A 144,179-nucleotide genomic window follows, 5' to 3' on the forward strand; every position below is an offset into this window, starting at 1 on the left:
CAGTTGTACAGTCAAGTATCAATGAATCAAGCACTTTTTCAATTTAATAAATCTAAATTCTTCAACCATGTTGTGGAAAATAAGCAGAAAAATTTAAATATACTTGAGTGAATACAGCAGATATATATTGGAGTGTGTCCAGCATGAGTGCAAACTGGCTGTGATTTCCTTTAAAATAATCATGTAAAGAAAAACATTTGTCAAATAAATCACAGAATACCAATTTCTCTTGACTTAGATCTTGTTTACATATCCATTCTGCCTTCCTTGGCCTGGTAACTGGTGCACTTGGACCATTTACACTTAAAATATTATTGATATATAGTTTCTGTTTGTTACCTCTGGTTTTCAGTCCTATTACCCTTTTGCTCCATTCCCTGTGGAAAAAGTTTTTAAAAAGATTAATTTTGATTCATATGTATTGTTTACGATTGTATCTCTTTGTATAGTTTTCTCCTTCTTTTAAAAAATTGTTGCCATAGCTAATACTATATACATGTAATAATATATTACTGTCTACTGGTACTGACATTTAAATCTACAACTGGAATGTGGAAACCTTACTTTCATGTAGATCCATTTATACTCTCCATTTTTTAAGTATAAATGCCACTAGTATTTTTTCTACATACATTGAGCACAATATTAAACTCATTTTGCTTCACATAAAACATGATTGAACAAACTTATGAGGAAAAAGATAGCCTGTTATATTGACTCCTCTTTTTATCCATTATATTATTCTATTCTTTCAGTCTCTTAAAGTCTCAAGCTCTTTCTTTTATCTTTTTATTTTAATTTGAGGAATTCCTTGAGTTAATCTTTAAGCATAGATTTATTAGAGACAAACTCTCCTCGTTTCCCTTTCTCTGAGAATGTCTATATTTTTACCTTTACTTGTAAAGGATAATGTCACTGGATATAAAATTTGTAGTTGACTGTTATTTAAACACTTGAAAACTGTGCCACATGGTTATAGGGGAAAAAACTCACCGTCACTGGAATTGTTGATCCCCTAGAGGAAAGGCATAGTCTTTGTCTAGTTATTTACAAGATATTTTGTTCTTTTTTAAAGTAGTTTTATTTTAATGTATATTGGCATAAATTCCAATGTGTTTACCCTCTTTGGAGTTCACTCAGCTTCTTAAATATGTAAGTTTATACCTTATGTCCAAACTGGGAAATTTTCAGCCATTATTTTATTTATTCATTTTTCCAGCCCAATACCTTTTCTCTTCTTTTCTGGATCTGCATTATTTGTTGTTGTTGCATTTTTCTAAATGTCTCAGTTCAGTTTTTTGTTTTCAGTCTTTTTCAGAATGGGTAATTTATATTGCTCTATGTTCAGGTTCATGGATTTCATTGTCTGTCAGCTCACAATGTGTTATTACACCTTTCCAATGTTTTTAAAAAATTTTGTCAAACTTTTTCATTTTATAATTCCCATTGGATTTTTAAAAATCATCACCAATTTCAAAACCTGTGACTTCTTAGTGTTACTCCAAAGAATGCTGAATATAAAAAAGTAACTTTCTTTGTCATGGTTTTCTATGTTTAGCATGTATTCATTTGGAAAGACATTGCTTAATCCTGGACTACTATAAGCAGCAATATTTGTTAATGTTTTATGTGTTCCTTCAGCAAGGCGAAAATAACTTAAATATATTACCTTCATTTTGTAGAAGTAAAATTTCTCCCAGGACTCTTTTCTTTTGCCAAAATGACAAAACTGTTGATATTATGTAAAGTGCTGTGTTGGTATTTGCCTTATTTGAACTTGTATTTTGATTTGCTCTCACAATAAAACAAGTGATGAAATGATGTTTTTTAGATTCTACAAGAAAGTGTGGGCCCCCTCCACCTATTGACAATGGAAACACGACTTCATTCCCGTTGTCACTATATGCTCCAAATTCATCAGTTGAGTATCAATGCCAGAACTTGTATCAACTTGAGGGTAACAAGCGAGTAACATGTAGAAATGGACAATGGTCAGAACCACCAAAATGCTTACGTAAGTACTTTAATATTTGCATGGACCCTGGAAAAAATCAGTGTGATGAGTCTGATATTTTGCTGTTTGTAACAAAATAATCACAGATTATTGTATAACCATTCTGCTGATGCTTGCCTACCAAATATTTATGTTAGAAAGCAAACTTTAGAAATTTTTCTTTACGGCAGGGACGGTAGCTCAGGCCTGTAATCCCAGCAGTTTGGGAGGCTGAGGCAGATCACGAGGTCAGGAGATCCAGACCATCCTGGCTAACATGGTGAAACCCTGTCTCTAGTACAAATACAAAAAAGAGAGCCGGGTGTGGTGGTGGGTGCCTGTAGTCCCAGCTAGTTGGGAGTCTGAGACAGGAGAATGGCGTGAACCCGGGTGGCTCAGCTTGCAGTGAGCCAAGATCTTGCCACTGCACTCCAGCCTGGGAGGCAGAGTGAGACTCCATCTCAAAAAGAAAAAAAAAAAAAAAAAAGAAAGGAAAATTTTCTCTTTATATTTATATTTCATTTCAAAACATTTAGTTGACAAATAAAAATATTTTCATGTTTGATAGTATGCTGTATTGATATATTTATAATACAATGATTACCACAATCAAATTAATTAGCACATTCTTCATCACCTATGGTTATCATTGTGTGTAGGTGGGTGTGGGAGTATGTGTGTGTGTGAAGGTGGTGAGGACACTTAAAATCTTTCTTACCAATTTTGAAATAAATAATACAGTATTATTAGCTATAAACATCGCTTGATCTCTATGTTTGATTCCAAATTCTTATTCATATTATAGCTGAAAGTTTGTACTCTTTGACCAATATTTTAATCAAACAAAAGCAGCAATGGTAAGTTCTAAAATGCAGGGATCCTAAAATGGCAGTTTATGTAATGAATCATTGATAATACACCTGTCATTTTCATACATTAAACATAATACCTCATTTTTACATCCTTTGCCATTTTAACATTATTTAAATAAATCTGATGTTTTTACATAGTCTGTTTGGATAGTGTTTTGAGAAATAATTCCTGAACCATCATTTAACATTCTACTTGAAAACCTGAAAGTCTATGACAATTTGCATAATAGTTATTGTTTTATGTTCATTTTTTTAAATTATACTTTAAGTTCTAGGGTACATGTGCACAACGTGCAGGTTTGTTACATATGTATACATGTGCCATGTTGGTGTGCTGCACCCATTAACTCGTCATTTACATTAGGTATGTCTCCTAATGCTATCCCTCTCCCCTCCCCCCACCCCACAATAGGGCCCAGTGTGTGATGTTCCCCTTCCTGTGTCCAAGTGATCTCATTGTTCAGTTCCCACCTATGAGTGAGAACATGCGGTACCTGGTTTTCTGTTCTTGTGATAGTTTGCTGAGAATGATAGTTTCCAGCTGCATCCATGTCCCTACAAAGGACACGAATTCATCCTTTTTTATGGCTGCATAGTATTCCATGGTGTATATGTGCCACATTTTCTTAATCCAGTCTGTCACTGATGGACATTTGGGTTGATTCCAAGTCTTTGCTATTGTGAATAGTGCAACAATAAACACACGTGTGCATGTGTCTTTATAGCAGCATGATTTATATCCTTTGGGTATATCCCCAGTAATGGGATGGCTGGGTCAAATGGTATTTCTAATTCTAGATCCTTGAGGAATTGCCACATTGTTTTCCACAGTGGTTGAACTAGTTTACAGTCCCACCAACAGTGTAAAAGTGTTCCTATTTCTCCACATCCTCTCCAGTACCTGTTGTTTCCTGATTTTTTCATGATTGCCATTCTAACTAGTGTGAGATGGTATCTCATTGTGGTTTTGATTTGCATTTCTCTGATGGCGAGTGATGATGAGCATTTTTTCATGTGTCTGGTGGCTGTATGAATGTCTTCTTTTGAGAAGTGGCTGTTCATATTCTTTGCCCACTTTTTGATGGGGTTGTTTGTTTTTTTCTTGTAAATTTGATTGACTTCTTTATAGGTTCTGGATATTAGGCCTTTGTCAGATGAGCAGATTTCAAAAATTTTCTCCCATTCTGTAGGTTGCCTGTTCACTCTGATGGTAGTTTCTTTTCCTGTGCAGAAGCTCTTTAGTTTAATAAGATTCCATTTGTCAATTTTGGCTTTTGTTGCCGTTGCTTTTGGTGTTTTAGACATGAATTCCTTGCCCATGCCTATGTCCTGAATGGTATCACCTAGGTTTTGTTCTAGGGCTTTTATGGTTTTAGGTCTAACATTTAAGTCTCTAATCCATCTTGAATTAATTTTCATATAAGGAGTAAGGAAAGGATGCAGTTTTAGCTTTCTACTTATGGCTAGCCAATTTTCCCAGAACTGTTTACTAAATGGGGAATCCTTTCCCCATTTCTTGTTTTTGTCAGGTTTGTCAAAGATCAGATGGCTGTAGATGTGTGGTATTATTTCTGAGGGCTCTGTTCTGTTCCATTGGTCTATATCTCTGTTTTGGTACCAGTACCATGCTGTTTTGGTTACTGTAGCCTTGTAGTATAGTTTGAAGTCAGGTAGCATGATGCCTCCAGCTTTGTTCTTTTGGCTTAGGATTGTCTTGGCAATGCAGGGTCTTTTTTGGTTCCATATGAACTTTAAATCAGTTTTTTTCCAATTCTGTGAAGAAACTCATTGGTAGCTTAATGGGGATGCATTGAATCTGTAAATTACGTTGGGCAGTATGGCCATTTTTACAATATTGATTCTTCCTATCCAAGAGCATGGTATGTTCTTCCATTTGTTTGTGTCCTCTTTTATTTCACTGAGCAGTGGTTTGTAGTTCTCCTTGAAGAGGTCCTTTACATCCCTTGTAAGTTGGATTCCTAGGTATTTTATTCTCTTTGAAGCTACTGTGAATGAGAGTTCATTCATGATTTGGCTCTCTGTTTGTCTGTTACTGGTGTATAAGAATGCTTGTGATTTTTGCACATTGATTTTGTATCTTGAAACTTTGCTGAAGCTGCTTATCAGCTTAAGGAGATTTTGGGCTGAGACAATGGGGTTTTCTAAATATACAGTCATGTCATCTGCAAACAGGAACAGTTTGACTTCTTCTTTTCCTAACTGAATACCCTTGATTTCTTTCTCTTGCCTGATTGCTGTAGTCAGAACTTCCAACACTATGTTGAGTAGGAGTGGTGAGAGAGGGCATCCCTGTCTTGTGCCAGTTTTCAAAGGGAATGCTTCCAGTTTTTGCTCATTCAGTGTGATATTGGTTGTGGGTTTGTCTTAAATAGCTCTTATTATTTTGAGACATGTTCCATCAATACCGAATTTACTGAGAGTTTTTAGCATGAAGGGCTGTTGAATTTTGTCAAAGGCCTTTTCTGCATCTATTGAGATAATCATGTGGTTTTTGTCTCTGGTTCTGTTTATATGCTGGATTACATTTATTGATTTGTGTATGTTGAACCAGCCTTGCCTCCCAGGGATGACACCCGCTTGATAATAGTGGATAAGCTTTTTGATGCTGCTGGATTTGGTTTGCCAGTATTTTATTGAGGATTTTTGCAACAATATTCATCAGGGATATTGGTCTAAAATTCTCTTTTTTTGCTGTATCTCTGTCAGGCTGTGGTATCCGGGTGATGTTGACCTCATTAAATGAGTTAGGGAGGATTCCCTCTTTTTCTATTGATTGGAAGAGTTTCAGAAGGAATCGTACCAACTCCTCCTTGTACCTCCGGTAGAATTCGGCTGTGAATCCGTCTGGTCCTGGACTTTTTGTGATTGGTAGGCTATTAATTATTGCCTCAATTTCAGAGCCGGCTATTGGTCTATTCAGGGATTCAACTTCTTCCTGGTTTAGTCTTGGGAGAGTGTAAGTGTCCAGGAAATTATCTATTTCTTCTAAGTTTACTAGTTCATTTGAGTAGAGGTGTTTATAGTATTCTCTGATGGTAGTTTGCATTTCTGTGGGGTCGGTGGTGATATCCCCTTTATCATTTTTTATGGCGTCTATTTGTTTCTTCTCTCTTTTCTTCTTTATTAGTCTTGCTAACAGTCTATCAATTTTGTTGATCTTTTCAAAAAACCAGCTCCTGGATTCATTGATTTTTTGGAGTGTTTTTGTGTCTCTATCTCCTTCAGTTCTGCTCTGATCTTAGTTATTTCTTGCCTTCTACTAGCTTTTGAATGTGTTTGTTCTTGCTTCTCTAGTTCTTTTAATTGTGATGTTAGGGTGTCACTTTTAGATCTTTCCTGCTTTCTCTTGTGGGCATTTAGTGCTGTAAATTTCCCTCTACACACTGCTTTAAATGTGTCCCAGAGATTCTGGTATGTTGTATCTTTGTTCTCATTGGTTTCAAAGAACATCTTTATTTCTGCCTTCAGTTATTTATGTACTCAGTAGTCATTCAAGATCAGGTTGTTCAGTTTCCATGTAGTTGAGTGGTTTTGATTGAGTTTCTTAGTCGTGAGTTCTAGTTTGACTACACTGTGGTCTGAGAGACAGTTTGTTATAATATCTGTTCTTTTACATTTGCTGAAGAGTGCTTTACTTCCAACTATATGGTCTTTTTTGGAATACGTGTGATGCGGTGCCGAGAAGAATGTATACTGTGTTGATTTGGGGCGGAGAGTTCTGTAGATGTCTATTAGGTCCGCTTGATGCAGAGTTAAGTTCAATTCCTGGATACCCTTGTTAACTTTCTGTCTCATTGATCTCTCTAACGTTGACAGTGGGGTGTTAAAGTCTCCCATTATTATTTTATGGGAGTCTAAGTCTCTTCGTCTAAGGACTTGCTTCTAAATCCCTTTTAAACTGATCATTTTCAGTACCCAGTGCATTACAATCAATTGCCATTGTACTTCTTTGGGACGCTCAAATTTGTTTCAAATCTCACTAAGAAGCTGGCTTCTGTGTATATTTCACGTGTCCCCATTAAGCTTTGGCATAACAAAAGGTTGCAGGCTTTCCTTGACTTTTCCTACTACGGACCAAGTTCCAATAGTTTCTCTATGAAATTCCAGTGACTTTTAGTGGGAAAAACGATTTTTGGAAACAAACTAAACCATGAAAAATTCACTACAGGTTCGAAATTATCGTTGACTAAGAGAAGTAATTTTTGACCGAGCCAGGGGCTCACACCTTAATTCCAGCACTTTGGGGGGCCAAGGCGTGTGGACCACTTCAGGTCAGGAGTTGACCAGCCTGGCCAACATGATGGAACGCTGAAAATTCAAAAACTTACCCGGGTGTGGTGGCACACACCTGTAATCCCAGCTCCTCAAGAGGCTGAGGCTGGAAAATCACTTGTACTTGGGAGGCAGAGGTTGCAGTGAGCCAAGATCGTGCCATAGTACTCTAGGCTTGGTGACAGAGCAAGACTGTTAAAAAAAAAAAAAAAAAAAAAAAAAAAAGGAAAAAAAAGAAAAAGAAAAAAAATGATTTCCTTTAATATATTCCCCTTTCTTCCTCAGACTAAATATCCTGTAATCATAAGAAAATGTAAGAGTATCTCAGGAGGTTATACAGAGCAGGGAAGGTTAGATTTTCCATATGGAAGAGACACTCAACAGAAAACTGTGCATCCATGCTTGAAGGGCTGGGTCAGAGAAGCTGTCATGAGTCACCCAACAAGCCTCTGGAGTCAGTTCTGTAACTAGCAAACGCTTCCCACTAAGTAAAGATGTCACTTCTCTGAACTTAGTCTTCTCATCTGCATGCTAAAGCTGTTGTGCCGCTAGCCTCCTTCCAGTTCTGATTTATGATGATTCAAACTTAAAGATTTTTCTTTAGTTACATTCTCAGTTTTCACAATAAATAGATTGTAAATATTATTTTCTATCACTTGCTCCAGAATTATAAAAGAAACATAAATTATATGCTATTTAAATTATGGTGTAAGAATATATGCATAATACTTGAACATTCGTGTATGCACCTATATTTTTTATGTCAATAATATATCTCATCCGATACATGAATTCGAGCTACAGTAAGAATGCATGCCATCGAATACAAACAAAATGCCACAAAACTCAAAAAAAAGTTTTATTTCTGGAGATAATTTGCTACATTTCTGATTTTTTTAATGTTAGAGTTGTATTTCTTGTTTCTCTTTCCAAAAAACAATTAATGCCGATGTGTACACCCTCAGCTGACAGCTTTAGCATAACTTAGTATAGTGTTAGATAAGCTCAGTTTAAATTAATGCTGATAAAACCTCCAGAATTGCTGAAAAGACCATACTACGTTAGTAGAAGTAGAGAAAGTGAAATGAAGTTCTTCTTGTCCTGTTAGCTGATTTCGGATCCATTAAGGATTTTAAGTGGTGAAATAAAATGACCACATGATGGGTTGTTAATTTTACACGGGAAAATAGATTTTAAATATGAGCGGTCAGGATCAGGAAACTAGTTATGGTTGCTGTAATTCCAGAAGAAAATGTTTGAGAGAAGGTGATATCAAAATTTATCTCCAATATGATTTATTACAGTAAAAAATATGTATACTTTTTTGTTTTTTATTGCAAGTGAGACCTTGTCATTTTCCCGACATTAAACATGGAGGTCTGTATTATGAGAGCATGCGTAGACCATACTTTCCAGTACCTGTAGGAAAATCTTACTCCTATTACTGTGATGAACATTTTGAGACTCCTTCAAGAAGTTACTGGGATTACATTCATTGCACACAAAATGGATGGTCACCAGCAGTTCCATGCCTCAGTAAGTAAACCTCTGAACTGCTATACATGCATAAAACTTTTAAAGATCGAAGAGAAGAGGGCACTTAAGTGATTACACTTGTCTTATGTAACAGAAATAGGGCCAAGAAAAGAGTTGTTCAAGCAAAATCACGAGAATAGATCTTTTCTATTATGAAGAGTTCTTGAAAATCATATGAGAAATAAATATAGAGACTTTATGAGAATATCTATATAGTTTATACATATTTTAATTATTTAAACTACAGATAAGTAATCTTCAATGTTGATATTTCTTTTTGTGCAAACCTTTATTAGTAATTTTAGTTCATCCTTATTTATATATTATTTTTTGATGTTATGCACTCTTTAATATGGTAACAATAATTTTAATATAATATTTTGAGCAAATTTATGCTTCTCATTTACTTTATTTATTTATTATTCTTATGGTCCTTAGGAAAATGTTATTTTCCTTATTTGGAAAATGGATATAATGAAAATAATGGAAGAAAGTTTGTACAGGGTAACTCTATAGAAGTTGCCTGCCATCCTGGCTATGGTCTTCCAAATGAGCAGACCGCAGTTACTTGTACGGAGAATGGCTGGTCTCCTCCTCCCAGATGCATCCGTGTCAGTAAGTACACTGTTCTGAGATCCCAGCATGTTCATGTCTTTCTAAGTAACATGGATGACATTCTCAAACTCATCCATATTAACTGTGGCAAAATGTTTTTGTCAACTTGTTTTGCCAACGGACCTATTTAGTTTTACTTTTTTAATTGTGTGAATATACAAATTTCTTTATAAGCATATAGCAAAATAAATGCTCCTATTAATGGACATTAGTCAAGAATACAGTAAAAGAGTTAGAACACAATACTTGTTGGTTAAATAAAGTCATATCAAAGCGGCATCAGTTTCTCGGGTCAATATTCGAGGCTGGTCATCTTGCATCAAGAACATTAATTACAAATGGGTATTCTGGGATATTGTGCATATTCAACTCTAGAAGGTTTCCTACAGTATTTATTCCAATATACATTTATATCAACAGTTCCTCCTTTTTTGACATGTTGCTAATGATTGGTGATGTCACATTTTAATATTTACAAGTTGAGTGGCTATAAAATGTTACAGCACTGTAGTGTAAATTTGCATTTCTTTTACTACCAACTGGATTTACAATATATGTTCACAATTTAATTGATATTTAATGATTCTCATCTATGGAAATACAGTTTGATGTTTTTTGATTTACCTTTTTGGGAGTTTTGGTATTTATTAGTTGGAATCATCTTAATAATTCTGAATATAAAATCTCTTTTAATTATATGTAATGCAAATGCATTCTCTTTGTGGCTAGTATTGTTCTTTCCTTTTTTTTTCTGCGTTATGAACATAAGTTGCTCATTTTACTAAATAAGTGTCAATCTTTTTTCATGATGAATGTTTTTTGGTTCTTTTTAAAGGAATACTTTTTCAAAAGCACAGAACCATTATAGTATTCTTTATTCTAAAATGTTATATGTTATCTTTTCATACTTAAAAGATATTTTTTATTTTCTTGATAACAGCTGTATTTCATTTTTAAATAAAATATGGTGAACTCAACATTTCCCTAACAGTTTTTATGGTACCTTTCTCATACATTATGTTGAGATGTTATGTTGTATATTTTGTACATTGTGTGTGTATACACACACAGGCATACACACAGAATGACTATTATTCTGAATATTCTGTTCTGCAGTATTAGTAAGCAATTTTTTAATCAGCATTCCCGTAACCCTCTATTGAATTTTATTTATTTATTTTATTTTAAGACAGAATCTCACTCTGTCACCCAGGCTGGAGTGCATTGGTGGGATCTTGGCTCACTGCAACCTCCATCTCCTGAATTTTAATTAATATAGGTTTACAATAAGTATGGATATCGCTTATCACTCTAATGATGACCTTTCACCCCAGTCTTTTTTCTTTATCAGTCTCTTTTATGTATCTCATCATTCTGTGTCAGATGATCCCATTATTTTTAGACTATTTTTCAAGATTGAGGCTGATAATAAGCTTTGATTAGATGTGCAATTTCTGTTGATATCAACCGACTCAGTCAAGGTTTATGCCCCTTGCTTTAGTTTTGGAGCTGATTGTAGAGTCAACTACTTATTTCCTTTTTATTTTTCTTACTTTTTTCCTTCCTTCCTTTCTTTTTTCTTTCCTTCCTTCCTTCCTTCCTTCCTTCCTTCCTTCCTTCCTTCCTTCCTTCCTTCCTTCCTTCCTCCCTTTCTTGCTTCCTTGCTTCCTTTCTTTCTTCTTTCAGCTGTTGAGTCAACTACATTTTTCTCCTTTCCTTTCCCCTTTCCTTTCTCTTTTCCTTTCCTCTCCTCTCCTTTCCTTTCTTTCCTTTCCTTTCCTTCCCCTTTCCCTGTTCTTCTCCCTTTTACTTCCCTTTCCTTTCCTTTTTCCTTTATTCTACTTTTCTCTTCTTTCTCTCTCTTTTTTCTTGTTTTCTCCCTTTCTCTTTCTCTTTTTTCTCTTTCCTTCTCTTCCTTTTTTCTTTTTCTTTTTTCTTTCTTTGTTTTTCTCTCTTTCTTCCTTTCTTTCTCTCTTTCCTTCTCTTCCTTCTCTTTCTTCCTTTTTCTCTGTCACTCTTTTTCCTTTCTTCCTTTCTTTCTTTACCTTTCTCTTTGTTTTTCTTTTTTCACTTTCCTTCTCTTCCTTCCTTTCTTCTTTCTTTCTACCTTTCTTTCTTTCTTTCCTTCTTTCTTTCTTTCCTTCTTTCTTTCTTTCTTTCTTTCTTTCTTTCTTTTCTTTCTTCTTTCTCTTTCTCTCTTTATTTCTTCCTTCCTTCTTTCTCCCTTTTCCTCACTCCTTCCCTCCTTGCTTCCTTCCTTTCTTCTGTCTCAAGTTTGTCTGGCTCAAATTATTCCTAATAATGCTACTATTTTGCTCTTCATGCTAGACTCTGTACTTTAGTCAGGTTATTTATCTACTTTGTGGTGGTCATATAATTAACAAGACTTAGCTTCATCTTCAGATGGAGATATCAACATTACATTATCAATGTACAGTCAATTATCAGTGAATCACAGTACTTCTCAATTTAATAAAATGTAAATTCCTCAAACCATGTTGTGAAAATAAGCAGAAAAATTTAAATATACTTAAATGAATACAGCAGATATATATTGGAGTGTGTCCTGCGTTTGTACAAACTGGCTGTGATTTCCTTTAAAATAATCCCTTAAAGAAAACATTTGCCAAATAAATCACAGGATACCAATTTCCCTTGACTTTGGTCTTATTTACATATTCATTCTGCCTTTCTTGGCCTGTTAACTGGTGCACTTGGACTATTCACACTTAAAATAATTATTGATATATAGGACTTAAACCTCTATCATTTATTAGTTTCTGTTTGCTTCCTCTGGTTTTCAGCCCTATTACCCTATTCCTCCATTCCCTGTGGGGAAATCTTTAAAAAAGATTAATTTTGATTCATATGTATTGTTTTTTATTGTATCCCTTGTATAGCTTTTTACCTTTTTTTAAAAAGTTGTTGCTTTAGCTACTACTATATGCATGTAATAATATATTACTGTTTACTGGTACTGACATTTAAATCTTCAACTGAAATATGGAAACCTTACTTTCATGTAGATCCATTTACACTCTCCACGTTTTAAGTATAAATGCCACTAGTATTTTCCATACATATATTGAGCACCATATTAAACTCATTTGCTTCAAACATCAAACATAATTGAAAAAACGTATGAGGAAAAAGCCTGTTATATTGACTCCTCTTTTTATCTATTATATTGTTCTGTTCTTTGAGTCTCCTAAAGTCTCAAGCTCTTTCTTTTATCGTTTTATTTTAATTTGAAAAATTCCTTTAGTTAATCTTTAAGCATAGGTCTGCTGGAGACGAATTATCTCGGTTTCCCTTTTTCTGAGAATGTCTATATTTACCCCTTTACTTGTAAAGGATAATGTCACTGGATATAAAATTTGGTATGACAGTTCTTTAAACACTTGAAAACTGTGCCATATGGTTATAGATGAAAAACTCACCATCATTGGAATTGTTGATACCCTAGAGGAAAGGCATAGATTTTGTCTAGTTGTCTTCAAAATATTTTGTTCTTTTTAAAAGTAGTTTTATTTTAACGTATATTTGGTCCAAATTCCAATGTGTTTATCCTCTTTGGAGTTCACTCAGCTTCTTAAATATGTAAGTTTATACCTTATGTACAAAATGGGAAGTTTTCAGCCATTATTTTATTTATTCGTTTTTCCAACCTAATACCCTTTCTCTTCTTTGTATTTTTCTAAATGTCTCAGTTCAGTTTTTTGTTTTCAATCTTTTTCAGAGTTGGTAATTTATATTGCTCTATGTTCAGGTTTATGGATTAAATTGTCTGTTAGCTCACAATGTATTATTAAGCCTATCAAATGATTTTAAAATTTTTTTTCAAATTTTTCAATTTTATAACTCTTATTGGGTTTTTAAAAACCATCATCAATTTCAAAACCTGTGTCCTCTTAGTGTCACTCCAAAGAAGGTTGAATATAAAATATGAAACTTCCTTTGTCATAGTTTGCTATGTTTAGCATGTATTCATTTGGAAAGACATTTCTTAATCCTGGTCTACTATAAGTGGCAATATTTCTTAATGTTTTATGTGTTTTTTCAGTAAGGCAAAAATAACTTAAATATATTACTTTCAGTTTGTAGAAGTAAAATTTCTTCCAAGAATCATTTCTTTCACCAGAAATCACAAAATTGTTGATATTATATGAAGTGCTGTATTTGTATTTGCCTTATTTGAACTTATATTTTGATTTGCTCTCACAATAAATCAAGTGAAGAAATGATGTTTTTTAGATTCTACAAGAAAGTGTGGCCCCCCTCCACCTATTGACAATGGAGACACGACTTCATTCCCACTGTCAGTATATGCTCCAGGTTCATCAGTTGAGTACCAGTGCCAGAAGTTCTATCAACTTGAGGGTAACAAGCAAATAACATGTAGAAATGGCCAATGGTCAGAACCACCAAAATGCTTACGTAAGTACTTTAGTATTCACATGGACCCTGGAAAAATCAGTGTGATGAGTCTGATGTTTCACTGTTTGTAACAAAATAATCACAGATTATTGTATAACCATTCTGCTGAATGCTTGCCTACCAAATATTTGTGTTAGAAAGTAAAGTAAGAAATTTTTCTTTTTAGAGCCGGGCGCGGTAGCTCAGGCCTGTAATCCTGCAGTGTGGAAGGCCGAGGAGGGCGGATCACGAGGTCAAGAGATCCAGACCATACTGGCTAACACACTGAAACCCCATCTCTACTAAAAATACAAAAAAAATAGCCCTGCATGGTGACGGGTGCCTGTAGTCCCAGCTAGTTGGGAGGCTGACCCAGGAGAATGGCTTGAACCCTGAAGGCGGAGCTAGCAGTGAGCCGAGATTGGGCCCACAGAACTATACCCTGGGCAACAGAGCAAGACTCCATCTCAAAAAGAAAAAAAAAAAGAAAGGAAATCTTTCTCTTTATATTTACATTTTATGTTAAAACATTTAGTTGACAAACAAAAACATTTTCAAGTTTGACAATATACTGCTTTGATATATTTGGAATACAATGATTACCACAATCAAATTAATTAGCACATTCTTCATCACCTATGCTTACCATTGTTTGTAGGTGGGTGTGTGAGTATGTATGTGTGTGTTTGTGGTTAGGACACTTAAAATCTGTTTTCTTACCAATTTTCAAATAAATAGTACAATACTATTAGCTGTAAATATCACTAGATCTCTACGTTTGATTCCAAGTTCTTATTCATACTATAGCTGAAAGTTTGTACTCTTTGACCAATGTCTTAATCAACAAAAAACAGCAATGATAGGTTCTAAAATGCAGGGATCCTAAAATGACAATTGATGTAATGAATCATTGATAATACACCTCTAATTCTCATACATTAAACATAGTACCTCATTTTTACATCATTTACCGTTTAAACTTTATTTAAATCAATATGATGTTTTTACATAGCCAGTCTGGATAATGTTTTGAGAAATAATTCCTGAACCATCATATAACATTCTACTTGAAAACCTGAAAGTCTATGAAGATTTGCATAATAGTTAATGCTCTTATGTTTACTGTTTTCTATTTTCAGATGCGTGTGTAATATCCCCAGAAATTATGGAAAAATATAACATAACGTTAAAATGGACAGCCGAACAGAAACTTTATTTGAGAACAGGTGAATCAGTTGAATTTGTGTGTAGATCTGGATATCGTCTTTCACCAGACTCTCACGCATTGCGAACAACATGTCAGGATGGGAAACTGGAGTATCCAACTTGTGTAAAAAAATATTGATCATAAAATGCACACCTTTATTCAGAATTTTAGTATTAAATCAGTTCTCAATTTCATTTTTTAAGTATTGTTTTACTTCTTTTTATTCATAAGTACAATTTTGGAGTTGATTTGTGAAAATGTAATTATAATCTGAGACTGGTGGCTCTCTTCTTAAAAGCACCATATTAAAACATGGGAAACAAAATGTTGTGTCCAGTTCATAAAATTTTTATGGCATGAAATTAGATGCAAATTTTTCAGACTGTATTTCTGTCCATCACTGTTAAATCTCTCAAAGCTTTCTCTGTAGCTTCTGAGGCTCATTGTTTTACAGTAAATGGAAAACATATTGTTGTCTCTCACTTCAAAATTATATCACTTCACAAAGATGTAAAAACCAAGTCAAGTCTTAACTCATGTTAGTAATAAAAGTAATTATTATTTATGAATACATGAATGCACCAAAGTGATATCAACACATAAATGCACTAAAACTGATGAAGTGCAGATACTTCTACAAGATATCAATCAAGAACACATAATAATGCAAACTAATCATAAAGAGGAATGAAAAAGTAATTGGGTATATAAATACTATAACACAGACATACAAAAATTACAAATACAGTATCAGTTATAACACACTCACATGCACGCACTCACCTGCAAACACAGAAACATGATAGTTTTGCCCTGAATTAATGTTTATAGAAAAAAATATTGCCAAGAAATTCAAAACTATGGATTCAATTCTATTTTTGTGTTTAGAGATAGTAGGGGTAAAATTTGTGATTTAATTCCTTTGTATATATCAGTATTCTCTGATTTTTCTACCTTTAACATATATTACTTTGGACCAAAAGAAAAATTTATTTTAAATAATGATTTATAACAACAAGGTGGTACATGTTGAGAATGATAAACATGTCATCAGTAATGATCTTAACATCAAATAACTTCTTTTTTTTTATTATTATTATACTTTAAGTTCTAGGGTACATGTGCTTAACGTGCAGGTTTGTTACATATGTATACTTGTGCCATGTTGGTGTGCTGCACCCATCAACTCGTCAACACCCATCAATTCGTCATTTATATCATGTATAACTCCCAGTGCAATCCCTCCCCCCTCCCCCCTCCCCATGATAGGCCCCAGTGTGTGATGTTCCCCTTCCCGAGTCCAAGTGATCTCATTGTTCAGTTCCCGCCTATGAGTGAGAACATGCGGTGTTTGGTTTTCTCTTCTTGTGATAGTTTGCTAAGAATGATGGTTTCCAGCTGCATCCATGTCCCTACAAAGGACGCAAACTCATCCTTTTTTATGGCTGCATAGTATTCCATGGTGTATATGTGCCACATTTCCTTAATCCAGTCTGTCACAGATGGACATTTGGGTTGATTCCAAGTCTTTGCTATTGTGAATAGTGCCGCAATAAACATACGTGTGCATGTGTCTTTGTAGTAGAATAATTTATAATCCTTTGGGTATATACCCAGTAGTGGGATGGCTGGGTCATAAGGTACATCTAGTTCTAGATCCTTGAGGAATTGCCATACTGTTTTCCATAATGGTTGAACTAGTTTACAATCCCACCAACAGTGTAAAAGTGTTCCTATTTCTCCACATCCTCTCCAACACCTATTGTTTCCTGACTTTTTAATGATTGACATTCTAACTAGTGTGAGATGGTATCTCATTGTGGATTTGATTTGCATTTCTCTGATGGCCAGTGATGATGAGCATTTTTTCATGTGTCTGTTGGCTGTATGAATGTCTTCTTTTGAGAAATGTCTGTTCATATCCTTTGCCCACTTTTTGATGGGGTTGTTTGTTTTTTTCTTGTAAATTTGTTTGAGTTCTTTGTAGATTCTGGATATTAGCCCTTTGTCAGATGAGTAGATTGCAAAATTTTTCTCCCATTCTGTAGATTGCCTGTTCACTCTGGTGGTAGTTTCTTTTGCTGTGCAGAAGCTCTTTAGTTTAATTAGATCCCATTTGTCAATTTTGGCTTTTGCTGCCATTGCTTTTGGTGTTTTAGACATGAAGTCCTTGCCCATGCCTATGTCCTGAATGGTACTACCTAGATTTTCTTCTAGGGTTTTTATGGTATTAGGTCTAACATTTAAGTCTCTAATCCACCTTGAATTAATCTTCGTATAAGGAGTAAGGAAAGGATCCATTTTCAGCTTTCTACTTATGGCTAGCCAATTTTCCCAGCACCATTTATTAAATAGGGAATCCTTTCCCCATTTCTTGTTTCTCTCAGGTTTGTCAAAGATCAGATGGCTGTAGATGTGTGGTATTATTTCTGAGGACTCTGTTCTGTTCCATTGGTCTATATCTCTGTTTTGGTACCAGTACCATGCTGTTTTGGTTACTGTAGCCTTGTAGTATAGTTTGAAGTCAGGTAGTGTGACGCCTCCAGCTTTGTCCTTTTGACTTAGGATTGTCTTGGCAATGCGGGCTCTTTTTTGGTTCCATATGAACTTTAAAGCAGTTTTTTCCAATTCTGTGAAGAAAGTCATTGGTAGCTTGATGGGGATGGCATTGAATCTATAAATTACCTTGGGCAGTATGGCCATTTTCATGATATTGATTCTTCCTATCCATGAGCATGGTATGTTCTTCCATCTGTTTGTGTCCTCTTTTATTTCACTGAGCAGTGGTTTGTAGTTCTCCTTGAAGAGGTCCTTTACATCCCTTGTAAGTTGGATTCCTAGGTATTTTATTCTCTTTGAAGCAATTGTGAATGGAAGTTCATTCATGATTTGGCTCTCTGTTTGTCTGTTACTGGTGTATAAGAATGCTTGTGATTTTTGCACATTAATTTTGTATCCTGAGACTTTGCTGAAGTTGCTTATCAGCTTAAGGAGATTTTGGGCTGAGATAATGGGGTTTTCTAAATATACAATCATGTCATCTGCAAACAGGGACAATTTGACTTCCTCTTTTCCTAACTGGATACCCTTTATTTCTTTCTCTTGCCTGATTGCCCTAGCCAGAACTTCAGAACTTCCAACACTATGTTGAATAGGAGTGGTGAGAGAGGGCATCCCTGTCTTGTGCCAGTTTTCAAAGGGAATTTTTCCAGTTTTTGCGCATTCAGTATGATATTAGCTGTGGGTTTGTCATAAATAGCTCTTATTATTTTGAGGTACGTTCCATCAATACCGAATTTATTGAGCGTTTTTAGCATGAAGGGCTGTTGAATTTTGTCAAAAGCCTTTTCTGCATCTATTGAGATAATCATGTGGTTCTTGTCTTTGGTTCTGTTTATATGCTGGATTACATTTATTGATTTGCGAATGTTGAACCAGCCTTGCATCCCAGGGATGAAGCCCACTTGATCATGATGGATAAGCTTTTTGATGTGCTGCTGAATCCGGTTTGCCAGTATTTTATTGAGGATTTTTGCATCGATGTTCCTCAGGGATATTGGTCTAAAATTCACTTTTTTTGTTGTGTCTCTGACAGGCTTTGGTATCAGGATGATGTTGGCCTCATGAAATCACTTAGGGAGGATTCACTGTTTTTCTATTGATTGGAATAGTTTCAGAAGGAATGGTACCAGATCCTCCTTGTACCTCTGGTAGAATTCAGCTGTGAATCCATCTGGTCCTGGACTTTTTTTGGTTCGTAGGCTATTAATTATTCCCTCAATTTCAGAGCCCGCTATTGGTCTATTCAGGGATTCAACTTCTTCCTGGTTTAGTCTTGGGAGAGTGTAAGTGTCCAGGAAATTATCCATTTCATCTTGATTTTCTAGTTTATTTGCGTAGAAGTGTTTATAGTATTCTCTGATGGTAGTTTGTATTTCTGTGGGGTCCATGGTGATATCCCCTTTATCATTTTTTATTGCATCTATTTGATTCCTCTCTCTTTTCTTCTTTATTAGTCTTGCTAGCGGTCTGTCAATTTTGTTGATCTTTTCAAAAAAACAACTCCTGGATTCATTGATTTTTTGAAGGGTTTTTGTGTCTCTGTCTCCTTCAGTTCTGCTCTGATCTTAGTTATTTCTTGCCTTCTGCTAGCTTTTGAATGTGTTTGCTCTTGCCTCTCTAGTTCTTTTAATTTTGATGTTAGAGTGTCAATTTTAGATCTTTCCAGCTTTCTCTTGTGGGCATTTAGTGCTATAAATTTCCCTCTACACACTGCTTTCAATGTGTCCCAGAGATTCTGGTATGTTGTATCTTTGTTCTCATTGGTTTCAAAGAACATCTTTATTTCTGCCTTCATTTCATTATGTACCCAGTAGTCATTCAGGAGCAGGTTGTTCAGTTTCCATGTAGTTGAGCAGTTTTGATTGAGTTTCTTAGTCCTGAGTTCTAGTTTGATTGCACTGTGGTCTGAGAGACAGTTTGTTATAATTTCTGTTCTTTTACATTTGCTGAGGAGTGCTTTACTTCCAATTATGTGGTCAATTTTGGAATCAGTGCGATGTGGTGCTGAGAAGAATGTATATTCTGTTGATTTGGGGTGGAGAGTTCTATAGATGTCTATTAGGTCCGCTTGGTGCAGAGATGAGTTCAATTCCTGGATATCCTTGTTAACTTTCTGTCTCGTTGATCTGTCTAATGTTGACAGTGGAGTGTTGAAGTCTCCCATTATTATTGTATGGGAGTCTAAGTCTCTTTGTAAGTCTCTAAGGACTTCCTTTATGAATTTGGGTGCTCCTGTATTGGGTGCATATATATTTAGGATAGTTAGCTCTTCCTGTTGAATTGATCCCTTTACCATTATGTAATGGCCTTCTTTGTCTCTTTTGATCTTCGATGGTTTAAAGTCTGTTTTATCAGAGACTAGGATTGCAACCCCTGCTTTTTTTTGTTCTCCATTTGCTTGGTAGATCTTCCTCCATCCCTTTATTTTGAGCCTATGTATGTCTCTGCATGTGAGATGGGTCTCCTGAATACAGCAGACTGATGGGTCTTGACTCTTTATCCAGTTTGCCAGTCTGTGTCTTTTAATTGGAGCATTTAGTCTATTAACATTTAAGGTTAATATTGTTATGTGTGAACTTGTTCCTGCCATTATGATATTAACTGGTTATTTTGCTTGTTAGTTGATGCAGTTTCTTCCTAGCCTCAATGGTCTTTACATTTTGGCATGTTTTTGCAATGGCTGGTACTGGTTGTTCCATTCCATGTTTAGGGCTTCCTTCAGGATCTCTTGTAAGGCAGGCCTGGTGGTGACAAAATCTCTAAGCATTTCCTTATCTGTAAAGGATTCTATTTCTCCTTCACTTATGAAACTTAGTTTGGCTGGATATGAAATTCTGGGTTGAAAATTCTTTTCTTTGGGAACGTTGAATATTGGCCCCCACTCTCTTCTGGCTTGTAGAGTTTCTGCTGAGAGGTCTGCTGTTAGTCTGATGGGCTTCCCTTTGTGGGTAACCCGACCTTTCTCTCTGGCTGCCCTTAAGATTTTTTCCTTCATTTCAACTTTGGTGAATCTGGCAATTATGTGTCTTGGAGTTGCTCTTCTCGAGGAGTATCTTTATGGCGTTCTCTGTATTTCCTGAATTTGAATGTTGGCCTGCCCTACTAGGTTGGGGAAGTTCTCCTGGATGATATCCTGAAGAGTGTTTTCCAACTTGGTTCTGTTTTCCCCCTCACTTTCAGTCACCCCAATCAGACGTAGATTTGGTCTTTTTACATAATCCCATACTTCTTGCAGGCTTTGTTCATTTCTTTTTCTTCTTTTTTCTTTTGGTTTCTCTTCTCACTTCATTTCATTCATTTGATTCTCAATCGCTGATACTCTTTCTTCCAGTTGATCGAGTCGGTTACTGAAGCTTGTGCATTTGTCACGTATTTCTCGTGTCATGGTTTTCATCTCTGTCATTTCATTTATGACCTTCTCTGCATTAATTATTCTAGCTATCAATTCTTCCACTCTTTTTTCAAGATTTTTAGTTTCTTTGCGCTGGGTACGTAATTCCTCCTTTAGCTCTGAGCAGTTTGATGGACTGAAGCCTTCTTCTCTCATCTCGTCAAAGTCATTCTCTGACCAGCTTTGATCCATTGCTGGCGATGAGCTGCGCTCCTTTGCAGGGGGAGATGCGCTCTTATTTCTTGAATTTCCAGCTTTTCTACCCTGCTTCTTCCCCATCTTTGTGGTTTTATCTGCCTCTGGTCTTTGATGATGGTGACGTACTGATGGGGTTTTGGTATAGGTGTTCTTCCTGTTTGATAGTTTTCCTTCTGACAGTCAGGACCCTCAGCTGTAGGTCTGTTGGAGATTGCTTGAGGTCCACTCCAGACTCTGTTTGCCTGGGTATCAGCAGCAGAGGTTGCGGAAGATAGAATATTGCTGAACAGCGAGTGTACCTGTCTGATTCTTACTTTGGAAGCTTCCTCTCAGGGGTGTACACCACCCCGTGAGGTGTGCGGTGTCAGACTGCCCCTTGTGGGGGATATCTCCCAGTTAGGCTACTCAGGGGTCAGGGACCCACTTGAGCAGGCAGTCTGTCTGTTCTCAGATCTCAACCTCCATGTTGGGAGATCCACTGCTCTCTTCAAAGCTGTCATACAGAGTCGTTCCTGTCTGCAGAGGTTCTGCTGCTTTTTTTTTTGTTGTTGTTGTTGTTTTTTTTTAGCTGTGCCCTGTCCCCAGAGGTGGAGTCTACAGAGACAGGCAGGTTTCCTTGAGCTGCTGTGAGCTCCACCCAGTTCGAGCTTCCCAGCGGCTTTGTTTACCTACTTAAGCCTCAGCAATGGCAGGCGCCCCTCCCCCAGCCTTGCTGCCACCCTGTGGCTAGATCACAGACTGCCGTGCTAGCAATGAGGGAGGCTCTGTGGGCATGGGACCCTCCTGGCCAGGTGTGGGATATAGTCTCCTGGTGTGCCCGTTTGCCCAAAGCACAATATTGGGGTGGGAGTCACTTGACTTTCCAGGTGCTGTGTGTCTCAGTTCCCCTGGCTCGGAAAAGGGATTCCCTTCCCCCTTGCGCTTCCCAGGTGAGGCGATGCCTCGCCCTGCTTCAGCTCTCGCTGGTCGGGCTGCAGCAGCTGACCAGCACCGATTGTCCGGCACTCCCCAGTGAGATGACCCTAGTACGTCAGTTGAAAATGCAGAAATCACCGGTGTTCTGTGTCGCTCGCGCTGGGAGTTGGAGACTGGAGCTGTTCCTATTCGGCCATCTTGCTCCACCCCCCCAAATAACTTCTTAACTATTTTTGGAGTAGAAGAGTTTTTGAAATTTCAATAATAAGGTTCTGAAGTGTAATTTTAAAATTCATTCATTTTAACCAGCACTAGTTAGTTAAAATCATTTTTGACTAGGAACATTTTAAACTCCTAAAGGAGGTGAAGCCATTATGTGCAAATAAAGATATAAATAATACACCAAAAATATTATGTAATGATATCTTATGACTTCAAATTGCATAAAATCAGGTGACTTGTATACTCAGGCTTTCCCCTTGTTAGTGATCCTGATTTAGATAAATTGTTTGAGTTGAGGAAAGCCAGATTTCACAAATTTAAAGGACATTTGTTGTAATTAGCAAGTAGTGTTTGTGGTAATGTCAACACGTAGGAATATACATTTATTCCTAAATTGTTTTAGTACATTTGGTCCACTATAAGAAATTACCATAAACTGGCTACTTTATAAAAAATAGAAATTTATTTCATAGAATTTTAGAGGCTGATATTTTCAAGATTAAGATGTCAACTAATTTGATGTCTTGTAAGGGCTTGTTCCCTGCTTTGGTGCCTTCCTACTATGGTGCCTTCCCACCATGGTGACTTCCCACTTCATCCTTACCATGTGGAAGGGTCAAGGGAGTTCCATCTTCATGACCTAATCACCTAAAAAGGCCTCACCTTCTGATATGATCACTTTAGTGATGAGGACGTAGCATACAAATTTTGAAGGGACACTACTATGCAGACCATAGCACAGCATATGGATAAACAAATATATTCCATGTAAATGGAAACCAAAAGAAAGAAGGGTGGATATACTGACATTAACTAAAATAGAATTTTGAGTCAAATCTGTAGAAAGAATTGATGAAGGTCATTATATAATAATACAGGAGTCAATTCACAAGAAATCATAACTATTGAATATATATATATGTGCACTCAACATGGGAGCAATGAAATGTATAAAGCAAACAATACATCTAAAGGAAGAAATAGACAACAAAACAATCATAGTATGGGACTTCAATGCCCCACATTCAACAATGGATAGACAATCTATACAGAAATCAATAAAAACATTGTACATGAACTATAAGGTAGACCAAATGGACCTAACAGACCTATATAGAATATTCCATTTAACAACAGTAGAATAAACATTCTTCTCAAGCACACAGTGTACATTCTCCAATATAGATCATATGTTGGGCCGCAAAACAAGTCTTAAAATTTTTAAAAAGATTGAAATTACATAAAGTATTTTTTTCAGGCATCGTGATATGAAACTAGAAATCCATTGGGGAAATGTTAGGAAATTCACAAATACATGGAAATTAAACAACATCATCCTGAACAACCAATGACGCAATGAAGAAATTCAAAGGGAAATTTAAAAATATCTTGAGACAAACAAAAATGGAAAAGCAAGATAGTAAAAAACATATGGTATGCAGCAAAAGCAGTTTTAAAGGGATGTTTAGAGACATGAATGACTCCATGGAGATTCTAAGAAAGCAAGTAACTTTGTATGTCTGGAAACTAGAAAATGAAGAAAAAAATTAACCCAAAGCTAGTGGAAAGAAAAAAAAGCAAGGTACAGAAATAAATAAAACAGACTGGAAAAGTAATAGTGAAGATCCACAAAACTAGAAGTTAGGTTTTCAGAACATAAACAAGGTTGACAAACCTTTAGCCGAAATAAAAAAGAGAGAAGGAACAAATAAATAAAACTAGAAATGAAAGAGGAAACATTGTAACTGATAGCACAGAAATAAAAAAAACTGGAAGAGACCACTAGGAACAATTGTATGCCAACATGTATCTGTTGAATAACCTGGTGGAAACAGATACATTCATAGACACATACAACCTACCAAGACTGAAACATAAAGAAATACGAAATTAATACAGAACAGTAATGAGTAAGAAAAATGAACAAGTAATAAGAAGTCTCTCATCAAAAAAAAAAAAAAAAAAAAAGCTAGTGGCTTCATGACGGATGGAATCCTAGCAAACATTTAAAGAATCAACACTAATGCTTCTCAAATTCTGTCAAAAAATTAACAGTGAACTCTCAGTTTTATTATACGAAGTCAAAATCACTCTGACACCAAAGTCACACATGAACACTACAAAATAATTATAGGTCAATATTCTTCACGAACATAGAGGCAAAAATGCTCAACAAAATACTTGCAAAGTGAGCACAACACATTAAAAGAATCGTTCACCATAATGAAAAGGGGATGTATATCTGGAATGTAAAGATAGTATACACACACCAATCAATTACTGCTCCACGCCAAATTAAAAGAATGAAAAACAAAAATTGTATACTCATCTCAATAGATACAGAAAAGCATTTAACAAAAATCAACATCCTTTCATGATAAAAAGTCACAACAAATTAGGCAGAAAAGGAATTACCCCAAGACAATAAAGGCTATATATCACAAGCTCACATTTAACATTATACTCAAGAGTGAAAAGTTGAAACATTTTTCTTTATGATCAGAAAAAAACAAGGAGATTCACTGTCATCTCTTCTGTTCAACATAGTGCTGGAAATCCTGGATAGAGCTATTAGGCATGGAAATTGGATAAGAAGACAGTTGTCTCTGTTTGCAGATGACATGATCTCATTATATACACATAGAAAACCCAAGGACTTCACCAAACCTTGCTAAAACTAATAACCAATTCAGTAACACTGCAGGGTACAAAATCTTCAGACAGAACCAATTATATTTCTATACACTAAAAGCAAACTATTGAAATAAGAAATTGAAAAAAAATTCCAATTTACAATAGAATCAAAAATAATAAAATACTCCAGACTAAATCAAAGCAAGGAGATGAGAGTTCTGTACTCTGGAAACTATAAAATACTGATGAAATAAATTGAAGAAAACGCAGATAAATGAAAATATGTCCTGTCTGCAAGAGTTAAAAGAATCAATATTATAAAATTGTCTTCAATACCTAAAATTCTAGATTCCATGCAATATATATACATATATATATATATATATATATATATTTTTTTTTTTTTTTTTTTGAGATGTAGTCTCACTCTGTCACCCAGGCTGGAGTGCAGTGACTGGATCTCAGCTCACTGCAAGCTCCGCCTCCTGGGTTTATACCATTCTTCTGCCTCAGCCTCCCAAGTAGCTGGCACTACAGGTGCCCGCCACCTCGCCCAGCTAGTTTTTCGTATTTTTTAGTAGAGACTAGGTTTCACCATGTTAGCCAGGATGGTCTCGATCTCCTGACTTCGTGATCTGCCCATCTCGGCCTCCCAAAGTGCTGGGATTACAGGCTTGAGCCACTGCACCCAGCCTATTCTAAATACATCTTTCACAGAAATGGAAAAAATATATAAAATTAATATAGAACAAGAGACACCGAGTAGCTAAAGCAGTCTTAGAAGAGAAAAAAGCTAGAGACAGCACACTATCATGCTCTCTGGTTTCAAATTACACTACAAATCTATAATAACCAGAGAACAGTTTAGTCTTGATGCAAAAAACATACACAGACAGAATTAAAGTTTCCTAAACTCATGCATATATAAAGACACTTCAAAATATTCATGAAAAATTGAACTAAAATGAGAAAAATTTAAAAATACACTTTATGGCTTAACATAAGCTCCATCAAGTTCAACACATTCTTGTCAACAGCTATACAAACCATTTAGTCCATCGCTAAAGAATTGATGGTTCTGGGAATATAGCCATATTAAGCAGTCCTTTTTTACACAATTAACTGAAACAATGTGTACTCTTTAAAGATTTGTTTTTAATTACACAAAAGAGGGGCAGTTCAAACATGGACGAATATGAACAGTTCCAGGCTACAGCTCCCAGCATGAGTAACACAGAAGATTGGGGATTTCTGCATTTCCAGCTGAGCTTTGAAGAGAGTAGTGGTTCTCCCAGTATGGAGTTTGAGATCCAAGAACGGACAGACTGCCTCCTCAAGTGGGTCCCTGACCCCCGAGTAGCCTAACTGGGAGACACCTCCCATTAGGGGCCAGCTGACACCTCATACAACCAGGTGCCTCTCTGAGACAAAGCTTCCGGAAGAACGATCAGGCAGCAACATTTGCTGTTCAGCAGTATTCACTCTTCTGCAGCCTCCACCATTGATAACCAGGCAAACAGGGTATGTAGTGGACCTCCAGCAAACTCCAACAGACTTGCAGTTGAGGGTCCTGACTTAAAATGAAAACTAACAAACAGAAAGGACATGCACACCAAAACTCCATCTGTATGTCAGCATCATCAAAGACCAAAGGTAGATAAAACCACAAAGATGTGGAAAAAGCAGAGCAGAAAAGTTGAAAATTCTGAAAACCAGAGCACCTCTCCCCTTCCAAAGGAGCACATCTCCTCACCAGCAATGGAACAAAGCTGAATGGAGAATGACTTTGATGAGTAGAGAGAAGATGTTTTCAGATGATCAAAATTCTCTGAGCTAAAGGAGGATGTTCAGACCCATTGCAAAGAAGCTAAAAAACATTGAAAAAAATGAGATGAATGACTAACTAGAATAACCAATGTAGAGAACTCCTTAAATGACCTGATAGAGCTGAAAACCACGGCACGAGAACTATGTGATGAATGCACAGTCTTCAGTAACCAATTTGATCAACTGGAAGAAAGGGTATCAGTGATTGAAGAGCAAATGAATGAAGTGAAGTGAGAACAGAAGTTTAGAGAAAAAAGAGTAAAAAGAAATGAACAAAACCTCCAAGAAATATGGGACTATGTGAAAGGACCAAATCTGTGTCTGATTGGTGTATCTGAAAGTGATGGGGAGAATGGAACCAAGTTGGAAAACACTCTGCAGGATATTATGCAGGAGAACTTCCCCAACCTAGCAAGGCAGGCCAACATTCAAATTCAGGAAATACAGAAAATGCCACAGAAATACTCCTTGAGAAGAGAACCTCCAACACACATAATTGTCAGATTCATCAAAGGTGAAATGAAGGAAAAAATGTTAAGGGCAGCCAGAGAGAAAGGTCGGGTTACCCACAAAGGGAAGCCCATCAGACTAACAGAGCATCTCTCAGCAGAAACTCTACAAGCCAGAAGAGACGGTGGGCCAATATTCAACATTCTTAAAAAAAGAATTTTCAACCCAGAATTTCATAGCCAACCAAATTAAGTTTCATAAGAGAAGGAGAAATAAAATCATTGACAAACAAGCAAATGCTTAGAGATTTTGTCACCACCAGGCCTGCCCTACAAGAGCTCCTGAAGGAAGCACTAAACATGGAATGGAACAACTGGTACCAACCATGGCAAAAACATGTCAAAATGTAAAGACCACTGAAGCTAGGAAGAATCCTCCATAACTCATTTTATGAGGCCATCATCATCCTGATACCAAAGCCTGGCAGAGACACAACAACAACAACAACAAAGAGAATTTTAGACCAATATCCCTGATGAACATCGATGCAAAAATCCTCAATAAAATACTGGCAAACCAAATCCAGCAGCATATCAAAAAGCTTATTAACCATGATCAAGTGGGCTTCATCCCTGGGATGGAAGGCTGGTTCAACATACGCAAATCAATAAATCCAGCATATAAACAGAACCAGAGACAAAAACCACATGATTATCTCAATAGATGCAGAAAATATCTTTGACAAATTTCAACAGCCCTTCATGCTAAAAACTCTCAATAAACTAGATATTGATGGAACGTATCTCAAAATAATAAGAGCTATTTATGACAAACCCACAGCCAATATCATACTGAATGGGAAAAACTGAAAGCACTCCCTCTGAAAACTGGCACAAGACAGGCATACCCTACTCTCCACTCCTATTCAACGTAGTGTTGGAAGTTCTGGCCTGGGCAATCAGGTAGGAGAAAGACATAAAGGGTATTCAATTAGGAAAAGAGGGATTCAAATTGTCTGTTTGCAGATGACATGATGGTATATTTAGAAAACCCCATCGTCTCAGCCCAAAATTTCCTTAAGCTGATAAGCAACTTCAGCAAAGTCTCAGGATGCAAGTCAGTGTGCAAAAACACAAGCATTTTTACATACCAATAACAGACAAACAGATAGTCAAATCATGAGTGAACTCCTATTCACAATTGCTTCAAATGGAATAAAATACCTAGGAATCCAACTTACAAGGGATGTGAAGGACCTCTTCAAGGAGAACTACAAACCACTGCTCAATGAAATAAAAGAGGATATAAACAAATGGAAGAACATTCCATGTTCATGGATAGGAGGAATTAATATCATACTGCCCAAGGTAATTTACAGATTCAATGCCGTCCCCATTAACCTACCAATGACTTTCTTCACAGAATTGGAAAAAACTACTTTAAAGTTCAAATAGAACCAAAAAAGAGCCCATATTGCCAAGACAATCCTAAGCCAAAAGAACAAAGCTGGAGGCATCATGCGACCTGACTTCAAACTATACTACAAGGCTACAGTAACCAAAACAGCATGGTACTGGTACCAAATCAGAGATATAGACCAATGGAACAGAATAGAGCCCTCAGAAATAATACCACACATCTACAACCATCTGATCTTTGACAAACCTGACAAAAACAAGAAATGGGAAAAGGATTCCCTATTTAATAAATTATGCTGAGAAAACTTGCTAGCCATACGTAGAAAGCTGAAACTGGATCCCTTCCTTACACCTTATACAAAAATTAATTCAAGATGATTTAAAGACTTAAATATTAGGCCTAAAACCATAAAAACCCTAGAAAAAAACCTAGACAATACTATCCAGGACATAGACATGGGCAAGTCTTTCATATCTAAAACACCAAAAGCAAAGGCAACAAAAGCCAAAATTGACAAATGGGATCTAATTAAGCTAAAGAGCTTCTGCACAGCAAAAGAAATTACCATCAGAGTGAACAGGCAACCTACCGAATGGGAGAAAATTTTTGCAATCTACTCATCTGACAAAGGGCTAATATCCAGAATCTACAAAGAACTCAAAAATATTTACAAGAAAAAATTAACCCCATCAAGAAGTGGGCAAAGGATATGAACAGACACTTTTCAAAAGAATACATTTATGCAGCCAACAGACACATGAAAAAATGCTCATCATCACTAGCCATCAGAGAAATGCAAATCAACACCACAATGAGAAACCATCTCACATCGGTTAGAATGGTGAACATTAAAAAGTCAGGAAACAACAGGTGCTGGAGAGGATGTGGAGAAATAGGAACACTTTTACACTGTTGGTGGGACTGTAAAGTAGTTCAACCATTGTTGAAGAGAGTGTGGTGATTCCTCAAGGATCTAGAACTAGAAATACCATTTGACTCAGCCATTCCATTACTGGCTATATACCCAAAGGATTATAAATCATGTAGCTATAAAGACACAGGCACACATATGTTTATTGTGGCACTATTGACAATAGCAAAGACTTGGAACCAACCCAAGTGTCCATCAATGACAGACTGGATTAAGAAAATGTAGCACATATACAACATGGAATAATACGCAGCCATAAAAAAAGGATGAGTTCATGTCCTTTGTAGGGACATGTATGCAGCTGGAAACCATCATTCTCAGCAAATTATCGCAAGAACAGAAAACCAAACACCACATGCTCTCACTAATAGGTGGGAATTGAACAATGAGATCACTTAGACACAGGAAGGGGAACATCACACACCGGGGCCTGTCGTGCGGTCGGGGGAGGGGAGAGGGCTAGAATTAGGAGATATACGTAATGTAAATGACGAGTTAATGGGTGCAGCACACCAATATAGCACACGCATACGTATGTAACAAACCTGCATGTTGTTCGCATGTACCCTAGAACTTAAGTATAATTAAAAAAAAAAAAAAAAAATAGGCAAAAGAGAAATCAGGAGGAAGCAAATCAAGACTGTAATGTAGGAATGCTCAATGATTTCCCATAACAATTCTCACAACATTGGTTTTGTTTGATGAAAGTAATGAGCACAAGCATTGCTGTGGTGGGGGAGGACTCTCTAATGAAGTTTTCCTGGGCATTTTTCTGCTAAAGCTTCGAAAACTTTCTCAAAACATTATCTTAATAATCAAATGTTATTCTTTGGCCTTCCGGAAACTCAACTACTGAAATGTCTTGGCCATCTCACAGACTGTTGCCATGATGTTTTCTCCTGACTGGTTTGCTTTTGTTTTCATTGGACCACTTGTGCCGTATTCAGGATCATACTGATGAACCCATGATTCAACTCTTGTTACAAATCTTTGAAGAAATGTTTCAGGTTCTTGTTCTCACTTGTTTAATACACTTTCCATTAAAAACTATCCTCTTGTCAGCCGGACGCCATGACTCACAACTGTAATCCCAGCACTTTGCGAGGCCGAAGTGCGTGGATAACGAGGTCAGGAGATCGAGACCATCCTGGCTAACATGGTGAAACCCCGTCTCTACTAAAAAGAAAAATATTATCTGGGCAAGGTGGCTGGAACCTGTAGTCCCAGCTACACTGGAGGCTGAGGCAGGAGAACGGCGTGAACCCGAGAGGCAGAGCTTTGCAGTGAGCTGAGATCGCCTCACTGCACTCCAGCCTGGGTGATAGAGGGAGAATCCCTCTCAAAAAAAAAAAAAAAAAAAAAAAAAAAAAAAAAAAAAAAAAAAAAACACCTATTCTCTTTTCTACTACACCTCATTAAGGTGCAATGTATCTTGGCGCTCATTGAATGGAAATTTTGCTTTAACATTAATTTTTCCATCAGAATTTCTAAGGTGAACTAGTGAACTAATTATGGTGTTGGCTATTAATTCTGCTCTTCATCATCAGTCCTCTTTAATCCAGGTATGAGCAAAATGAATTTTTGTTCTCAGAAATTAGTGTGGCTAGTCTGCCACTTGGGCTTCATCCTTAACACTGTCTTGTCTCTGCCTAAAATGACTTATCTGTTTGTAAACTGCTGATTGCTTTTGGGGTGTTGTCCCCAGAAATTTTTCAATAATTTCACTGAAGCTTCATGACAAGTGTTGGTTAGGACATGGAAAAAAGGAAACACTTGTACATTGAGGGTGGGAATGCAGATTGTTACATCCATTGTAGAAAACTGTATGGAGGTTCCTCAAAATATTAAACACAGAACTATCATATGATTCAGCAATTTCACTTCTGGGTAATAAACAAAGAAAATGAAATCAGTATGTCAAAGAAATACCTGCACTCTCATGATGTTTATTGCAGCATTGTTCACAATAGCAATGATATGGAAACAACTTACGTTTCTGTCAAAGATGATTGAATAAAGAAAATGTGGTGTATATATACAGTGGAACACATTAAATTCTGCCTTTAAAAAGAAGGAAATTCTGCCATTTTTAACAACATGGACAAACCTGACAAGTATTAAGTAAGTGAAGTATACCGGACACAGAAAGACAAGTGCTGCATGATGTCATTTATATGTGGACTCTAAAAAACACCTGAGCTCATAAAAGCAGAGAGTAGCAGGGTAGTTACCAGAGGTTGCACGGTAGGAGAAATGGAGAGATATCCATCAGAGGATGCAAGTTACAAGGTGAATAAGTTCTGGAGACTTAGTGTAAAGCATGGTGACTATAGTTTTTATTAATATATACTGGAAATTACAAAGACAATAGTTCTTAAGTATTCTGACTTTACTTATACACACAAAAGGTAACTAGGTGAGATACTAGATATTTGATTAGCTTCATTGTGATAATCATTTTTAAAATATTATGTTGTATAACATGAATGTAAAAATTTGTATTTGCCAATGATACTTTTATAAAAGTGAAAAAAAGATTACATTAATCAAAGAAAAATGGAAGTTAATGGACCAAAATAATACTTCTAGATATTGGCAATAGAAATACTTCTTTTTATAAAAAGAAAAGATTTATTGTGTGTTGTTGTAGTGATGTATATCACCTTGGTGTCCTTAATTTTGATTTATTCAATCTGTTAAAATAAATACAGTTTTTATTCTATTTGAAGCTCAAATTGTACCAAATTTGGCAACTCAGTGCCTCTGAAAACTGACTCCTCATTACTTCTCACATGTCCTAATTAGTATTTGAGCATTTCTTTTGGTTTGTTTTTGTCTACCAAAACATGTTCTAAGTTCACTTTACATTTCCTCTGCCAAACATTCAAAATCATACATGTTTCCGAGAAAGTCTTATTATTTTTAAACCAGAATATAATTTAGAACTCAAGAGACATGAAGTATTGCTAATAGATGGGAATGTTCAATACTTTGGAAATATAATTATTTTCAGGGATTTTTGGTGGTAAAATCTTTGAAATATAAATAAAATATAAAAGTTTATAATTCTTACTGGATTTTACAATTCAAATATAATGATACATGCATTAAAACAACTTTAGTATGTATATTTTTATTTTTCAGTTTTATGAGTACATGATAGGTCTATATATGTATGGGGTACAGGAAATGTTTTGATACAGGCATACAATGTCTAATAATCACATCAGGGTGAATAAGTTACTTATCATCTCTAGCATTTATCCTTTCTTTGCGTTACAAACAATCCAATTATATATACATTTTAGTTATTTTTAAATGTACAATAAATTACTTTTGGCTGTAGTCACCCTGTTGTGCTATCAAATACTAGATCTTTTTTATTCTATCTTACTATATTTTTGTACTCATTAAATATATTCTTGTGTCATTTGTCTTTACTGATCGATTCATGAAAATGTCAAAAGTATAATGAAACATCGCTATTACTAAACTACTAAGTGAAAATTAAAATTTCTTTGTTTATTTTGTCCCTAGATAGTTGACTCTGAGTGTGAATCCTCTTTTCAAAAATTACTTGAAATATTTCTCATCTTTGATTGACCCTATTACCAAATTAATAGAGTTGTATATTAATTTTCACTAGTTTTCTTCATTCTTAGATTTTGCTTCTTTTTTGTTTCTTATACACTAACAATAAACTATCTGAAAAAGATATTAAAAAACCTATTTGTTTTGTGATGACAGCAAAAAATAAAATAATTAGGAGTAAATTTAACCAAGGATCTCAAAAATCTATATATTGAAAACAATAAAATATTGATGTAAAAATTTGAAGAAGACACACGTAAACAGAAAAATAGCCCATGTTCATGGACGGCAAGATTTAATATTGTTAAAATGTTCATATTACACAAAATGATGTTAGAATTCAATGTAGTCCCCATCAAAATACTAATGTCATTTTTCACAGAAACATGAAAAATAATTCAAAAATTTGTATAAAATAACAAGAGATCCAGAAGGTCAAAGTAATTTTGATCAAAAAGAATAAAGCTGGAGGCATTACACTTCTAAATTTTGATTTACTTTATAATGCTAACTTAGTCAAGATAGTATGACATTGGCATAAAACAAGACATATCTACCAATAAAACAGAATAGAATTCAATGTATTTTCAATAAAGATGCCAAGAACACACAATGGGAAAATAATAGACTCTTCACTACATCTTGCCAGGAAAATTGAATATTCACATGTAGGTGAAATGGAACCCTGTTTCACACTCCATAAAACTATCTACTCAGAATATATGTAAGACTTACATGAAAGCCTGAAACTATAAAACTGCTAGAGGAGAACAAAGGAGAAAAAAATCCATGACATTGGTCTGGGCTATGATTTCTTGGATCAGACCCCCAAGCACAGGCAACAAAAGGAAAAATACACACATTGTATTACACCAAACTAAAAAGCTTCTGCATAGCAAATTAATGCACAGAGTGAAGAGACAACTCATGGATTGGAAAAAAAAATACTTGCAAAGCATACATCTGTTAAAGGATTAATATTCAAAATATATAACAAACTCAACTCAATGGCTAATAAAAGTGAATGAACTGACTTAAAAATAGCCAATATATCTGAACAGACATTTCTCAAAAGAAGACGTACAAATGACCAACAAGTATTTTTATCAGCAATACAAAAAACAGTGTTACCAAACATGTGGAGAAAAGGGCACAGTTGCACATTGTTGGTGGAAATGCAAATTAGTACAGCAATTATGGAAAACAGTATGCAGTTTGTCAAGAAATGAAAAACATAACATATGATCAATCCAGTAATCCCACTACTGAATAAATGTACAAGGAAAATGAAATCAATATGTCCAAGAGTTATCTGCATTCCATGTTCATTATAGCATTATTTATAATACCCAAAATATGGAATCAGCTTAAGTATCCATTACACATGAATAGATCAAGAAAATGTGGTGTATATACACAATGGAATAGTGTTTGCCTTGAAAAAAAGGAATTCTGTATTTTCTTTTTTTTTTTTTTTTTTTTTTTTTTTTTTTTTTTTTTTTTTTTTTTTTATTATACTTTAAGTTCTAGGGTACATGTGCATAACGTGCAGGTTTGTTACATATGTATACTTATGCCATGTTGGTGTGCTGCACCCATCAACTCGTCAGCACCCATCAATTCATCATTTATATCATGTATAACTCCCCAATGCAATCCCTCCCTCCTCCCCCCTCCCCCCTCCCCATGATAGACCCCAGTGTGTGATGTTCCCCTTCCCGAGTCCAAGTGATCTCATTGTTCAGTTCCCACCTATGAGTGAGAACATGCGGTGTTTGGTTTTCTCTTCTTGTGATAGTTTGCTAAGAATGATGGTTTCCAGCTGCATCCATGTCCCTACAAAGGACGCAAACTCATCCTTTTTTATGGCTGCATAGTATTCCATGGTGTATATGTGCCACATTTTCTTAATCCAGTCTGTCACAGATGGACATTTGGGTTGATTCCAAGTCTTTGCTATTGTGAATAGTGCCGCAATAAACATACGTGTACATGTGTCTTTGTAGTAGACTAATTTATAATCCTTTGGGTATATACCCAGTAGTGGGATGGCTGGGTCATATGGTACATCTAGTTCTAGATCCTTGAGGAATTGCCATACTGTTTTCCATAATGGTTGAACTAGTTTACAATCCCACCAACAGTGTAAAAGTGTTCCTATTTCTCCACATCCTCTCCAACACCTGTTGTTTCCTGACTTCTTAATGATTGCCATTCTAACTGGTGTGAGATGGTATCTCATTGTGGTTTTGATTTGCATTTCTCTGATGGCCAGTGATGATGAGCATTTTTTCATGTGTCTGTTGGCTGTATGAATATCTTCTTTTGAGAAATGTCTGTTCATATCCTTTCCCCACTTTTTGATGGGGTTGTTTGTTTTTTTCTCGTATATTTGTTTGAGTTCTTTGTAGATTCTGGATATTAGCCCTTTGTCAGATGAGTAGGTTGCAAAAATTTTCTCCCATTCTGTAGGTTGCCTGTTCACTCTGATGGTAGTTTCTTTTGCTGTGCAAAAGCTCTTTAGTTTAATGAGATCCCATTTGTCAATTTTGGCTTTTGCTGCCGTTGCTTTTGGTGTTTTAGACATGAAGTCCTTGCCCATGCCTATGTCCTGAATGGTACTACCTAGATTTTCTTCTAGGGTTTTTATGGTATTAGGTCTAACATTTAAGTCTCTAATCCATCTTGAATTAATCTTCGTATAAGGGGTAAGGAAAGGATCCAGTTTCAGCTTTCTACTTATGGCTAGCCAATTTTCCCAGCACCATTTATTAAATAGGGAATCCTTTCCCCATTTCTTGTTTCTCTCAGGTTTGTCAAAGATCAGATGGCTGTAGATGTGCGGTATTATTTCTGAGGACTCTGTTCTGTTCCATTGGTCTATATCTCTGTTTTGGTACCAGTACCATGCTGTTTTGGTTACTGTAGCCTTGTAGTATAGTTTGAAGTCAGGTAGCGTGACGCCTCCAGCTTTGTCCTTTTGACTTAGGATTGTCTTGGCAATGCGGGCTCTTTTTTGGTTCCATATGAACTTTAAAGCAGTGTTTTCCAATTCTGTGAAGAAAGTCATTGGTAGCTTGATGGGGATGGCATTGAATCTATAAATAACCTTGGGGAGTATGGCCATTTTCACGATATTGATTCTTCCTATCCATGAGCATGGTATGTTCTTCCATTTGTTTGTGTCCTCTTTGATTTCACTGAGCAGTGGTTTGTAGTTCTCCTTGAAGAGGTCCTTTACATCCCTTGTAAGCTGGATTCCTAGGTATTTTATTCTCTTTGAAGCAATTGTGAATGGAAGTTCATTCCTGATTTGGCTCTCTGCTTGTCTGTTGCTGGTGTATAAGAATGCTTGTGATTTTTGCACATTAATTTTGTATCCTGAGACTTTGCTGAAGTTGCTTATCAGCTTAAGGAGATTTTGGGCTGAGACGATGGGGTTTTCTAAATATACAATCATGTCATCTGCAAACAGGGACAATTTGACTTCTTCTTTTCCTAACTGGATACCCTTGATTTCTTTCTCTTGCCTGATTGCCCTAGCCAGAACTTCCAACACTATGTTGAATAGGAGTGGTGAGAGAGGGCATCCCTGTCTTGTGCCAGTTTTCAAAGGGAATTTTTCCAGTTTTTGCCCTTTCAGTATGATATTAGCTGTGGGTTTGTCATAAATAGCTCTTATTATTTTGAGGTACGTTCCATCAATACCGAATTTATTGAGCGTTTTTAGCATGAAGGGCTGTTGAATTTTGTCAAAAGCCTTTTCTGCATCTATTGAGACAATCATGTGGTTCTTGTCTTTGGTTCTGTTTATATGCTGGATTACATTTATTGATTTGCGAATGTTGAACCAGCCTTGCATCCCAGGGATGAAGCCCACTTGATCATGGTGGATAAGCTTTTTGATGTGCTGCTGAATCCGGTTTGCCAGTATTTTATTGAGGATTTTTGCATCAATGTTCATCAGGGATATTGGTCTAAAATTCTCTTTTTTTGTTGTGTCTCTGCCAGGCTTTGGTATCAGGATGATGTTGGCCTCATAAAATGAGTTAGGGAGGATTCCCTCTTTTTCTATTGATTGGAATAGTTTCAGAAGGAATGGTACCAGCTCCTCCTTGTACCTCTGGTAGAATTCAGCTGTGAATCCATCTGGTCCTGGACTTTTTTTGGTGGGTAGGCTATTAATTGTTGCCTCAATTTCAGAGCCTGCTATTGGTCTATTCAGGGATTCAACTTCTTCCTGGTTTAGCCTTGGGAGAGTGTAAGTGTCCAGGAAATTATCCATTTCTTCTAGATTTTCTAGTTGATTTGCGTAGAGGCGTTTATAGTATTCTCTGATGGTAGTTTGTATTTCTGTGGGGTCAGTGGTGATATCCCCTTTATCATTTTTTATTGCATCTATTTGATTCCTCTCTCTTTTTTTCTTTATTAGCCTTGCTAGCGGTCTGTCAATTTTGTTGATCTTTTCAAAAAACCAACTCCTGGATTCATTGATTTTTTGGAGGGTTTTTTGTGTCTCTATCTCCTTCAGTTCTGCTCTGATCTTAGTTATTTCTTGCCTTCTGCTAGCTTTTGAATGTGATTGCTCTTGCCTCTCTAGTTCTTTTAATTGTGATGTTAGAGTGTCAATTTTAGATCTTTCCTGCTTTCTCTTGTGGGCATTTAGTGCTATAAATTTCCCTCTACACACTGCTTTAAATGTGTCCCAGAGATTCTGGTATGTTGTATCTTTGTTCTCATTGGTTTCAAAGAACATCTTTATTTCCGCTTTCATTTCGTTATGTACCCAGTAGTCATTCAGGAGCAGGTTGTTCAGTTTCCATGTAGTTGAGCGGTTTTGATTGAGTTTCTTAGTCCTGAGTTCTAGTTTGATTGCACTGTGGTCTGAGAGACAGTTTGTTATAATTTCTGTTCTTTTACATTTGCTGAGGAGTACTTTACTTCCAATTATGTGGTCAATTTTGGAATAAGTGCGATGTGGGGAATTCTGTATTTTCAAAAACATAAAATGAACGTGGAAGACACTAAGTGAAATAAGAAAGACAAAACCACATGGTCTCACTTATATGCAGAATTTAAAAAGTTGGATTCATAGAAAGAGTAGAATGGTGTTACCAGGACTGAGATGGAATGAGGGTGGAGAGATGTTGGTCAAAGAATAAAAAATTTTAGTTAGATAGGAGATATAAATAGAAATATCTGTTGTAAAACATGGTGACTATAGTTAATATGATTTATTCTTGAAAATTATTGAGTGCAGACTTTAAGTAGTCTTACCACACACAAAAGAATGAGAAGTATGTGAAGTAAAGCATGCATTTGTTAGCTTGATTTAGCCATTATATAATGTATACATATTTCAAAATAATATGTTGTACGTAATCAACATATGCAACATTTATTTTCAATAAAAAATAAATGAAAATGTTTACAAAAAAGAAAATGTGGTATATACACGGAGTGGAAGGCTATACAGACTAAAAAGAAGACAATTCTTTCAATAGTGAAAACATGAATGAATCTAGAGGATATTATGCTAACTAAAATAAATTTGACACAAAGACAAATCCTGCATGATCTTACTGATATGTGGAATCTAAAAAATTCACATTTACAGAAGATGAGAGTGGAGTGGTGGTTACCAGAGGCTGAAGGGATTGGGGGAGGTTCTAGGGAGGTGGTGGTCAAACGGTGTAAAGTTTCAGTTAGACTAGAGGAATACATTGTACTATCTATTGCACAGCATGGTGGTCACACTTAATAATAATAATAGTGATTATTATATATTGCTGTGGGTAGATATGTTATATTTAATATATTTAAGCCTAGCCTTTCTGACTACTACAGGAAAAGATGCTAAACATTTGTTATAAGTATGCTTTTCTTACAAAAAATAAGTTCAATTGATATTCATGTAATAAATCTAATCTTAGTTTTATTGATTTTCAGATCAACAAAGACCTTATCTGAATACTCTTTACAACTTTTATGTAAATCTAAAGTTCTTTCGTAAGAAACATTTTATGGAAAAAAGATAAGGGCCTGAAGCATGTTTCAGTTTGGGTATTTCACTTTGTATTCACTGAATTTTGAAAAAATTAAAATAGTATCAAATAATGTATACAATCATATAATCTCCTTAAAAAAATCCACTGAAGAACCTACTTGCATGTGTAGTGTTGGATAATCAGGGTTTTTCGCTATGCTATACTTTAAAAAGTAATTAATGAAGGGGCTTACACTTCTTTTGGTTAATAGCACATTTAACAATATTAGTGGATTCCTGGTGTTCTTCACTAAGATCCTTGGTAAGTAAGTTCTGATTATATTTTGTGCAAAGAACTGTGAAAACACCTCGTGCTACATTTTAAAGTTTATTATAATTCACATGTCTGACCAATCACAGCTGTTCCGAAAGGTTGGAACACTTGGAAAAATAATTTTTTTAAAAAAATTTCTTTTTCTTTTTTTCAGAATTTCAAAAACAACCATGTTTAAAATTAATAACAATAGTTTTGAAAATTACAATACTTTTTAAAAGGTTTTACATACACCACTTACAGATAGAGTAAAATTTCATTATAACTGAAAAAGTTTTCATTAACATGTTATACTGGGCTAAATGTCATCCAACTAAAATTCCACATCTCTTCACCATTTACATATATATTATATATTTTTATATGTAATATAAATACATATCTTACATATAAAATATATATAAAAATATATAAATGTATGTATAAATATGTAAATATATGTTATATATATTTTGTATGTAATATGTAATATATATAAATGTATGTATATATAAATATATAAATATATGTAATATATATTTTATATGTGATATATATTAATATATATATTAAAGTATATATTAAAAATATATATTTTAAATATATATTACATATATATGTTCCTGAAGATTCTCTGACTTACATTTTTAGTCATTTTAAGTTATGGGAGAGGTTTTGCTTAATTAATTATATTTTTTATACAGTTTGTCTTTAGCATTATTGATAGATCTTTTTCTCCTAAATGTAGGCAATATTTTCTGCTTCTTTACCTATCTGGAAGTGTTTTATTGTTCTCTGGGTAATGCCAATAACACATTGTGATGATTACAGATCCTGCTATGCATGTCAGAATAATACCGATTTTTCTCTTTATAAGAAATAATGCACTATTCACAATAGCAAAGACTTGGAATCAACCCAAATGTCCATCAGTGACAGACTGGATTAAGAAAATGTAGCACATATACACCATGGAATACTATGCAGCCATAAAAAAGGATGAGTTTGTGTCTTTTGTAGGGACATGGATGCAGCTGGAAACCATCATTCTCAGCAAACTATTGCAAGAACAGAAAACCAAACACTGCATGTTCTCACTCATAGGTGGGGATTGAACAATGAGATCACTTGGACACAAGAAGGGGAACATCACACATGGGGTCCTATTGTGAGGAGGGTGGGGGAGGGAGAGCATTAGGAGCTATACCTAATGTAAATGACGAGTTAATGGGTGCAGCACACCAACATGGCACATGTATACATATGTAACAAACCTGCAGGTTGTGCACATGTACCCTAGAACTTAAAGTATAATAATAATAATAAAAGAAGTAATGTTCCTGCTGGAAAACTATCATCTTATGAAGTCATGAGTTTCAGTTTTCTTAAGGTGAATCTACTTCAATTTTGACTTACTCCAAATATATAGCATTTAGTCCACTCCTGGGACATGGCATTTACTCCTAAGACATATGTTTTGAGTTCCAGTACAGCGTGAGGAATTTAACAAATTATGCTCACCTTGAGCTCCAAACTCTTCCTCCCTATATGGGTATTACCTGAATTTTTCACCATTTTCAATCTTGCTTTTCTATATGGTCTTCATTGTAGAGATCTTTCTCTTCCTCAATTAAATTCCTAATTATTTTATTTTTGTATCAATTTAAATAAGATTAATTTCTTGATCTCTTTTTCAGAGAGTTGATTTTAGCATATAAAAGTCTACTGATTTTCATATGCTGATTTTGTTCTGTAACTCTACGGAATTTGCTTAATATTTCTAACAGTTTGTTTATAGAGTCTTTAAAGCTTTCTGCATATAAAACCCTGATGTCTGTAAGTAGTTCTTTTTAACTTGGATGCCTTTTATTTCTTTCTTTTGCCAAAAGGTCTGGCTAAAACTTTTAGTACTATCTTGAATAAAAGTGGTGAAGGCAAGCATCCTTGACTTCTTTTGATCTTAGAGAAAAAGATTTCCACTTTTACTCATGGAATATAAAAGTTAGCTATGGGTTTGCCATACATGCTATTCATGGTATTGAAGTACATTTCTTCTGTAACTGTATTTTTAAATTTTTATGTGTACATAGTAGGTGTATAATAGGTGTATGTATTGATGGAATACTTGCAATGTTTTGATACAGGCATACAATGTGAAATAAGTACGTCATGGAGAATGGGGTATACATCCCCTCAAGGATTTATCCTTTGAGTTCCAATAATCCAATAACACTCTATAAGTTATTTTAAAATGTACAAGTAAGTTATGACTATAGTCAACCTGTTGTGCTTTCAAATAGAAGGTCTTATTTATTTTTTCTTTTTTTTTTTTTTTCTTTTTTTTTTTTTTTTGATGCACACTGACCATCCGCACCTCCCCTCTAGCCCTATACCACCCTTCACAGTTTCTGGTAACCATCCTTCAACTTTCTATTTCCATGAGTTCAATTGTTTTGATTTTTAGATGCCACAAATAAGTGAGAACATGTGAGGTTTGTATTTCTGTGCCTGGCTTATTTCTCTTAAAAAAATGATCTCCAGTTCCATCCATGTTGTTGCAAATGATTGAATCTCATTCTTTATTATGACTAAATAGTACTCCATTGTGTACGTGTACCACATTTTATTTATTCATTCATCTGTTGATGGACACTTAGGTGGCTTCCAAATCATAGCTACTGTATACAATGAGGCAATAAACATAGAGGTGTAGATATCTCTTACATACACTGATTTCCGTTCACTGCTGGTATATACACAGCATTAGTGATATACACAGCAATATTGATTCTTCCAATCCATGATCATGAAATATCTTTTTATGTTTTGGTGTCCACTTCAACTTCTTTTTTTAGTGTTTTACTGTTTTCCTTATAGAGATCTTTGACTTCTTTGGTTAAGTTAATTTCTAATTATTTATTTTTATGTGTGGTTATTGTAAATGGGATTACCTTTTGGATTTTTTTCAGATTGTTTGCTGTCGACATATAGAAATGCTACGGATTTTTTATGTTGATATTATATCTTGCACTTTTACTGGATTTATTAGTTCTAATAGTTTTCTGGTGATTACTTTAGGTTTTGTCAAATAAAAAGTTATATCATCTGCAAACAAAGATAATTTGGCTTCTTCCTTTTCAGTTTGGATACCCTTTATATCCCTCTTTTGTCTAATTGCTATAGCCAGGACTTCCTGTATTATGTTGAATAACAGTGGTGATAGTGGGCATCCTTGCCATATTCCAGTACTTAGAGGAAAGGATTTCAGTTTTTCTCCATTCAGCATGAGAGTAGCTGTGCTTCTGTCAAACACAGTTTTGATGTTTGGTTGTGTTCCTTCTATCCACAGTTTTCTTTAGTGTTTCATCATGAAGGATTTTGAATTTTATCAAATGCCTTTTCGGCATCAATTGAAATGACCATATGGTTTATATCCTTCATTCTGTTGATATGATGTATCACAATGATTGAGTTGTGTACGTTGAACCGTCCTTGCATCTCAAGGATAAATCCCATTTGGTCATGTTGGATGATCTTCCTAAATATTGTTAAATTTGTTTGCTATTGTTTTGTTGAGAATAATTATATTTACCGGAGATATTTCATTTTTATGTATCTTTGTCTGATTTTCATATCAGGGTAATGTTGGCCTCATAGAATGAGTTGGGAAATATATCCTCCTCCTCCTTCTCCTCCTCTATTTTTCAAAACAGTTAGCGTGGAATTGGTACTAGTTCTTTTTTAAATGTTAGCTATAATTCAACAGTGAAGGTATCACGTCCTGAGCTTCTCTTTACTATGAGACATTTTATTCTTGCTTTGATCTCACTACTAATTAATCTTATGTTAATTGTATTAATAATTGATCCGCTCAGGTTTTGGATTTCTTTCTGATTTAATTTTAGTAGGTCTTATGTGTCTAGGAATTTGTCCATTTCTTCGAGATTTTCCAATTTTTTTGGCATGTATTTACACTCAGTGTCCAATAATGATAAATTTCTGCAGTATCAGATATAATGTCTAATTTTTCATTTCTGATTTATTTGAATCTCTCTTTTTCTCTTAGTCTAGATAAAAGTTTATCAGTTTAATATTTCAAAAAACCAACTTTTGTTTCATTGATCTTCGTTTTTTTCCATTTCAATTTCAAGTTTATCTTCTCTGACTTTTATTATTTATTTTCATCCATGAATTTTGGGTTTGGATTGCCCTTCCTTTTCTAGTTATTTAACATGAATCACCAAATTGTTTATTTGAAGTTTTTCCCTTTTTTTGTTTTTGATGTAGTCACTTATAGCTATAAACTTTTCTCTTGGTATGAATTTTGCTATATCCCATAGGTTTTGTGTTTCCATCATCTTTTTTTCTCACAAAATATTTTAATTTCCTTCTTAATTTCTTCAATGATCCACTGGGCATTCATGAGCATATTCTTTAATTTCCATTCATTTGCATAGTTTCAAAAATTCTCCTTCGTTATTGATTTCTAGTTTTATTCCATTGTAGTCAGAGAAGATTCTTGTCATTATTTCAACTTTTAAAAATGTGTGAAGACTTGCTTTGTGACTGAATATATGATCTGTCCCTGAGAATGATCCATGTGCTGAAGAGAATATTTATTCTACAGTCGCTGAATGAAATGTTCTGAAAATGTACATTGGATCCATTTGGTATATAGTGAAGATAGTTGATACTAAATGTGGGATATTGAGGTCTCCAGCTATTATTGTACTGGGGCCTATCTCTCCCTTTAGCTCTAATAATATTTGTTTTATATATCTTGGTGCACTAGTGTTGGGTGCATATATATTTAAAATTGTCATATCCTACCGTTGAATTGACCTCTTTGTCTTTATATAGTATCCTTTTTCTCTTCTTATAGTTTTGATCTTGAAATCTATTTTGTCTCATGGAAGCACAGTGATTCCTGCTTCTTTTTGGGTTCCATTGACATGGAATATCTTTTTCCATCCCTTTGTTTTCAGTCTATATGTGTCTTTATAGGTGAAATGTGTTTCTTATAGGCAACAAAATCAATGGGTCTTGTTTTTTCGTTCTTCAGCCAGTTCTTTGATTGGAAAGTTTAGTCCATTTACCTTCAATATTATTGCAATATTGGTATTTGTTTTCTGTTTTTTTCATGACCTCCTCTTCCTTTTTTCTTTCCCTTTTGTCTTCCTTTAGTGAGGTTGATTATTTATGGTGATACGATTTAGTTTCTTGCTTTTTACTTATTGTGGCTCCATTATATGTTTTTTTGGTTTCAACTTACTGTAAGAATTGGAAATACTTTCTTATAACCTGATTTTTTTTTTTACCAGAAAACAACTTAACACTGTTTGCATAAACAAACAAGCAAAAAGAAAATTCATAAAAACTCTCCACCTTAATTTTTTCTTCTGCTCTCAAACTTTTTGTTGTTTCTATTTTTATCTTATTGTACCGACTATGTCTTGAAAGGCTGTAGTTATTATTTTTCATTGGTTCATTGTTTAGTCTTTCTACTTAGACTAAGAACAGCTTACACAACCCAGTTGCAGTTTTATAATATTCTGTATTTTTCTATGTACTTACTATTATCAGTGAGTTTTGTGTCTTCAGGTGATTATTTATTGTTCATGAATGTCATTTTCTTTTTGATTGAAATATTCCTTTTAGCATTTCTTGTAGGACAGGTCTGGTGTAATAAAATCCATCATCTTTTGATTATCAGAGGATGTCTTTATTTCTTCTTTATGTTTGAGGCATATTTTCACCAGATATTCTATTCTAGGAAAAAAGTTTTTTTCTGTCAGCACATTAAATATGTCATGTCACTCCATCTTGACCTGTAAGGTTTCCACTAAAAAGCCTGCTGCCAGATGTATTTGTGCTCCATTGTATGTTATCTGTTTCTTTTTTCTTATTGGTTATAGAAGAGTCCCTTAATCCTTGACCTTAGATAATTTGATTATTAAATGTGTTGAGGTAGTCTTCTTTGGGTTAAATCTGCTTGGTTTTCTGTAACCTTCTTGTACTTGATATGGATATCATTCTCTAGGTTTGGGAAGTTGTTTGTCACTATCCTTTTGAATAAACTTTCCACTCCTGTCTTGTTCCCTACTTCTTTTTTTAAGGTCAATACTCTTAGATTTACCTTTTGCAGGTTATTTTTTACATCCTGTAGGTATACTTCATTGTTTTTAATTCTTTATTTTTTTGTCTCCTCTGACTGTGTATTTTCACATCGCTTGTCTTCCAGCTCAACAATTCTTTCTTCCGCTTGATCTATTCTGCTATTAAAGAATAGCATGTTTAATGTCTTCTTCAGTATTTTCACATAGCTTGTCTTCACGCTCAACAAATCTTTCTTCTGCTTGATCTATTCTACTATTAAAGAATCGCATGTCTAATGTCTCCTTCAATAAGTTAATTGCATGTTTCAGCTCCAGAATCTCTGCTTGATTTTTAAAAATTATTTCAATCTCTTTGTTCAATTTGTCTGATAGAATGCAGAATTCCTTCTCTGTGTTATCTTGATTTTCTTCCATTTTCCTCAACAAGACTATTTTGAATTCTTTTTCTGAAAGTTCTCATATCTCAGTTTCTCCACAGTTGTTCCCTATTGCTTTATTTAGTTCATTTGGTGAGGTCATGTGTTCTTGGATGGTGTTAATGCTAGCAGATACTCTTCAGTGTCTGGGCACTGAAGAGTTAGGTATTTACTGTTTTCTTCACTATCTGGGCTTATTTGTAACCATCCTTCTTGGGAAGACTTTCCACATATTTGAAAGGACTTGGGTGTTGTGACCTAAGCTGTATCTGCTTTAGGGGGCACCCCTACCCCAGTAATGCTGTGGTTCTTGCAGACTCCTGGAAGTATGGTATTGATGGTCTTAAACAAGATCTGGGAGAATTCTCTGGGTTACCAGGCAGAGAAACGTGTTCTCTTCTCTTGCTTTCTCACAAAGAATGTCTGTCTCATTGTTCTGAGTCACCTAAATATGAGTATGGAGTGAAAAAATGCCCCCTGTGGCCACTGACACCAGACTGCACTGGGTCAGACCTGAAGCCAGCCAAAAACTGAGCCTTGGGTTGTCCAAGGTCACCACTCCCTGGTTACTGCCTATGTTCACTGCAGGCCCTGGGCCTCTAAAATCAGCAGGTGGCAAAACAGCCAGGCCAGTGTTTTACCCCACAGGGTGATAAAGGCCCCGGCCTAGGTTGGTTCAGAGGTTTTATCTGTGAGTCAGGGACCAGAGTCAAAAACCTTAGATGTCTGCCTGATGTTCTATAGTACTGCAACTGGGCTGGCAGTCATATGGCAAGTTAAAGTCCTTCTCACTCTTCCCTCCCCTTTCCAAAGGCAGAGGAGCCTCACCTCATGGTCTAACACCACTCCAGGACTCCAGACCATGACAAGTACTGTCAGACAACTACTAATGTTCCCTTAAGGTTTAGGTGCTCCTAAGTCAGTTTGTACTGAGTGCTGGCTGGCCTAGGTTTCACCCTTCTGGCCACTGGGATCTCATCTGGTCCAGGGCATGTCCAGAAATGCATCCAGGAGTCAACTCCTGGAATTAGGGACCCCAGGAGCCCAACTGGTTCTCTACCCCCTGTGCCCATGCTGGTACCTGAAGTCAGCAAGTCTCAGAGGCTCTCCTAAGGCCCTCAATGTAGTACCTAGGTATCACTGCTGGTTATTCAGGGCCCATGGGCTCTTAGTTAGCCTGGATGAATGCTGCCATGACTGCATCATTTCCTTCAGGGCAGTGGGTTCCTGTTTGGCTCAGGGTATGTCAAGAAATGTCATCTGGGTGCTTTGGCTTAGAGCAGGCCTCATTACTTTGACTACTGTCCTGTCCTGCTGTGGCTAAGCTGATATCCAAGATGTAAGACAAAGTCTTCCCCACTCTTCCCTCTGCCCTCCTCAAGCAGAAGGAAGGGGTTTCTTCTGGAGCTGTGAACTGTGAAGACTGGGATTAGGGGTTGGGTGATGCCAGCACTCCCTTGGCTGCCCCAGCTGTTGCAGCTGGTGCCTCTGAATATCGCATGTCTTCCCCCAATCCACTGTCTCTGGGCCTAGTTCAGCACTAGGACTCACTTTAAGTCATTATGTCCTAGATTGTCTCTCTAGTTTATTTAGAGACACAACGCAGAGTAGGTAGCCTTAGATGGCAAGATTTGCAGGAACTCGACTTCAGACCCCTGTGATCAACAATTCCATCATGGCTAGGATTGGTTTAAATGTTCCCTCCATGGGCAGGCATTAGGTGAGTTTGGTCTGATTTTCCTTTCTGCTCTAACAGCACAGCACTTTGTTCAGTAACTCACAGTTGCTGTGTTATCCCTCCCTCAGTGCCTAGAGAAAGGCTCTGTATATCATGGCACAGCTGCAAGTGTGGAGATAGGGGAAAGCTTTGGTGGTGTCAGTGATTCAAGACTGTCTTATCTATCTCTTCTGTGCCTCTTTCATGGATATGAAGTTAAAACCAGGTACTATGAGTACTAACCTGTTTTTTTGTTTATTTGTTTGTTTGTTTCATGAAGGTGGTGTTTTTTTGTGTGTGTGGACATAGTTGTTAAATTTGTATCTTGGAAGAGGAACAGTTGGTATCACCTTCTTTCCTCCAGCTGGCTCTGCTCTGCCTAATTTGTTGAGAGTCTTTATAATGAAGAAATGTCCGATTCTCAAATGCTTTTTCTGCTTCTATTGAAATGATCATATAGTTTTGTTTATTCTGTTATTGTGATATGCTTCCTTGCATATGTTGCATATGTTGACTCATCTTTGCTTCCTTGAAATGAGTTCCACTTGATTATGCTGAATGATCTTTTAAATGTGCTGTTCAGTTTCCAGGCTAGGCACAGTGTCTCATGCCTGTAATCCCAGCACTTTGGGAAGCTACGAGGAGCCGATCGCTTGAACCCAGGAGTCTGAGACCAGCCCAGGTAACATGGAAAAACCCCATCTCTACAAAAAACACAAACATTAGCTAGGTGTGCTGTCACAGGCCTATAGTTCCAGCTACTCAGGAGGCTGAGGTAAAAGTATTGCTTGAGGCCAAGATGTCAGGGACACAACAAGCCAGGATTGTGCCTCTGCATTCCAACTGGGCTGACACAGAGCGACCCCTTCTCAAAAACAAACAAACAGAAATTCACTTTTCTTGTAATTTATTAAGAATTTTAGCACCTCTGTTCAACAGGGACATCAGTCTGTACTTTTCTTTTTGTGTTATTTCCTTGTTTGGTTTTGGTATCAGGGTAATGTTGGCATGCTAGAATGAGTTAGAAAATTCCATTATCTTTTTTTTTTTTTTGCATAATTTGAGAAAAGTACTATCAGTTTTCTTTTTAAGAACATGTTTGCTAGAATTGAGCAGTGAAGACATCAGGTTTTGGGCTTTTTTGGTAGGTGAATTTTATTACTGGTTTAATCTCCTTACTCATTACTTGTCTGTTTTGATTCTCTGTATATTCCGAATTCAGTCTTGATAGGTTGTATGTGTCCAAAAATGTACCCGTTTATCCCAGGTTTACCAATTTTTTTTTTTTTTTTACAAATATTTGTTTCTTATGGTCTTTTATGATACTTCGTGTTTTTTGTAGAACCAGAGGTAATGTCTCCTTTTTCACCTCTGATTTTATTTATTTGGATCTTCTGTCTTTTTTTCTTAGTCTAATAAAAGGTTTGTCAGTTTTGTTTTTATTTTTTTAAAACAAATCTTTACTTTTTTTTGTATTTACATTTAGTCTCTATGTTGTTTATTTCTGCTCTGATATTCATTATTTCCTTTTCTACTTGTTTTTGGTAAGGTTGTTCTTGTTTTTCTAGCTCCTTAAGGTGCAATGTTTGGTTGTTTATTTGAGAGCTTTCCTCTTTTTGAGAAGGCATTTATTGCTATAAGCTTTCCTCTTAGAACTGGTTTTGCTGTATCTCATCTATTATGCTATGTTGTGTCTCCATGGTCATTTGTCTAAAAACGTTTCAAATTTCCCTTTTAGTTCCTTCATTGACCTATTGGTTTTAAATAAACATGCTGTTTAGTTTCCAAATGTTTACAAAATTTCCAAGTTTTCTTCTGTTATTAATTACCAGTTTTATACCATTATGACCAGAAAAGATTCTTGATGTAATTCTAAATTTTTTTCAATTTGTTACAACTTGTTTTACGGCCTAACTTATGAGCTATTCTAGAGAATATTCTATGTGCAGTTGAGAAGAATGTGTTCTACAGCTGTTGAATTAAATATTCCAAAAATGCCTGTTAGAGCCATTTGGTCTAGAATGTACTTTAAATTCAGTGCCTTTTTGTTGATTTTCTGTCTGGGGTATCTTTCCATTGCTGAAAGTAGGGAGTTGAAGTCTCCTACTATTATTGCATTGCAATCTTTCTCTCTCTCGTTAGAGCTATTAATATTTGCTTTATATATAGAGCTGCTCTAATGTTGAGTGTATATAAATATATATATATATATTTACAATTCTCAAGTGCTTATGCTGAATTGATGCCTTTATCATTATATGACGACTTTCTTTGTTTCTTTTTTCTGTTTTTACTTAAAGTCTACTTTACCTGATTTACATATAGGTGCTCCTGGTCTTTTATTGTTTCCAATAGCGTGGAGTGTCTCTTGCTATCACTTCACTTTCAGGCTATGAGTCCTTAGAGGTAATATGGGTCTCTTGCAGGGAGCATATAGTGGAGCATTGTTTCTTTTTTTTTAATCCACTAACCCACTCTATGTCTTTTAATTGAATAATTCAATTCATTGTTATTCAAAGTAATTATTGATAAAGATTAACTACTGCCATTTTTAATTGGTTTCTAGTCGTTTGACCGATATTTTTTTCTTCCTCTCTTCTTCCTTCTTTTGTGTTTTTTTTTTTTTTTCTATTAGTGTTGTTTGTCTCTTCTCTTTTTATTTGTAGTGTACTTACTATAGATTTGTGCTGTGGTTACTATGAGGCTCACAAAATTCTTATATTTATAACAGCTTATTTTACCATGACAACAACTTGTGATTCACTTTTTACAAGAAAAATCAACACTACATTTTTACTCTACTTCAGTCCACATTTTGAATTTTTGATGTCACAACTTACAACTTTTTAAATCACATATCTTTCAACCACTATTGTAGCTATTATTTTAAATTGTTTCCTGTATTATAGCTTCACTCTTATATTCTATTATATTCAGAGTGGTAAACTTCGCTCTGGGTAGTTGATACTTGAATTTCTGTAGGAGAGAGAGAAACTGGAGAATGCCTACACTGCTATTTTGCTGATGTTATTCTCTCCACGATTCTCTTATTTTAATCAATGGAATCTTAAATCATGGCAAGTATAATAATGTAAAATAAAGTAAAGAAAGAACAGAAGAAGTCAATTAGAGAACATGTGTGGACTTGAGTTATATTCTTCCAACAAAACATAAATGTTTATATGTATGTGTATACACACACACACACACACACACACACAGGAATGTATTGTACCTTAAAATAAAAGATACCCTCAAACACAAATTTAAAAATATTTAAATGTCAAGAATATGCTGAAACTTTTGTACCCGGTACGATCTATTGTGAGTTCTGAAACTCAGTATGCTTCTCTAAACACATGAAAATACAGACAGTGGAATGGGGTCCAGACACACCGGTTTGTTTTTGTGAAACAAAAAACAATACATGTATTTTTAAATAATTAAGTTGGGTATTGGAAAGCAAAGGACAACAGAAAATTTTAGTGACGTGGACTCTGAGTGTTATTCGTTTATGATTAATCTGTTTGTTGAAGAACTTCACCTATTTTCCAGTGTTTAATTTTAAAATTAGTGTTCTCATTGTGAGAAGAGTATCTGGGATAGGAGATAGTATCTTGACCATTTGTGGAAAAAAACAACTTGCCATGCTCAAACAGCAGGATTTTCAGAAATAGAATAGTGTGCCAGACGTTTATTTTCAACGTAACATCAACCCAGCTCCTATCTTCATTTTCTTCTGCAGTGCAGAACAGAAGTCTGAAACTACAGTTCCTGAAGTCCCTTTCTCCATAGCTTGCTTCTACCTTAGATTCCTCTATAAGATGTACTTAAAGAAGATTTGGAAGAAGATAAAGACAAGGCATTCTCTGGCAGCAGCTGCTGGTAGCAGCTGAGATCACCAACAGTAGCTTTCCTTGCTTCTGGAAGTTTTCCTGAGAAACATCCACTGCAGCACCATGGATAATTAGTGAGGGCATCACTAAGATTCCTGAACTTTGGAATTTTCTGGAAATAGCATTTCCGACCTTTGTTCCCTCAGTGCTTCCAATACTTGCAGAAGCCTTTTGTTCCCTTTATTAAAGCTCTCTTTGCTCAAAAACTAAGAAGTAAAAATGAATTAGTGTTTTATGTTACTTTTGGAGTTGGTCTATTACTGTCGCTAAATGAAACTGTATATGTACATATCAGGGAATCAATTCCACAGATGATTGTGAAACCACTAATAGGAATCATTGAAGCATTTTGCAAAACTCTCTGAACTTTGATATTTACTAAGTGACCTTAAAGACCTAGCTTCATGGTAGTGCACTTAAATTCAGAATTATATGGTAACTCATAATGAAAGATTTCAAACAGTGCAACTGAAACTTTTGTATTAACATACTGCTGAGAATATCTAACATGCTGTTACTAATCAATGTCATTCTCACCTTGTGGGTTTCCTGTGCTAATGGACAAGGTAAGTTGAAAGAGATCTAAACACTCAGCTTCCCTCTTAATTGTAACTTCATGTAATATCTAGCTTCTATGTCTATAATTCTTTTATAAATCTAACAGGATATATTCACTATGCTAGCAGAAGTAGCATATTTTGTGAGAGTATAACAGAAATTAATTTTATGAAAAAAATCTCATTCCAACTTAAAGAAAAAATGAATAATATTTTCTTTGCTTTACAAGTTCTGCAGCATAAAAGGCATTTAATATTCATTATGGAGATATGTGAATATACTCATAAAATTTTAAGTAGGAAACATGTCATTAGATAGATTCTAACCTTAAAATATTCAGAAGTTTCTTATTCATAATACAAGGGGAACTTTGGGAGTGATCGACATTTTCATAATCTTACATATAGTGATTTTTTATAGATTCATATATCAAAACAGCAAATAAAATATTTTAAATTATGCCATTTCTTACATTTCCATTATACCTTAAGAAAACTGCTAAAACTAATTAACATAAGAATTTAATATTTCAACAAGATTAGCAATATGTAAATCACAACATACATGTAATCAAAAAGCAGAATATAAACTTACATTGGAATGGCAGTAAATTTTAATTTGCATTTCTGAGTTCTCTAGCAAACGTGTAATAAACAAATACAGAAATAAATACCTTTCATAGCTTTATGTCATTGTTCTCTGATATGTTTTCTCTTCAGTAGTCATGTATTTTCTATATTAACTATTTATTTGAATGCAGGCCTTGCATATTAAAGAACTATATCATAACATTAGCAGTGGAACCACATGGTGTAAAAATCATGGAGAATCAAGGGTGTGTGGCCATTAATGAAGAAAACAAATTCTGTAATTATCCAAAACTTTATAATGTTCCAACAAATGTAGTGTGGGATAATACTGGAAATCCCATTGCCAATTTATGAGAGCATCTTTTCCCTCAGCCACTCCTCTCAAAGCTGTGCCACCTTATTTGATTCTAGGTTAAGAATTTTAGGTTTTACAGTATTATCTATCACATGATTTGCTAGTTTTAACTGCTGTGCAAAATCAACCTTGATTTGTACCAATATGAAAAAAAAGCAATTTCTCCTGTTATTTCCTTTGTTAACTAAACTGCTACAGGCACATTTTTTAAAATAAGGATTAAATAGATTAAAGTAGAATGCAATGCAGAAAAATAGAGAAAATCAGTACTCTTTTGAAATGACTGAAATTAGATTAGAATAAGCTCTATACTTTCTTACTTACTTTCTCAAAAGCACTATAAGAATCATGACAAATTCTTTCTTATTTGATATTCCAGTCGAAAACTTGTCTCCTCCAATGAACTCTTTGTAAGAGTAAACTTGAGCAAAATGTCTAGTATATTTGGGTCGTACCTATATATCTCAAAGGAGAAAGTAACTCATTTAGTGGAATAACACCTTGGTAGAGAGAAACATCTTTGTGTATTCAGTAGCATTGGCTCAACTGCATTCCTCCAAAATTCATTTGTTGAAGCCCAAATTCCCAATACCTGAGAATGTGAGTGCATTTGGAGAAGGAGTGCTTAAAGATGTAATTAAGTTAAAGGTCAATGATTCAGGTGGGCCCTACTCCAGTATAACTGGTGTCAATAAGAAGAGAAAATAAGGACACACCATATAGAGAGAAGACCACATTAAGGCATAGACAGAATACAACCATTTACAAGGCAAAGGAAGAGGCCTCAGAAGAATGCAACTCTGTTGACAGCTATATCTCAAATTATTAGCTTCCAGACCTGTAAGGAAATAAATTTCTATGAAAAAGTGGTACTTTGTTACAGTAACGCTAGCAGAAAAATACAATGATATTTACACAATTTATTAAAATAATATTAATTAAAACTAATTTTTACTTTTCACTCAAGGATACGGATATACCCACCATATATATTTTAGAGGGTATCTACCAGAATTTGGTAATTATATCTTGGCTGTATTGTCCTTGCTGAGTTTTGTGTTGTTGAATACTTTGTGTTTATATATACCTGTATTCATACATATTTAGAATCTGGTAAACCAAATCTAAGAAATATTTTTCATATGATTAATGAAGGACATACTTTGTGAGCTGCTTATGCTAGGAAATTTTTTATAATGGTAGTTGATGTTTCAGTTCTGAATAACATTTATTTTGGGAGCCACACTATTTGAAAGATAAACTTGACAGAAAATTAGTAATCATAACCTATTATAATGTTCATTGACTTTGTATTGAACATTATTTCTTCCATCAACTCATAAATTATTAACACTTATTTAGATATAGGTTGTCAGGAAAATTATTTTAATTATGAATATCCTTTTAAAATTGTATAAACATTACATTCATCTATTACAGTTGCCATAAAAAAGTATCAAGGGTGACAATTAGTATTGTAGAGCAGGGTTGCTTCTAAATCCCTTTCAAACTAGATCATTTTCAATACTCAATGCATTACAATCAATTGCCATTGTACTTCTTTGGGACGCTCAAATTTGTTTGAAATCTCACTAAGAATCTGGCTTCTGTGTGTATTTCATGTGCCCCCATTAAGCTTTGACATAACAAAAGGTTCCAGGCTTTCCTTGACTTTTCCTACTACACATCCAGTTCCAATAATTTCTCTATGAAACTCCAGTGACTTCTAGTGGGAGAAACGATTTTTAGAAATCAATCTAAACTATGAAAACCTCACTTCAGGTTCGAAAACATCATTTATTAAGAAAAAGAATTTTTGGTCGGGCATGGTGGCATGGTGGCTCATGCCTGTAATCCCAGCAATTTGGAGGCCGAGGTGGGTCCATCTCTTGAGGCCAGAAGTTCGAGACGAGCCTGGCCAACATGGTGAAACACTGTCTCCACTAAAAATTCAAAAAATTAGCCAGGCATGGTGGCAAACACCTGTAATTTCAGCTACTCAGGAGGCTGAGGCAGGAGAATCACTTGAACCCAGGAAGTGGAGATTGCAATGAGTCAATATCGTACTACTGAACTCCAGCCTTGGCGACAGAGCAAGACTGTCTCAATAAATAAATAAATAAAATTATTTCATTTAGTTTATTTCCCTTTCTTCCTCGGACTAAATATCCTGCAACCATAAGAAAATGTAGGAGTATCTCAGGACGTTACACAGAGCAGGGAAGGTTAGATTTTCCAATACGGAGGAGACTCAGTACAAAACTGTGCCTCCATGCTTGAAGGGCTGCGTCGGAGAAGTTGTCATGAGTCACCCAACAAACCTCTAGGGCCAGTTCCGTAACTAGCAGATGCTTCCTACAAAATAAAGATGTCACTTCTCTGAATTTAGTCTTCTCATCTGCACACTAAAGCTATCGTGCCACTAGCCTCCTTCCAGTTCTCTCTGATTTATGATGATTCAAACTTACAGATTTTTCTTTAGTTATATTCTTTTTTTTTAAGTATTTTTTAATTTAATTTTATTTTTCTTTTTTTAATTTTTTTTTTATTATACTTTAAGTTCTAGGGTACATGTGCATAACGTGCAGGTTTGTTACATATGTATACTTGTGCCATGTTGGTGTGCTGCACCCATCAACTCGTCAACACCCATCAATTCGTCATTTATATCAGGTATAACTCCCAATGCAATCCCTCCCCCCGCCCCCCTCCCCATGATAGGCCCCGATGTGTGATGTTCCCCTTCCGGAGTCCAAGTGATGTCATTGTTCAGTTCCCACTTTTGAGTGAGAACATGCGGTGTTTGGTTTTCTGTTCTTGTGATAGTTTGCTAAGAATGATGGTTTCCAGCTGCATCTATGTCTCTACAAAGGACACAAACTCATCCTTTTTTATGGCTGCATAATATTCCATGGTGTATATGTGCCACATTTTCTTAATCCAGTCTGCCACAGATGGACATTTGGGTTGATTCCAAGTCTTTGCTATTGTGAATAGTGCCTCAATAAACATGCGTGTGCATGTGTCTTTATAGCAGCATGATTTATAATCCTTTGGGTATATACCCAGTAGTGGGATGGCTGGGTCATATGGTACCTCTAGTTCTAGATCCTTGAGGAATCACCATACTGTTTTCCATAATGGTTGAACTGGTTTACAATCCCACCAACAGTGTAAAAGTGTTCCTATTTCTCCACATCCTCTCCAACACCTGTTGTTTCCTGACTTTTGAATGATTGCCATTCTAACTGATGTGAGATGGTATCTCATTGTGGTTTTGATTTGCATCTCTCTGATGACCAGTGATGATGAGCATTTTTTCATGTGTCTGTTGGCTGTATGAATGTCTTCTTTTGAGAAATGTCTGTTCATATCCTTTGCCCACTTTTTGATGGGGTTGTTTGTTTTTTTCCTGTAAATTTGAGTTCTTTGTAGATTCTGGATATTAGCCCTTTGTCAGATGAGTAGATTGTAAAAATTTTCTCCCATTCTGTAGGTTGCCTGTTCACTCACTTATGCTGTGCAGAAGCTCTTTAGTTTAATTAGATCCCATTTGTCAATTTTGGCTTTTGCTGCCGTTGCTTTTGGTGTTTTAGACATGAAGTCCTTCCCCATACCTATGTCCTGAATGGTACTACCTAGGTTTTCTTCTAGGGTTTTTATGGTATTAGGTCTAACATTTAAGTCTCTAATCCATCTTGAATTAATTTTCATATAAGGAGTAAGGAAAGGATCCAGTTTCAGCTTTCTACTTATGGCTAGCCAATTTTCCCAGCACCATTTATTAAATAGGGAATCCTTTCCCCATTTCTTGTTTCTCTCAGGTTTGTCAAAGATCAGATGGCTGTAGATGTGTGGTATTATTTCTGAGGACTCTGTTCTGTTCCATTGGTCTATATCTCTGTTTTGGTACCAGTACCATGCTGTTTTGGTTACTGTAGCCTTGTAGTATAGTTTGAAGTCAGGTAGCCTGACGCCTCCAGCTTTGTTCTTATGACTTAGGATTGTCTTGGCAATGCGGGCTATTTTTTGGTTCCATAAGAACTTTAAAGTAGTTTTATCCAATTCTGTGAAGAAAGTTAGTGGTAGCTTGATGGGGATGGCATTGAATCTATAAAAAACCTTGGGCAGTATGGCCATTTTCACGATATTGATTCTTCCTATACATCAGCATGGTATGTTCTTCCATTTGTTAGTGTCCTCTCTGATTTCACTGAGCAGTGGTTTGTAGTTCTCCTTGAAGAGGTCCTTTACATCCCTTGTAAGCTGGATTCCTAGGTATTTTATTCTCTTTGAAGCAATTGTGAATGGAAGTTCATTCATGATTTGGCTCTCTGTTTGTCTGTTACTGGTGTATAAGAATGCTTGTGATTTTTGCACCTTAATTTTGTATCCTGAGACTTTGCTGAAGTTGCTTATCAGCTAAAGAAGATTTTGGGCTGAGACAATGGGGTTTTCTAAATATACAATCATGTCATCTGCAAACAGGGACAATTTGACTTCCTCTTTTCCTAACTGGATACCCTTGATTTCTTTCTCTTGCCTGATTGCCCTAGCCAGAACTTCCAACACTATGTTGAATAGGAGGGTGAGAGAGGGCATCCCTGTCTTATGTCAGTTTTCAAAGGGAATTTTTCCAGTTTTTGCCCTTTCAGTATGATGTTGGCTGTAGGTTTGTCATAAATAGCTCTTATTATTTTGAGGTACGTTCCGTCAATACCGAATTTATTGAGCGTTTTTAGCATGAAGGGCTGTTGAATTTTGTCAAAAGCCTTTTCTGCATCTATTGAGATAATCATGTGGTTCTTGTCTTTGGTTCTGTTTATATGCTGGATTACATTTATTGATTTGCGAATGTTGAACCAGCCTTGCATCCCAGGGATGAAGCCCACTTGATCATGGTGGATAAGCTTTTTGATGTGCTGCTGAATCCGGTTTGCCAGTATTTTATTGAGGATTTTTGCATCGATGTTCATCAGGGATATTGGTCTAAAATTCTCTTTTTTTTGTTGTGTCTCTGCCAGGCTTTGGTATCAGGATGATGTTGGCCTCATAAAATGAGTTAGGGAGGATTACCTCTTTTTCAATTGATTGGAATAGTTTCAGAAGGAATGGTACCAGATCCTCCTTGTACCTCTGGTAGAATTCAGCTGTGAATCCATCTGGTCCTGAACTTTTTGTGGTTGGTAGGCTATTAATTATTCCCTCAATTTCAGAGCCTGCTATTGGTCTATTCAGGGATTCAACTTCTTCCTGGTTTAGTCTTGGAAGAGTGTAAGTGTCCAGGAAATTATCCATTTCTTCTAGATTTTCTAGTTGATTTGTGTAGAGGTGTTTATAGTATTCTCTGATGTTAGTTTGTATTTCTGTGGGGTCTGTGGTGATATCCCCTTTATCATTTTTTATTGCGTCTATTTGATTCTTCTCTCTTTTCTTCTTTATTAGTCTTGCTAGCGGTCTGTCAATTTTGTTGATTTTTTCAAAAAACCAACTCCTAGATTCATTGATTTTTTGGAGGGTTTTTTGTGTCTCTATCTCCTTCAGTTCTGCTCTGATCTTAGTTATTTCTTGCCTTCTGCTAGCTTTTGAATGTGTTTGCTCTTGCTTCTCCAGTTCTTTTAATTGTGATGTTAGAGTGTCAATTTTAGATCTTTCCTGCTTTCTCTTGTGGGCATTTAGTGCTATAAATTTCCCTCTACACACTGCTTTAATGTGTCCCAGAGATTCTGGTATGTTGTATCTTTGTTCTCATTGGTTTCAAAGAACATCTTTATTTCTGCCTTCATTTCGTTATCCACCCAGTAGTCATTCAGGAGCAGGTTGTTCAGTTTCCATGTAGTTGAGCAGTTTTGATTGAGTTTCTTAGTCCTGAGTCCTAGTTTGATTGCACTGTGGTCTGAGAGACAGTTTGTTATAATTTCTGTTCTTTTACATTTGCTAAGGAGTGCTTTACTTCCAATTATGTGGTCAATTTTGTAATAAGTGCAATGTGGTGCTGAGAAGAATGTATATTGTGTTGATTTGGGGTGGAGAGTTCTATAGATGTCTATTAGGTCCGCTTGGTGCAGAGATGAGTTCAATTCTTGGATATCCTTGTTAACTTTCTGTCTCGTTGATCTGTCTAATGTTGACAGTGGAGTGTTGAAGTCTCCCATTATTATTGTATGTGAGTCTAACTCCCTTTGTAAGTCTCTAAGGACTTGCTTTATGAATCTGGGTGCTCCTGTATTGGGTGCATATATATTTAGGAGAGTTAGCTCTTCCTGTTGAATTGATCCCTTTACCATTATGTAATCGCCTTCTTTGTCTCTTTTGATCTTTGATGGTTTAAAGTCTATTTTATCAGCGACTAGGATTGCAACCCCTGCTTTTTTTTTTTCTCCATTTACTTGGTAGATCTTCCTCCATCCCTTTATTTTGAGCCTACGTACGTCTCTGCATGTGAGATGGGTCTTCTGAATACAGCAGACTGATGGGTCTTGACTCTTTATCCAGTTTGCCAGTCTGTGTCTTTTAATCGGAGCATTTAGTCCATTTACATTTAAGGTTAATATTGTTATGTGTGAACTTGATCCTGCCATTATGATATTAACTGGTTATTTTGCTCGTTAATTGATGCAGTTTCTTCGTAGCCTCGATGGTCTTTACATTTTGGCATGTTTTTGCAATGGCTGGTACCGGTTGTTCCTTTCCATGTTTAGGGCTTCCTTCAGGGTCTCTTGTAAGGCAGGCCTGGTAGTGACAAAATCTCTAAGCATTTGCTTATCTGTAAAGGATTTTATTTCTCCTTCACTGATGAATCTTAGTTTGGCTGGATATGAAATTCTGGGTTTAAAATTCTTTTCTTTAAGAACGTTGAATATTGGCCCCCACTCTCTTCTGGCTTGTAGAGTTTCTGCAGAGAGGTCTGCTGTTAGTCTGATGGGCTTCCCTTTGTGGGTAACCCGACCTTTCTCTCTGGCTGCCCTTAAGATTCTTTCCTTCATTTCAACTTTGGTGAATCTGGCAGTTATGTGTCTTGGAGTTGCTCTTCTCGAGGAGTATCTTTGTGGCATTCTCTGTATTTCCTGAATTTGAATGTTGGCCTGCCCTACTAGGTTGGGGTAGTTCTCCTGGATGATATCCTGAAGAGTGTTTTCCAACTTGGTTCCATTTTCCCCCTCAATTTCAGGCACCCCAATCAGAGGTAGATTTGGTCTTTTTACATAATCCCATACTTCTTGCAGGCTTTGTTCATTTCTTTTTCTTCTTTTTTCTTTTGGTTTCTCTTCTCGCTTCGTTTCATTCATTTGATCCTCAATCGCTGATACTCTTTCTTCCAGTTGATCGAGTCGGTTACTGAAGCTTGTGCATTTGTCACATATTTCTCGTGTCATGGTTTTCATCTCTGTCATTTCATTTATGACCTTCTCTGCATTAATTATTCTAGCTATCAATTCTTCCACTCTTTTTTCAAGATTTTTAGTTTCTTTGCGCTGGGTACGTAATTCCTCCTTTAGCTCTGAGAAGTTTGATGGACTGAAGCCTTCTTCTCTCATTTCGTCAAAGTCATTCTCTGACCAGCTTTGATCCATTGCTGGCGATGAGCTGCGCTCCTTTGCAGGGGGAGATGCGCTCTTATTTCTTGAATTTCCAGCTTTTCTGCCCTGCTTCTTCCCCATCTTCGTGGTTTTATCTGCCTCTGGTCTTTGATGATGGTGACGTACTGATGGGGTTTTGGTATAGGTGTTCTTCCTGTTTGATAGTTTTCCTTCTAATAGTCAGGACCCTCAGCTGTAGGTCTGTTGGAGATTGCTTGAGGTCCACTCCAGACCCTGTTTGCCTGGGTATCAGCAGCAGAGGTTGCAGAAGATAGAATATTGCTGAACAGCGAGTGTACCTGTCTGATTCTTACTTTGGAAGCTTCCTCTCAGGGGTGTACTCCACCCTGTGAGGTGTGGGGTGTCAGACTGCCCCTAGTGGGGGATGTCTCCCAGTTAGGCTACTCAGGGGTCAGGGACCCACTTGAGTAGGCAGTCTGTCCGTTCTCAGATCTCAACCTCCGTGTTGAGAGATCCACTGCTCTCTTCAAAGCTGTCAGACAGAATCGTTCGCATCTGCACAGGCCTCTGCTGCTTCCCCTTTTGTTGTATAGCTGTGCCCTGTCCCCAGAGGTGGAGTCTACAGAGACAGGCAGGTTTCCTTGAGCTGCTGTGAGCTCCACCCAGTTCGAGCTTCCCAGCAGCTTTGTTTACCTACTTAAGCCTCAGCAATGGTGGGCGCCCCTCCCTCAGCCTCGCTGCTGCTGTTTCGGTTAGATCGCAGACTGCTGTGTTAGCAATGAGAGAGGCTCCGTGGGCGTGGGACACTCCCAGCCAGGTGTGGGTATAATCTCCTGGTGTGCCCGTTTGCTTAAAGCACAGTATTGGGGTGGGAATTACCCGATTTTCCAGGTGTTGTGTGTCTCAGTTCCCCTGGCTAGGAAAAGGGATTCCCTTCCCCCTTGCACTTCCCAGGTGAGGCAATGCCTCGCCCTGCTTCAGCTCTCGCTGGTCGGGCTGCAGCAGCTGACCAGCACCAATTGTCCGGCACTCCCCAGTGAAATGACCCCAGTACCTCAGTTGAAAATGCAGAAATCACCAGTCTTCTGTGTCGCTTGCGCTGGGAGTTGGAGACTGGAGCTGTTCCTATTCGGCCGTCTTGCTCTGCCCCCAGACTTTAGTTATATTCTTAAGATTTCATAACAAATATAATGTAAATATTATTTTCTATCATTGTTTCAGAAGTATAAAGAACTTGATATGAAGAAACTTGTTTTGAAATTATAAAGAAACATAAATTGTATGCTATTTAAACTGTGTTGTTCAACATTCTCTATGTATATGCATATATATACACATATACATATGGAATGTATAAATATATATGTATATTCGTGTGTGTGCCTATATTATATCAATAATATGTTTCACCTGATACATGAATTCTAACAAACAAAATGCCACAAAACACAACAAAATGTTTTATTTCTGGAGATAATTTGCTACATTTCAGATTTTTTCTTATGTTACAGTAATATTTCTCTCTTTTCCAAAAAACAGTCATTGCGAATGTGTGCAATCTGAACCGACAGCTTTAGCATAACTTGGTATAGTTTTAGATAAGCTCAGTTTAAGTTAATGCTGATAAAATTTCCAGAATTGCCAAAGAGACCATACTACATAGGAGAAGTGGAGAAAGTGGAATGAGGTTCTTCTTGTCCTGTTAGCTGATTTGGGATCCATTAAGGATTTTAAGTGGAGAAATAAAATGACCAGATGATGGGTCATTAATTTATATACAGGAAAATAGATTATAAAGGTGAGAGGTGAGGATAAGGAAACTAGTTATGGTTGCTGTAATCCCAGAAGAAAATGGTTGAGAGAAGCTGATATCCAAGATTATTGCCTGGGTTTTTTTGTGCCTGTTGTGTTTTTTTGTTTGTTTGTTTTGATAGAAAAATTGAATGAAAGGGAACACCACAAATTCAGAATTTCAGTTAAGTTTGAGAGAGGTAATGAGAATGATTAACATGAATTTCTCCCCCCAAAAAAGTTCTGTCAATAATTACCATGTTATGAATGAATAGAACATGGGTTATTTTTGCAGCTGACTCAGAGAAAATAGCTGTCACAGCAAACCTATGTCTATATTGAAATTCATATATACATTTAAAGAATATTACTCTACCCCATTTATCTCAAGAGAACTAACCTTCAAATCAAGGAAAATCAGCAACATATTTTTATCTAAAATTTTAACTTCTTTCAAAAACACCTTTATTATTTATCTATTAAGAACAGATAAATCATTCATGAGGCATTCAAGTCAAAAAAGAATTTTTACTTTTTTGTTGGCAGATTTGCCTAGTGGAAACAACATTTATATTTAGCTTTTAAAAGCAAATTCTACTGATACCAGATGAGGAAACATTGAATTAACAACGCAATTAAGTGGAGGAAAATGAAGATATTCATTAATAAGCCTAATATTAATAGACAATGGTGGTACTGAGAGAAACATCTATCTCTTCTAGACTTCACAAGGAATGATGTTTTTCATTATCAACGAATTAATCTCAACTGCGTGGTTTGCCCCCCAAATATCATATTTGTAATAGTTGTATTGCACTCACTCTACCACATTTTAAAATGATTGGTATCAAACTATCATGGCATGGAGACAATATACAGATAGTTGAAAAGTTAAAGAAATTATAGCACAAGAAGCATGCAAAAAGGTACAGTTATAGCATTATTATGACTGTCGAGGTATTTCAAAACACTTATGAAGGGGAGCAAGTTAGCTTTTGATGAGGACTGTCACAGTCAGTGAAGCAGGTAACAGTATTATCCAATATCCAGTCAGAGGTCGAGTGACTTTCTAAAAGGGTGACCTTTACAGATACTGCCATATGTTGTGGGGATGACGGGGTAGAAGAGTTGATCTCTTCTGAGCCCTCCACATTTTAAGTTGTATGATTCAAAAATTACACATACAAACCTTGTTTTAATTATACTCTCTTTTAAAAACTACAGTTATCTTTTGAGTTGATTTTATAATTTATTTTTCTTTTAATTTTTGCCTTGAGCTCATAAGCAGTTCCTTGGAAAATATATTTCACTACACAACTGAGCGATCCTTACTTATAAGTACTGTTAAGAAAAGATGTTAGAAAGAGGTTAATGAACACAAGAAAATGATAACCCACATTCAATTTATGTTTGGCTGATGGTATGTGGAATACCATTGTTTGTCTTCAGATGTAAAAGGTTTACCAACACAAGAAGCAGATTTTCTTTTTATTTGGGAATAATTGTATTCCCAAATCTCAGTAGCTTAATAAACCAAAGTTTATGTCTTATTCACACTTTGTTTTCAATGTAGCTTAGAAGGGAATTCTGTTTATTACAATAATTCTAAGACTCAGGTGACACAGACCTAATCTCTCTACGTGCTTCCATGATAACTCTTAACAGTTGGGAAGAGAACACAAAAATTTCCCCAATGGCTTCTTAAAATTCCCCCCATCTGAATATTAACTCTCATTTACACCTATTACATATTACAACACTCTCAGTTGAATTGCACCTGCTTAACTTCACTAATACATAAAAACTTTGCTTCATCCCCTCTTTTCAGTTGTTAATGTCACAGAGTTGCCTCTTTACACATCGTGTGCCCAAAATGTAGTAATTCATTTAAATGCATTGTTTTCTTAAATTATGTAGAAAATGAAATGTGGAATTACAAACCAAAGTTACAAAAATAAAAGCTTTTAGGTTAACAATTGTTTTTCTAAACTTCACTGGTCTCTTAAATCATATAGAAAATCAAATAAATGGAGACAAAACCATTGTTACTGTAATGCTAGTCTTTTTAAATTGCCCATGTATTTACCTTTATTGCGGTCACTATTTCTTCCTTCACTGTCCAGTTACTGTCCAGTATTATTTCACTTTACCCTTCAGGACTCTATTAGACATTTCTTGAAAGGCAGATCTAGTGGTCTTAAACTCCCTCAGCTTTTGTTTATCTGGGAATGAATTAATTTCTCCTTCACTTTTGAAGGACACTTTTAACAGATATGGGATTCTTAGTTGAAAGACGTTTTTTTCTTTTAGCATATTGAATATATTGGCCCAACACTTTCTGGCCTATAAGTTTCTGATGAGAAATCTGCTAATAATCTTACTAAGAAATACTTACCTCTGAGAAATTGCTTCTCTCTTGCTTCATTCAAGATTATCTCTGTGTCTTTGCTATTTAAAAGTTTGATTATGATCAAGTATAGTATCTCATTCCTGTAACGCCAGCACTTTGGAAGTCTGAATGGGGAGAGTTGCTTAAAGCCAGCAGTTTGAGGCCAGCCTGGCTAGCATGGCAAAACCCTGTCTCTAAAACAACAACAACAAAAAAGTCTTCAGGTATGGTGAAATGCACCTGTAGTCCCAGCTACTCAAGAGGCTGAAGTGAAAGGATCACTTGAGTCCAGGAGGTCGAGGCTACAGTGAGCAGTGATCACATCACTGCATTCCGGCCTGGGTGCCAGAGCATGACCCTGTCAAAAAAATAATTAAAAGTTATATTAAATTAAAAACTTACCCTGATATAGTAGAGCATGCCTGTAGTCCTTACTATTCAAGAGGCGGAGGCAGGAGGATTGCTTTGGACTAGGAATTTGAGATTGCAGTGAGCTATGATCACATCACTGCACTCCTACCTGAGTGACAGAGCATCGTAGGAGCACTGTCCTCAACAACAGCCTAAACCTCTGAAAGAAAAGTCCCTTTTTCTCCCACCATAGGCACCAACTCTGTTATTAATCCACTTAACAAATATTGTTGTGTGTCAAGCACCTTTACAGGTATTGAAAATAAAATTGTTTATAAGAGAAACTGAACACTGTAGTTTAGAGGCTGGAGGAGATTAATAGAAAAGTAGGCAAGAATAGATCAGAAAACTCATGATTATGACAAATGCTGTATTATAAATATGTATCATCTTTAACACGATTTCTTTTCCTTTCAGATAGTAAAATTGGTTCACATTGATAATATATAAAGAACATATACATTACTAGTATACTAGAACTTATTTTCGCTATCTTGTTTGTTTGTTTTTTTCCTGCTTACATTTCCACATTTCTCTCAAACACCATGTCTATAAGGGTTTAAGACCCACTTAAGATGACAACCATTTTAAATTCCTGGAGACTAAAGATTTGCAAATTTATTTCCTTGTCTATGGTAGCAGTGTGCACTGTATCTTTGCCTGGGAAATGGCATTTGACTATGTGAGGTCTAAGATCTCTTAATAGCATCAAAAAGATTCAGGTTATTGCAAAGCAGCCAGAAATTCTTCCAAAAATTATAAAGAATTGAGAGTCTGCTAGATCCGCATTCCTCCTCAAGGTCTGCCAGAGCTCTGTTGACAGTCTCAAGGATTCTTTGCTTTTATTCTGCCTTTCCCTGTGTTTTCACTATTTTCTTTCAAAATTCATGGTTTATTTTAGGAACATGGATGTCTAGGAAACTTCCAGTTTTCCTGTTTTCAATTCGTTAACAAATGTTTCATTGTTTTTCCATATTGCCATGTTTTCACTTGTTCCCTTCTATAAAAGAAATATTCAACAAACACTTACTTTTTTCTCTATTTTTCTATTTTAGGAACATGCTCAAAATCAGATATAGAAGTTGAAAATGGATTTATTTCTGAATCTTCATCTACTTATATTTTAAATAAAGAAATACAATACAAATGTAAGCCAGGATATGCAACAGCAGATGGAAATTCTTCAGGATCAATTACATGTTTGCAAAATGGATGGTCAGCTCAACCAATTTGCATTAGTAAGTGATTTACATATTCCCATTCAGTTTCTGTCAACTTTGTTCCTCTCTTTGAGATGATAGTGTTTTACTTAAAAATACAGAAAACACTTTTAGGAGTAGAGATATAAATACTTCTAATATCATTTAACATTCTGTGCCAAACTAAGCCTTTTTGTCTTTTTAAAGTAATGGCTACTTGGGAAGATGATCCTTCCATCTCTTTAAATACAATTTGCCTTTGCGTAAAAGCAATCCCATCAGGTACAGACTAGTTAGGGAGCTGCATGGGACTCTCAGCAAAATGTAATAGTTGTCAATAAAAATTTTGTTCTTTTCCCTTTCTTCATATTTCAAAATTATCAACTGCTTGTATTGTATTCCTTGCTCACACTCAGCAAAGATGTACATGTCGGGGAAGGGATGAGTGCTTAATTCTGAGTTTCTGCTAGCATCAGGAGAATCAGACTTTAATAATTTGTATCAATGATGCAACTGAGGAGAACCAACTCAAAAAATTATTTCCAGCTTCTGGTCTAGTACAGAGAAAACAAGTAAAGAAAAAGGGTAAGAGGGAGGGCTGAATGTTTACAAACCTCATACTTGGCAATGGATTCCTTACAACTAAAGTTCTCTAAAACATTCCCAACTTGTAATTATTTATTATTAAAGAGATTGCATAATGAACAATGGAAATCTTGCAGTGGCAAAAGTTGATCTTTTTTATCTTTCCTCTGTAGACATTCACAAAGATTTTTAAAGATAAATTATTTAATTTATTTTTAACACACATAATGATATATAATTTACATAGTGCAAAATCCACTTCATTTTCAAGTGTACAATTCAACTATTTTTAGCCATGAGATGAATTGGAAGGGACTACTGATACATAATAGAGCATGGATGAATCTCAAAAGTATTAAGCTAAGTGAAAAAAAGAAAGGATACAATTAGAAAGTGATTATCTCAAAGTTACTCTGAGGTTTGGGAGCTATAAAATATCAATTCCTACATTTCTAGAATACTGTTTTCAATTTCTATGCTTATCATGGGTTCTGCAAAAGACAAAGCTGCATAGTTTAATCTAATTTGACTCAGCTTTTATAAATGATTTAAGACCTGCAAAATAAAAGATAGTATGTTTTAAAAACTTCTATAGAACCTATATCCAATGAATATAATTTTAATCCAACATATACACCCTTACTGTCAGTAAATTGAGTACATAAATATGTACATTAACTTTTAAGTTCACAAAATTTTATCATTTAAAATAATACATTATAGTGATAAAGGTAGACTGTAATAACAGCCAATGAGATGTTCACAAATAAAAATAGATCTCACTAAATATTCTTAATATGTTTCTCATAGAATTTGAATGATGAGAAGGATCATATATAGGAAAATATATTTTTCTCTCCTAATTAACTATTACAGCACAAAGAAAACACTGATTATCAAAATATTTTTAATAGTACTCAATTTATTAGCACACACTGATTGGTAAATTTTATTACTACAATGGGACTTTCTTAGTTGAATTGTGTATCATACGGCATAAAAAAGCAAACCTCAATTTTATTTTGTTTCAGAACTTTGTGATATGCCAGTTTTTGAGAATTCCAGAGCCAAGAGTAATGGCATGTGGTTTAAGCTCCATGACACATTGGACTATGAATGCTATGATGGATATGAAAGCAGATATGGAAACACCACAGGTTCCATAGTGTGTGGTGAAGATGGCTGGTCGCATTTGCCAACATGCTATAGTAAGTATTTTATTCAAGTATTTCTTTTTACTAGAATTAAACAAATAAAAACATACATATGTATATCTACATATACATGTAGTCCTCATTTGAGTGTGAATTACCTTAAACCTTAAAAAAAAAAGAGGTTGAAAATGCAAATGTCTTCCTAAGACATCAAATAAGATACAGTTAAGAATATATAAAAAGCTTTATTCAGAAAGTTTCCAATAAAACTGTTGATTTTTCCCTACATATAAAATATTCTTTTTTTCAGATTCTTCAGAAAAGTGTGGGCCTCCTCCACCTATTAGCAATGGAGATACCAAGCCCTTCCCGCAAAAAGTGTATCTGCCACAGTCAACAGTCGAGTACCAATGCCAGTCCTACTATAAATTTCAGGGTTCTCAATATGTAACTTGTAGTAATGGAGAGTGGTCAGAGCCACCAAGATGCATATGTAAGTTCTTAATATTCTGGATCTGAGAAAATTAGAGTAATAAGTTTGATCTTTGCTTATTTATACTAAAATTTTTATGGGTTATTACCCTAGAACTGTGTTCACGAACAGCTATTCTGCTGAATGTTTGCCTTTCAGATCTTAATATATAAGTGTATAAGCTTGGAAAATTTCATGTAAACGATGACAAAGTTTCTTTTTTAAAACAGGAATGTTCAGAAACCTCAATTTGTTAATGGACACAGTGAGTCTTCAAGAATGACATCCATTTATTGCAAACATCTGAAATATAACATCTCACCTTGACATCAATAACCATTTTCACATTGCTAACACTTAGGTAAATAGTTTTCAAAGAGTTTTGAAAACACTGTTTTAAAACCATGAACTTGGAACCAACCCAAATGTCCAGGCCTAAATGATATACTAGGTAAAGAAAATGTGGCACATATACACAATGGAATATTATGCAGCCATATAAAAGGATGAGTTCATGTCACATGTTCTCACTTGTATGTGGGAGCTGAACAAGGAGAACAGGTGGACTCAGGGAGGGGAACATCACATACCAGGGTCTGTCCTAGGTTGGGGAGCTAGGGGAGAGATAGCATTAGGAGAAATACCTAATGTAGGTGATGGGTTGATGGGTGCAGCAAACCACCATGGCACATGTATTCCTATGTGAAGAAACTGCACGTTCTGCACATGTACCCTGAACTTAAAGTATAATCAAAACAATATGCTACTAACTAAAATCCTGCTTGAAAACCTGAAATGTTTCCTGAGAGAGCATAGAGCTAGTTAACACCGAGAAGTTCTTTTTCTGATTATTGTTCTTTCTTACATTTTACCAGTATTTCTAGCAAGCAAGAAAGAAATTAACAGAAAGTTCAGCCATTTCCAAATCCCAATGGTTTCTGTTTTTACCTTCATCTCCTCTCCCCTGGTCCCAGAATGAAAATGAATACACTAAAAACTCCTCAAGTCTGTAATATAGGTATACTCTCAGAATTTTGTACCACAAATCCTATGAACTTGAGGTAATACAATTCAAAATATGAGCCGCAATAATTATGGTAACAATAATAACCCTTAAAAGTAAGTTTGCCACCAATTTCTACTAGCCTATGAGGTATAGCCCTGGGATACCCATCAGGCCTTGCAGATCAGATAACCTATTCCTATCACAGCTCTTAAACTATAAACTCATGAGTTTTTCAAGTGCTTAAGTTCCTAAGTACAGGATGATACAAGCAGTTCTTTCCTGTGATATAACTCATTTCCTTTATTTTGCTGCTATGCTACCTTTTACCTTTTATATTGACTGATGACGCTGATATTTTGGCTGATCATATGATGGGCTAAACCTTAATTATTGTCCCTATTTATGTATCCACTTCTGTAGATGATCATGTCTAAGTCTGGGCTCCAAACCATACAAGTGGCAAGACTGCAGAGGAAAATTAGTATCCTCAAATCATAATAGTTTACAAGTATTTTCAAACTAGATTTCATAGGAAAAATTAAGTGTTAGGTTTCAGAGATAAATTCTGAGTCTTAAATTTGATTGACTGAGGAGATGGACACTCCTAAGATGTGTTTCACTGCAAAAGCATTACCTCTTCTCACAATCAAGAACAGGAAAGGATTATAATTATCTGAAGACATAAGGTCAGTTCCATGATACAAGCAAGACTTTCTGTCTTCAAAACTAAAGAAGCAAAGAGAATTCAAGCAGAGAATTCTAGGGAAAAAGGCAACCTTATGCAAAATATTACATATACATATGGCATATTAAAGCAATGAGGAAAACTTAAACAGGCAGCAGGAAACTTTAGCAAGTTTTGAAAAATATGTTTGCAGAAATATTTAGTGCTCAAATGCTTATCTGTGAATTGTAAACAAACAGCCCCTGAATGTATTGAAGAGTTCTTAAAAATTTTTGGATTTCAGAAGTGCTATGTAGTATGTTAAGAAATTTATTTAAGTGAGTGCTTGTAAGATGTATTAAAATATGATTTGGGGAAATTTCTAAAGAAATACTAATGTTGATAAGGGCTAAACTTGAGTGCAGAATACTTGCATCAAAAGAAGAGAAGAGAAGTGAATGACGTAATCAAAAATGGAAAGCTTACCATGGAAGAATTGAGCTTAATACCTAAGGTATGGGTTGATAGGTGGTGCAAAACACCATGGCACACTTTTACCTATGTAACAAACCTTCACATCCTACACAAGTATCCCGGAACTTAAAAAATAATTATAAAATTTTTTTACAAAATCTAAAAGAAAACGAGCCAGGCACGGTTGCTCCCACTTATAATCCCAGCACTTTGGGAGGCTGAAGCTGGTGGATCACCTGAGGTCAGGAGTTCGAGAGCAGCCTGACCAATATGGTAAAACCCTGTGTCTACTAAAATTACGAAAATTAGATGGGCATGGTGGTGTTTGCCCATAGTGCCAGCTACTCGGGAGGCTGAGGCAGGAGAATTGCTTGAACCTGGGAGACGGAGGTTGCAGTGAGCCGAGATCGCACCACAGCAGCCTGGGCAACAGAGCGAAATTTCGTCTCAAAAAAAAAAAAAAAAAGAAAAGAAAAGAAAAGAAAAGAAAAAACCCTTTATGTGGAAGGTAACATAATCAAAACAGTCATCTCTTATATCATTGTCTGTTACAGTGAAACATTATTTATACTATTTTTGTTTTTTGTTACAAGTAATGAAACCTTGTGAGTTTCCAGAAATTCAACATGGAGGTCTCTATTATAAGACTATACGTAGACCATACTTTCCAGTAGCTGCGGGAAAATCTTACTCCTATTACTGTGATGCAAATTTTGTGACTCCTTCAGGAAGTTACTGGGATTACATTCATTGCACACAAGATGGGTGGTTGCCAACAGTCCCATGTCTCAGTGAGTAAACCTCTTTACAACAATATGTGCATAAAACTTGTAAAGAATGGAGACAGAAGAGCAAATTAATGATTACATTGTCTTATATGACAGAAATCGTACCAAGGGAAGAGTTATCCAAGCAAAAAGACCAAAATGGATCTTTTCTGTTATGAGATCTTCATGAAAATCACATGAGAAATAAATATAGGAATTTTATAAGAATACCTATGTAATTTATACGTATTTTATCATGAAAACGAAAGATAAGTAACATTGAATACTGACTTTTTTGTACAAACGTTTAGTAGCAGCTTTAATTGTCCTTCAGTTATACGTTATTTTTGAGTATTGATGCAGTCTTATTTAAATATTCTAAAATTATTTTAATATACTACTTTGATCAAATTCATGTTTCTAATTTACTTTTTAATCATGTTATGGTCTTTAGGACAATGTATTCTCAGTTATTTGGAGAATGGATATAACACGAAATATGAAGGAACATATTGACAGGGTCAATCTGTAGAAGTTGAAGTCTGTCCTGACTACGGTCTTCCAAATGTGCAGACCACAGTTTCATGTACAGAGGATGATTGGTCTCCTCCTCCCAGATGCATTCGTGGCAGTTAGTCCACTCGTTTGAGATCCCAGTATGTCCGTAACTGTCTAAGATTCTAGACCTTTAACGGGAAAATTTTGTGTATCAATTCTCAAGCTAAATATATATCTTTTTTTATTTTTAAGTAGAAGCCTAGCTAGTTTTCAGTTCCAAATGTGTATGAATACATTTATAATTTCTGGATAATGAGTAGATTCTGTCACTTAATAGTCAAGTAATAGAAATATATATTATGAATAGCACAAAATAAATAAAATACAGATGAAAGTAACACTGCTTTAGTATTTATATTGAAATTGTGCTAAATGCATTGATTTAAGTAGATTATGAAATTATAGCATTAATTAAACAATAAATATAATGCTTGCCCAAAGGTCACTTGTACATCTCTCACAATTATATGACATCTATTGTTATAGTTAGTGCTCTGTTGCTTTAAATTAAGACTTATCTTCTGTTATAGCTGACTCTCACTTTTTAGGTAAAGGGGTCTCTGAAAGTTGTTTGTGTGCATCGCTTGCAATTTCCAAAACATTCCATTATAGAAACCGTATGATAATTATGATATAATTGACATGGAAGACAATGGAAATCATCTTACACCTTTGTAGGAGCAACTGTACTCAACAATAGCCTGTCTCTGAAAGAAAAGTCCCTTTTTCTCCTACCATAGGCACCAACTCTATCATTAATGCACTTAATAAATATTGTTGTGTGTCAAGCGCTTTATAGATATGAAAATAAAATTATTTACAAGAGAAACTGAACACTGCAGTTTAGAGATTAGAGGAAATTAATAGAAAAGTAGGCAAGAATAGATCAGAAAACTCATGATTATGACAAATGCTGTATTATAAATATTTGTCATCTTTAACATGATTTCTTTTACTTTCAGATAGTAAAATTAGTCCATTTACATTTTTTATTACTAACTAAAAAGGAACATACACATTACTAATATCTTAGAACATATACATTACTAAAATAATTACTACTTATGCATAAACACATTAGTAACATATAGAACATATGCAATAATATATGAAGAACATATACATTGCTAATATATTAGAACTTATTTTCGCTATCTTGTTTGTTTGTTTTTTTCCTGCTTACATTTCCACATTTCTCTCAAACACCATGTCTATATGGGTTTAAGACCCACTTGAGATGACAATCATTTTAATTTCCTGGAGACTAAAGATTTGCAAATTTATTTCCTTGTCTATGGTAGCAGTGTGTACTGTATATTTGCCTGAGAAATGGCATATGACTATATGAAGTCTAAGATCTCTTAATAGCACCAAAAAGATTCAGGTTATTGCAAAGCAGCCAGAAATTCTTCCAAAAATTATAGGGAATTGAGAGTCTGCTAGATCTGCATTCCTCCTCAAGGTCTGCCAGAGCTCTGTTGACAGTCTCAAGGATTCTTTGCTTTTATTCTGCCTTTCCCTGTGTTTTCACTATTTTCTTTCAAAATTCATGGTTTATTTTAGGAACATGGATGTCTAGGAAACTTCCAGTTTTGCTGTTTTCAATTCGTTAACAAATGTTTCATTGTTTTACCATATTGCCATGTTTTTACTTGTTCCCTTCTGTAAAAGAAGTATTCAACAAATTTTTTTTTCTCTACTTTTTCTATTAGGAACATGCTCAAAATCAGATATAGAAGTTGAAAATGGATTTATTTCTGAATCTTCTTCTATTTATATTTTAAATAAAGAAATGCAATATAAATGTAAGCCAGGATATGCAACAGCAGATGGAAATTCTTCAGGATCAATTACATGTTTGCAAAATGGATGGTCAGCTCAACCAATTTGCATTAGTAAGTGATTTACATATTCCCATTCAGTTTCTGTCAACTTTGTTCCTCTCTTTGAGATGATAGTGTTTTACTTAAAAATATAGAAAGCACTTTTAGGAGTAAAGAGATATAAATACTTCTAATATCATTTAACATTCTGTGCCAAACTAAGCCTTTTTTGCCTTTTTAGAGTAATGGCTACTTGGGAAGATGATCCTTCCATCTCTTTAAATACAATTTGCCTTTGCGTAAAAGCAATCCCATCAGGTACAGACTAGTTAGGAGCTGCATGGGACTCTCAGCAAAATGTAATAGTTGTCAATAAAAACTTTGTTCTTTCCCCTTTCTTCGTATTTCAAAATTATCAACTGCTTGTATTGTATTCCTTGCTCACACTCAGCAAAGATGTACATGTCGGGGAAGGGATGAGTGCTTAATTCTGAGTTTCTGCTAGCATCAGGAGAATCAGACTTTAATAATTTGTATCAATGATGCAACTGAGGAGAACCAACTCAAAAAATTATTTCCAACTTGTAGTCTAGTACAGAGAAAGCAAGTAAAGGAAAAGGGTAAGTGGGTGGGCTGAATGTTTACAAACCTCATATTTGGCAATGGATTCCTTACAACTAAAGTTCTCTAAAACATTTCCAACTTGCAATTACTTATTATTAAAGAGATTGCATAATGAACAATGGAAATCTTGCAGTGGCAAAAGTTGATCTTTTTTATCTTTCCTCTGTAGACATTCACAAAGATTTTTAAAGATAAAATATTTAATTTATTTTTAACACACGTTGATATATAATTTACATAGTGCAAAATCCACTTCATTTTCAAGTGTACAATTCAACTATTTTTAGCCATGAGATGAATTGGAAGGGACTACTGATACATAATAGAGCATGGATGAATCTCAAAAGTATTAAGCTAAGTGAAAAAAAGAAAGGATACAATTAGAAAGTGATTATCTCAAAGTTACTCTGAGGTTTGGGAGCTATAAAATATCAATTCCTACATTTCTAGAATACTGTTTTCAATTTCTGTGCTTATCATGGGCTCTGTGTAAAGAAAAGCTGTACACTTCAATCTAATTTGACTCAGCTTTGATAAATGATCTACTATAAGACTTGTAAAATAAAAGATAAGATGCTTTATATATTTTTGTAGAACCTAATATCCAATGAATATAATTTTAATCCAACATATACACCAATGCTGTCAGTAAATTGAGTACATACATACATATATTAACTTTTAAATTCACCAAATTTTATTGTCTTTAAAATAATACATTATAGTGATAAAGGTAGACTGTAATAACAGCCAATGAGATGTTCTCAAATAAAAATAGGTCTAATTAAATATTGTTAATATGTTTTTCATAGGATTTAAATGATGAGAAGGATATATATAGGGAAATATATTTTTCTCTTCTAATTAACTGTTACAGCACAAAGAAAGCACTGATTATCAGGCTATTTTTTAATAGTGCTCAATTTATTAGCACACACTGATTGGTAAATTGTATTCCTATAATGAAACTTTCTTTGTTGAATTGTACATCATATGGCATAGAAAAGCAATCCTCAATCTTATTTTGTTTCAGAACTTTGTGATATGCCTGTTTTTGAGAATTCCAGAGCCAAGAGTAATGGCATGTGGTTTAAGCTCCATGACACATTGGACTATGAATGCTATGATGGATATGAAAACAGATATGGAAACACCACAGGTTCCATAGTGTGTGGTGAAGATGGCTGGTCGCATTTGCCAACATGCTATAGTAAGTATTTTATTCAAGTATTTCTTTTTACTAGAATTAAACAAATAAAAACATACATATGTATATCTACATATACATGTAGTCCTCATTTGAGTGTGAATTACCTTAAACCTTAAAAAAAAAAGAGGTTGAAAATGCAAATGTCTTCCTAAGACATCAAATAAGATACAGTTAAGAATATATAAAAAGCTTTATTCAGAAAGTTTCCAATAAAACTGTTGATTTTTCCCTACATATAAAATATTCTTTTTTTCAGATTCTTCAGAAAAGTGTGGGCCTCCTCCACCTATTAGCAATGGAGATACCAAGCCCTTCCCGCAAAAAGTGTATCTGCCACAGTCAACAGTCGAGTACCAATGCCAGTCCTACTATAAATTTCAGGGTTCTCAATATGTAACTTGTAGTAATGGAGAGTGGTCAGAGCCACCAAGATGCATATGTAAGTTCTTAATATTCTGGATCTGAGAAAATTAGAGTAATAAGTTTGATCTTTGCTTATTTATACTAAAATTTTTATGGGTTATTACCCTAGAACTGTGTTCACGAACAGCTATTCTGCTGAATGTTTGCCTTTCAGATCTTAATATATAAGTGTATAAGCTTGGAAAATTTTATGTAAACGATGACAAAGTTTCTTTTTTAAAACAGTAATGTTCAGAGACATCAATTGGTTAATGGATACAATGAGTCTTCAAGAATGACATCGATTTATTGCACACATATGAAATATGGCATCTCAACTTAAGACCAGTAATCATTTTCACATTATTAACACTTAGGTAAATAGCTTTCAAAGAGTTTTGAAAACACTGTTTTAAAAACCATGAACTTGGAGCCAACTCAAATGTCCATCAATGATAGACTAGGTAAAGAAAATGTGGCACATATACACAATGGAATACTATGTAGCCATAAAAAAGGATGAGTTCATGCCCTTTGCTTGGACAAGGATGAAGCTGGAAAACATCCTTCTCAGCAAACTATCACAAGAACAGAAAATCAAACACTACATGTTCTCACTCATAAGTGGGAGTTGAACAAGGAGAACAGGTGGACTTAAGGAGGGGAGCATCACACACCAGTGCCTGTCACAGAGTGAGGAGCTAAGGGAGGGATAGCACTAGGAGAAATATCTAATGTAGGTTATGGGTTGATGGGTGCAGCACACCACCATGACACATGTAAACCTATGTAAAAACACTGTACGTTCTGCACATGTACCCCAGAACTTAAATTATAATAAAAACCATGAATGATTAACTAAAATCCTTCTTGAAAACCTGAAATGCTTCCTGAGAGAGCACATAGCTAGTTAACACTGAGAAGTTCTTTCTCTGATTATTGTTCTTTCTTATATTTTACCAGTATTTCTAGCAAGCAAGACAGAAATTAAAGGAAAGGTCAGCCATTTCCAAAACCCCATGTTTTCTGTCTTTGCCTTTATCTACTCTCCTCATCCCAGAATCAAAATGAATACACGAAAAATCCCTCAAGTCAGTAATATAGGTATACTTACAGAATCTGTTCTCCAAGTCCTATGAACTTGAAGCAACACAATTCAAAACATATGAGCCAAAATAATTATGGCAACAATAAGAAAACCTAAAAGAAAGTTTGCCACAAGTTTCTACTAGTAGAGTCCTGGGATACTCATCAGGCCTTGCATATCAGATAACCTATTCCTATCACAGCTCTTAAACTGTAAACTCATGAGTTTTTCAAGTGCTCAGGTTCCTAAATATAGGATGATACTAGCAGCTCTTTTCTGTGATGTGACTCATATCCTTTATTATGATGCTATGCTGCCTTTTACCTTTTATATTGACTGATGATGCTGGTATCTTGGCTGATCCTATGATGAGCTAAACCTTAATTTTTGTCCCCTATTTATGTATTCACTTCTGTATCTACTTTAGAAAGTGTTAGAAAATACATTTGGAAGAGTATTTAGTGCTCAAATAATATTTATTTTTGAATTGTAAATAGCCTCTGAATGTATTGAGAGCTCTTAAACATTTTTGGATTTCAGAAGTGATATGTACTATGTGAAGAAATGTATTTATGTAAGTTCATGAAAGATGTATTAAAATATAACTTGGGGAAGTTTCTAAAGAAATACCAATGTTAATAAGGGCTAGACTTGAGTGCCGAATACTCTCATCAAAAGGAGAGAAAGAGGAGTGAATGATATCATCAAAAATGGAAAGCTTATCATGGAAGAATTGGGCTTAATACCTAGGGTATAGGTTGATAGGTGGTGCAAATCACCATGGCACACATTTGCCTATGTAACAAACCATCACATCCTACACATGTATCCCAGAACTTAAAAAATTAGTATAAAAAATTTTTTTAAAAATTCTAAAAGAAAACGAGCCAGGTGCGGTAGCTCACGCGTGTATTTCCAGCACTTTGGGAGGCCGAAGTGGGTGGATCACGTGAGGTCAGGAGTTCAAAACCAGCCTGACCAATATGGTAAAATCCTGTGTCTACTAAAATTACAAAAATTAGATGGGCATGGTGGTGTGTGCCCATAGTGCCAGCTACTCGGGAGGCTGAGGCAGGAGAATTGCTTGAACCTCGGAGATGGAGGTTACAGTAAGCCGAGATCATACCATTGCACTCCAGCCTGGGCAAAAGAGTGAAATTTCATATCAAAAAAGAAAACAAAACCATTATGTGGAAGGTAACATAATCAAAACAGTCATCTCTTATATCATTGTCTGTTACAGTGAAACATTATTTATACTATTTTTGTTTTTTGTTACAAGTAATGAAACCTTGTGAGTTTCCAGAAATTCAACATGGAGGTCTCTATTATAAGACTATACGTAGACCCTACTTTCCAGTAGCTGCAGGAAAATCTTACTCCTATTACTGTGATGCAAATTTTGTGACTCCTTCAGGAAGTTACTGGGATTACATTCATTGCACACAAGATGGGTGGTCACCAGCAGTTCCATGCCTCAGTAAGTAAACCTCTTTACAACAATATGTGCAAAAAACTTGCAAAGAATGGAGAGAGAAGAGCAAATTAATGATGATATTGTCTTATATGACAGAAATCGTACCAAGGGAAGAGTTGTTCAAGCAAAAAGACCAAAATGGATCTTTTCTGTTATGTTCATGAAAATCACATGAGAAATAAATATAGGAACTTTATGAGAATACATATAAAATCTAAACATATTTTATAAAAATTAAAGATAAGTAACATTGAATACTGACTTTTTTGTACATTTAGTAGTAGCTTTAGTTTTCTTTCAGTTACACATTATTTTTGAGTATTGATGCAGTCTTATTTAAATATTCTAAACATTATTTTAATATACTATTTTGATTAAATTCATGTTTCTAATTTACTTTTTAATCATGTTATGGTCTTTAGGACAATGTATTCTCAGTTATTTGGAGAATGGATATAACACGAAATATGAAGGGACATATTGACAGGGTCAATCTGTAAAAGCTGAAGTCTGTCCTGACTACGATCTTCCAAATGTGCAGACCACAGTTTCATGTACAGAGGATGATTGGTCTCCTCCTCCCAGATGCATTCGTGGCAGTTAGTCCACCCGTTTGAGATCCCAGTATGTCTGTAATTGTCTGAGATCTAGACCTTTAACAGGAAAAGTTTGTATATCAATTCTCAAGCTAAATATATATCTTCTTTATTTTTAAGTAGAAGCCTAGCTAGTTTTCAGTTCCAAATGTGTATACATGCATTTATAATTTCTGGATAATGAATGGATTCTGTCACTTAATAGTCAAGTAACAATAGAAATATAAGTCATGAATAGCACAAAATAAATAAAATACAGATGAAAGTAACACTGCTTCAGTATTTATATTGAAATCATGTTAATGCATTGATTTAAGTAGATTATAAAAGTATAGCATTAACTAAACAATAAATATAATGCTTGCTCAAAGGTCACTTGTACATCTCTCACAATTATATGACATCTATTGTTATAGTTAGTGATCTGTTGCTTTAAATTAAGACTCATCTTCTGTTATAGCTGACTTTCACTTTTTAGGCAAAGGAGTCTCTGAAAGTCGTTTTCGTGTATTCCTTGCAATTTACAAAACATTCCACTATAGAAACCGCATGATAATTATTATATAATTGAGATAAAAGACAATGGGAATCTCCTTACAGCTTGTAGGAGCAACTGTACTCAACAATAGCCTAAGCCATAGGCACCAACTCTATCGTTAATCTACCTAATAAATATTGTTGTGTGTCAAGTACTTTATAGATATTGAAAATAAAATTGTTTACAAGAGAAACTGAACACTGCAGTTTAGAGACTGGAGATTAATAGGAAAGTAGGCAAGAATAGATCAGAAAACTCATGATTATGACAAATGCTTTATTATTAAAGATGTTTCATCTATAACATGATTTCTTTTTCTTTCAGATAGTAAAAATGGTCCATTTACATTTGTTTTCTAATTACTAATTAGAAAAGAACATGTACACTACTAATATCGTAGAATATAACATTACTAAAATAATTAATATCTTATGCACATACCCACTAGTAAAGTATAGAACACATACATTACTAATATATAAAGAACAAACACATTACGAATGTATTAGAACTTACTTTTGCAATCTTGTTTGCTTTCTTTTTTCTGTTTACATTTCCACATTCCTCTCAAATACCACGTCTCTATGGGTTTAAGCACCCACTTAAGATGACAACCATTTTCTATTGTTGGAGACAAAGGATTTACAAAATTACTTTCTTGCCTGTGGTAGTAGTGTGTACGTTATCTTTGCCTGGGAAATGGCATTTGACTTAACGAGGTGTAAGGCACCTTAATAGTACCAAAAATACTTAGGTTGTTGCAAAGTAGCCAGAAAGTCTTCCAAAATATCATTAGGGACTTGAGAGTCTGCTAGATCTGCATTCTTCAAGGCCTGCCAGAGCTCTGTTGACAGTCTCAAGGATTCTTTGCTTTTATTCTGCCTTTCCCTGTGTTTTCAACATTTCCTTCAGAAATCCGTGGTTTCCTTTTAAGAACACTGATGTCTAGGAAACTTCCAGTTTTGCTGTTTTCAATTCATTAACAAATGTTTCATTGTTTTGCCATATTGCTGTGTTTTTACTTATTCCTTTCTATAAAAGAAGTATTCAACAAATACGTATTTTTTCTCTACTTTTTCTATTTTAGGAACATGCTCAAAATCAGATATAGAAATTGAAAATGGATTTATTTCTGAATCTTCCTCTATTTATATTTTAAATAAAGAAATGCAATATAAATGTAAACCAGGATATGCAACAGCAGATGGAAATTCTTCAGGATCAATTACGTGTTTGCAAAATGGATGGTCAGCACAACCAATTTGCTTTAGTAAGTGATTTACATATTTCCATTCAGTTTCTGTCAGCTTCTTTCCTCTCTTTGAGATGATAGTATTTTACTTAAAAATATAGAAAACACTTTTAGGAGTAAAGAGATACAAATACTTCTAATACCATTTAACATTCTGTGCCAAACTAAGTCTTCTGCATTTTTAGAGTAATGGCTACTTGGGAAGATGATCATTTCATCTCTTACAACTCAATCTGCCTTTACATAAAAGCAATCTTATAATGTACAGACTAGTTAGGGAGCTGCATGGGAATATCAGCAAAATGTATTAGTTGCCAATAAAAACTTTGTTCTTTTCCCTCTATTTGTATTTCAAAATTTTCAACTGCTTGTATTGTATTCCTTGCTCACACTCAGAAAAGATGTACGTGTCGGGGGAGAAATGAATGCTTAATTCTGAATTTCTGCTAGCATAAGGAGAATCAGACCTTAATAATTTGTATCGATGATGCTACTGAGGATATCCAATCAAAAAATTATCTCCAGCCTATTGTTTACTACAGAGAAAACAAGTAAAGGAAAAGGGTAGGTGGGTGGACTGAGTGTTTACAAACCTCATACTTGCCAATGGATTCCTTACACGTAAAGTTCTCTGAACATGCTCGACCTTTACTTATTATGATAAGGAGATTGCGTAATGAACAAAGGAAATCTTTCAGTGGCAAAATTTGATTTTTTTCTCTCCTTTTTAGATATTCACAAAAACTTTTAAAGATAAATTGCTTAATGTATTTTTAACCCAGAGACTGTTATATAATTTACATACTCCAAAATCCACTTCTTTTTCAAGGGTATAATTCAACTATTTTTGGCCATGAGATAATATGGAACCTTGATACATAATACAGCATGGATGAATCTCAAAAATATTAAGCTAAGTGGGAAAAAAGAAAAATATACTTAAAAGTGATTATCTCAAAGTCACCATGAGTTTTCCAGACTGTATCAATTCCTACATTTCTAGAATACTGTTTACTATTTCTATGCTTATCATGGGCTCTGTGTAAAGTGTATACTTCAATTTTACTCAGCTTTGATAAATGATCTACGTTAAAATTTGTAAAATAAAAGATAGACTGCTTCATAAATTTGTATAGAACTTATATCCAATTAATATAATTTTTATCTAACATATACACCCTTACTGTTAGGAAATAGTTACATAAATACATAAATAGTTACATTTAAATTCACAAAATTTTATCATCTTTAAAATTCACAAATTTTAAAATCACAAAAAATTTTTATTTTTCTCTTTCCTTTCTTTTTTTTTTTTTTTCTTGAATCGGAGTCTCCCTCTGTCTCCCAGGCTGGAGTGCAGTGATGTGATTTCAGCTCTCTGCAAGCTCTGCCTGCTGGATTCAAGTCATTCTCCTGCCTCACCCCTCTGAGTAGCTGGGATTACAGGCACACGCCAGCATGCCCAGCTAATTTTTGTATTTTTTGTAGAGACGGGGTTCACCATGTTTTAAATTCACAAAATTTTATCATCTTTAAAATAATAGGCCGGGCGCGGTGGCTCAAGCCTGTAATCCCAGCACTTTGGGAGGCCGAGACGGGCGGATCACGAGGTCAGGAGATCAAGACCATCCTGGCTAACACGGTGAAACCCCGTCTCTACTAAAAATACAAAAAAACTAGCCGGGCGAAGTGGCGGGCGCCTGTAGTCCCAGCTACTCGGGAGGCTGAGGCAGGAGAATGGCGTAAACCCGGGAGGCGGAGCTTGCAGTGAGCTGAGATCCGGCCACTGCACTCCAGCCCCGGCGACAGAGTGAGACTCTGCCTCAAAAAAAAAAATAAATAAATAAAATAAAATAAAATAAAATAATACATTGTAGCATTGTAATAGTAGACTTTAATAACAGCCAATGAGATTTTCACAAATAAAAATAGGACTGACTAAATGTTCTTAATATATTTTCACAGGATTTAAATGATAAGAAAGAATATATAGAGAGAAATATATTTAACTATTGTAGTTAACTATTATAGCACAAAAAGCACTGATTATCAGACTATTTTTTAACAGTACTCGATTTATTAGCACACACTGATTGGTAAATTGCATTCCTATAATGAAACTTTCTTAGTTGAGCTGTACATCATATAGCATAGAAAAGCAATCCTCAGTCTTATTTTGTTTCAGAACTTTGTGATATGCCTGTTTTTGAGAATTCCAGAGCCAAGAGTAATGGCATGTGGTTTAAGCTCCATGACACATTGGACTATGAATGCTATGATGGATATGAAAACAGATATGGAAACACCACAGGTTCCATAGTGTGTGGTGAAGATGGCTGGTCGCATTTGCCAACATGCTATAGTAAGTATTTTATTCAAGTATTTCTTTTTACTAGAATTAAACAAATAAAAACATACATATGTATATCTACATATACATGTAGTCCTCATTTGAGTGTGAATTACCTTGAAACTTAAAAAAAACCAAGATTGAAAATGCAAATGTCTTCCTAAGACATCAAATAAGATACAGTTAAGAGTATATAAAAAGCTTTATTCAGAAAGTTTCCAATAAAACTGTTGATTTTTCCCTACATATAAAATATTCTTTTTTTCAGATTCTTCAGAAAAGTGTGGGCCTCCTCCACCTATTAGCGATGGAGATACCAAGTCCTTTCCGCAAAAAGTGTATCTGCCACAGTCAACAGTCGAGTACCAATGCCAGTCCTACTATGAACTTCAGGGTTCTCAATATGTAACATGTAGTAATGGAGAGTGGTCAGAGCCACCAAGATGCATAAGTAAGTTCTTAATATTCTAGATTCTGAGAAAATCAGAGTAATAAGTTTGATACGTGCTTATTGATACCAGAATTTTTATGGATTATTACCCTAGAACTGTGTTCACAAACAGCTATTCTGCTGAATGTTTGCCTTTCAGATCTTAATATATGTGTATAAACTTGGAAAATTCCATGTAAACAATGACCAAGTTTCTTTTTTAAAACAGGAATGTTGTCCTGGGACGGTGGTTTATGCCTGTAGTCCCAGCACTTTGGGAGGCCGAGGCAGGCAGATCACAAGGTCAGGAGTTTGAGACCAGCCTGACCAACATAGTGAACTCGTCTCTACAAAAAATACAAAAATTTGCCAGGCATACTGGCACGTGCCTGTAATCCCAGCTACTCAGGAGGATGAGGCAGGAGAATCACTTGAACCCGGCAAGCAGAGCTTGCAATGAGCTGAAATCACGTCACTGCACTCCAGCCTGGGCGACAGAGCAAGACTCCATCTCAAAAAAAGAAAAAGTAAAGAAAAGCAAAAGAGAGAGAAAAAAAAAAAAAAACAAGAATGTTCAGAGTCTGCAATTTGTTAATGAATACAATGATTCTTCAAGAACAACATCTGTTTATTATGCACATATGAAATGCAGCATCTCAGTTTAACACCAGTGATCGTTTTCACATTATTAACACTTAGGTGAAGAGTTTTCAAACAGTTTTTTTTTGTTTGTTTTTTGTTTTTTTTTTTTTTTTTGAGACGGAGTCTCGCTCTGTCACCCAGGCTGGAGTGCAGTGGCCAGATCTCAGCTCACTGCAAGCTCCGCCTCCCGGGTTCACGCCATTCTCCTGCCTCAGCCTCCCGAGTAGCTGGGACTACAGGCGCCGCCACCTCGCCCGGCTAGTTTTTTGTATTTTTAGTAGAGATGGGGTTTCAACGTGTTAGCCAGGATGGTCTCGATCTCCTGACCTCGTGATCCGCCCGTCTCGGCCTCCCAAAGGGCTGGGATTACAGGCTTGAGCCACCGCGCCCGGCCTCAAACAGTTTTGAAAACACTGTTTCAAAAAACCATGAACTATTAAATCCTACTTGAAAACGTGAAATTCTTCCTGATAGAACACATACCTGGTTAACCTGAGAAGTTCTTTCTCTGATTATTATTCTTACTTATATTTTATCAGTATTCCTAGCAAGCAAGAAAGAAATTAATGGACACTTCAGCCATTTCCATAACCCAATGCGTTTCCATTTTTACCTTATTCTCCTCTTCCCTTATACCAGAATCAAAATGAATACACTAAAAACTCCTTGAGTCTGTAATATAGGTATACTCTCAGAATTTTGTCCCACAAATCCTATGAACTTAAAACAACACAATTCAAAATAAGAGCCACAATAATTACGGCAACAACAAGAAAACCTAAAAGAAAGTTTGCCACAAGTTTCCTCTAGCCTATGAGGTAGAGCCCTGTGATACCCATTAGGCCTTGCATATCTGATAACCTATTCCTATGACAGCTCTTAAACTGTAAGTTCATGAGTTTTTCAAGTGCTCAAGTTCCTAAGTACAGGATGATACAAGCAATTATTTTATGTGATGTGACTCATTTCCTTTATTTTGATGCTATGCTACCTTTTACCTTTCATATTGACTGAAGACATTGATATTTTGGCTGATCCTAAAATGGGCTAAACCTAATTTTTGTCCCCTATTTATGTATCCACTTCTGTAGATGATCATGTCCAAGTTTGAGCTCCAAACTATGCAAGTGGCAAGACTGCAGAGGAAAATTAGTATCCTCAAATCAAAATAGTTTACAAGTATCTTCAAACTTGATTTCATAGAAAAGTGTTAGGTTTCAGAGATAAATTCTGAGTCTTAAATTTGATTGACGATATGGACACTCCTAAGATGCGTTTCACAGCAAAAGCATTACCTCTTCTCACAGTCAAGAACAGGAAAGGATTATAATTATCTGAAGATATAAGATCAGTTCCATGATACAAGCAAGACTTTCTGTCTTCAAAACTAAAGAAGCAAAGAGCATTCAAGCAGAGAATTCTAGGGAAAAAGGCAACCTTATGGAAAATATTACATATACATATGACATATTAAAGCAATGAGGAAAACTTTCCCGGGAGGCAGGAAACTTTAGAAAGTTTTGGAAAATATGTTTGGAGAAATATTTAGAGTTTGAATAATATTTATTTTTGAATCATAAGCAGCCCCTGAATGTATTGAAGAGCTCTTAAAAATTTTTGGATTTCAGAAGTGCTATGTAGTATGTTAAGAAATTTATTTAAGTAAGTGCTTGAAAGATGTATTAAAATATGATTTGGGGAAATTTCTAAAGAAATACTAATGTTAATAAGGGCTAAACTAGAATGCAGAATACTTGAGTCAAAAGAAGAGATAGATGAGTGAATGATATCTTTAAGAACTGAAATTTTTATCAGGTAAGAATTAAGTTTAATACCTAGGGTATGGGTTGACAGGTGCAGCAAACCACCATGGCACACATTTACCTATATAACAAACCTGCACATCCTGCACATGCACATGTACCCTGGAACTTAAAAATATATATATAAATGTTTTTAAAAAAGAATTTTATAAAAGAAAACCCATATGTGGAAGTAACATTATCTTACCAATTTTACAGATAAAGGCATAGTGAGATAGAGTAATTTGTCCATAATCATGTAGGGATTCAAATTAACTCTTGTGTGCTTGTCCTTGCCTCTCTTTAAAATAGAAAATGAAGATGACAGGGATGGATGATGGTGATATATAGAGAGATAATTGATAGATATTGAGGTATACTTATGTATGTATATATATAGAGAGAGTTTCATTTTAATAGATGACTGTTAGAAAGATTATAGCTTTCTGCCACATTTTCTTAATCCAGTCTGTCACAGATGGACATTTGGGTTGATTCCAAGTCTTTGCTATTGTGAATAGAGCCACAATAAACATACGTGTGCATGTGTCTTTGTAGTAGAATAATTTATAATCCTTTGGGTATATACCCAGTAGTGGGATGGCTGGGTCATATGGTACACCATGGAATACTATGCAGCCATAAAAAAGGATGAGTTTGCGTCCTTTGTAGGGACATGGATGCAGCTGGAAACCATCATTCTTAGCAAACTATCACAAGAACAGAAAACCAAACACCGCATGTTCTCACTCATAGGTGGGAACTGAACAATGAGATCACTTGGACTCGGGAAGGGGAACATCACACACTGGGGCCTATCATGGGGAGGGGGGAGGGGGGAGGGATTGCATTGGGAAGTTATACATGATATAAATGATGAATTGATGGGTGCTGACGAGTTGATGGGTGCAGCACACCAACATGGCACAAGTATACATATGTAACAAACCTGCACGTTATGCACATGTACTCTAGAACTTGAAGTATAATAAAAATAAATAAATTTAAAAAAAAAGAAAAACATAATAGATGATTACAGTTTTTAATTATTAAAAAAAAGAACTTACATTCTAGTGGAAAGGGAAGACAAAAGAATAAGTAAAAGCTAATAAACAGATACTATTTTAGGTGATGATAAGATCTTTTCTAAAGAAGAGAAAGTAAGGGGGATTGGGTGATCCTCAAAGGGCTCACAGATTGGTCACATTTGGTTTTTGTTTTTAGTTTTCTGAGACAGGGTTTCATTCTGTCACCTAGGTTGGAGTGCAATGGCACCATCTTGGCTCACTGTGACCTCAAACTTCTGGTCTCAAGAAATCCTTCCGCTTCGGTCTCTTGAGTAGCTGGGACTACAGGTGTGTGCCACCACGCCTGAGTGATTTTTTTTTTTTTTCTATTTTCTATAGAGATAGGGTCTGTCTGTATTTCCCAGGTTGGTTTCAAACGTCTAAGCTCAAGCAATCCCACTGCCTTGGCCTCCCGAAGTGCTGGAATTACAGGCATGAGCCACTGCACCCAACCAGATTGGTGACATTTGAATAGAGGCTACTTCATAAAAATGAAAGGACAAATTGCTAAATGAATATCCAGTCAGAAGGGATTACAGCTAGCCTTCCATATCCGAGGGATTACAGCTAGCCTTCCATATCCGAGGGATTACAGCTAGCCTTCCATATCCGAGGGATTACAGCTAGCCTTCCATATCCGAGGGATTACAGCTAGCCTTCCATATCCGAGGGTTCTTCATCTAGAGAGTCCATATCCACGAACCCAACCGACTACAGAAAATATTTGGAAAAAGAAAAAAATAATAATTAAAAAATAAAAATAATACAGATTAAAAAACAGTATAGGCTGAGTGTGGTGGCTCATGCCTGTAGTCCCAGAACTTTGGGAGGCCGAGGTGGGTAGATCATTTGAGGTCAGGAGTTCGACACCAGAGTGGCCAACATGGTGAAGTCCCGTCTCTGCTAAAATGCAAAAATTGACTGGGCATGGTCATGCATGCCTGTGGTCCCAGCTGCTTGGGAGGCTGGGGCAGGAGAATCGCTTGAACCCGGGAGGCAGTGGTTGAAGTGGGCCGGGATCACACTACTGCACTCCAGCCTGGGCAACAGAGTAAGACGCCATCTCTAAATAAATAAGTAAATAAATGAAACAAAACAATACAGTAAATCAAGTGCAGTGGCATGCATCTATAATCCCAGCTACTCAGGAAATTGAGTCAGGAGGATTGCTTGAGCCCAGGGGTTTGAGTCCAGTCTGAGCAACATAGCAAGACCTTGTCTCTAAAAAATAAAAATAAATAAATAAATGAACTTAAATACATTTTGAAATTTTAAAAAATCAATACACTGGCCAGGCGGGGTGGCTCACGTCTATAGTCCCAGCACTTTGGGAGGCCGAGGCGGGCAGAATACCTGAGGTCAGGAGTTCAAGACCAGCCTGGCCAACATGGTGAAGCCCTGTCTCTACTAAAAACACGGAAATTAGCCAGGTGTGGTGGCGGGCGTCTGTGACCCCGGCTACTTGAGCCAGGTGAATCGCTTGAACCTGGGAGGCGGAGGTTACAGTGAGCTGAGATTGTGCCACTGCACTCCAGCCTGGGGGACAGGGCAAGACTCCCTCTTGAAAAAAAAAGGAGAGAGAAGAAAAACAACTATTTACATTGTATTAGGTATTAGAAGTAATCTATAGATGTTTTAAAGTATATGAGAGGGTGTGCATAGGTCATATGCAAATAGTGTGCCATTTATGTAAGGGACTTGAGCATCTATGCCTTTTGGTACCCAGGAATTTCCTGGCACGAATTCCTAGCAGATGCTGAGCAAGGGACAACTGTATTTCCAATTAGGGAGATAGTCAAGATTTTACAAAAGTGGTAGTATTTGAGTTGGCCCTTGTAAGAATTTTGAGTGAAGACTCATTGAAAGGGCCAATCCAGATAAAAGGAAGAGTGTGAACTGAAGCTGGAAAGTGCATCCTATGTTCAGGAGATGACCATCAATTTCTTTTTTTTTTTTTTTTTTTTTTTTTTTTGAGACGGAGTCTGGCTCTGTCGCCCAGGCTGGAGTGCAGTGGCCGGATCTCGGCTCACTGCAAGCTCTGCCTCCCGGGTTTACGCCGTTCTCCTGCCTCAGCCTCCCGAGTGGCTGGAACTGCAGGCGCCCGCCACCTCGCCCGGCTAGTTTTTTGTATTTTTTGGTAGAGACGGGGTTTCAGCGTGTTGGCCAGGATGGTCTCGATCTCCTGACCTCGTGATCCGCCTGTCTTGGCCTCCCAAAGTGCTGGGACCGCAGGCTCGAGCCACCGCACCCGGCCTATCAATTTCTTTAAATAGAGACAAATGGGGTCAGAGAGTTGCAGTCTTTGAATACCATATTACCATCTGAACTTCATTCTCTAGTCTTTGGGGAGTCATCGAAGGTTTATAAGCAGGAGTGTGACATATCCGAAATTGTGCTTTAAAAAAAAAAAAATCACTTTTTTTTTTCTGGAGACAGAGTCTCCCTCTGTCACCCAGGCTGGAGTGCAGTGGTGTGATCTCGGTTCACTGCGGCCTCCACTTCCCGGGTTTGGGCGGTTCTCCTGCCTCAGCCTCCCGAGTGGCTGGGATTACAGGCATGTGCCACCACGCCCAGCTAATTTTTGTATTTTTAATAGAGACAGGGCTCATGCCTGTAATCCCAGCACTTCGGGAGGTGGAGGCAGGTGGATCACGAGGTCAGGAGTTTGAGACCAGCCTGGACAAAAATCAGCTTTTATAGAATGGATTGGCGGCAAGAACACCCAGTTAGAAGCCTATTGTAATAGTCCAAGTGAAAGGTAATAAGACACAGAGTGGAAATAAATAGGAGGATATATATGAAGACAGGCTCACCATGACTTGATTTTTTAACAAATTGCAGGGGCCAAAAGAAAGGAAATAGACAAAGATACTGAGCCAAGATGTTTGGGAAGATCTTAATGTCATTAACAGAGAAAATCACAAGGGGAAAAAAGCAGGTTTGGGAGTACAGGCATATCTTGGAGACATTGCAGGTTCAGTTCCAGATCACCATAATAAAGTGAATATCACCATAAAGCAAATTGTTTGAAATTTTTGGTTTCCCAGTGCATTAAAAAAGCTATGTGTTTACACTGAAAAAAAAAAAAAAAAAAAGAAAAAAAAAAAGAGAAAGATTATAGCTTTCTATAGTTCTGTTTCTACATCGTGGGCATAAGAGAAAAATAGAAACATAGAATTAAACTAGCAAAATGTGAGTACATTTGGAGTGTCTGTAGTCATGGCTGGTTGAATAGAGGGGAAAGGAGGATAAATAACCAAGACTCCAACAGAACATGTTAGCATAATCCTTTTTAATATGAAGTCACTAAGGTGGACATAGCATGTTTTAGGGAAGAAGAGTTCAGAACGGTTCTAGAGAAAGACTGCCAGGGTCCACGTTTATCACCCTCACCTGATGATCTCTGCTGTGACATTGGGGAAGTGCAACTGAACTTACTATATTTGTAAAATGCTAAAGTCAGTATGTAGCACAAGTTAATAACTATTAACTATTTGGATTATTTCATAATTTTATTTTATCCTAAAGTGTTCATTAGGATGCATTTTATTTGGTCATGAAAGGGAAGATTATGATTGTTAATTGTTTTTTTTCTGCTTTCAGATCCATGTATAATAACTGAAGAAAACATGAATAAAAATAACATACAGTTAAAAGGAAAAAGTGACAGAAACTATTATGCAAAAACAGGGGATATCATTGAATTTATGTGCAAATTGGGATATAATGCAAATACATCAATTCTATCATTTCAAGCAGTGTGTTGGGAAGGGATACTGGAATATCCCAGATGCGAATAAGGCAGCATTGTTACCCTAAATGTATGTCCAGCTTCCACTTCTCACTCTTGTAGTCTCAAAGCTTGCAAAGATAGCTTCTGATATTGTTGTAATTTCTATTTTATTTCAAAGAAAATTAAAATAATATAATAGTTTCAATTTGCAACTTAATATGTTTTCAAAAATATGTTAAAACAAACTAAATTATTGCTTATGCTTGTACTAAAATAATAAAAACTAGCCTTATATTGGACTTCTTATCATTGAATTAGTAAGTATAGAAACAAATAACTGAATGACTTTCTGCATATTGTATAGTATACCTAGACATAGAAACAAAATGACTTTAGACTTTATTTGGGGAAGTAACAATAGCATAAAATTAGATATTAAAGTTGTAAGTGAAAATAAACACACTATAGTATTCCCTTATTGCAGCCATGGTCCTCTAGATGCCGTTAACCAAATAGGGCCATTTTTATTAAAAGTAGTGTTTCCTGTCAAACACTGACATTACATCATTATCATGATTTAAAGGAAATATACTGAAGAATGTGAATTATTATCATTTTCCTGTGAAAAAAGAAAAGAGGTTTTGCTAACCCTTTCAGAGCATTGGGAATACAGCCGGAAGTGCATTAAATGTATATATTAACTTGGGCAATGTTGACACTTTAGGATGCTGAAGCCAGGTACACTAATCCTAGCATTTTGAGAGGTCAAGCTGGGCAGATCTTCTGAAGTCAAAAGTTCGAGACCAGTCTGGCCAACATGGTGAAACCCTGTCTCAACTAAAAATAGGAAAAACTAGCTGGGCTTGATGGCGTGCACCTGTAGTCCCAGCTACTCAGGAGGCTGAGGTGGGAGAATCGCTTTAACCAGTGGGGCAAAGGTTGAACTGAGCCAAGATAGTGCCACTGCACTCCAGCCTGGGCAATAGAGTGAGACTCTGTCTTAAAAATAAATAAATAAATAGGATGCTGAAAATTCCTATTTAAGGAAATAATTCTTTTTCTGATTTATTTAAGGCTACATTTGTGTTTTCTTAATACAAATATTTTAAAAGTTTCTTCATATGTGGTTTTTGTATTTCTTATTGTTTTGCTTCAGATTTTTTTTTTGTCTTTTCTCCTGTTATTGTGTTCACTCTCATTCTGTTCTGTACTTGATTTTTTTTTTTTGTATATAAGGATTTTTTTAAAAAAGATTATTTATCCCTGTTAGCAAATTGAAATCTGTATTCACTTTAATAGATTTTTACCCCCAGTTAGTGTATGCTTAGTGAGAAGTTGCAGGGTAAGAAGAAAAGAAAACCAAGTTCCCTTCCCCAACATTTTTCCTGGTTATAGAGAAAAAAGCATGAACTTGTATAATGATCTAGTCCTGTACAGCATGAGAAATATTAATTGCTAGACTGAGGTTTTGGTGACTAAAGCTAGGAATAACTTTTTAAGACTGAAGAATGAGGTAAGCTATCAAATCTAACTGGGTTTTCACATAACAGGTTTGCAGAGACTGGTGAATAAAAAGTAAAAAAATTGTTTTATTAATTCCAGTGACTAACATTACTTCATCAACATATATCATAAATAAAATTTCAAAAATAATTGTTGATATAGTTTGGCTGTGTCCCCCCAACCCCCACAATTCTCACCTTGAATTATATAATCCCCATGCATCAAAGGTGGGGCCAAGTGGAGATAATTGAATCATGGGGGCAGTTTCCCTCATACCCTACTCATGGTAGTGAATACGTCTCATGAGATCTAATGGTTTTATAAATGATAGTTCCCCTGGACAAAGTCTCTTGCCTGCCACCATGTAAGATATACCTTTGCTACTCCTTCACCTTCTGCCATGATTATGAGGCCTTCTCAGCAATGTGGAAGTGTGAGTCCATTAAACATCTTTCCTTTATAAATTGCCTAGCCTCAAGTATGTTTTTATTAGCAGTGTGAAAATCAACTAATACAGTAAATTGGTACCAGTAGAGTGGGGTGCTGCTGTAAAGATAACAAAAAATGTAAAAGTGACTTTGGAACTAGGAAACAGGCAGAGGTTGAAACAGTTTGGAGGACTCAGAAGAAAGCCAGAAGATGTGGGGAAGTTTGGAACTTCTTAGAGACTTGTTGAATGACTTTGACTAAAATGCTGATAGTGATTTGGACAATACAATCTAGGCTCAGGTGGTCTCAGATAGAGATGAGAAACTTGTTGGGAACAGGAACAAAGGTGATTGTCGCTATGTTGTAGCTCAGAGACTGGTGGCATTTTGCCACTGCCCTAGAGATCTGTGGAACTTTCAACTTGAGAGAGATGATTTAGAGCATCTGGCGGAAGAAATTTCTAAGCAGCAAAGCATTCAAGGGATGACTTGGGTGCGGTTAAAAGCATTCAATTTTATATATTCACAATATATGGTTTTATATATTTGCAAATATATGGTTTGGAATTGAAAATTATGTTAAAAGGGAAGCAGAGCATAAAAGTTCAGAAAATTTGCAGCCTGCTGATTTGATAGAAAAGAAAAACCCATTTTCTGGGGAGCAATTTAAGCTGGCTGCAGAAATTTGCACAAGTAATGAGAAGCCAAATGTTAATCGACAAGACAATGGGGAAAAATGTCTCCAGGGCATGTCAGAGGTCTTCAGGGCAACCCCTCCCATCACAGGCCCAGAGGCCTAGGAGAAAAAAATGGTTTTGTGAGCAGGGCCCAGGACCTTGCTGCTTTTTGCAGTTTCAGGATTTGGTGCCTTGCATCCCAGCAGGGGCTAAATGGGGCCAACATAGAGCTCAGACCATTGCTTCAGATGGTGCAAGCCCCAAGCCTTGGTAGCTTCCATGTGATATTGAGCTTGTGGGTGCACAGAAGTCAAGAATTAAGGTTTGGGAACCTCTGCTTAGATTTCAGAGGATGTATGGAAATGCCTGGATGTCCAGCAAGTGTTTGCTGAAAGGGTGGGGACCTCATGGAGAACCTCTGCTATGGCAGTGCAGGAGGAAAATGTGGGGTGGGAACCCCCCACACAGAGTCCCCACTGGGGCACTGCTTAGTGGAGCTTTGAGAAGAGGCCCACTGTACTCCAGACTCCAGAATGGTAGATCCTCCAACAGTTAGCATTGTGCACCTGGAAAAGATGCAGATACTCAATGCCAGCCCGTGGAAGCAGCCAGGAGGGAAGCTGTACCCTGCAAAGCCACAGGGGTGGAGTTGCCTAAGACCATCTACATCTTGCATCAGCGTGACCTCAATGTGAGCCATGGAGTCAAATGAGGTCATTTTTGAGCTTAAGATTTGACTGCCCTGCTGGATTTTGTACTTGTGTGAAACGTGTAACCCCTTTGTTTTGGCCAATTTCTCCCATTTGAATAGGTTTACTTACCCACTGCCTGTATCCCCATTGTATATAGGAAATAACAAATTTGCTTTTGATTTTACAAAGGGACTTGCCTTGTCTCAGATGTGACTTGGGACTGTGGACTTTTGAGTTAATGCTGAAATGAGTTAATACTTTGAGAGACTGTTGGGAAGGCATTATTGGTTTTAAAATGTGAGGACATGATATTTGGGATGGGCGAGGGTGGAATGATATAGTTTGACTCTGTGTCTCTGCTCAAATCTTACCACATGTTAAGGGCAGGGCCATGTGGAGATAATTGAATCATGAAGACAGTCTCCCTCGTACTGTTCTCATGGTAGTGAATAAGACTCACAAGATCTGATGGTTTTATAAATGGGAGTTCCCCTGCACAAGCCCTCTTGCCTGTCACCATGTAAGATGTGACTTGGTCCTCATTTACCTTCCACCATGATTGTGAGGCCTCCCCAGCCACATGGAACTGTGAGTCAATTAAACCTCTTGTTTTAATAAATTATCCAGTCTTGGTTATGTCTTTATTAGCAGCATGAGAACAGACTAATATGATTGCCTCAGTTTCCTAAAATGTTACAAAAATAAATGGCAGGAAACCACAAGGAAATATGTTGAAATACAGGTTATTGTAGGATCAACAAACAATATCATCAGGAAGATGAAAATAAAATGTGATATAAAAGCATCAGTGGGGTTATCAAATAGTAGAGTATGCACCTAGCAAAGTGAATTGGTGTGATAGATAAGAAATTTGGTCTGATGGGTTTTCAAAGGGAAAACATAGAGAAATGAATGATTACAGAGATTACCAATCTGGAGAATAAATCATAAAAATCTAAGTCTAGGGAAGAAACCAGAACAATTGCAGTAAGTACAATCATTAAAGTGTTCTCACATTTCTTTCTAAACACTTATTCCTAGTGTGCAGCTTAATGTGGCTCCAGGCAAAGTGAGAGAGAAAATCTCATAGAAACATAATCTAGCCAATTGTTTTTTAATTATAAGACTAATAAACAAATCTTACAAATCTTTAGGCAGGAAAATAAAAAAGACAGAAAAGGAAATCTTAGGGAAATAGAATGGTTGTTATATTAAAATGTAAACATAATATACTTTACATGATATTTATCAAGCAAAATAACTATTTATGGGCTAGACATAGTGGCTCATCCTGTAATCCCAACACTTCGGGAGGCTGAGGTGAAAGTGTTTCTTGAGGTCAGGAGTTTGTGATCAGCCTGGGAATCATAGCAAGATCCTGTCTATAAAAACAAAGAAAACTAATTAACTGGGCGTGGTGGTGCATGCCTGTAGTCCCAGCTACAGGAGAGGCTGAGGTGCAAGAATTGTGCCACTGCACTCCAACCCAACGACAGAGCCAGTCCTTGTCTCAAAAAGAAAATAAAACAAAAGCTCCCCCACCCCACCATTTATTAGTTCATTGATTTGTGCCTAGAAATCAATTGTTGTAACACATCCATTAAGAATCATTATGTGCCAAGTCTTTTATCTAGATAGGAAGCACAATTTGAATTTGAAAATCCTACTGCTCAATATCAAGTTAATTATAACTTATTTGAAGATATAATGCAAACACAAAATTCAGAATACAAAAATATGTAGAGAGTATGTTGTTAACAATAAGGGAAGAAAATAGAGGGGAAAGATTGGCAGGAAAAAAGACATTTTGACTTTATCACTTTGAGGTTTCTTCTATTTTTACAATTATTTTATTTATTTATTTATTTTTAATTTTGTGGGTACACAGTAGGTTTATATATTTATGGGATATATGAGATATTTTGATACAGGCATGCAAAGTGAAATAAGCACATCATGGAGAATAGGGTATCTATCTCCTCAAGCATTTATCCTTTGGGTTACAAACAACCCAATTACACTCTTTAAGGTATATTTAAAGTATACTATTAAATTATTGTTGACTATAGTCACTTTATTGTGCTATCAATTAGTAGGTCTCATTCATTCTTCTAATTATTTATTTACACCTATTGAAAATCTCCACCTCCTCCCTGACACCCCCAACCACTGCCTCCCACCACTAGCCCCCTGCCTCTGGTAACCATTCATCTACTGTCTATGTCCATCGGTTCAATTGTTCTGATTTTTAGGTCCCACACATAAGTGAGAATATGTGATGTCTGTCTCTCTGTGCCTTTCTGTCACTTAACATAATGATTTCCAGTTCCATCCACGTTGTTATAAATAACTGGATCTCGTTCTTTTTTCTGGTGGAATACTATTCCATTGTACATATGCACCACATTTTCTCGATCCATTCATCTGTTGATGGACACTTAGGTTGCTTACAGATCTTAGCTACTGTAAACAGTGCAGCAACAAACATAGGGGTGCAGATGTCTCTTCCATATACTGATTTCCTTTCTTTGGAATGTATGACCTGCAGTAGGATTGCTGAATCATATGGTAGCTCATGTTTAGTTTTCTGAGGAACCTCCAAACTGTTCTCCACAGTGGTTACACTAACTTGCATTCCCACCAATCGTGTACAAGTGACCCCTTTTCTCCACATCCTCGCAAGCATTTATTACTGGCTTTTGGATATAAACCTGGTTTTCAGATATAAGCCATTTTAACTGGAGTTAGATGATATCACATTGTAGTTTTGATTTGTATTTTTCTGATAATCAATGATGTTGAGCACCTTTTCATATGCGTGTTTGCCACTTATATGTCTTCCTTTGAGAAATGTCTATTCAAATCTTTTGTACATTTTTAATTGGATTATTTTACTTGAGCCCCTTACATATTGCAGTTATTAATCCCCTGCCAGATGGGTCCTTCACAAATATTTTCTCCCATTCTGTGGGTTGTCGCTTCTCTTCGTTGATTGTTTCTTTTACTGTGCAGAAGAAGATTTTTAACTTTATGTAATCCTATTTATTCACTTTTGTTTAGGTTTCCTGTGCTTATGGGACATTGCCCCCCAAATTTTTTTAACAAACCTGTGTCCTGGAGATTCTCTGTAATGTTTTCTTGTAGTAGTTTCATAGCTTGAGGTCTTAGATTTAAGTCTGTAATCCAATTTGATTTTTTTTTATATGATGAGACATAGGGGTCTAGTTACATTCTTCTGCATATGTTCATCCAGTTTTCCCAGCACCATTTATTGAAAGACTGTCTTTTCCCCAGTGTATGTTCTTGATACTTCTGTCAGAAATGAGTTCACTGTAGGTGTGTAGATTTATTTCTGTGTTCTCTATTCTGTTCCATTGGTCTATGTGTCTGTTTTTATGCCATTACTATGCTGTTTTGATTACTATAGTTGTGTAGTATAATTTGAAGTCAGGTAATATTATTCCTCCAGTTTTGTTCTGATTGCTTAGGATGGCTTTGGCTATTCTGGGTCTTTTGTGATTCCACATAAATTTTAGAATTGTTTTTTTCCTATGTCTGTGAAGAATGTTGTTGGTATTTTGACAGTGATCGCATTGAATCTGTAGATTGCTTTAGGTAGTATGGAGATTTTAACAATGTTGACTCTTCCAATCCATAAACATAAAATATCTTTCCATTTTTTGGTATCCTTTTCAATTTCTTTCATCAGTGTTTTATAGTTTTCATTATAGAGCTCTTTAGCTTCTTTAGTTAATTCCTAGGTATTTAACTTTATGAGTGGCTACTGTAAATGGAACTACTTTCTTGATTTCTTTTTCACATTGTTCACTGTTGACATATAGAAATGCTACTGATTTTTATATGTTGGTTTCATATCCAGCAAATTTACCAAATTTATCAGTTGTAATAGTTTTCTGGTTGAGTCTTTAGGTTTTTCCAAATATAAGATCATATCGTCTGCAAACAAGGATAACTTGGTTTCTTCCTTCCCATTGTGAATGCCCTTTGTATCCTTCTCTTGTCTGATTGCTGTAGCTAAGACTTCCTCTATTATATTGAATGGCTATGGTAACAGTGGGTATCCTTGTTGTGCTCCAGTCCTTTGAGGAAAGGATTTCAGTTTGTCTCCATTCAGTGTGATACTAACTGTGTATCTGTTGAATATATCTTTTGTTACTTTGAGGTGTGTTCCTTCTATCCCCAGTATTTGAGGGTTTTCAGCATGAAGGATATTGAATTTCATCAAACGTTTTTTCAGCATCAGTTGAAATGATTGTATGGTTTTTATCCTTCATTTCTGTTAACATGATGTGTCACATTGATTGATTTATGTATATTACACCATCCTTGCATCCCAGGGATAAAGGCCACTTGGTCATGATGAATGATCTTTCTAATGTATCACTGAATTCAGTTTGCTAGTATTTTGTTGAGGATTTTTTCATCTATATTTATTAGAGATTTTAACCTGTAATTTTCTTTCTCTTTTTTTCTGGATGTTCTTTGTCTGATTTTGGCATCAGGGTAATACTGGCCCCCTATATTCCCCCAGCATCTGCCATACCTCAGTACCATATCAGAAGAAGGAGCCTAGAGTATTATTCTGTTTCTCTGGGATGTTCTTTCACATACATGCATTCCCCTATCGTTGGTCACACTTTTTGCCGTTTTCTGTTTACTATCTATCTTCACCAAGCTTAGTATCTCTGGATGGAAGTCCATAGGTGAGCCATAGTACCCACCCATAGAGTGCAGCAATAGCCCCTTGCATCAATATTCTTTCCAGAACTTCCCTCTCTGAACATTCCCAATAAGAAAAAGTATAGTTACAAATATAAATATGGCAGGAGTATCTTTACCACTAGTCAAGGAGCAGCATTGAGGCAGTCTTAGTTTAGTGAGAGAAATAATCATTCCTCAGCCCATTGTTCCTTTAGTAATGTACACTTAAATTCAGAGGACTTGAAGTAATGTTTTCAGCTACAATGACTTCTTGTGGTAAAATTTACAGCTGTAATTCTAAATTGGTAAAAATGGATCTGGCAAAACAGAAACAGTTACTGGGTTGGAAAGATGTATGATCTGACCATTCATAGCATTTGCCATAATCCATGAGTCTGTACTAAGCATTGCCTTTGGGATAACCACTCAATTCTTTCAGAACTTCCAGACATATTGCCTTCAATGTTATTTACCACGAATCTTGCTTTGTAATCCAGACTTTATTATCTACAAGGTGAGTGTTTGACTCAAATTAGGACGTGTTGTCAGAAAAATGGGCAGATTGCTTTGCACAAGGAGAAAAAGAATCACAGTTTGGACCATTTCAAAAAAGGAGCTAGAAGTTCTTTTGTGGATTATATCATTGGTCAAAAATGCTGGCTGCAAACAGCTTATGAATGTAATGTACACCAAGAGCAACCACCAGTGGAGGGCTGCTGCATGTGTCATTTCCATATTATTAGTTTTTCTAAACTGTTCCATGCTAATTGGAATGTTTGTCTGATATTACCTATGAAATAATAGGCATCTTGAGTTTTAGATTTTTTAACCACAATGGTGAGGGCTATCTTCATCAAAACACAGTAACAAACAAGGAATTGTCTTTTAATCCGCCTTTAAAAAATTCACAAATAATAACCATACATATTTATTGGGTGCATAGTAATGTGTGTGTATATATATATAATGTATAGTAGTCAGTTAGGGTAATTAGCATCTTCATTATCTCAAACATTGATCATTTCTTTCTGTTGGGAGCATTGAATATTCTCCTTCCAGCTATTTGGTAGTATATAGTATATTCTTGGCAAGTGAAAAAAAAATTACATCTAAGTGTTAACCCCAGGTATCTTGAAATGCCAACTCCTAACAGTCATAGCCGGGAACTTCATGTTAGCCTTCTTGCAACTATGTATATCCACATAATTAATCAAAATCATTTGTGTTTTGGTGAGAATTAGCATCTGCAATGGTGAGTTTTATGTGTCAGCTTAGCTAGGCTATCAATCCAAGTTATTTAATCAAATATTAATCTAAGTGTTGCTGTGAAGAAGGTGTTTTATAGATGGAGTTAATAACATCTACAATAAGTTGCCTTTAAGTAAAGATTACCCTTGATAATGTGGGTGGGTCACATTCAATCAATTGAAGCAGTAAGAGTCAAAACTTAGGCTTCCCAAAGAAGAAAGTCTACCGCAAGACTATAACATCAACCCTTGTCTGAGTTTCTACTCTATTAGCCTGCCCTATGAATTTTGGACTTGCTTATGCCCACAAATCAAGTAAACCAGTTGCATAAAACAAATATCTATCTAATCTATCTATACACACCTCACACTATACATTCTGTTTCTCTGGAAAACACTAATACATCATCTTACCACTTAATATTTTTAAGCAATTAAAATCTCTCACTATCTTCCCAAGATTTTGTATTATTTAATATTCACTAGAGAGGCTAGTTTGACCAATTATAAAATTCCCATTTAACAAGAACACCTAAGACCAGGTGAAGAGAGTCCTTTTCCAAAGTCTGACTATAAGCCGGTAATTGAATTCAGTACCAAATTACAAACCATTTATTTCAAAGAATCTGTGGAAAGATTAACCTGGCAGGCACCAATACTTTTCTGTTTTGCAAAGCAGACCACATATTTAATGTTATTTCTCTACTATTCATGGTCATCTGGTCTTTAAAACCTGGTGCTTGGAAGGCAGGATCTGTTGATGAAGGGTCAGAGCGAAGGAGTGCCATGACTTAACCTGTATCTTCCTAAGTCTCCATCAGAACCTTTGTCGCACATGAAGCCAATTATGTTTGGTTCAGATATTTATCTCAATATTGCTGGGTTTGATTGTTCATTTGCATTACTTTCCACCATGAGATGTTTTAATATCACCAAACTTGTTAGCAGCAACCAAGAAAATGTATTTCTACTAATTTCTCCATTATTTTGTATCTTATTCTAAATATATATATATATGTATTTTACAAATTCTAGAGTCAAAGTCATATAATCCAAACTACACTCCTATGATTCATTCCAGATAATCTTCTTCTGAGGATTTTCCCTTCAGACAAAGAGTGCATCAGTAACACCCTGGCAGTAAAAGTTTGTCAGACCCTTCATCCTATCCTTAAATTTCATGGTGCCTTCATCATATCATGAAGAAGGAGAGAAGCTCAGCGTCCACTTCTGATACTACTCTGCCACTCCTACACTGCTAAAAGCAGTGATCTTGCTTTCAGAACTAACAATTCACATTTTTACCTATCACTATGTTAACTGTTGAAAATTATTTAACACAATAATGTCAACAGCACAGTGAGAATTGTGACTCTTATGTGTAGTGTCTGATTATCCTCATCTTCACCTTAAATTCGTGTGTTTAAGGGAGATGACTCAATGAGTGTCTGTGATTTCTGAAGTTCTTCCATCTCCTTTATTAGTTGATGAGCTTCCTCAGCTGCATCTTATGAAATCCAGTTATTTATTATACTTATTTTAGATGAACAACCTAAAAAATGTGATTTGAGCACCTTAACTCAGATTCTTATTTACCTTCAGTCTGGTGTATACCTAAAGATTCTCTTGCAAGAATTTTAACAATGGTCAAATCATCAGTCTTCTGTGAAATTAGAGAAAACATCACAGACTTGTTTTTAAAACTTTTCTTATAGAAACATGCAGAAAACTGTCAAAAACATGGGTGAGAGCTACCTATGTAGAGAAATAAAACATTACTATTTCATTAGAAATACAATTTAACTTTGAAAACAAATTTAAATATGATTTCTAAAATAGTTAAGACTTGGTTACATTTGATGCCATCAACAAAGATGAACTAGATAGTAATCATAGTGGAGTACATTCTTAAATACAATCATTTTTATGATACATACATACCTCAGAGTGGAGATAAATTAAAATATTAGTATGTAATGTATCATAGTTACTATGTTTTGTAGATTAAAGATATCCACAAATAATTTGAAAATCCTCTGATTAAGTGACCTATTTCCCCATCATCTTGAACTTGTGCTAGCCCATGACCAATAGGATATGGTGTAAGTATCACTATGCCAGTTATGGAAATAAGCTTTAAAAAAATAGCAGCTTCTGCCTTGGTCTCTTGTAGCTTCTAACCAGCATGAGAGAATTCTGGCTACCCTGTAGAGAGGCCCTAAGAGTGACAGGAGTCACCTGAACCTCAAATCTCACTTGTTGCTGGCAAAGCACCAAACATGTGACTGAGAACATATTGAACCCTTCACCCCAGAATATTAACCAGATGAATAACAATGAATGTCCCCATTAATAAACAGAAAACAAAAGAATTATCCATCTGAACCCCACCAAAATTCTATGCCCCATGGAATTGTGTCATGTCATTAAATGGCATATTAGAAAAGAAGAAACACCTCAAAACACTAACCTAAGTTCCAACTTAAGAAGGTAGGAAATCATGAATATTAATGCAGAAATCAAGGAAGCAAGTGCAATATAGAAAAAAAACTGTTTCCTTAATCTTCGCAAAGAATTAATAAAACAAACCAATGTTAGTTCTTTGAGAAGAATAAATGATATATTTCTAGCAAGAACGATGAAGGAAAAAAGAGAGAAGAAACAAATTACCTGTCATTTGGCATGGTATATGGCATTGATTAAATTGGTTCCAATAACTGAAGGGTATAAAAGTATTTTAATTTTTGAAACGTCCAAAGTGTCAGGGTTTTGTCTGAAAAACACACCAAAAACAAAAAAGAGAATACCCAAGAGTTCCATTATTAAATGGAAATTTTATATGAAGGAAAATTCTACAAGAAGGTACAGCAATGGCCTTGGTCATATTCATGAGTAAATACCTCCTCTTCTTCTGGGACACTCTAGAGACTGCTGAGGCTCTGTCTTAGACTATTGAAGGAAGAGTTTAAAGAGATTCTCCATTAGAACACCTGCTTCCAGAGGCTAGATGATCATCTTGTCTTTCTGATGGCAGTTCATAAATGAATGGTTACTACTCTACCTGGAAAGTTGTGGCAGATCCTCATGAGAAAATATAAGACTAAAGGAGTTCAATGGGTAAACTTTAATGTGTTTTCTCAGCTATTATGGAAGACACTGAGGACATTAAAAAGCCGGATCACAAGGGTTGATACCAATTCATGGTCAGTGATTAGTTAATGGGAAAATAGTTGATTCAAGTACTTCTTGCCTGATATACTACCTTTATGGGAATTAAAAGGACTGATCAAACTGGGACAAGTTGATGCCCACCAAAATAAAAACTCTACCAGGATTGGAAAGTGACTGGAGTCAACAAATAGGAATTTTGGTTCATTACCTAGAAGTAACTACTTATATACATGAAAGGAATGGTCACAGAAGGACCCAAACCAACAGAAGCACCAGAAAAGGTACAAACTGTTTATCATAAAGGTCCAGTTTCTTAACAAGATAGGTAAGATTTAAAAATTCATTAGGACATATCCACTAGGGTGATGGCCCAGCATACAGCTAGTAAACAGATAATATTTGATGTTTGTGCTTAACACCAGGAAGATTTAAGCAAGCTTTGAAGGCCACAGAAAAGTATTTGAGACTTGAATTTTTTCACGGAAGTTAAATCTAACGTATGAAAATTAAATAATCTGAATTGTTTTTGCCCACCAAGTTACATTCTTCTGATCAAGGAAACTATTTTACAGTAATGTTATGCAACAATGGGCAAATAAACACCACATCGAATATACATATCATACCCTTTATCTTCTGCAGAGTAGTGGAAATATTTGAAATCATTAATTGAAATACCTGCTAAAAAAAAAACTGGGGCAGGTGGGTCAGTAATAAAGACTGGTTTACTTGCTTTCAAGTTGTGCATTAAAATTAAACATGAGATAATGGTGGTTTTTGTTTTTAGTTCTGTTTAAGTGATGAATAACATTATTGATTCATGTTTGTTGAGCCAATCTTGCACCACAGGAATAAAGTCTACTTGATTGTGGTGTATTAGCATTTTGATATGCTGCTGTATTCAGTTTGATAGCATTTTTTTTTTATTATACTTTAAGTTCTAGGGTACATGTGAATAACGTGTAGGTTTGTTACATATGCATACTTGTGCCATGTTGGTGTGCTGCACCCATCAACTCGTCAGCACCCGTCAATTCATCATTTATATCAGGTATAACTCCCAATGCAATCCCTCCCCCCTACCCCCTCCCCATGATAGGTCCCAGTGTGTGATGTTCCCCTTCCCGAGTCCAAGTGATCTCATTGTTCAGTTCCAACCTATGAGTGAGAACATGCGGTGTTTGGTTTTCTGTTCTTGTGATAGTTTGCTAAGAATGATGGTTTCCAGCTGCATCCATGTCCCTACAAAGGACGCAAACTCATCCTTTTTTATGGCGGCCTAATATTCCATGGTGTATATGTGCCACATTTTCTTAATCCAGTCTGTCACAGATGGACATTTGGGTTGATTCCAAGTCTTTGCTATTGTGAATAGTGCCGCAATAAACATACGTGTACATGTGTCTTTAGAGCAGCATGATTTATAATCCTTTGGGTATATACCCAGTAGGGGGATGGTTGGGTCATATGGTACATCTAGTTCTAGATCCTTGAGGAATCGCCATACTGTTTTCCATAATGGTTGAACTAGTTTACAATCCCACCAACAGTGTACAAGTGTTCCTATTTCTCCACATCCTCTCCAACACCTGTTGTTTCCTGACTTCTTAATGATTGCCATTCTAACTGGTGTGAGATGGTATCTCATTGTGGTTTTGATTTCTCTGATGGCCAGTGATGATGAGCATTTTTTCATGTGTCTGTTGGCTGTATGAATGTCTTCTTTTGAGAAATGTCTGTTCATATCCTTTGCCCACTTTTTGATGGGGTTGTTCGTTTTTTTCTTGTATATTTGTTTGAGTTCTTTGTAGATTCTGGATATTAGCCCTTTGTCAGATGAGTAGATTCCAAAAATTTTCTCCCATTCTGTAGGTTGCCTGTTCACTCTGATGGTAGTTTCTTTTGCTGTGCAAAAGCTCTTCAGTTTAATTAGATCCCATTTGTCAATTTTGGCTTTTGCTGCTGTTGCTTTTGGTGTTTTAGACATGAAGTCCTTGCCCATGCCTATGTCCTGAATGGTACTACCTAGGTTTTCTTCTAGGGTTTTTATGGTATTAGGTCTAACATTTCAGTCTCTAACCCATCTTGAATTAATCTTCATATAAGGAGTAAGGAAAGGAACCAGTTTCAGCTTTCTACTTATGGCTAGCCAATTTTCCCAGCACCATTTATTAAATAGGGAATCCTTTCCCCATTTCTTGTTTCTCTCAGGTTTGTCAAAGATCAGATGGCTGTAGATGTGTGGTATTATTTCTGAGGACTCTGTTCTGTTCCATTGGTCTATATCTCTGTTTTGGTACCAATACCATGCTGTTTTGGTTACTGTAGCCTTGTAGTATAGTTTGAAGTCAGGTAGCGTGACGCCTCCAGCTTTGTTCTTTTGACTTAGGATTGTCTTGGCAATGCGGGCTCTTTTTTGGTTCCATATGAACTTTAAAGCAGTTTTTTCCAATTCTGTGAAGAAACTCATTGGTAGCTTGATGGGGATGGCATTGAATCTATAAATAACCTTGGGCAGTATGGCCATTTCCATGATATTGATTCTTCCTATCCATGAGCATGGTATGTTCTTCCATTTGTTTGTGTCCTCTTTGATTTCACTGAGCAGTGGTTTGTAGTTCTCCTTGAAGAGGTCCTTTACATCCCTTGTAAGTTGGATTCCTAGGTACTTGATTCTCTTTGAAGCAATTGTGAATGGAAGGTAATTCATGACTTGGCTCTCTGTTTGTCTGTTACTGGTGTATAAGAATTCTTGTGATTTTTGCACATTAATTTTGTATCCTGAGACTTTGCTGAAGTTGCTTATCAGCTTAAGGAGATTTTGGGCTGAGATAATGGGGTTTTCTAAATATACAATCATGTCATCTGCAAACAGGGACAATTTGACTTCTTTTCCTAACTGAATACCCTTGATTTCTTTCTCTTGCCTGATTGCCCTAGCCAGAACTTCCAACACTATGTTGAATAGGAGCGGTGAGAGAGGGCATCCCCGTCTTGTGCCAGTTTTCAAAGGGAATTTTTCCAGTTTTTGCCCATTCAGTGTGATATTGGCTGTGCATTTGTCATAAATAGCTCTTATTGTTTTGAGGTACGTTCCATCAATACCGAATTTATTGAGCGTTTTTAGCATGAAGGGCTGTTGAATTTTGTCAAAAGCCTTTTCTGCATCTATTGAGATAATTATGTGGTTCTTGTCTTTGGTTCTGTTTATATGCTGGATTACGTTTATTGATTTGCGCATGTTGAACCAGCCTTGCATCCCAGGGATGAAGCCCACTTGATCATGGTGGATAAGCTTTTTGATGTGCTGCTGAATCTGGTTTGCCAGTATTTTATTGAGGATTTTTGCATCGATGTTCATCAGGGATATTGGTCTAAAATTCTCTTTTTTTGTTGTGTCTCTGGAAGGCTTTGGTATCAGGATGATGTTGGCCTCATAAAATGAGTTAGGGAGGGATTCCCTCTTTTTCTATTGATTGGAATAGTTTCAGAAGGAATGGTACCAGCTCCTCCTTGTACCTCTGGTAGAATTCAGCTGTGAATCCATCTGGTACTGGACTTTTTTTGGTTGGTAGGCTATTAATTATTGCCTCAATTTCAGAGCCTGCTATTGGTCTATTCAGGGATTCAACTTCTTCCTGGTTTAGTCTTGGAAGAGTGTAAGTGTCCAGGAAATTATCCATTTCTTCTAGATTTCTAGTTGATTTGCGTAGAGGTGTTTATAGTATTCTCTGATGATAGTTTGTATTTCTGTGGGGTTGGTGGTGATATCCCCTTTATCATTTTTTATTGCGTCTTTTTGGTTCCTCTCTCTTTTCTTCTTTATTCGTCTTGCTAGCGGTCTGTCAATTTTGTTGATCTTTTCAAAAAACCAACTCCTGGATTCATTGATTTTCTGGAGGGTTTTTTGTGTCTCTATCTCCTTCAGTTCTGCTCTGATCTTAGTTATTTCTTGCCTTCTGCTAGCTTTTGAATGTGTTTGCTCTTGCCTCTCTAGTTCTTTTAATTGTGATGTTAGAGTGTCAATTTTAGATCTTTCCAGCTTTCTCTTGTGGGCATTTAGTGCTATAAATTTCCCTCTACAAACCGCCTTAATTGTGTCCCAGAGATTCTGGTATGTTGTATCTTTGTTCTCATTGATTTCAAAGAACATCTTTATTTCTGCCTTCATTTCGTTATGTACCCAGTAGTCATTCAGGAGCAGGTTGTTCAGTTTCCATGTAGTTGAGCGGGTTTGATTGAGTTTCTTAGTCCTGAGTTCTAGTTTGATTGCACTGTGGTCTGAGAGACAGTTTGTTATAATTTCTGTTCTTTTACATTTGCTGAGGAGTGCTTTACTTCCAATTATGTGGTCAATTTGGGAATAAGTGTGATGTGGTGCTGAGAAGAATGTATATTCTGTTGACTTGGGATGGAGAGTTCTATAGATGTCTATTAGGTCTGCTTGGTGCAGAGATGAGTTCAATTCCTGGATATCCTTGTTAACTTTCTGTCTCGTTGATCTGTCTAATGTTGACAGTGGAGTGTTGAAGTCTCCCATTATTATTGTATGGGAGTCTAAGTCTATTTGTAAGTCTCTAAGGACTTGCTTTATGAATCTGGGTGCGCCTGTATTGGGTGCATATTTATTTAAGATAGTTAGCTCTTTCTGTTGAATTGATCCCTTTACCATTATTTAATGTCCTTCTTTGTCTCTTTTGATCTTTGATGGTTTAAAGTCTGTTTTATCAGAGACTAGGATTGCAACCCCTGCTTTTTTTTGTTCTCCATTTGCTTGGTAGATCTTCCTCCATCCCTTTATTTTGAGCCTATGTATGTCTCTGCATGTGAGATGGGTCTCCTGAATACAGCAGACTGATGGGTCTTGACTCTTTATCCAGTTTGCCAGTCTGTGTCTTTTAATTGGAGTATTTAGTCCATTTACATTTAAGGTTAATATTGTTATGTGTGAACTTGATCCTGCCATTATGATATTAACTGGTTATTTTGCTCGTTAGTTGATGCAGTTTCTTCCTAGCCTCGATGGTCTTTACATTTTGGCATGTTTTTGCAATGGCTGGTACCGGTTGTTCCTTTCCATGTTTAGGGCTTCCTTCAGGGTCTCTTGTAAGGCAGGCCTGGTGGTGACAAAATCTCTAAGCATTTGCTTATCTGTAAAGGATTTTATTTCTCCTTCACTTATGAAACTTAGTTTGGCTGGATATGAAATCCTGGGTTTAAAATTATTTTCTTTAAGAATGTTAAATATTGGCCCCCACTCTCTTCTGGCTTGTAGAGTTTCTGCTGAGAGATCTGCTGTTAGTCTGATGGGCTTCCCTTTGTGGGTAACCCGACCTTTCTCTCTGGCTGCCCTTAAGATTCTTTCCTTCATTTCAACTTTGGTGAATGTGGCAATTATGTGTCTTGGAGTTGCTCTTCTCGAGGAGTATCTTTGTGGTGTTCTCTGTATTTCCTGAATTTGAATGTTGGCCTGCCCTACTAGGTTGGGGAAGTTCTCCTGGATGATATCCTGAAGAGTGTTTTCCAACTTGGTTCTATTTTCCCCCTCACTTTCAGGCACCCCAATCAGAGGTAGATTTAGTCTTTTTACATAATCCCATACTTCTTGCAGGCTTTGTTCATTTCTTTTTCTTCTTTTTTCTTTTGGTTTCTCTTCTCACTTCATTTCATTCATTTGATCCTCAATCGCTGATACTCTCTTCCAGTTGATCGAGTCGGTTACTGAAGCTTGTGCATTTGTCACGTATTTCTTGTGTCATGGTTTTCATCTCTGTCATTTCATTTATGACCTTCTCTGCATTAATTAGTCTAGCTGTCAATTCTTCCACTCTTATTTCAAGATTTTTAGTTTCTTTGTGCTGGGTACGTAATTCCTCCTTTAGCTCTGAGAAGTTTGATGGACTGAAGCCTTCTTCTCTCATCTCGTCAAAGTCATTCTCTGACCAGCTTTGATCCATTGCTGGCGATGGGCTGCGCTCCTTTGCAGGGGGAGATGCGCTCTTATTTTTTGAATTTCCAGCTTTTCTGCCCTGCTTTTTCCCCATCTTTGTGGTTTTATCTGCCTCTGGTCTTTGATGATGGTGACAGTACTGATGGGGTTTTGGTATAGGTGTCCTTCCTGTTTGATAGTTTTCCTTCTAATAGTCAGGACCCTCAGCTGTAGGTCTGTTGGAGATTGCTTGAGGTCCACTCCAGACCCTGTTTGCCTGGGTATCAGCAGCAGAGGTTGCAGAAGATAGAATATTGCTGAACAGCGAGTGTACCTGTCTGATTCTTACTTTGGAAGTTTCCTCTCAGGGGTGTACTCCACCCTGTGAGGTGTGGGGTGTCAGACTGCCCCTAGTGGGGGATGTCTCCCAGTTAGGCTACTCAGGGGTCAGGGACCCACTTGAGCAGGCAGTCTGTCCCTTCTCAGATCTCAGCCTCCATGTTGGGAGATCCACTGCTCTCTTCAAAGCTGTCAGACAGAGTCATTTGCGTCTGCAGAGGTTTCTGCTGCTTTTGTTATTTTTGTTGTTAACTGTGCCCTGTCCCCAGAGGTGGAGTCTACAGAGACAGGCAGGTTTCCTGGAGGTGCTGTGAGCTCCACCCAGTTCGAGCTTCCCAGCAGCTTTGCTTACGTACTTAAGCCTCAGCAATGGCGGGCGCCCCTCCCCCAGCCTCGCTGCTGCCTTGCGGTTAGATGGCAGACTGATGTGTTAGCAGTGAGGGAGGCTCCGTGGGCGTGGGACACTCCCGGCCAGGTGAGGGATATATTCTCCTGGTGTGCCCGTTTGCTTAAAGTGCAGTATTGGGGTGGGAGTTACCCAATTTTCCAGGTGTTGTGTGTCTCAGTTCCCCTGGCTAGAAAAAAGGGATTCCCTTCCCCCTTGCACTTCCCAGGTGAGGCAATGCCTCGCCCTGCTTCAGCTCTCGCTGGTCGGGCTGCAGAAACTGACCAGCACCGATTGTCCGGCACTCCCTAGTGAGATGACCCCAGTACCTCAGTTGAAAATGCAGAAATCACCGGTCTTCTGTGTCACTCACGCTGGGAGTTGGAGACTGGAGCTGTTCCTATTCAGCCATCTTGCTCCGCCCACCAATAGTATTTTGTTGACTATTTTTGCATCTATGTTCATCAAGGATATTGACCAGAAATTTTCTTTTTCAACTGTGTCTCTGCCAGGTTTTGGCATTTGGATGATACTGGCCTCATAGAATGATTTGGGAAGGAGTCCCTCCTCCTCAATTTTTTGGAATAGTTTCAGTAAGAATGATACCAGCTCTTCCTTTCATATCTGGTATAATTTGGCTGTGAATCTGTCTGGTTCTGGGCTTTTGCTGGTAGGTAAGCTTTTAATTACTGATTCAATTTTGGAACTCACTTTTGCTTGGCTTGGAGATTGAATCTAAATGTACATCAATGGTAGATTGGATTTTTTTTTTTTTTTTTTTTTTTTTTTTTTTTTGACGGAGTCTTGCTCTGTCGCCTGGGCTAGAGTGCAGTGGCTGGACCTCAGCTCACTGCAAGCTCCGCCTCCTGGGTTTACACCATTCTCCTGCCTCAGCCTCCAAAGTAGCTGGGACTACAGGCGCCCGCCACCTCGCCCGGCTAGTTTTTTGTATTTTTAGTAGAGACGGGGTTTCACCATGTTAGCCAGGATGGTCTCGATCTCCTGACCTCGTAATCCACCCGTCTCGGCCTCCCAAAGTGCTGGGATTACAGGCTTGAGCCACCGCGCCCGGCCGTAGATTGGATTTTTAAAATGTGGTACACATTTACCATGGAATACTGTGCAGCCATAAAATGTAGTGAGATAATGTCCTTTGCAGGAACATAGATGGAGCTGGAGGCCATTATCTAAGCAAACTAACACAGGAACAGAAAACCAAATATCGTACATTCTCACTTATAAGTGAAAGCTAAACACTGAGTACATATGGATACAAAGAAGAGAACAGCAGATACTTGAGGGTGGAGGATGGTAGTTTCTTCCACTTGATTGCATCAGCTATTGAAGCTTGTGCATGCATCATGAATTTCTCATGCCATGGTTTTTATCTCCATCAGGTCACTTAAGGTCTTCTCTACACTGTTTATTCTAGTTAGCCATTCATCTAATCTTTTTTCAAGATTTTTAGCTTCCTTGCTGAAAGGAGGATGGGTTTGAACATCCTCCTTTAGCTTGGAGAAGTTTGTTATTATCGACATTCTGAAGCCTACTTCTGTCAATTGGTCAAAGTCGTTTTCTGTCCAGCTTTGACCCACTGCTGGTGAGGAGCTGTGATCCTTTGGAGGAGAAGAGGTGCTCCGGTTTTTCAAATTTTCAACTTTTCTGCTCTGGTTTCTCCCCACCTCTGTGGTTTTATCTACCTTTGGTCTTTGATGTTGGTAACCTACAGATGGAGTTCTGGTATGGATGTCTTTTTTGTTGATGTTGGTGCTATTTATTTCTGATTGTTAGTTTTCCTTCTAACAGTCAGGTCCCTCAGCTGCAGGTCTGTTGGAGTTTGCTGGAGGTCCACTCCAGACCCTGTTTGCCTGGGTCTCACCAGCAGAGGCTGCAGAACAGCAAATATTGCAGAACAGTAAATATTGCTGCCTGATCCTTCCTCTGGAAGCTTTGTCCCAGAGGGACACTCATCTGTATGAGGTGTAAGTCATCCCCTACTGGGAGGGTGTCTCCCAGTTAGGTTACATGGGGGTCAGGAACCCACTTGAGGAGGCAGTCTGTCTGCTCTCAGACCTCAAACGCCATGCTGGGAGAACCACTGCTCTCTTAGACCTGTCAGACAGGGACATTAAAGTCTGCAGAAGTTTCTTCTGCCTTTTGTTCAGCTATGTTCTGCCCCCAGAGATGGATTCTACAGAGGCAGCAGGCCTAGCTGTGCTGCAGTGGGGTCCGCCCAGTTCAAGCTTCCAGGCCACTTTGTTTACCTACTCAAGCCTCAGCAATAGCGGATGCCCCTCCCCCCACCAGGCTGTTGCCTTGCAGGTCAATCTCAGACTGCTGCACTAACAGTGAGCAAGGCTCTGTGGGCATGGGACCCGCCCAGCCAGGTGCAGGAGAGTATCTCCTGGTCTGCCGTTTGCTAAGACCATTGGAAAAGCACAGTATTTGGGGAGGAGCATCCCGTTTTTCCCAGGTCCAGTCTTCCATGGCTTCCCTTCACTAGGAAAGGGAAGTCCCCTGACCCCTCATGCTTCCGGGGTGAGGCAATGCCCTGCCCTGCTTCAGTTTGCTCTCCGTGTGCTGCACCCACTGTCCAACCAGTCCCAATGAGATGAACCAGGTACCTACGTTGAAAATGCAGAAATCACCCATCTTCTGCACTGATCACGCTGGTAGCTGCAGCCCAGAGCTGTTCTTATTCAGCTGTCTTGGAACAGTGACCACATTTGTTTTTCTTGTAGAAACACTCTGCTGCTCCAATTCAGGGATGGTGATGGCAGATAATTTATTTGCAAATGATTGAGGTTTTCTAAGACTTAGATTACTGATAGAAAGAAAGGAATGGGCAGGAGAATGTGTCCAAGGGATTGACTTACATTGATGAACCATTGAATCTAATTTGGGTATGGTGGGAAGAGAGAAAGTGAAGGGAAAAGAATAGTGAAAAAGTGTCAGGGTCATTGAATGGTTGGAACAAATTTAGTACAGTAAGTGAGCTAAAACGATTGTTGAAATAGTCTAGAGTGTGACACTTAATATTTAGATAATTTAGGTAGTTTAATTGGAAATGACAAAGTTTAGAAAGACTAGAATCAATAGTGGAGACTACTAGTAGCTCACAGGGACTTCTCTGGTTTCTTGATTGAACATAGCTATGTGCATTTCCATTGACTTCTGAACCACTATCAGTAAGTTTCATCTTAGTGGGAGTCCTTAGGCTGTCCCTTTCTCCAAATTTTGCCATTAAATTTCTGGCTGACTGGCCACTTTGTTGCTTGCTCCAGCTAATATCCTGTACACGTACCAGTCTTCTGTACTTGCTTCCCAATGTAACCTCTTTGTATTCAATAGGATCCTTGGGCAGGGATTTTTCCATGCTGTAAAGTAACTCCCCTTCAGTGGGGCAGCAGAGCTTCCAGTCCACATAGCCTGCTTGCCTATCCAGGGTTCAACTTCTGAGCCACAGAACTGGACTGCAAGACAAAGGTGGATAAAAGCAGTCTCTCTTCTTACTGAGATTTATGTAGACTTTCTAGAATAAATATTTCCCAACAGTATGCTCTTTGGCCAATTTCTAGAGATTATTTTTATAATTTTATCCAGTTTTATCGCTGCCTTTTTGGTGGTGAGTGAATATACCAAGACCCACAAATACCCATTCTCAAAGTACCATCTGAACAAAATGATTTTGAAGTAAAATTTACTTGTTCAAAAATTTCGGGAAACTTTACATACTAAAAATTATTCTTGATTTGACTTTTTATAGTCTACAAAATATGAAAATTATTAAGAAGTTATCTTTTTTTTTTTTTTTTTTGACAGAGTCTCACTGTGTCACCCAGGCTGGAGGGCAGTGGCGTGATCTCGGTTCACTGCAAACTCCACCTCCCAGGTTCATGCCATTCTCCTGCCTCAGCCTCCCAAGTAGCTGGGACTACAGGCACCAGCCACCATGCCTGGCTCATTTTTTTGTATTTCTAGTAGAGACGGGGTTTTACCATGTTAGCCAGGATGGTCTGAAGTTACCTAATTCTTAATACCAGTTTTAAGTGGAATTTACAACTAGAACAGTGATGCTGGACTGATCACCTGTACTTGCTTGACTATTGATGTAGCTGAACTCTTGGCTAGATAAAAGAAGGGGCTTCCTCTTTCCTCTTCAATGGCCCATTTCTGAATATTCCAAACTCAGAGACTCGGGGACCACAGCAAGGATATTGAACAGCTTTTATTTTGCTCAAGTAAATATTACACGATAAATTCAGAGTATTATTATGAAAACACTGATTAGACACTATTTGCTTATTTTGCACAACCGACCATGAACTTTGATGTTTACCACAAAGGACGTTACTAAACTAGCTTCCAGTTAGTACACTGAAATTCAAAGTCATGCTCATAACTGTTAATGAAAGAGGATTCAAAGCAACACCACCACCACTGAAGTATTTTTAGTTATATAAAATTGGAACTACCAGGCATGTGGCTCATGATCAGTGTAATTCTAATCTCACAGATATCCTCTGTTGGGGGAAAAGGTAAGTTGAAAACAGACCTGAATATTTAGTTCCTTTTTCAGATACATTTATCCGTTTTTGTGTGTATGCTTACATATTTTTTAATGAATAAATAGCTGAAAATATTTTAAGTTATTTATAATGTTAATCTATTTTATGGAAATACTTTCTAACATGCAATTAGCAGGAAAATAGAATAAAATTAGTTCTCTTCATCCTCTAAGTTACAAAGGTAAATGGCCGCCAAATAGAGAATGTAAAGAGGAATTAAATGAGGGAAAATCTGCTATAATCACAGTGGCAAGGTGAACTATTAGTGTAATTCTGCATAAACTCTGCAGTGCCACTAACTAGAAAAATCATTCTCAAAAAGATTTGGCCACCTTCAAAATGCTTTTAGGATTTTATTTTCCTAAATTTGATCATTTAAATTTTAAAGGTCTTTAAAGTGGAGGAATTCCCATTCAATCTAATTATCATTCAACAGAGAGAAATATATTTCACTGAAACAATAGAAAATATCACTTATATATAAACCAGTGAACTGTCAAGAAATTGCTCCTTCTGAGCTCTTAAATATCGAGAATGAAGTAATGTATCACCTCTTTAGTAATATTACAAACTGCTTCCTACGATATTTTATAAATAGTCCCATTTTATTACATGTTGAAATTAAGACCACCATATCACATGAATTGCAAACAAAATCTCTACCAAGGTCTAGGATACTAATTAAACTATGTGTGTACATGGAGTTTCGATCATTATGCTTTACTCTTTGATTTCCAGAAGGTTTTTACTTTACTGTTTTGCTGATTCCTAATGTTTACAGACCTTTGAAGTTTTATTTGAACAGTTTCTCGTCTGTCCTGACATAAGAGAACAATATGAACAATAAAATTCTTTCCTTGAAATATTTGCCCTTAGAAGTGTTGCAAAGCATTATTTCTATTGGTTTGAAATTCATTTTATTTTGTTTTCACTTTTAGTGCTGAGTTGTAATCACAGGAGTGCGACTGTATGAGTGTATTTGATTTTTCTTAAGTCTGTGTTTATGGTATTCATTAAGTGGCTTATACACTTATTACAAATGGCATTACAAGGGGATTTCTAAACAGGGGGAAAGCAGAGGAAGATGAGTGAAAAATATGAGAGAAATATACAGAATTTTGACAATTCCTAACCCTGCCCCCACCAAAAAAATGTTCAAGCTTCAATCCAGTCTCTGGGAGAAACTTCAGTGACATTCTATCTAAAGGTTGCCTAGATGTTAAATGATCTGTAAGTGTGTGTTAGTTACACTGTCGTTTAGACGTCTATTGAGAGCCCTGCCAAACAGCAAAAACAACACACTGAAGCAACACATTTGTATACATAGAAAACTGCATGCTTCCAGTAGCAAAATATTTATCAAGCAATATGTTGTGCTGGAAGAAAATGACAACCCCAACCACACCTCACTGCAACTTACCATAGCGTCCCAAAGAAAAGCAAAATGTAACAGGCAAATAAATTGCAAGACTATATATAGGTGACTGTGTGTGTGTGTGTGTGTATAAACAGTCATACATTACTTAATGATAGGGGCACGTTCTGAGAAGTTCATCCTTAGGCGATTTCTTTCTTATTCAAACATTATAGAGTGTACTTACACAAACCTAGGTTGTATAGCCTACTACCTAACTAGGTCATATGGTAGAGCCTGTCGCTCCTAGGCTGCAAACCTGTACAGCATGTTACAGTACTGAATACTGTGGGTAATTGTAGCACCATTGTAAGTATATGTTTATCTAAATATAGAAAAAATATGATAAAAATACAGTATGAAACATTACAAATGGCACACTTGTATATGGCTCTTACCATGAATAGGGTGTGCAGGACTGAAAGTTGCTCTCAGCAAGTCATTACATGAGTGGTGAGTGAATATGACAGCTTAGAACACTACCATAGACTACTGGAGGTGGAATAAACACAGTATACTTAGGCAAGACTAATTTATTTTATTAATTAATTAATTTATTTAAATAGTTTTGGCGGGAGCCGGTGGTTTTTGGTTACATGGATAAGTTCTTTCGTGCTAATTACTGAGTTTTTGATACATCCAGGATAGACTAAATTTATTTTAAAACTTTTCTTCGATAATAAATTAACCTTAGTTTATATTAACCTTTTTACTTCATCAACTTTAATTTTTTTGTCTTTTGTGATAATATTTAGCTTAAAAAACATTGTAGAGATGTACAAAAGATTTTTTATTTCTATTGTTCTATAAGCTTTTATCTTTTAAATATTTTACTTATTTATTCACTTTTAAAACCTTTTGTTAAAAACAGACACAAACACACACATTAACCTTGGCCTACAAAGGATCAAGATCATCAGTATCACTGTCTTCTTCCTCCACTCTTGTCCCACTAGAAGGTCTTCAGGGCAGTAACGCACATGGAGCTGTCCTCTCCTGTGATAACAAAGGTTTCTTCTGGAATAGTTCCTGAAGGACCTGAGGAAAAATTAACTGTTTTACAGTTAATTTTTTAATGAATAGAAGTGAACTATAAAATACTGATAACAATTATAGTATATGAAATACATCAACCAGTAACACTTCTATATTATCATCATCAGGTATTACGTACTGCACAAAATTGTGTGTGGTATATTTTTATGTGACTGACAATGCTGTAGGTTTGTTTACACCAGCAGTGCCACAAACATGTGAGTAATATATTGCACTGCAATGTTATGATGGCTATTAGGTGATAGGAATTTTTCAGCTACGCTATAATCTTATGGATCCCCTGTCATATAAGCAATCAGTCATTGACCAAAATGTCAATATGTGTTGAATAACTGTATGACTGTGTGTGTGTGTGTGTGTGTGTGTGTGTGTATAAAATGTGTGTGTGTGTATATATATCCCAGAAGAAATATATTCATAATATTCTACCAGAATGTTGAGACAAGAAAAATTATTTTCTACTTTTGAAGTGGGTGGTTGTGTAAAGGAGGCTTGCAAAAAGACATTAACACTCCTAGCTAGCACCATTGTAGATATGCACAATGAATATTTGATGAATGTCATAGAGTTAGTTCTGGAAAACCAAGCTATTCTGGATAACAAAGAATACGTAGGTGCAAATGTATGAAAATAAACTACTGTAATTTTGGAGGAGTGAAGGATAATCGAAAGAGTTATGATAGGTTAATACTATCAAGACAGGAATCTTTCCCTCAATACCTTTACCAAAACTATCTAATGTCAAATTTTAAACAGATAATCAATTTCAGGTTTCACAAGGTGAAAATATTTCAAATATTGTGCAACATTAAACATTACTTGTAGATAGATGAGAAAGAGAAATTTCTCTTGATTTGTCAGCTTAATTTCTACACACTTCTTCCAAATAAGGTGAAAAATAAAATTATTCCTTATGCAGCAGTACTATATTGCAAAAATATCTTGAGATAAAAACAAACAGCAGTATAATATTGAGGAAATATCTTGAACTTACTTACTCAAAGGTAAAGTATATACTTTACTTACTCAAAGATATATATACTTACTCAAAGATAAAGTATATCAAACCCATAGAATGTACAATATCAAGAGTGAGCCCTAACATAAACTATGGACTTTGGGTGATAATTATATTGATGGTGAGGGAGGTTATCCATGTGGCAAAGAAGAGGAAGTGGTATGTAGGAAATCTCTGTACCTTCCACTCAATTTTGCTGTGAAAAACCTGTAAATAAAAAATAAAGTCTACTAAAAAATATGTGTGTATATATATATGTATGTGTACAAAAAAAGTCAAAAAGTATGAAGATTTCACTCATTTTCTACATTGTTTTAATATATCTTGCACCATAGTGCGTATGGATGCATATATACATATACACAGTAGTCCTTTAGTATCCTGAAGAAATTGGTTCCAGGACTCTACTCACCCCCAGTAGATACCAAAATCCATGGATACTCAAGTCTCTCAGAGAGAATGGTGTAGTATTTGTATATAATCTGTGCATATCCTCCCATACAATTTATTTTATTTTATGTGTTTTTGTTTGTTTGTTTGTTTGTTTGTTTGTTTGTTTGTTTTTTGAGGTGGAGTCTTGCTCTGTCACCTCCAGGCTGGAGTTTAGTGGCATGATCTCAGCTCACTGCAACCTCCTCCTCCCAGGTTCAAGTGATTCTTCTGCCTCAGCCTCCTGAGTAGCTGGGATTACAGGAGCACACCACCACACCAGGCCAAATTTTGTATTTTTAGTAGAGATGGGGTTTTGCCATGTTGGTCAGGCTGGTCTCAAACTCCTGACCTCAAGTGATCCCTCCGCGTCAGCCTCCCAAAGTGCTGGGATTACAGGCATGAGCTACCACACCCAGCCCTCTCATACAATTTAAGTAATTTAAGTAATCTCTAGATTATTTAAAATACCTAATACAATGTAAATGCTATACAACAAAGGAAATAGCAATGATCTTTCTCCTGAGAAACATTTATGAGAGTTAAGAGAGAAATAGATATATGAAGATGTTCTTTTTCCCTAAAATAGTTTATAAACATAAAATATTTTATTATAAAAACCAAAATACAAGTATACACATATAAATACAAATATACAAATACATATTTGTATATATAACATTTACCAGAGTTTAGCTCTAAATTTATCTTGATTGAGTTGTTCTTAGTGATTTTCTTATAATCTCTAAATTATTTCCACTGAAACTATATTAACTTTGTAACCAGAAAATATTCAAAATGATATTAGTAAACAAAAAACAAAACTACCTATGCAACATCTTTACTGCACCAGAAAAAAAAATAGGACAGAGTTTCTGGTGGAGATATCTATGACGGTCGATGAGAATAGAGAAAAGAAGTAAGTTGAGAGCTAAAAGCAACCTTATCACTCCTCTACTGTATACTATGCAGATAAGGAAGATTTGCTACTCTTATACTCTGCTTCATTCTTAAATTGTGGTGTGAGGGTTTTCTTCTTGAAAACATTACAGGAGAGTTCATATTTCATATCACTCCAAAATATAAATTTTATATGCATTAACAATGACCTCCTCAAATACTACTGTACTCTTAATTAGTGATGTTTTTTCATTCCTAATTTGTACACTTGAAAGCATTTAAGCCAAAGGCATTTAAGCTAAATGAAAGAAAAAAACTGTAAATGAGATGATTAAAATATAATCTACTGATTTATTTATGTAGCTTATTATGTAATTCTAGTTTTGTTTTATTTTCCCAGCAACATTTTGTGATTTTCCAAAAATAAAACATGGAATTCTATATGATGAAGAAAAACATAAGCCATTTTCCCAAGTTCCTACAGGGGAAGTTTTCTATTACTCCTGTGAATATAATTTTGTGTCTCTGTCAAAATCTTTTTGGACTCGCATAACATGCACGGAAGAAGGATGGTCACCAACACCAAAGTGTCTCAGTGAGTAAATGCCTTGTTCATTAAATGGGTGTCATTCAGTGAATAAAGAAGGATGTGCCAGACAAGATCATAAGGTCTTGATAATCACAGGGGCAGTGACCAGAGGAGTTGCAAAGATGGGAGATGTAGTCCTCCTATTTTGAGATGCCTCCTATGAGAATCAATGAAGAATAAATATGTCAACTGTCTTGCGTTACCTGGAAATGTTCTACATGTTGAAATATATTTATTATTTTAGACTGATGATTAATATATTTGACTGCTAATATTTCTTTACTAATATTCATTTGGCAGCAGCCTAATCGTAGTTTTCCTTTGAAATGCCATTTTTATACATATTCTGTTTTGAATTTACCATTCTTCTGCACATTGTAAGGAGGTTTCACATTTTCACTTTTATATTTCAATAAATCATTTATTTGGTAGTTCAAAGTGTAGCTATTAATACTCCAATAAATGTAGAGAGCAGACTCCAGTAATAACAGGTATATTAAAAGAGAAAACAATTGGGAGACAGATAGATGAGGCAACAAAGGAAATAGCAATGATCTTACTCCTAAGAAACATTTATGAGAGTTAAGAGAGAAATAGATATGTGAAGATGTTCTTTGTCCCTAAAATAGTTTATAAACATAAAATATTTTATTATAAAAACCATAGAGCAACAACATGAAATATTTTCTTCTATATATACATATAAAAGAAAAAAATATATTTCAGCATATATATATATATAGTAGCATGACTTAAAGTCTTTTGAAAACGTTTATATTTGATTTCAGCTTTGAAAGTTTTCCTTTAATTTTTTTTTTTTTATTTAGACAGAGTAAGACTCTGTCACCCAGGCTGGAGTACAGTGGTGCCATCTCGACTCACTGCTACCTCTGCTTTCTGGGTTCAAGTGATTCTCCTGTCTCAGCCTCCAGAGTAGCTGGAATTACAAGTGCGCACCACTACGCCCTCTAATTTTTGTATTTTTAGTAGAAACAGGGTTTCACCATGTTGGCCAGGCTGGTCTCAAACTCCTGACCTCAAGTGATCCACTCGCCTCAGCCTCCCAAAGTGCAGGGATTACCAGCATGAGCCACTTCACCCGATTTATTAAAATATTATAAAATGCAGTTGTACTTTTTCTTTGCTACTTCCATCTTGTATATTAATCCGTTTTTGGGTCCTTAGGACTGTGTTTCTTTCCTTTTGTGGAAAATGGTCATTCTGAATCTTCAGGACAAACACATCTGGAAGGAGATACTGTACAAATTATTTGCAACACAGGATACAGCCTTCAAAATAAGGAGAACAACATTTCATGTGTGGAACGGGGCTGGTCCGCTCCTCCCAAATGCAGGTCCACTAGTAAGTACAACGCTGTTCTCTCAGATGCTGTTATATATTACAAAGTTTAAAAAAAATAAATCTTTTTTTTTACAAATTAAATGTAAGTTAAATACAGGTTTTACCACATACTTCTATCATTATTCATTTGATTTTCAGTTCCAATTATGTCTAAGTGGATGTGCAATAACATAGTTTGCCTAACTATGTAAATCAAATGTATGTGATAAGTAAAAACATTAAACAAGAATACACCTTGAATATAATCCCTTGAAGTTTAAGTAATGCCTGTGTGTGGTTTATAGTGTCAGGTTAATTGACAAGAAATGGTTACAAAACTGAAGTATTAAAGTGAAAATAAATCAAATTCTAATTAAAATGTCTTATAAGTAAGACAGCATTTAATATGTATCTTTATTTAAATTCATATGCTTTATTGAATAAATCATCAATTCCTAAGTTTTAGAAAGTCCATACTTCTGAGACGTATGTTTATTTGTGAGCGGCTTAGCATTTGGAAAACGATTCTTTTGGAAACCTGTGGCATAAATGATGGCGCCTCCCAGTCCTGTGTGAACTCTTGTAATTCTTCATCTTTATAGCGCCTCAGTAATTGTTCTTCGCCCAGCCCAATACGATTCCGTCCTATGCTTGCACAGCTCAGTATTCAACTAAAAACACAAGGAGCCCCATGGAAACTTCTACAGCTCTTTCTCTTCATACCACTTTCTCTCTGCTACTATGGCCAGTAACTTCTGGCCACCGTAGTCTCCAAGACTGACCTTATTAGTCTCAACTAAAGAAGACCACTGAGTTCTTCCTGGGTTCTCCCTCACAGCACAGAGTCTAAGAAAGGCCTCCCAGCAAACAGATGGGGCTGTGTGCTATGGTAGTTTGGGGTTTTGAGGTTTTTTCATTTTCTTAGTTATCACGGTTGTGTGCTGGGAGATTTCCAGTGTTCTTGATATATATTTTGTACAGTTTTCTAATTTTTTTCCAGCTGGATGCTATGTTGATACCAGCTATTCCATCCTATCAGGAAATAGAATCCGTGGTATGCTTTTCAAAAGATGTTATGTTATCAAATATTATTCCACATCTTCAATACTTAATTTAAAACCTCTAGAGTAGGGCGCAGTGGTGTGTGCCTGTAGTCCCAGCCACTGGGAAGGCTGAAGCAGGAGGATCACTTGAGCCCAGGTGTTCAAGACTGCAGTGAGCTATGACTGCACCAGTGCATGCCAAACTGGGCAACAGAGTGAGACCCTGTCTTCACTAAATTTAAACTTCTAGAAAATTGAGTCTTCTTAAAACAGCTGAAACTGTGATAGTTTTTTGGTGAACAGTTAAATCATAGTATCTTTCTATTACTACAGGATTAAACATGATTAACACTTGCAAAAAAAAAAAAAAAAAAAAAAAAAAGAACAAATGTTATGAATACCAGAAAATTCCAGTGATTGAATAGGGTTCAGGATTTATAGGCTTCAGTGATGGCATAAATATTTCCATGCTCTCTCCATATCATGAACAAGCTCTCTTCAATTTGTGGGATGATGGCTATTGTCAGCCCAACAATTATATTTTAGAAGCTTGACAAATTAAGTTTGACCAGCTGTATCCCATACAAGCTGGCTCTCTCTTGTGTACAGTCTGTAAGACTTTGTTAGCCTTTGATTAAGTCTGTTGCTTTGTGACACAAAAAATATCCCGGGTTTAATTCATGTTTTCCCCGTCCAAGAACTAGAATAAGCCATACCTCCAATAAGTTCTGGTTCCATTCAGTGAGTAATGACATTCTGAAACTAAGTTGCCAAAATAAAGTTGCTTCAAAACTTAGCCCATTTTATTTAGTCTGACAAAGAACACATCTTCTTGTTCAAGTTCTCAGAATATTGCTACCTTTCCCTCTCTGCCTGTTGCTTATTCCAAAAGTATAAGACAACATGTTGAGGTTATAAGAGTAGATGGAGGAAGTCAGAATCTCCAAATTGAAAGAATTCAGCAGAACAGTCTATGTCCAAGGTTGAATGGTAGCTCAAGAACACCATGGAGAGTTAATAAAGTTTCAGGGCAACTAGACTCATAATGATAGGTGCATAGTCTGTTTTTTCATCTAAGGTAACATTTTGCAAGTTATGGTAATCTATGTTCCAGGGATTAGTACAGAGCCATCTTTGGGAGCCATTTTTCCTTCTACAACACCATGCAATAACCACATATGAATGAAGCAGCTGGGAAACCCTACATCAGCCAAGATCAATTATATTTATTTATTTATTTACTTAATTACTTACTTATTTCCTTATTATTTTATTTATTTGTTTATTTATTTTTGAGACAGAGTCTCACTATGTTGCTCAGGTTGGAGTCCAATGGTGTGATCTTGGCTCCCTGCAAATTCTGCCTCCAAGGTTCAAGCGATTCTTGTGCCTCAGCCTCCTGAGTAGTTGGGATTACAGACATGTGTCACCACACCCAGTTAATTTTTGTATTCTTAGTAGAGACAGGGTTTCACCAAGTTGGCCAGGCTGGTATCGAACTCCCAACCTCAGGTGATCTGCCAACCTCGGCCTCCCAAGTACTGATATTACAGGCATGAGCCACTGCACCCAGCCAGATCAATTATTTTCAATGGCATTTTGTTTTTACAATTAGATTTTTAAAAAGATGACAATCAATAAAGAATTGCCATCCAAAATATTGGAATAAAATACAGAGATTTAGGGATACAAGTTTTATGTAAGTGAAATGAGTCACATTCTAGTGGGATTTGCTCGAGTAAACTGCAATCAAACCATTAAAGTGCCAATAACAGTACATAAAGCTAGTCACTTTAAATAATATTTATGAGATTGTTAATTAGAAAATATTTCAATTGTTTTTTTGTGTGTATACTTGATTTATTCAGATTATTTACTCTGTCTTTAATGTCAATTATGTATTTTATGTAAGAATTAATATATACTTTTATAAACTAACCATTAATGAGAGATGATTAAATAAGAAAAATAAACACATATTCATATACATAATTATTTCTAATTGAATCAGAAGATACTCATAATGAGTTTTTATAAACATACTAGTGATAGAGTTGAGAATAATGGAAAGGTTCAAAAAACCTAGAAGATGGGTTTTTTAAAAAGTCTTTGATATTTAGTTACCCATTTGTAAAATTGGGATTAATTTGCTTTATAATTTCCCTCCCCTCCCCATACGAGTGAAATTGGCCAAAAGAAAGGGGCTACAGTCCCCATGCAAGTTTAAAACCCAGCAGGGCACTCATTAAATCTTAAATCTCCAAAAATGGTCTCCTTTGACTCCTTGTCTCACATCCAGGACACACTGATGCAAGGGGTAGACTTCCAAGGCCTTGGGTAGCTCCACTTCTGTGGCTTTGCAGGGTTCAGCCCCCAGGGCTGCTCTCATGGGCTGGCATTGAGTGCATGTGGCCTTTCCAGGTGCATAGTACAAGCTGTTGGCTTATCTACCATTCTGTGGTCTGGAGGAGAATAGCCCCCTATGCAAAGCTCCACTTGGCAGTGCCTCAGTGGTGACTTTGTATGGGAGTTCCAACCCCACATTTCCCTTCCACACTACCCTAGCAGAGGTTCTCCATGAGGACTCCGCCCCTGCAGACTTTTGCCTCGACATGCAGGAATTTCCATACAACCTCAGAAATCCAGGCAGAGGTTCCCACTTGGAACCAAAAAAAAGCTCAAAATCTTATCTTCTGTGCACCCACAGGCACAACACCATGTGGAAGCTGCCGAAGTTCAAGGTTTGCACCTTCTGAAAAAATGACATGAGCTGTATCTTGGCCCCATTTAGCCACAGCTGGAGCTGGAGCAGCTAGGACTCAGCAGGGCACCAGGTCCTGAGGCTGCACACAGCCGTAGGGCCCAGGCCCATGAAACTATTTTTCCTCCTAGGCCTGTGATGGGAAAGCCTCAAAGATCTCTGACATGCCCTAGAGTCATTTTCGCCATTGTCATAGGCTATTAACATTTGGCTCCTTGTTACTTATGCAAATTTCTGCAGCAGGCTTGAATTACTCCCCAGAATATTAGTTTTTCTCTTCTACTACGTGGTCAGGCTACAAATTTTGCAAATGTTTATATTCTGTCACTCTTGAATATTTTGCTGCTTAGAAATTTCCTACTCTAGTTACCCTAAATCATCTCTCTCAACTTCAAAGTTCCACAGATCTCTAAGGCAGGGGCAAATTGCCACTAATCTCTTTGCTACAGCATAGCAAGAGTGACCTTTGCTCCAGTTCCCAATGAGTTTCTCATCTCCATCTCAGACCACCTCGGCCTGGACTTCATTGTCCATATCACTATAAGCATTTTGGTCAAAACCGCTGAACAAGTCTCAAGGGGGTTCCAAACTTTCCCTCATCTTCCTGTCTTCTTCTGAGCCCCCTAAGCTGTTCCAACCTCTGCCTATTACCCAGTTCCAAAGTCACTTACACATTTTCAGGTATCTTCATAGCAGTGCCCACTGTACCAATTGACTATATTAGTCCATTCTCACACTGCTATAAAGAACTTCTCCAACCTGGGTAATGTATTAATAAAGTAGGTTTGGCCAGACATGGTGGCTCACACCTGTAATCCTAGCACTTTGGGAGACTAGGGCAGACGAATCACTTGAGGTCAGGAGTTTGAGACTAGCCTGGCCCACATGGTGAAACTCTGTCTTTACTAAAATATAAAAATTAGCTGGGCATGGTGGTGCACACCTGTAATCCCAGCTACTCAGGAGGATGAGGGAAGAGAATTGCTTGAGCTGGAGAGGCAGAGGCTGCCGTGAGCCGAGATAGTGCCACTGCACTGCAGTCTGGGCAACAAAGTGAGACTCTGTCTCAAAATAATAATAATAATAAATAAATAAAATAGGTTTAATTGACTCACAGTTCCACATGGCTGTGGCTTCAGAAAACTTACAATCATGGCAGAAGGGGAGGCAGGCACTTTCTTCACAAGGCAGCAGGAGAGAGACAAGTGAGTGAAGGAGGAACTTCCAAACACTTACAAAACCATCAGATCTTTTGAGAACTCACTCACTATCATGAGAACAGCATGGGGGAAGCCATCCCCATGATCCAACCACCCCCCACCATGTCTCTGCCTCAATACCTGGGGATCACAATTCAAGATAAGATGTGAGTGGGGACACAAAGCCTAACTATATCAGGTGGCAAGTATGTGCGATAAATGATGTGAATGCAAAAAAGAGTAATTTCAAGCGCTCCAGCTACCAGTATCTCCTCAGGCTTCTAATATCATTCCCTTCTTATATTTTGAATAGATTTGGAACAATTTAATGTAATTAAGTCAAAATAGCTGATATATTTTTTCAAGTTATGAGAAAAATATTGTACAGTATAGGTTGGTTCTACATGTCACTATTAGTTTATGTCTTATGGTCAATATTGGAAGTGTTCAGTCATTTTTTTTTTATTGTTTTCAGTCCGGTACTTTTTCTCTTCTTTTTCTGGATCGCCTCTCCTTATTTGTTGTTGTTTGTTGTATTCTAAAGGTCTCTGAAGCTCAGTTCAGCTTTCTGTTTTTAGTCTATTTTCAGACTGGGTAATTAATATTGCTCTGTATTGAAGTTCATGAATTTATTCATCTGTCAACTCCCAATGTATTATTAAGCCTATCAAGTGGTTGTTTTTTAATTCTTGTTTTACTATTTGGGTTTATAATTCCTACTGGACTTTTCAAAGCATCATCAATTTCAACATCTGTGTCTTCTTAAAGTTGTCTTCTGTTGTTAATAATTGTCTTTTCTATATTGAGGGTTTCCTGGTCCTTAATATGATGAGTAATTTTTAAATTTATTCTAGATATTTTAGGTGTCATATTGTGAGTACTGGATTGCAAAAAGTCTTATTTGGCAGCTTCCATTGCTGCCACGCTGGGTATAAGCCCAGGTTTCCCACTTGGCTTCTGCTGACATCATGGGAAAAGGGAGAGGTGTCTTGTTACTTGACCATGTAGATGAAAGTTTAGGTTCCACAGTTGACCTCTGTTTATCTGGGAGTGTGGAGGGTGGTCATTGGCTTCTTAGGACCTTTCCTACAGTATGTAAGTTATTGGTAAAAATTCTTTTCCTGGGCTTTTGGGTATAGAAAGTAGGCTCTTCTGGGGATTTTCTTTTTTTATCTGAACCTCATTTTAATACTGGGTTGCAGTCTTCTCCAGTGTCCTAACCAGGATACACAGGAGTCCAAAAGAAAACCCACATGACCCTGCTGTGTCATTCCTTGAGTCCTGAAGTCTCTAGCTAGATCAAAGGCTCTATATCTTTCAGAGTCTTCTTATGTTCTTTTCTGTTTTTTTTGTTGTTGTTGTTGTTGTTTTTTTTTACATTGTGTCCAAAATTCGAGGTGTACTTAGCATAAGGAAAAGGTAGAAAAGTTCGTTCCTCATTTTGCCGATACCAGCAATTTTCTTTTACCTTCTATTAATTTGTATTGTTTAATTGTTTAAATTTTTCAAGGAATTAATTTTTCAAGGAATTAATGTTTCTTTTGTAAGGCAAATGAAAATAAAGAATGAAATGACTATGGACCCAATAAACTCCAAAGAATGTTGAATTTAAAATAAGAAACTTTGTGTTTGTCATAGCTTTCTATCTGTTTAGCATGTACTCATTTAGAAAAACATTTCTTAATCCTGGAATACTACGAGGTGTCATCTTTGTTAATGCTGTATGTGTTCATTCAGTGAGGAGAAAATAACTTAAAATATAACTTTCAGTTTGTAGGATACATTTTACTCCAGGAATCATTTCATTCAGCACAAATCACAAAAGCCCTGATAGAATATGAAGTGCCTAGTTTGTATTTGCCTTATTTGAACTTGCATTTTTATTTGCTCTCCCAGTAAATCAAATGATGTTTTTTTTAGTTTCTGCAGAAAAATGTGGGCCCCCTCCACCTATTGATAATGGAGACATTACTTCATTCCCGTTGTCAGTATATGCTCCAGGTTCGTCAGTTGAGTATCAATGCCAGAACTTGTATAAACTTGAAGGTAATAATCATATAACATGTAGAAATGGACAATGGTCAGAACCACCAAAATGTTTAGGTAAGTACTTTAGTATTCTCATGGGTTCTGGAAAAATCAATGTGATGAGTCTGATATTTCATTGTTTATAATAGAATTTTCACAGATTAACAAACAAGCATTCTGCTGAATGCTTGCCTACCAAACGTTTATATAATGGAATGTAAAGTTTAGAAATTTTTCTCTTTATATTTATGTTTTATTTTAAAACATTTCGTTGATAAATAAAAAGAATATATATTCATGTTCTACAACACATTGTTTGATAAATTTATGAAGCAATGATTACTACAAATTAATTAACACATTCATCACCACCTATGGTTACCATTGTGTGTAAATGTGTGTGTGTGTGTGAGATAAGGACTCTTAAAACCTGCTTTCTCTTCAAATTTCAAGTGAATAATACCATATTATTAGCTATTAATGTCATTACATTTCTTTATTTGATTCCCAGTTCTTGTTCATCTTATTACTGAAAGTTTGGATTCTTTCACCAAAATCATAATCAAACAGAAACAGCAATGATAGGTTCTAAAATACAACTATCTTAATATAGCAATTGATGTTATGAATCTGGTAATAACATTAAATTATCATCCATTAAACACAGTACCTCATTTTTTACATCGTTTACCATTTTAACTTTACTTAAATCTATATTATATTTTTACAGCAATGGTTTGGAAAGGATTTAGAGAAATAATTCCTCAACCATCATATAACATTCTACTTGAAAACCTGTCTATGAGTCTATGAAGATTTGCATACTACTTAATGTTTTATGTTCATTTTTTTCTACTTTCAGATCCATGTGTAATATCACCAGAAATTATGGAAAAATATAATATAAAATTAAAGTGGACAAACCAACAAAAGCTTTATTCAAAAACAGGTGACATAGTTGAATTTGATTGTAAATATGGATATCATCCAACAAAATCTCATTCATTTCGAGCAGTGTGTCAGGATGGAAAACTGATATATCCCAGTTGTGAAGAAAAATAGAATAAATGGCATTACTATTAGTAAAATGCACATATTTTTCTGCATTTATTATTAAATCTTTTTAATTTCATTTTTCAAGTACTGTTTTACTCATTTTTATTCATAAATAAAATTTTGTGTTGATGTGTGAAAATGCAATTATAATCTGAGATGTGTCACAATGGTGAGCACTATCTTCACCAAATCTAAGTAACAACCTAGGAATTGTCTTTTTTTTTTTTTTCCTTTTTAAAAAAATTGACAATAACTGTATATATTCATGGGGTACATAGTAATGTTTCCATATATATAATGTGTAATGGTCAGTTAGGGTAATTAGTATATCCATTATCTCAAACACTTATCATTTCTTTGGGTTGGGAGCATTAAATATTCTCCTTCCAGCTATTTGGTACTCCACAGTATATTATTGGTAACTGAAGGAATTATATCTAAATGTTACCCCCACATATCTTGAAATGTCAGTTCCTAACAGTCACAGCCTGGGAGTTCATGTTAGCCTTCTTTCAGAGCGTGCAACTATATATATCCACATAACTAATCAAAATAATACATGTTTTGGTGAGAATTAGCATCTGCAATGGTTAGTTTTATGTGTCAACTTGGCTAGGTTATCAAGCCCAATTATTTAATCAAATGTTAATCTAAGTGTTTCTGTGAAGAAAGTATTTTATAGATGGAGTTAATAACATCTACAATAAGTTGACTTTAAGTAAAGATTATCCTTGATAACGTGGGTGGGTCACATTCAATCAATCGAAGCAGTAAGAGTCAGAACTTAGGCTTCCAAAGAAGAAGAAATTCTACCTCAAGACTGTAACATTGACCCTTGTCTGAGTTTCTAGTCTATTCGCCTATGAATTTTGGACTTGCTTATGCCCACAAGTCAAGTAAACCAATTGCATAAAAAAACCTCTCTCTATCTCATCTATCTACATACATCTCACACCATACATTCTGTTTCTCTGGGAAACACTAATACATCATCTTACCACTTAATTTTTTTTAACCAATTAAAATCTCTCACTATCTTCCTAGGATTTGTATCACTTAATATTCACTAGAGAGGCTAGTTTGACCAATTATAAAATTCTCATTTAACAAGAACAACTAAGACCAAGTGAAGAAAAAACTTTTCCAAAGTATGACTATAAGCTGGTAATTGAATTTACTACCAAATTACAAACCATTTATTTTAAAGAATCTGTGGTTAAAATTAACCTAGCAGGCACCAATATTTTTCTGTTTTGCAAAATGGACCACATATTTAATGTTATTTCTCTAGTATTCATGGTCATCTGATCTCTCAAACCTGGCGCTTGGAAGGTAGGATCTGTTAATGAAGGGTCAGAGTGAAGGAGCACCATAACTTAACCTGTATCTTCCCAAGTCTCCATCAGAACCTTTGTCACACATGAAGCCAAATATTTTGGTTCAAATATTTCTCTCAGTATTGCTGGGTTAAATTGTTCATTTTCTTTACTTTCCACCATGAGATGTTTTAATTTCACCAAACGTGTTAGCAGCAACCAAGAAATTGTATTTCTACTAACTTCTCCATCATATTGTATCTTATTCTAAATATATTTTTTTCACAAATTCTGGAGTCAAAGTCATATAATCCAGACTCCACTCTTACGATTCATCCCAGATAATCTTCCTCAGAGGATTTTCCCTTCAAAGAAAAAGTGGATTGGTAACACCCTGGCAATAGAAGTTTGTCAGACCCTCCATCCTACCCTTTTTTTAATTTCATGGTGCCTTTACCATATCATGAAGAGGATGAGAAGCGGAGTGTCCATTTCTGATACCACTCTGCAGCTCCTACACTGCTCAACTAATAGCAGTGATCTTGCTTTCAGAATTAACATTTCACACTTTTATCTATCATTACGTTAACTTTTAAAAATTATTTTAGGCCGGGCACGGTAGCTCACGCCTGTAGTCCCAGAACCTTGGGAGGCCAAGGCGGGCGGATTACGAGGTCAGGAGATCAAGACCATCCTGGCGAACATGGTGAGACTCCGACTCCACTAAAAATACAAAAAATTAACCGGGCCTGTTGGCGGGCGCCTGTAGTCCCAGCTACTGGGGAGGCTGAGGCAGGAGAACGGTGTGAACCTGAGAGGCGGAGCTTGCAGTGAGCCGAGATCGGGCCACTGCACTCCAGCCTGGGCGACAGAGTGAGACTCCATCTCAAAATAAATAAATAAATAGATAAATAAATAAATAAATAATAAAAATAAAAATGAAAAATTATTTTAAACAGCAATAATGTCAAGACCATAGTGAGAATTGTAACTCCCACTTGTGGCTTCTGACTGTTCAAATCTGTCTTCAGAATGCATGTGGCTAAGAGAGACAGTTTTGATGAGTGTCTGTCATCTCTTAAGTTCCTCCATCTCTTGTACTTTAGGAGCTGATGAACTCCTTCAGCTGCAACTTATGAAATCCAGTTATTTGTTATACTTATTTTAGATGAACAACCTAAAAAGCGTGATTTGGGCACCTTAACCCAGATTCTTATTTTTCTTGGATCTGATGTATAAGTTTCTCTTGCAAGAATTTTAACGAGGGTCACATTATCAGTCTTCTATGAAATTAGAGAAAACATCACAGACTTGTTTTTAAACGTTTTCTTAAAAAGAAACATGCAGAAAATTGCCAAAAACATGGGTGAACACTACCTAGGTAAAGAAATAAAACATTACTATTTCATCAGAAATACAATTTAACTTTGAAAACTTAAATATGATTTCTAAAATAGTTAAGACTTGGTTATATTTAATGTCATCAACAAAGATGAACTAGGTAAGTAATCATAATGGAGTACATTCTTAATTACAATCATTTTTATGACACATATATACCTCAGAGTGGAGATAATTAAAATATTAGCATGTAATGCAGCAAAGTTACTACATTATGCAAATTAAAGATGTCCACAAATAATTTGAAAATCCTCTGATTAAGTGACCTGTTTCCCCTCACCTTGAACTTGTGCTAACCCATGACTGCTTTGACCAATAGGATATAGTGTATCTCTATGCCAATTAAGGATAAAAGCTTTAAAAAAAAAAAAGCAGCTTGGTCTCCAGTAGCTTCTAACCAGCATGAGAGAATTCTGACTACCCTGTAAAGAGGCCCTGAGAATGACAGGAGTCACCTTGACCCCAAATTTCAGCCATCGCTGGCAAAGCGATGTGACTGAAGACATATTAAACCCTCAACCCCAGAATATGTACCAGATAAATAACATTGAATATCTTTGTTAATGCCTCCAAAAAACAAAAGAATTATCCATCTGAATCCCATCAAAATTACTGTTCCATAGAACTGTAAGATGTAATTAAATAGTGTATTAGAAAAAAGAACCATCTCAAAACACTAAACTAAGCTTAAAATATAAGAAAGTAGGAAATAATGAATATTAGTGCAGAAATCAATGAAGCAAATTCAACTTAGAAAAAATCTATTTTATTAATCTTCTCAAAGAACAAATGAAATGAACCAATGCTAGTTCTTTGAGAATAATAATAAATTTATTTCTAGCAAGAAAAACAAAGGAAAAAAAACACACAAATTACCTGCCGTTTGAGATGGTATAGGGCATTAATTAAAATTCCTCTAACAACTGAAGGGTATAAAAGTATTTTAATTTTTTAAATGTCCTAATGGTTTTATCTGAAAAACATACCAAAAGAGAAGAGAATACACAAAGTAGTTCCATCATTACATGGGCATTGTATACGAAAGAAAATTCTACAAGAGGGTACAACAGTAACCCTGGTCACATTTGTAAGTAAATAGCTTGTCTTCTTCTGGGACTCACTGCAGAGACTGTTGAGGCTCTGTCTTAGGCTATAGAAGGAAGAATTTAAACAAGGGATCTTTCACTAGACCATCTGCTGCAGAAGCCTGGATGATCAGCCTATCTCTCTGATGGCCATTCATAAGAGAATGGCCATTTCTCTACCCAGAAAGTTGTGACAGATTCTCATGGGAAAATATAAGTTTTTTTTTTTTCTATTTTTTGTTTGCTTGTTTGTTTTTTAGGATTTTTGTGTCTATATTCATCAGGATACTGGCCTGCAGTTTTCTTTTTTGTTGTATCGCTGCTAGGTTTTGGTATCAGGATGACGCTGGCCTCATAAAATGAATTAGCAAGGAATCCCTCCTCCTCAATTTTTTGAATAGTTTCAGTAGGAATGGTAACAGCTCTTCCTTACATATCTAGTAGAATTCAGCTGTGAACCTATCTGGTGCTGGGATTTTTCTGGTTGGTAGGTTTTTATTACTGACTCATTTTTGGGATTCACCATTGGTCTGTACAGAGATTCAATCTAAATGCCCATCAATGGTAGATTGCATTTCTAAAATATGGTACACACACTCCATGGAATACTATGTAGCCACAAAAAAGAGTGAGATTTTGTCCTTTGAAGGAACGTAGATGGAGCTGGAGGCAAACTAACACAGGAATAGAAAACCAAAAACCCCATGTTCTCACTTATAAGTGGAAGCTAAACATCCAATACATATGGGCACAAAGAAGCAAACAACAAATCCTGGGACCTTCTTGAGGGTGGATGATGGGAGGCTGAAGACAGAAAAAACCACCTTTCAGGTACTATGCTTATTACCTGGGTGACAAAATAATTTGTACATCAAAGTCCCCCACAACACACAATTTACCTATGTAGCAAACCTGCACATATACTCCTGAATCTAAAACAAAAGTAAAACATACAAATAAAATTAAAAAGCTACACATGAGATAAACCAAATATGGTTTACTATTAGATAAATTTCCTAGATACAGTGGTAGAAGAAACAACAATTTGGGGATGATACCAGCACTTATCTACAAGTCTTTCCAAACACATCACAATTTCCTTCTCTGCCTTACACTATAATTTCTGAGTCCAGTTTAAAATGAACAGCTCTTGAAGTATCACTCATATTTAAACAGAATTTACTGTCTATAATTTTTAATTTAACAGAATTCAGAAGGGATTGGTGGGCCAGATGAAGGACTGACAAATGACAGTCATAGGGAACTGTGGCCTGCTGCTTATTTTTGTAGGGCTCTGACTACAATGGTTTTTACATTTTGACATCTTTTTAAATTTAAAATAATAATAATATTTTATAATTAAAATTATATTCATAAAATGTATATGAAATTCATGTATTTGTGTCCATAAAGTTTTATTGGAACACAACCATATTCACTAGTTTACATATTCCCCATGGCTGTTTTCACACTATCAGGGTACAACAGAGTAGTTGCAACAGAGACCACAGAAGCTAGAATGTCCCATCCTCTCACCTGGCCTATCTGGGACTTCAGCAACAAATGCTTTGTTAGCAAGTAGAAGTAACAGGCCTATAAGTGTGTACATTTCTAATCCTATCCCATATGAATGAAAATAAATCATGAGAGAGGCACTGGCAAGATTCTTATTTCCAGTGAATGGGCTAGCTTGATGGTCAAGGCTGATGTTTCTTTTGGAGAGGAAAGTGCGGGTTAAAATAAGTGATAGATAAAAGAAAGTGGCATAATTGCCTAAATAAGATATCTAACAAATATACTATTAAAAGGGAATATACTATTAAAAGGAAATAGTTATGTAACTATTAAAAGGGAAAATCAAACATAGTTTTGTTTACCTCTAGACAGCCTTAGAGCAAGAAAATAATTTTCTCTCTTACCTTTTATTCAGACACCTATAAGAGTGAAATACTTGGTCTCTCTAAGACCTTACCACTACTAGAACAAAATGCCATGGATCTGGGAGGCAGCAGGCTTGAGCAACAACATTACTGGACTGATATACAGCATATACTTCAGTGAAACAAAGGAAATTCAGGTTACACACACACAGGCTGGTGTGGTTTGTATCTTGAGATAAAATGCATCCTGTGTGACCCAGTGGTGGTAGGACAAAGAAGTCTGTGCATGAGTTCTACCGATGAATCTCTCAATGAATAACCCTCCCCTACTGCTGCTGTGCCCTTTGCCTGTGATACAGCCAAAGTATAAGCTGTATTGTGTTTTGTGAGTGTAAGCTGTTTGAGTCCTGTGAATTCCTTCAGCAATCCAACACCAACATTCTTACCACCTGGTAAGACAAAACGACTTAATATATATAAAAGCAAATAAAATACTTCTACCTGAAAACTATCTCAATAAATGTCTGTGTCTTTCATTAAATACTACTTCACTGATTAAATAATGTATAGGTGTAGGAAGCATGTCCCTGTCTCTGAGTTTCATCTGCAAAATGGAGATAACATTTTTGAAATCAGATTTTAATTCATAAATGTATGTAAATAGTTTTCAGTGTAATGGGCATTCAACCATATCTATAATCATGTAGTAAGTATGCAATAAATCATTGAAGCTATTATTATCATTAATATTACTCAAAGGGAAAATAAAACATGATCAGTAGAAACCTGGCTCTTTGTTTTGTATCAATCTGTGTAACAAAAATCTTTTCTCCAGCACATTGATCACACAGGTAAGCAGCAGCGAGATGAAGGAGCTTATAGATATAGCAGATACAAAACCCCACAGGACAGACATATAAAAACTTATAGCAATATAATAAGCACATTAATAGTAAAAGATGGAAGACACGATAAGAATGTAGAGAAGAAATAAACACTTTCTTTTTTTTTTTTTTTTTTTTTTTGAGAAGGAGTCTCGCTCTGTTGCCCAGGCTGGAGTGCAGTGGCCAGATCTCAGCTCACTGCAAGCTCCGCCCCCCGGGTTTACGCCATTCTCCGGCCTCAGCCTCCGGAGCAGCTGGGACTACAGGCGCCCGCCACCTCGCCCGGCTCGTTTTTTGTATTTTTTAGTAGAGATGGGGTTTCACCGTGTTAGCCAGGATGGTCTCGATCTCCTGACCTCGTGATCCGCCCGTCTCGGCCTCCCAAAGTGCTGGGATTACAGGCTTGAGCCACCGCACCCCGTCGAAATAAACACTTTCTTGGAGGCCAGGAAATAGATCTGAAAGGAAATGACATTTCATGTGAGATTCAAACTTGAATATAATTTTGGCAGATGGATACAGAGAAAATCAAGACTTAGGAGAAACAATGTGAAAGACCAACAGCAAGAAAAAGAAAAAACATAACTGCGAAGCTTCAACAAATTAGCACGACTAAAGCTCAGAAAATTCATTGTGATGGGTGATGTGAGGTAGAGAGGAATCAGAAAAGATTTTATAGACCTGACAAGGAGACTGACCTTTACTCAGAGAGTGACCAGGGAGCCATTGATGGATTTTAAGCAAGGGAGATGCATAGACAGATGGACCACGGTTTCACGAGCGTGGAGCCTGGATTACAGTCGGGCGTTAACAATATATAATGTTCAGGTAGAAGAGCTATTTCAGACATCATTTCTACTGTGCTTAATTTGTAATATCTAGCACAATACCCATACAAAATGAATTTCACATTTATCGACACATAAGAAATACTTAAAGTATCAGGTTTGTTACTTCACAAAAGCGAAATACTAAAATATTTGAGAATACAAAAATGGGCATTTGTAGCCCAAATAAACATCAAATTCAAGAAAAAAATTATCTGAAAATTTCATGCAAATTATGTGCAATGGAAAAATTATAATGTTAAAAACTGATTAAATTTACTGAGAAAATCAATGATGTTCCAGTAGAAAAGTACAGGCATAAATAATTCAGTTAAAGCAAAATAGTCAACAAGTAAATGGAAAGTGTTCAAATTAATTTAAGTAATTTTGAAAAGAACAGTAGAGTTTTTAATTATAAAATTAGTAAGATTAAATATTTAAGCCTATATAGTTATGGTAAAATCAGTTTATGTATGCATAGTTTGAGTCAGCATAAACAGATATGTACAGATTTATAAACAAAATGCTAGGGTTTAGCCAGTACCGTAAATATGCACTAATATTTTGTCATTTCCTTTTTACTACTTAAAATTTATGTAATAAGTTTTTAAAATATCATGTACAAATAATTTTCCTGCAACTTCATTACAACAAGAAAAACTGAGAGAAGTTTCACTATCCAAAAAGATAACAAATTATACTATAGCAGTTATAAGCATACATTAAAATAATCAAAATAATATTAATAATTTCAAATATAATATGAAAAGTAAAAATCTATACAGTTCTTAAATGATTTTTAAAACTCTCCACAAATATTCAAGAAAATAGAAAATGCGGGGGCGGAGCAAGATGGCCAAATAGGAACAGCTCCAGTCTCCAACTCCCAGCGCGAGCAACACAGAAGACCAGTGATTTCTGCATTTTCAACTGAGGTACTGGGGTCATTTCACTAGGGAGTGCCGGACAATCGGTGCTGGTCAGCTGCTGCAGCCTGACCAGCGAGAGCTGAAGCAGGGCGAGGCATCGCCTCACCTGGAAGCGCAAGGGGGAAGGGGATCCGTTTTCCTAGCCAGGGGAACTGAGACACACAACACCTGGAAAATCGGGTAACTCCCACCCCAATACTGCGCTGTAAGCATACAGGCACACCAGAATATATCCCACACCTGGCCGGGAGGGTCCCACGCCCACGAAGCCTCCCTCACTGCTAACACAGCAGTCTGCCGCGATCTATCCGCAAGGCAGCAGCGAGGCTGGGGGAGGGGCGCCCGCCATTGCTGAGGCTTAAGTAGGTAAACAAAGCCGCTGGGAAGCTCGAACTGGGTGGAGCTCACAGCAGCTCAAGGAAACCTGACTGTCTCTGTAGTCTCCACCTCTGGGGACAGCGCACAGCTGAAGACCAACAGGGGAAGTAGCGGGAGCCGGTGCAGACGCGAACGACTCTGTCTGACAGCTTTGGGGAGAGCCGTGGATCTCCCAACGTGGAGGTTGAGATCTGAGAACGGACAGACTGCCTGCTCAGGTGTGTCCCTGACCCCTGAGTAGCCTAGCTGGGAGAAATCCCCCACTAGGGGCAGTCTGACACCCCACACCTCACAGGGTGGAGTACACCCCTGAGAGGAAGCTTCCAAAGGAAGAATCAGACAGGTACACTCGCTGTTCAGCAATATTCTATCTTCGGCAACCTCTGCTGCTGATACCCAGGCAAACAGGGTCTGGAGTGGACCTCAAGCAATCTCCAACAGACCAACAGACAGTCCTTCTGACTGTCAGAAGGAAAACTATCAAACAGGAAGGACACCTATACCAAAACCCCATCAGTACGTCACCACCATCAAAGACCAGAGACAGATAAAACCACAAAGATGGGGAAGAAGCAGGGCAGAAAAGCTGGAAATTCAAAAAATAAGAGCGCATCTCCCCCTGCAAAGGAGCGCAGCCCATCGCCAGCAACGGATCAAAGCTGGTCAGAGAATGACTTGGACGAGAGGAGAGAAGAAGGCTTCAGTCCATCAAACTTATCAGAGCTAAAGGAGGAATTACGTACCCAGCGCAAAGAAACTAAAAATCTTGAAAAAAGAGTGGAAGAATTGACAGCTAGACTAATTAATGCAGAGAAGATCATAAACGAAATGACAGAGATGAAAACCATGACACGAGAAATACGTGACAAATGCACAAGCTTCAGTAACCGACTCGATCAACTGGAAGAAAGAGTATCAGCGATTGAAGATCAAATGAATGAAATGAAGCGAGAAGAGAAACCAAAAGAAAAAAGAAGAAAAAGAAATGAGCAAAGCCTGCAAGAAGTATGGGATTACGTAAAAAGACCAAATCTACGTCTGATTGGGGTGCCTGAAAGTGAGGGGGAAAATGGAACCAAATTGGAAAACACTCTTCAGGAAATCATCCAGGAGAACTTCCCCAACCTAGTAGGGCAGGCCAACATTCAAATTCAGGAAATACAGAGAACGCCACAAAGATACTCCTCGAGAAGAGCAACTCCAAGACACATAATTGCCAGATTCACCAAAGTTGAAATGAAGGAAAAAATCTTAAGGGCAGCCAGAGAGAAAGGTCGGGTTACCCACAAAGGGAAGCCCATCAGACTAACAGCAGATCTCTCGGCAGAAACTCTACAAGCCAGAAGAGAGTGGGGGCCAATATTCAATGTTCTTAAAGAAAAGAATTTTAAACCCAGAATTTCATATCCAGCCAAACTAAGTTTCATAAGTGAAGGAGAAATAAAATCCTTTATAGATAAGCAAATGCTTAGAGATTTTGTCACCACCAGGCCTGCCTTACAAGAGACCCTGAAGGAAGCACTAAACATGGAAAGGAACAACCGGTACCAGCCATCGCAAAAACATGCCAAAATGTAAAGACCATCGAGGCTAGGAAGAAACTGCATCAACTAACGAGCAAAATAACCAGTTAATATCATAATGGCAGGATCAAGTTCACACATAACAATATTAACCTTAAATGTTAATGGACTAAATGCTCCAATTAAAAGACACAGACTGGCAAACTGGATAAAGAGTCAAGACCCATCAGTCTGCTGTATTCAGGAGACACATCTCACATGCAGAGACATACATAGGCTCAAAATAAAGGGATGGAGGAAGATCTACCAAGCAAATGGAGAACAAAAAAAAGCAGGGGTTGCAATCCTTGTCTCTGATAAAACAGACTTTAAACCATCAAAGATCAAAAGAGACAAAGAAGGCCATTACATAATGGTAAAGGGATCAATTCAACAGGAAGAGCTAACTCTCCTAAATATATATGCACCCAATACAGGAGCACCCAGATTCATAAAGCAAGTCCTTAGGGACTTACAAAGAGACTTAGACTCCCATACAATAATAATGGGAGACTTCAACACTCCACTGTCAACATTAGACAGATCAACGAGACAGAAAGTTAACAAGGATATCCAGGAATTGAACTCATCTCTGCACCAAGCGGACCTAATAGACATCTATAGAACTCTCCACCCCAAATCAACACAATATACATTCTTCTCAGCACCACATCGCACTGATTCCAAAATTGACCACATAATTGGAAGTAAAGCACTCCTCAGCAAATGTAAAAGAACAGAAATTATAATAAACTGTCTCTCAGACCACAGTGCAATCAAACTAGAACTCAGGACTAAGAAACTCAATCAAAACCGCTCAACTACATGGAAACTGAACAACCTGCTCCTGAATGACTACTGGGTACATAACGAAATGAAAGCGGAAATAAAGATGTTCTTTGAAACCAATGAGAACAAAGATACAACATACCAGAATCTCTGGGACACATTTAAAGCAGTGTGTAGAGGGAAATTTATAGCACTAAATGCCCACAAGAGAAAGCAGGAAAGATCTAAAATTGACACTCTAACATCACAATTAAAAGAACTAGAGAGGCAAGAGCAAACACATTCAAAAGCTAGCAGAAGGCAAGAAATAACTAAGATCAGAGCAGAACTGAAGGAGATAAAGACACAAAAAACCCTTGAAAAAATCAATGAATCCAGGAGCTGGTTTTTTGAAAAGATCAACAAAATTGACAGACCACTAGCAAGGCTAATAAAGAAGAAAAGAGAGAGGAATCAAATAGATGCAATAAAAAATGATAAAGGGGATATCACCACTGACCCCACAGAAATACAAACTACCATCAGAGAATACTATAAACGCCTCTACGCAAATCAACTAGAAAATCTAGAAGAAATGGATAATTTCCTGGACACTTACACTCTCCCAAGGCTAAACCAGGAAGAAGTTGAATCCCTGAATAGACCAATAGCAGGCTCTGAAATTGAGGCAACAATCAATAGCCTACCCACCAAAAAAAGTCCAGGACCAGATGGATTCACAGCTGAATTCTACCAGAGGTACAAGGAGGAGCTGGTACCATTCCTTCTGAAACTATTCCAATCAATAGAAAAAGAGGGAATCCTCCCTAACTCATTTTATGAGGCCAACATCATCCTGATACCAAAGCCTGGCAGAGACACAACAAAAAAAGAGAATTTTAGACCAATATCCCTGATGAACATTGATGCAAAAATTCTCAATAAAATACTGGCAAACCGGATTCAGCAGCACATCAAAAAGCTTATCCACCATGATCAAGTGGGCTTCATCCCTGGGATGCAAGGCTGGTTCAACATTCGGAAATCAATAAACGTAATCCAGCATATAAACAGAACCAAAGACAAGAACCACATGATTGTCTCAATAGATGCAGAAAAGGCTTTTGACAAAATTCAACAGCCCTTCATGCTAAAAACGCTCAATAAATTCGGTATTGATGGAACGTATCTCAAAATAATAAGAGCCATTTATGACAAACCCACAGCTAATATCATACTGAATGGGCAAAAACTGGAAAAATTCCCTTTGAAAACTGGCACAAGACAGGGATGCCCTCTCTCACCACTCCTATTCAACATAGTGTTGGAAGTTCTGGCTAGGGCAATCAGGCAAGAGAAAGAAATTAAGGGTATCCGGTTAGGAAAAGAAGAAGTCAAATTGTCCCTGTTTGCAGATGACATGATTGTATATTTAGAAAACCCCATCGTCTCAGCCCAAAATCTCCTTAAGCTGATAAGCAACTTCAGCAAAGTCTCAGGATACAAAATTAATGTGCAAAAATCACAAGCATTCTTATACACCAGTAACAGACAAGCAGAGAGCCAAATCAGGAATGAACTTCCATTCACAATTGCTTCAAAGAGAATAAAATACCTAGGAATCCAGCTTACAAGGGATGTAAAGGACCTCTTCAAGGAGAACTACAAACCACTGCTCAGTGAAATAAAAGAGGACACAAACAAATGGAAGAACATACCATGCTCATGGATAGGAATAATCAATATCGTGAAAATGGCCATACTCCCCAAGGTTATTTATAGATTCAATGCCATCCCCATCAAGCTACCAATGAGTTTCTTCACAGAATTGGAAAAAACTGCTTTAAAGTTCATATGGAACCAAAAAAGAGCCCGCATTGCCAAGACAATCCTAAGTCAAAAGGACAAAGCTGGAGGCGTCATGCTACCTGACTTCAAACTATACTACAAGGCTACAGTAACCAAAACAGCATGGTACTGGTACCAAAACAGAGCTATAGACCAATGGAACAGTACAGAGTCCTCAGAAATAATACCGCACATCTACAGCCATCTGATCTTTGACAAACCTGAGAGAAACAAGAAATGGGGAAAGGATACCCTATTTAATAAATGGTGCTGGGAAAATTGGCTAGCCATAAGTAGAAAGCTGAAACTGGATCCTTTCCTTACCCCTTATACGAAGATTAATTCAAGATGGATTAGAGACTTAAATGTTAGACCTAATACCATAAAAACCCTAGAAGAAAATCTAGGTAGTACCATTCAGGACATAGGCATGGGCAAGGACTTCATGTCTAAAACACCAAAAGCAACGGCAGCAAAAGCCAAAATTGACAAATGGGATCTAATTAAACTAAAGAGCTTTTGCACAGCAAAAGAAACTACCATCAGAGTGAACAGGCAACCTACAGAATGGGAGAAAATTTTTGCAACCTACTCATCTGACAAAGGGCTAATATCCAGAATCTACAAAGAACTCAAACAAATATTCGAGAAAAAAACAAACAACCCCATCAAAAAGTGGGGAAAGGATATGAACAGACATTTCTCAAAAGAAGATATTCATACAGCCAACAGACACATGAAAAAATGCTCATCGTCACTCGCCATCAGAGAAATGCAAATCAAAACCACAATGAGATACCATCTCACACCAGTTAGAATGGCAATCATTAAGAAGTCAGGAAACAACAGGTGTTGGAGAGGATGTGGAGAAATAGGAACACTTTTACACTGTTGGTGGGATTGTAAACTAGTTCAACCATTATGGAAAACAGTATGGCAATTCCTCAAGGATCTAGAACTAGATGTACCATATGACCCAACCATCCCACTACTGGGTATATACCCAAAGGATTATAAAGTATTCTACTACAAAGACACATGCACACGTATGTTTATTGCGGCACTATTCACAATAACAAAGACTTGGAATCAACCCAAATGTCCATCTGTGACAGACTGGATTAAGAAAATGTGGCACATATACACCATGGAATACTATGCAGCCATAAAAAAGGATGAGTTTGCGTCCTTTGTAGGGACATGGATGCAGCTGGAAACCATCATTCTTAGCAAACTATCACAAGAACAGAAAACCAAACACCGCGTGTTCTCACTCATAGGTGGGAACTGAACAATGAGATCACTTAGACTCGGGAAGGGGAACATCACGCACTGGGGCCTATCATGGGGAGGGGGGAGGGGGGAGGAGGGAGGGATTGCATTGGGGAGTTATACATGATATAAATGATGAATTGATGGGTGCTGACGAGTTGATGGGTGCAGCACACCAACATGGCATAAGTATACATATGTAACAAACCTGCACGTTATGCACATGTACCCTAGAACTTAAAGTATAATAAAAAAAAAAAAAAAAAAAAAAAAAAAAAAAAAAGAAAATAGAAAATGCTTGAAAGTTATTGTGAGACAAAAAGGAGATACTCAAGTGTGAAGCTTGACTGTCTTGGGAACAAAAAATTATCCTGATTGAATTGAAAAAAAGCTGAAGAAGGAAATGAAGGCTTTTTCCATTATTCATTATTTATGAATAGCAACCATTCATAAGTTAGTTTCAGGACACAA

At 36.4% G+C, this 144,179-nt stretch overlaps 3 protein-coding genes across 3 annotated transcripts in view; all 3 read left to right on the forward strand.

Moving 5' to 3' along the window:
* The window catches only part of LOC115899643 (complement factor H-related protein 2-like), a 15,477-nt gene extending 220 nt beyond the window's left edge, over positions 1-15,257 (forward strand). Inside the window, exons 2-6 of the mRNA XM_030937701.1 lie at positions 1,832-2,014; positions 8,500-8,694; positions 9,133-9,309; positions 13,564-13,746; positions 14,865-15,257. Of these exons, the coding sequence (XP_030793561.1) occupies positions 1,832-2,014; positions 8,500-8,694; positions 9,133-9,309; positions 13,564-13,746; positions 14,865-15,070 (944 nt within the window). The 3' untranslated portion in view covers positions 15,071-15,257. The remainder of the gene's footprint in view (positions 1-1,831; positions 2,015-8,499; positions 8,695-9,132; positions 9,310-13,563; positions 13,747-14,864) is intronic.
* A 36,718-nt stretch (positions 15,258-51,975) lies between these two features.
* Positions 51,976-91,355, forward strand: CFHR4 (complement factor H related 4). Its single transcript, XM_030929656.1, has 13 exons — positions 51,976-52,082; positions 66,207-66,389; positions 67,967-68,143; positions 68,400-68,582; positions 71,299-71,496; positions 73,743-73,925; positions 75,511-75,687; positions 75,944-76,126; positions 78,459-78,656; positions 80,875-81,057; positions 83,225-83,401; positions 83,658-83,840; positions 90,934-91,355. Exons 1-13 carry the CDS (start codon positions 52,025-52,027, stop codon positions 91,128-91,130), a joined length of 2,280 nt encoding a protein of 759 aa, XP_030785516.1. The 5' UTR covers positions 51,976-52,024; the 3' UTR covers positions 91,131-91,355.
* Positions 91,356-114,493: 23,138 nt separating this feature from the next.
* Positions 114,494-129,702, forward strand: CFHR2 (complement factor H related 2). Its single transcript, XM_010355219.2, has 5 exons — positions 114,494-114,694; positions 119,942-120,136; positions 121,316-121,492; positions 128,395-128,577; positions 129,365-129,702. Exons 1-5 carry the CDS (start codon positions 114,637-114,639, stop codon positions 129,562-129,564), a joined length of 813 nt encoding a protein of 270 aa, XP_010353521.1. The 5' UTR covers positions 114,494-114,636; the 3' UTR covers positions 129,565-129,702.
* Positions 129,703-144,179: the final 14,477 nt, after the last annotated feature.

Source organism: Rhinopithecus roxellana, chromosome 1 (genome assembly GCF_007565055.1).
Source record: "Rhinopithecus roxellana isolate Shanxi Qingling chromosome 1, ASM756505v1, whole genome shotgun sequence".
NCBI classification, from domain to species: domain Eukaryota; kingdom Metazoa; phylum Chordata; class Mammalia; order Primates; family Cercopithecidae; genus Rhinopithecus; species Rhinopithecus roxellana.

Excerpts from the sequence above, each read along its gene's own strand:
- CFHR4 (XM_030929656.1), top strand. The coding sequence starts at position 52,025 with ATGCTGTTACTAATCAATGTCATTCTCACCTTGTGGGTTTCCTGTGCT. Across the intron at positions 71,497-73,742 it reads GCCAACAGTCCCATGTCTCA|GAACATGCTCAAAATCAGAT; the intron begins GTGAGTAAACCT and ends TTTTTCTATTAG. Across the intron at positions 76,127-78,458 it reads AGAGCCACCAAGATGCATAT|TAATGAAACCTTGTGAGTTT; the intron begins GTAAGTTCTTAA and ends TTTTGTTACAAG.
- CFHR2 (XM_010355219.2), top strand. The coding sequence starts at position 114,637 with ATGTGGCTCATGATCAGTGTAATTCTAATCTCACAGATATCCTCTGTT. Across the intron at positions 114,695-119,941 it reads ATCCTCTGTTGGGGGAAAAG|CAACATTTTGTGATTTTCCA; the intron begins GTAAGTTGAAAA and ends TTATTTTCCCAG. Across the intron at positions 128,578-129,364 it reads AGAACCACCAAAATGTTTAG|ATCCATGTGTAATATCACCA; the intron begins GTAAGTACTTTA and ends TTCTACTTTCAG.